The sequence below is a fragment of the Capra hircus genome, chromosome 10 (assembly GCF_001704415.2).
Source record: "Capra hircus breed San Clemente chromosome 10, ASM170441v1, whole genome shotgun sequence".
Lineage (NCBI taxonomy): Eukaryota > Metazoa > Chordata > Mammalia > Artiodactyla > Bovidae > Capra > Capra hircus.
In genome coordinates this window covers 50,466,725-50,587,894 of record NC_030817.1, presented here as the reverse complement: position 1 = coordinate 50,587,894, position 121,170 = coordinate 50,466,725, and the positions used below count along the sequence as shown (strand labels likewise).

At 42.7% G+C, this 121,170-nt stretch overlaps 1 protein-coding gene across 2 annotated transcripts; it reads right to left on the bottom strand.

Annotated features, from left to right (window-relative positions):
- MYZAP (myocardial zonula adherens protein) lies at positions 5,865–120,932 on the bottom strand. Of its 2 annotated transcripts, XM_005685718.3 has the most exons (13): positions 120,795–120,920; positions 107,312–107,398; positions 91,793–91,948; positions 88,107–88,199; positions 84,135–84,248; positions 79,973–80,125; positions 74,560–74,685; positions 73,464–73,592; positions 69,359–69,438; positions 67,817–67,922; positions 47,158–47,241; positions 25,817–25,917; positions 5,865–6,801 (listed from the first exon to the last, which is right to left on the bottom strand). In XM_005685718.3, exons 1-13 carry the CDS (start codon positions 120,858–120,860, stop codon positions 6,705–6,707), a joined length of 1,392 nt encoding a protein of 463 aa, XP_005685775.2. In that variant the 5' UTR covers positions 120,861–120,920; the 3' UTR covers positions 5,865–6,704. The 2 variants fall into 2 exon arrangements, with proteins under 2 accessions (XP_005685775.2, XP_013822566.2); XM_013967112.2 differs by lacking the exons at positions 5,865–6,801; positions 25,817–25,917; positions 47,158–47,241 and adding an exon at positions 60,806–63,461 and having other exon boundaries at positions 120,795–120,932.

Below are 121,170 nucleotides of genomic sequence, written 5' to 3'. Positions count from 1 at the left end.
GTTTAGAGTCCTGTGTATTCTAAAACAATAAATGGTCTCTGTGTGTGTGTATTCAAGAAAGTCTGGAAGGACTGGAATGAGAATATTAATTGAGGCATTATTATAGGAATACATTTTTGGAATAAATTCAGAGTAAATTTGCTATGTGATATTAGTTTTTCTCTCCAGTTCTACATGAAACCTGTGCTTAGGAGGAGGTTGAAGAACAAACACCACTCTGTTTCAGATGGTAGATTGAGTGTCACTAATTTTGACAAAAGGGTGAGAATGATCAGCTCTGGGTTTTTTTTTTTTTCAGTTTCAAGTCTGTATCACTGAGGAAGTACCTTCAGTGGTCTTTCTGAATAGTGTTCTTTTAAATAATGTTTAGAATTCTCCACATGTTGCAGGTATATTTAAAAATTTATAAATACAAAAGGCCCAGGGACAGACCCCCTTTAATGTTATAGAATGATTCCTAGCATTCTTTGAATTTAAAATTACTGATTTTTTTTTCCTTTTTTGGTTGTTTTAAGAAGGAGGGTGTAGAGTGTTTGCTGAACAGTCTGTTTCTTTCTTGTTATCACGAAAACTGACATTTTTTATGGCACCACATTTCATCTAGAAGCTGTTTCCCCACCAGCTTCTCCAGGGGCCCAGGGGTTCCCAGAACCGACTGCCACTCTGAGTCCTGCTTCATTACCTCCTGGTCCCAGGATCTGCCTTTTCCTGAAATCCTCTTCCTTGACACTACGCTAGGAAAAGGCTTCTCACGCTAAAGCACCTTGGAGAGGGAAGGTAGCCAGGACTCAACAGCAGTGCTTTAAGACACACCTCCGGATGACAAGACCCTCCTGTGCACCAAGCCCCAGGACCTACCTCAGTTGGCACTCACATTAGCCTATCAGGTAGGTGTGATTTTTTTTTAATTAAAGTGCAGTTGATTTACAGTGTTGTATTAATCACTGCTGTACAGCAAAGTGATTCAGTTATAGATATACATTCTTTTTTATATATTCTTTTCCATTGTGCTTTATCATAGGATATTGAAATAGTTCTCCATACTACACAGTAGGACCTTGTTATTTATCCATTATATATATATACCAGTTGGCATCTGCTAATCCCAAACTCCTACTCCATCCCTCCCCCCAACGCCCTCCCCCTTGACAACCACCAGTCTTTTCTCTGTGTCCGTGATACTGTTTCTGTTTCATGGACAGGTTCATCTGTGTCATATCTTAGATTCTGCAGATAAGTGATATCATAGGGTATTTGTCTCTTTCTGACTTACTTAGTATGATCATCTCTCGTTACATCCATGTTGCTGCACATGGCATGATTTTGTTCTCTTTCATGGCTGGTAATGTTCCGCTGTATATATGTGCTGCATCTTCCTTATCCACTCACCTGTAATAGACATCTGGGTTGTTTCCCTGTCTTGGTTATTGTGCACAGTGCTGCTGTGAACACAGGGTTGCATGTCTCTTGTTGAATTATAGTTTTGCCCAGATCTATACCTCATGCGAAGAGTTGACTCATTGGAAAAAACTCTGATGCTGGGAGGGATTGGGGGCAGGAGGAGAAGGGGACGACAGAGGATGAGATGGCTGGATGGCATCACTGACTCGATGGGCGTAAATCTGAGTGAACTCCGGGAGTTGGGGATGGACAGGGAGGTCAGACACAACTGAGCGACTGAACTGAACTGAACTGATGCCCAGAAGTGGAATTGCTGGATATATGGTCATTCTATTTTTAGTTTTCAGAGAATTTTCCATACTGTTTTCCACAGTGGCTACCCCAACTTACATCCTCACCAGCAGCCATGGGAGAGTTCCCTTTCTCCACACCCTGCCCAACATTTTTTATTTGTTGACTCTTTGATGATGACCATTCTGACTAGTGGGTGCTGGTACCTCATTGTAGTTTTGATTTGCATTTCTCTAATAATTAGTGATGTTGATCCTCTTTTCATGAACCTACTGGTCATCTGTATTTCTTCTTTGGAGAAACGTCTGTTTAGGTCTTCTGCCCATTTTTCCTTTTTCCTCCTTCATACTTACTTATTTATCTGGCTGTGCTGGGACAGGACCTTCCATCTTCGCTGTCGCATGAGGGATCTTTTAGTTGTGGCATGAACTCTTGATCGCAGCATGCGGGATCTAGTTCCCTGACTAGGGATCAAACCCAGGGCCCCTGCATTGGGAGCACAGCCTGCAACTGGGCCACCAGGGAAGTCTCCTCCTTCCCATTTTTCAGTTGGGTTGTTTGCTTTTTTTGTTATTGTGTGAGCTGTTTGGATATTTTGGAAATTAAGCCCTTCTTGGTCACACTGTTTGCAAATAGTTCCTCCCATTCCATAGGTTATTTTGTTTTTGTTTTCCTTACAGTTTCCTTTGCTACGCAAAAGCTTATGAGTTTGATTAAGTCCTATTTGTTTTTGTTTCTGTTGCCTTGGGAGACTGATCTAAGAAAACATTGGAACAGTTTATGTCAGAAAATGTTTTTCCTGTGATCTCTTCTAGGAGTTTTATAGTGTTATGTCTTATGTTTAAGTCTATAAGCCATTTTGAGTTTATTTTTGTGTAAAAATATGGAACATTTCATGAACTTGTGTGTCATGCTTCTTCTTGTTCAGTCACTCAGTCATGTCTGAGTCTTTGTGACCCGAGGGATAGCAACACGCCAGGCTTCCCTGTCTTTCACTGTCTCCTGGGGTTTGCTTAAACTCATGTCCACTGATTCGGTGATGCCATCCCACCAGCTCATCCTCTGCCTTCAATCTTTCCCAGCATCAGGGCCTTTTCCAAAGAGTTGGCTCTTTGCATCAGGTGGCTGAAGTGTTGGTGCTTCAGCTTCAGCATCAATCCTTCCAATGAATATTTAGGATTGATTTCCTTTAGGATTGACTGGTTTGATCTGCTTGCTGTCCAAGGGACTCTCAAGAGCCTTCTCCAGCACCACAATTGAAAAGCATCAATTCCTCAGCACTCAGCTGTCTTTATGCTCCAAATCTCACATCCGTACATGACTACTGGAAAAACCATAGCTTTGACTGTATAGACCTTTGTTGGCAAAGTGATGTCTCTGCTTTTTATTACCCTAAGTTTGTTATAGTTTTTCTTCCAAGAAGCAAGCATCTTTTAATTTCATGGCTGCAGACACCATCTGCAGTAGCTTTGGAGCCCCAAAAAATAAAGTCAGCCACTGTTTCCACTGTTTCCCCATCTATTTGCCATGAAGTGATGGGACCAGATGCCATGATCTTAGTTTTCTGAAGTTGAGTTTTAAGCCAACTTTTTCACTCTCCTCTTTTACCTTCACCAAGAGGCTCTTTAGGTTCCCGTTAGCTTTCTGCAATTAGGGTGGTGGTATCTGCATATCTGAGGTTACTGATATTTCTCCCAGCAATCTTGATTCCAGCTTGTGCTTCATCTAGTCTGGCATTTCACATGATGTACTCTGAATAGAAGTTAAATAAGCAGGGTGACAATATACAGCCTTGACATATTCCTTTCCCAGTTTGGAACCAGTCCATCATTCTAACTATTGCTTCTTGACCTGCATACAAGTTTCTCAAGAGGCAGGTAAGATGTTCTGGTATTCCCACCTCTTGAAGAATTTCCCACAGTTTGTTGTGATACACACACCAAAGGCTTTCACATAGTTAATGAAGCAGATGTTTTTCTGGAATTCCCTTGCTTTTTCTGTGATCCAACAGATATTGGCAAGTTGATCTCTGGTTCCTCTGCCTTTTCTAAATCCAGCTTGTACATCTGGAAGTTCTCAATTCACATATTGTTGAAGCCTAGCTTGAAGGATTTTGAGCATTACCTTGTTAACACATGAAATGAGCACAGTTGTGTGGTAATTTGAACATTCTTTGGCATTGCCCTTCTTTGGGACTAGAATGAAAACTGACCTTTTCCAGTCCTGTGGCCACTGCTGAGTTTTCCAAATTTGCTGGCATATTGAGTACAACACTTTAACAGCCTCATCTTTTAGGATTTGAAATAGATCAGCTGGAATTCCATCACCTTCTCTAGCTTTGTTCATAGTAATGCTTCCTAAGGCCCACTTGACTTTGGACTCTAGAATGTCTGGCTCTAGGTGAGTGATCACAGTATCAAAGTTATCTGGGTCATTAAGACCTTTCTTGTACAGTTCTTTCCTGTATTCTTACCACCTCTTTTTAATCTCTTCTGCTTCTTTTCAGTTCAGTTCAGCTGCTCAGTCATGTCTCTTTGCAACCCCATGGACTACAGCACGCCAGGCTTCCTTGTCCATTACCAACTCCCAAAGCTTTCTCAAACTCATGTCCATTGAGTCAATGATGCCATCCAACCATCTCATTCTCTGTTGTACCCTTCTTCTCCTACCTTCAATCTTTCCCAGAATCAGGGTCTTTTCTAAGACAGTTCTTCCCATCAGTTGGCCAAAATATTGGAGCTTCAACATCAGTCCTTCCAGTGAATATTCAGGACAGATTTCTTTTAGGATTGACTTGTTTGATCTCCTTACTGTCCAAGGGACTCTCAAGAGTCTTCTCCAACACCACAGTTCAAAAGATCAATTCTTCAGCACTCAGCTTTCTTTACGGTCCAGCTCTCACAAACCATAGCTTATGGATCTTTGTTGGTAAAGTGATGTCTCTGCTTTTTTCTGTTAGGTCCATAGTGTTTCTGTCCTTTATTGTGCCCATCTTTGCATGAAATATTCCCTTGGTATCTCTAATATTCTTGAAGTGATCTCTAGTCTTTCCCATTCTATTGTTTTCCTCTATTTCTTTGTTTTGCATTGTTCACTGAAGAAGGCTTACATCTCTCTCCTTGCTATTCTTTAGAACTCTACATTCAGTTGGGTATATCTTTCCCTTTCTCCTTTGCTTTTTGCTTCTCTTCTTTTCTCAGCTATTTGTAAGGCCTCCTCAGACAACCTTTTTGACTTCTTGTATTTTTCTGGGGGATGGTTTTGATTACCACCTTCTTTACAGTATTATGAACCTCTATCCATAGTTCTTTTGGCACCCTATCAGATCTAATCCCTTGAATCTATTTGTCACTTCCACTGTATAATCATAAGGGATCTGATTTGCTTGCTGAGGGGCCATGCTAATCTTCTGTATATCGTTCCAATTTTAGTATATGTGCTGCTGAAGCAATCAGGTAGGCATGATTATCCCAAGTTAGTAGAATATGAAGTTGATATTCAGAGAGCTTTGATGACACGTCCAGGTTCCCACAACGCCAATTTAAATGCAAATTTGACTTTAAAATATGCCATTTCCTCTTGATACTATGCTGACTGAGTTGCTTTGCTTTCTTTCTTTGACTCATTTTGTTTTTTTAAAGGTAAGAGGTAGGGAGTTTGGGTGAGCTTCCTTGGTAGCTCAGCTGGTAAAGAATCCACCTGCAATGAGGGAGATCTGGGTTCAGTCTCTGGGTTGGAAAGATGCCCTGGAGAAGGAAAGATCCCCTGGAGTGATACTCACTCCAGTATTCTTGTCTGGAGAATCCCCGTGGACAGAGGAGCCTGGCAGGTGACAGTCCCTGGGGTCACAAAGAGTCAGACACGACTGAACGACTAACCACAGCACAGGGAGTTTGGGCCCACAGGAGGATTTTTTTTTTTTTTTTAGTAAAAATGATTTTAATGTTTTATAAACATGAAAGCATCTTAATCTTTCTAGAAGGTAAGTTAACTAGATAAATTTCAGGGTTTAAATATATACACACAAATGCACACACCCTCTCTACAGTTTAGAAATGATTTCAGGGACTGTAATGATTGAAAGATTATGGTGCCCTAACTTGAACAGTCCAGAACCTGGTTCTGTTCTTTACCCCTCTACACAGTCATGAATGACACACAATGACAGCATCAGTAGAACAAAATATATGGCATTTATTAAACGTATGTGACATAGGTTATAATATCAAAATAGAGCATGCATGAACAAAGTATTCATTCTTTTAATGAAAACAATAATTGATACTGAAGACATTAAGTGATTAAATTTCCACAACATACAAAATTCTCTTTCGTTTAAAGTGAGAAAGAAAAAGTAAATCACAGGTTGAAGAAATACAGTGATTTCAGCTGGCCCCATAAAGGCATAAGGCACAAATTAAACCGAGGGATTAGCACATCAGAATGAAACATGTCTGCCCTCACAAAGACTGGCTCCAGCCGAGGCTCCCAAGCCCCTGCACGGGTCCTCCGCACCTGCTCCTTCCTTCCTGGGGTCACATTTCCCCAGGTGCCCATGCTCCTACGGACAGGCTTTCCTGTAGCAGAGAAACACGGCCTCTAATACTTTTATGGGTAAATAAAACCTTCATGCTGTAACAAATGATCCTGGCATGAGTAGCATGAGATTTCAAGTTAATACCCTTTTTCCTCCCAACCGAAGTCTAGTAAAACAGAAAATAGAGAATTCTCCTGCCAGGATTCAGTGTCTATATGGAAAGCTGACAACGGCCCAGTACAGCAGGGTACATACATACACCGGTTGGGGGTTTGAAAAACAACCTTGAAACCTCTCTCTCCTGCCCTCCCCCCTCCACCTCCACTTTGCCTCATGTTTTAGAAGTAAACCTCAGCAATTTCCACTGGGACTTAAAACAGTGTACAGGAGGAAGCAACAGTCACCCTTTCCAGACTTCAGGCTGCAGGGTTCCAGGGCCTTTGTCCATCAGTGAAAAGTACACGTCTCCAAGTGCTTAGGTCAGAGTTTTCTTCGTGGTCAACTCTAGGACTCGTGTGTATGGGGTATAGTTCCTGGAAGGCATTGCGATCTCACGAGTCCTACCTGTTTGGCTGAGAAATGAAAAAAGACAAATCAGAAATAAGAGACAAAACTCACCATATGTTTCACGTGATAAGATAACTCGAGGAAATCCATTTTCAACACTTAAAAATAGACTGCAGTAATACAGTTGAGTATTTAGAGGGACCATTATTTTTAGTAACTTTAAAAAGTTATTTATTTGGAGGATAATTGCTTTACAATATTGTCTGGTTTCTGCATACATCAACATGAATCAGAATGCAGGAATATCCCCTCCCTCGTGAAACTCCCATCCCTTTAGGCTGTCACAGAGCACCAGGTTTAGCTCCCTGTGTCATATAGCAAGTTCTCACTGTTGTTCAGTCACTAAGTCGTGTCCGACTCTTTGTGACCCCATATGGACTGCACGCCAGACTTCCCTGTCCTTCACTCTCTCCTGGAGTCTGCTCAATGGAATCATGTCCATTGAGTCAGTGATGCTATCCACCCATCTTGTCCGCTGTCACCTGCTTCTCCTCCTGCCTTCAATCTTTCCCAGTATCCAGATCTTTTCCAGAGAGTTAGTGCTTTGCATCAGGTGGCTGAAGTATTGGAGCTTCAGCATCAGTCCTTCCAATGAATATTCAGGGTTGATTACCTTTAGGACTGACTGGCTTGATCTCTTTGCTGTCCAAGGGACTTTCAAAAGGCCTCTGTCCATGGGATTCTCCAGGCAAGAATAGTACAGCAGGTAGCCATTCCCTTCTCTAGGGGATTTTCCTGTCCCAGGGATCAAACCTGGTTTCCTGCATTACAGGCAGATTCTTTACCATCTGAGCCATTAAGAAAGCCCTCAACGTTCCATTAGCTATTTTACATATGGTAGTGTATATAATGGAGAAGGCAATGACAACCCACTCCAGTACTCTTGCCCAGAAAATCCCATGGACGGAGAAGCCTGGTAGGCTGCAATCCATGGGGTCGCTAAGAGTCGGGCACAACAGAGCAACTTCACTTACACTTTTCACTTTCATGCATTGGAGAAGGAAATGGCAACCCACTCGAGTGTTCTTGCCTGGAGAATCCCTGGGACAGAGGAGCCTGGTGGGCTGCCATCTATGGGGTTGCACAGAGTCAGACACGACTGAAGCAACCTAGCAGCAGCAGCAGCAGCATGCATATATTTCCATGCTACTCTCAAGCACTGGAACTTCAGCTTCAGCATCAGTCCTTCCAATGAATAGTCAGGGCTGAATTCCTTTAGGATTGACTGGTTTGATCTCCTTGCTGTCCAAAGAACTCTCAAGAGTCTTCTCCAGCACCACAGTTCAAAAGAATCAATTCTTCGGTGTCAGCCTTTTTTATTGTTACTCATGCATGTATATTCATTTATTGATTCTTTTCTCATATAGGTTATCACAGGATATTAGTAGAGTTCCCTGTGCTATATAGTAGGTCGTTGTTGGTTATCTTTGTTATGTATAATAGTGTGTATATGTTAATCCCAAGCTCCTGATTTAACTGCCTTCCACATTTCCCCTTTGGTAACCACAGGTTGTTTAGGTTGTTTGTTTTTTTATCTCCAAGTCTGTTTCTGTTCTGTAAATACTAGGTTCACATATGAGTGGTATCATATGATATTTGTCTTTGTATGACTTACTTCACTCAGTGTAATAATTTCTAAGTTCATCCACATTGCTGCAAATGACATTTCATTGTTATGGCTGAGTAATATTTCACTGTATAAATGTACCACATTGTTATTGATTCCTCTGTCGATGGACATTTAGGTTGCTTTTATGTCTTGGTCGTTGTATATAGTGCTGTAATGAACATTGGGGTGCATGTGTTTTTTTGGAATTACGATTTTCCTTGGCTATATGCCCAAGAGTACAATTGCTAAATCATATAGTAATTCTAGTTTTAGATTTTTGAGGAACCTCCATACCGTTTTCCATAGTGGTTGTACCAATTTACCTTCCCACCACCAGGAAGGCTGGGAAGGTTCCTTTTCTCCACAGGTTTCCTTCCTACCAGTGTAGGAAGATTCCTTTTCTCCACACTCTCTCCAGCATTTATTGTCTATAGACTTTTTGATGAGGCCATTCTGACTTAGGTGAGATGATCCCTCACTGTAATTTTCTGCTTCTCTGATAATTAGTGATGTTGAGCATCTCTTCATGCGTGCTTTGGCCATCAGTATGTCTTCTTTGAAGAAATGGCTATTTAAAGCCTCTGCATATTTTTTGGTTGTCTTTTCTTTTTTTATCTGACATAGAGCTGTGTGAGCTGTTTGTATATTTTATAGATTAATCCCTTGTCTGTTGCTTCCTTTGAAAATATTTTCTCCCATTCTGTGGATTGTCTTTTTGTTGTTTATGATTTCCTTTGCTGTGCAGAAGGTATTTGTTTGTATTTTTATTTAATTTTATTTTTATTGAAGCATAGTTGATTTCCAACGTGTGCCAATCTCTGCTGTACAGCAAAGTGGACTCGGTTATATATAGACATTCTTTTTCATATTCTTTTCCATTATGGTTTATTATAGGATATTGAATATAGTTTCCTGTGTTATACAGTAGGACCCTGTTGTTTATCCATCCTATATATAATAGTTTATATCTGTTAATGCCAAATTCCCAGTCCTTCCCTTCCCCTTGGCAACCACAAATCTGTTCGCTATGGTCTGTGAGTCTGTTTCTGTTTCTTAAGTAAGTTCATATGTGTCATATTTTGGGTTCTACATGTAAGTGACATCATGTGGTGTTTGTCCTTCTCTTTCTGACTGCCTTTAGTTAGTATGCTAATCTCCAGTTGCATCCACATTGCTGCAGATGGCACTGCTTCACCCCTTTCATGGCTGAGCACTATTCATCATATGTATACACGTACTGTCGTCTCTATCCACTCATCTGTTGCTGGATGTTTAGGTTGTTTCCATGTTTTGGCTATTGTGAATAGTGCTGCTATGAACATAGAGGGGTATGTATCTTTGGGGATTAGAGTTTTGTCTAGCTATATGCCCGGGAGTGGGGCTGCTGAATCATATGGTAATTCTATTTTTAGTTTTCTGAGGAACTTCCACAGTTTGCCACAGTGGCTACACTAACAAACATTCCCACCAGCAATACAGCAGGCCTCTCTTTCCCCACATTCTTTCCAGAATTTGTTGTTTGTTGACTTTTTTCCCATTATTCAAGTGTATCTTTAAACAATTTTTAATTGGGGGGTAATTGCTTTAAGTGCTTCCCAAGCGGCTCAGCTTTACAATGTTGCACTAATTTCTGCAGTACAACAACATGAGTCAGCCATAAGTATACTTATATCCCCTCCCTGTTGAGCCTCCCTCCAATCTCCCACCATCCCACCCCTCTAGGTCATCACAGAACACCAAGCTGAGCTTCCTCTTTTTTTTTTAATTTATTTTTTAATTGGAGGAAAATTGCTTTACAATGTTGTGTTGGTTTCTGCTGTACAACAGCACAGAGTCAGCCATAATTATACATATATATCACCTCCTACTTGAGCCTCCCTCCCCTCTAGTCATCACAGAGCACCACGCTGGGCTCCCTGTGTTACATGGCACCTTCTCACCAGCTGTCTGTTTTACACGTTAGTGTATATGTGTTAGTGCTACTTTCTCCATTCATCCCACTCTTTGCTTTTGCCACTGTGTCCACAGCTCTGTTCTCTGTGTCTGGGTCTGCATTCCTGTCCTGCAAATCGGTTCATTAATACCATTTTTCTAGATTCCATATATGTGCATTAATATATGATATTTTTCTCTTTCTGATTTAATTCACTCTGCATAACAGGTTCTAGGTTCATCCGTCTCCCTAGAACAGACTCAAATTCATTCTTTTTATTTTTTTTTAGCTTTATTTATTTATTTTTTTAATTTTAATTTTAACTTTATTTTGCTTTACAATACTGTATTGGTTTTGCCATACATTGACATAAATCCACCACGGGTGTACATGAGTTCCCAATTCTGAACCCCCCTCCCACCTCCTACCCCATATCATCTCTCTGGATCATCCCCGTGCACCAGCCCCAAGCATCCTGTATCCTGTATCGAACATAGACAGGTGATTCATTTCTTACATGATAGTATACATGTTTCAATGCCATTCTCCCAAATCATCCCACCCTTGCCCTCTCCCACAGAGTCCAAAAGTCCGTTCTATACATCTGTGTCTCTTTTGCTGTCTTGCATACAGGGTTATCATTACCATCTTTCTAAATTCCATATATATGTGTTAGTATACTGTATTTGGTGTTTTTCTTTCTGGCTTACTTCACTCTGTATAATAGGCTCCAGTTTTATCCACCTTATTAGAACTGATTCAAATGTATTCTTTTTAATGGCTGAGTAATACTCCATTGTGTATACGTACCACAGCTTTCTTATCCATTCATCTGCTGATGGACATCTAGGTTGTTTCCATGTCCTGGCTATTATAAACAGTGCTGCGATGAACATTGGGGTACACATGTCTCTTTCAATTCTGGTTTCCTTGGTGTGTATGCCCAGCAGTGGGATTGCTGGGTCATAAGGCAGTTCTATTTGCAATTTTTTAAGGAGTCTTCACACTGTTCTCCATAGTGGCTGTACTAGTTTGCATTCCCACCAACAGTGTTAGAGGGTTCCCTTTTCTCCACACCCTCTCCAGCATTTATTGCTTATAGACTTTTGGATCCCAGCCATTCTGACTGGTGTGAAATGGTACCTCATTGTGGTCTTGATTTGCATTTCTCTGATAATGAGTGATGTTGAGCATCTTTTCATGTGTTTGTTAGCCATCCGTATGTCTTCTTTGGAGAAATGTCTGTTTAGTTCTTTGGCCCATTTTTTGACTCATTCTTTTTACAGCTGAGTAATATTCTGTTGTATATATGTACCACATCTTTATCCATTTATCTATCAGTGGACATCTAGGTTGCTTCCATGTCTTAGCTATTGTAAATAGTGCTACTGTGAACATTAGGGTACATGCATCTTTTTGAATTATGTTTTTCTCAGGGTATATGCCCAGTAGTGGGATTGCTGGGTCATATAGTAGTTTTATTCCTGTTGTGTTTTTTTTTTTAAGGAATCTCCATATTGTTCTCCATAGTGCCTGTTATCAATTTACGTTCCCACCAATAGTGCATGAGGGTTCCTTTTTCTCCACATCCTCTCCAGTATTTATTGTTTGTAGATGAGGTCCCTGTTTCATACAGCAACTTCCCACTAGCTATCTTACGCATGATAATAATATATATATTTCATTGCTACTGTCAGTTCACTCCACCCTCTCCTTCTCCTCCTTCCGCTTGTATCCACACCTGTGTCTCTATTCCTGCCCTGAAAATAGGTTCATCAGTACCATTTTTCTAGATTCCATATGAATGCTTTAATATACAATATTTCTATTTCATTTTATTTAATTGGAGGATAATTGCTTTATAATGTTGTGTTGGTTTATGCCATACAGCAACATGAATCAGCCATAATTATATATATGTCCCCTTGCCTGTGACCCTCCCTCCCGGCTGCCATCTCACCCCTCTAGGTCATCACAGAGCACCAAGCTGGGCTCCCTGTGCTACACAGCAGCTTCCCACTAGCTAGCTGTTTTACACATGGTAGTGTACATATGTCGGTGCTACTTTCTCAGTTCATCCTTCCCTCTCCTTCCCCCGCTGTGTCCACAAGTCTGTTCCCTGCGTCTGCATGTCCCTTCCCTGCAAATAGGTTCATCAGCACTATTTTTCTAAATTCCATATATATGCACTAATGTTCGATACTTGTTTTTCTCCTTCTGACTTAACTTCCCTCTGTATAATAGGCTCTAGGTTCATCCACCTCATTAGAACTGACTCATATTCATTCCTGTTTATAGCTGAGTAATATACCACTGTGGATATGTACCACAACTTCCTTATCCATTCATCTGCAGATGGCCGTCTAGGTTGCTTCCATGTCCTGACAGTTGTAAATAGTGTTGCAATGAACATTGGGGTACATGTGTCTTTTTCAGTTACGGTTTTCTCTTCATATATGCCTAGTAGTGGGATTGCTGGGTCACGTGGTAATGTTATTCCTAGTGTTTTAAGGAATCTCCATACTGTCTTTCATAGTGGCTGTATCAGTTTACATTCCCACCAACAGTGCACAAGGGCTTCCTTTTCTCCACACCCTCCCCAGCATTTACTGTTTGTAGATTTTTTTGATGATGACCATTCTGACCAGTGTGAGATGATATCTCATTGTAGTTTTGAATTGCATATCTCTAATAATAAGCGATGTCGAGCATCTTTTCATGTGTTTGTTGGTTATCTATATATCTTCTTTGGAGAAATGTCTGTTTAGATCTTCTGCCCAATGTCTGTTTAGATCTTCTGCCCATTTTTTTGATGGGGTTGCTTTTCTGATATTGAGCTGCTGGTATATTTTGGAGATTAATCCTTTGTCAGTTGTTTCATTTGCAATTATTTTCTCCCATTCTGAGGGTTGTCTTTTCATCTAGCTTATAGTTTCTTTTGCTGTGCAAAAGCTTTTAAGTTTAGTTAAGTCCCATTTGTTTATTTTTTTATTTTATTTCCATTACTCTAGGAGGTGAGTCAAAGAGGATGTTGGCTGCACCTTATGTCTGTCCTGCCTATGTTTTCCTCTAAGAGTTTTATAGTTTCTGATCTTATGTTTAGGTCTTTAATCTATTTGGAATCTGTTTTTGTGTATGGTGTTAGAAAGTGTTCTAATTTCATTCTTTTACATGTAGCTGTCCAGTTTTCCCAGCACCACTTACTGAAGAGACTATCTTTTCTCCACTGTATACTTTTGCCTCATTTGTCAAAGATAAAGTGCCCGTAGGTGCAGAGGTTTATCTTTGGGCTTTCTAGCCAGTTCCATTGATCTGTATTTCTGTTTTTGTGCCAGTATCATATTGTCTTGATTACTGTAGCTTTGTAGTATAGAGTGAAGTTGGAAGGTTGATTCCTCCAATTCCATTTTTCTTTCTCAAGATTGCTTTGGCTATTCAAGGTCTTCTGTGTTTCCCTACAAATTATAAAATTTTTCCTTCTAGTTCTGTGAAAAATGCCATTGGTAATTTGATAGAGATTGCATGAAATCTGACTTTACTACCCAAAGCAATCTATGTTTTCATACTATAGATTCTTCCAATCCAAGAACATGATATATCTCTCCATCTGTTTGTATCATCTTTCAGTTCTTTCATCAGTGTATCTGCATAGAGATCGTTTGTCTCCTTAGGTAGGTTTATTTCTAGGTATTTTATTCTTTTTGTTGAAGTGGTGAATGGGATTGTTTCCTTAATTTCTCTTTCTGATTTTTCACTGTTAATGTATAGGAATGCAAGGGAGTTCTGTGTATTAATTTTACATCCTGTGACTTTACTAAATTCATTGATTAGCTCTTATAATTTTCTGGTGGTATGTTTATCAATGTCATCTGCAAACAGAGTTTAACTTCTTTTCAGTCTGGATTCCTTTTATTTCTTCTCTGATTGCCATGGCTACAACTTCCAAAATTATGTTGATTAATGATGATGAGAGTGGGCACCCTTGCCTTGTTCCTGATCTTGGAGGAAATACTTTCAGTTTTTCACCGCTGAGAATAATGTTTTCTGTGGTCTTGTCCTATACGGCTTTTATTATGTTGAGGTAGATTCCTGCTGTGCCCATTTTTCTGCAGAGATTTTATCAAATGTGAGTTGAATTTTGTTGAAAGCTTTTTCTGCATCTATTGAGATTATCATATGGTTTTTGTCTTTCAATTTGTTAACATGGTGTATCACATTGATTGACTTGCATATATCAAAGAATCCTTGCATCCCTGGGATAAACCCCACTAGATCACGATGTATGATCCTTTTAATGTGTTGTTGGATTCTGTTTGCATGTATTTTGTTGAGGATGTTTACATCTGTGTTCATCAATGATATTGGATGTAGTTTTCTTTTTTGTGTGATAACTTTATCTGGTTTTGGTATCACAGTGATGGTGGCCTCATAGAATGAGTTTGGGAGTATTCCTCCCTCTGCAGTTTTTTGGAAGTGTTTGAGCAGGATAGGTGTTAGTTCTTCTCTCAATGTTTGATAGAATTCACTGTGAAGCCATCTGGCCCTGGGCTTTTGTTTGTTGAAAGGTTTTTGATCACAGTTTCCATTTCAGTGCTTGTGATTGGTCTGTTCATAATTTCTATTTCTTCCTGAGTCGGTCTTGGATGGTTGTTGTACTTTTCTAAGAATTTGCCCATTTTTTCCAGGTTGTCTGTTTTCTTGGCATATAGTTGCTCGTAGTAATCTCTGTATTTCTGCATTGTCTGTTGTAAGTTCTTTTTCATTGTTTGCTGACGTTTTAATGATGGCTCTTCTGACTGATGTATGTTGGTACTTCATTGTAATTTGCATTTCTCTACTAATTAGTGATGCCGAGCATCTTTTCATGTGCCTACTGGTCATCTATATTTCTTCCTTGGAGAAATGTGTATTTAGGTCTTCTGCCCATTTTTCCATTGGGCTTTTTTTGTTGTTGTTGTCTACTTATATAAGCTGTTTGTGTATTTTGGAGGTTAAGCCCTTGTCTGCCCCATCATTTGCCAATATTTTCTCCCATTCCGTGGATTGTCTTGTCTTTTTTTTTAATGGTTTCCTTTGCTGTGAAAAAGTTTGTAAGTTTACTTAAGTCCCATTTGTTTGTTTTTGTTTTTATTTCTCTTGCCTTGGGAGACTGATCTAAGAAAACATTGGTACAATTTATGTCAGAGAATGTTTTGCCTGTGCTGTCTTCTGGGTGTTTTATGGTGTCATGTCTTGTGCTTAAGGCGTTAGAGCCGTTTTATTTTTGTGCATGATGTGAGAGTGTGTTCTAATTTCATTCATTTATATGCTGCTGTCCAGCTTTCCCAGCACCACTTGCTCAAGAGACTTTCCCCCCATTTTATATTCTCTTCTCCTTTGTTGGAGATTAATTGACCTTGGATATGTGGGTTTGTTTTTGGCCTCTCTGTTCTGGCCTGTTGATCCATATATCTGGTTTGGTACCAATAATACACTGTTTTGAATGCTGTAACTTTGTAATATTGTCTGAAGTCTGGGAGTTATGCCTCCTGCTTTTTTCCCTTAGGACTGGCAATTCTGTGTCTTTTATAATTCCATATAAGTTTTTGGATTATTTTTCTAGTTCTATGAAAAATGTCATGGGTATTTTGATAGGGTTTGCATTAAATCTGTAGACCTTTTTGTGTCACATGGCCATTTTAACACGTTACTGATCAGAGATGTATTAATATGTGTTTTGTTACCTGAACATTATTGACTAGAGATGTTTCCGTATTCATTTACATAACAAATCGCCGGCCACAAGTGTTAGTTTCTGCAAAAACCCCCTGGTCAGTAATGTGTTAACAGTATTAATTCTTCCAATCCAAGAGCATGGGATGTCTTCCCTTTCTCTGAATGCTCTTTACTTTCCTTTATTATTGTTTTATAACTCACAGCATAAGTCTTTCACCTACGTGGTCAGGTTTATTCCTTTTTTTTTTTTTTTTGGTGCTATTTTTAAAAGTTTTTTTTGTTTTTACATTTCTTTTTGATATTTCATTGTTAATGTAAAGAAATGCAACCAATTTCTGAATGTTAGGCTTAAATCCTGCTACTTTGCTGAATTCATTTATTAGCTCGAGTAGTTTTGTGTGGAGTTCTTAGGATTTTATAACCATGTTGTCTGCATACAGTGAAAATTTTACCTCTTCCCTTCCAGTTTGGATACCTTTTATTTCTTGTCTGCTGTGTCCTAGACTTCCAGGAGTATGCTGAATAGAAGTGGTGACAGTGAGCATCCCTATTTCACATTTTAGCAGGAAAGCTATTACCTTTTCACCACTGAATATTTTGTTGGCTGTGGATTTGTCATAAATGGCTTTTATTATGTTGAGATATGTTCCCTAGGAAATGGATCCAAAAAGATATTGCTGCTATTTACATCAGAGTGTGTTCTGTTTTCCTCTAGGAGTTTCATAGTGCCTGGCCTTACATTTAGGTCTTCAGTTTGAGTTTTCTTTTTGTGTATGATGTTAGGGAGTGTTCTGATTTCATTCTTTTACATGTAGCTATCCAATTTTCCCAGCACCACTTATTGAAGAGGCCGTCTTTTTTCCATTGTACAGTCATTTGGATACTACTTTTTCCAATCCAAGGATATGGCGTATCTTTCCTTCTTAAAAGCTCCCTCCCTGGGTGCAGGCCCCATCCCAATTCTTTCTTTTCCCTTTTATCCTACGCAGTTATGTGGCGATTTTCTTGCCCTTCCCAAAGTCTGAGGTCTTCTTTCAGCATTCAGTAGATGTTCGGTGTGAACTGGTCCACTTGTAGATGTATGGTTAATGTTTTTGTGGGAGAAGGTGAGCTCTACGTCCTGCTCCTCCACCATCTTGAACCCCCTTCTCCCTGGAGCCAGACAGTAGTTTTAGCAACTTACAGTTGCTAGGTATCCATGATTCAGAAAAATTAAAAACACACACACACACACAAACCCCCATGCATTCAGGAGCTCACAGTTAGATGGGAAAAATACATACTTAGATCATTGTACTGTCTTAGGTACTGTATAAAAACATAAGGAGCTATACTGGATGCTGTGTATTTGCCTGTTCAGATCCATCCCCCCCCCTCCCCTATACCCTGGGAAGCTGCCCAGAAGGTAGACATCAGCGGACCCCCTCACCCGTTACCTTCCAGCGGGTTTGGACCTGTTAGGAGGTGGAGGCAGAGAACGGAGCACAGGCAGTCCAAGTCATCTGCTCCCTCTGCTCAGGCTGCAGCTTGGTAGCTGGCTACATTCCTCTAGCAAAGGCTGCGCTACAGCTCACCCCTTCATCTCCTCTACCAGCTTTCTCTCCCCATCTCTTCAGGCCCAGGCTGGAAACAGCTGCCCTCAAATTTGTACACAGTCATTTCATTTAAGTGTCTTTCATTTTCCCTTCCTGCTAAGACCCTGAGCAGCACAAGAACAAACACATGATGGGCAAACTGAGGGCAGAACAAGTGAGCTTCACTGGGAGGAAGTCAGCCCCGGGAAGATGACTCCTGAAGGATGCCTAGGCATTCCTCAGGTGAGTGAGGAGGAGGTGGGCAGTACAGGCAAAGAAGGGTGAACACAGAGGCCACAGTGTGAAAAGGAGACATACTTAGCCAGGACTGGAGCAGAGTTCAATGTGAAAGTGGCAGAAGATGAGGTTGGGATGGAAGGGGGAAGAAGGGCCCTCTGTGCCCTGCTGAGGGGTTCAGAATGAGACAGTGGGCCGTTTTTAGGGAGGGCAGGATATGCCATGAGAACTCAAACTGTGAAAATCGCACTGGAGGTAATGCAAGGAAATGTTAAGATGATATTTAGGGGGCAGAAGTAACAATTTTGTGATGATAATGGAGAAAAATGTCCCATTTCTTTTCCCTTATAGCCATATAAGCACTTTTCCTAGCTTCCCTTGAACTTTGGTAGACCACATGACTCTACAGGCAGAAATGATTTCTGTTACTTGCAGGTTTAGCCCATGTCCATTTTGCTGCCAAAGATATTTTCCTAAAAGGACAATTGGAGCATACTACTATTCTTCAAACTCTTCATTCTCCCCCTTGCTTCCTGGATGGACTCTCATCTCCCCTGCAGGGTATAAAGGCCTCTACCATCTACTGTTCTGTCTCCCGCCTGGCCCCTCCTCATTTACACACTGCTTCACAGTCTGCCATCCTCAGCTTCCCCTCATCAAATCAATCTGATGAATTCCTACCTGTATTTCAAGAATCAAACCTGGTCCCCCGATTCTGCACAGCAGTGATAGAAACCATCATCCCCGTCTCTGTGTGCCCTCGGTTTTCTCGAGCAGTGCTGCTCAGTTTTCTCCTTCCACAAGGTTCCCTTTTGCTAAAGTTGCCCCCATCAGTAACACCTCCCATCGGGCTTCCGTGGTGGTTCAGTGGTGGAGAATGCACCTGCCAATGCAGGAGAATAATATCTTGCCATTTGCAAGACATGGATGGACCTTGAGGACATTAGGGTAAGTGAAATAAGTCAGACAACGTATCTTATCCATATGTTAAAAAAAAAAAAAAAAAACAGAACAAAAACCAAGTTCGCAGATACCAAGAAAAGATGGATGATTGCCAGAGGAAGGGGTTGGGGGATGGGCAAAATGGGTGAAGGGGTCAAAAGGTACAGACTTCCAGTTATGGGGATGTAATGTACAGCATAGCAATAGCAACTATGGGTGATAATACTGTATTGCTTGTTTGAGAGTTGCTAATAAATCATCACAAGAAAAGTTTTATAACTAGATACAGCTACCCAGGTGGCTCAGCAGTAAAGAATCTGCCTGCAATGCAGGAGACGCAGGTTCAATCCCTGCGTTGGGAAGATCCCCTGGAGAAGGAAATGGCGACCCACTCCAGTATTCTTGCTGGGAAATCCCATGCAGAGAGGAACCTGGCGGGCTACAGTCCATGGCGTTGCAAAGAGTCGGATACAACTGAGTGACTAAACAACAACGACAACAAACACCTATTACCGTGCGGTGATTTTCAACTACGGTTGGGAGACAAATTCTTAATAAGGTGTATTAGAAGCCTGGGTGTGGGGGATGTTAATCTTCACAGAACTCTCCCAAGAGATTCAATGTCTTTTCCACACTCTCCTCCCCTTGAAAATGACTGTCACAGAGGCTTGTGACACCCCTGGAAGCATCTCACTGCACCTGCTGGTCTGCACATCCTCTGCTAGCTATAATTTCGTGAAGTGTGAAAACCACATCTTGCTTATCTTCATGACCTCAGCAGCTCACTCAGGGCAAACACAGCACTGTCAGTACACAGGTGAATGACCAAGGCAACCAGAGGACGATGGATTTTGAGGAACGAGTGGTAACAATTTCACCATCACATGCTACAGAGAGGAATCCACAGGATATCACAGGTCAGGAGTCCCCAGGGACCTGACCAGGCAATTTAGTGGAGTGCCAGGGGCATGAGCCAGATGGCAATTTGTGCCAACTCCTGTGAAAATTCCACAGAACAGAAATAGTCTCTGGTGACACTATCCTAAAAGCCCATAAAGTTCAGAAATATTTATAAAGGTGAACCCTCTGGGTTTCAGAAACAGGCTCTCATATCTCAACCTTTCAAAAAGAATTGAGGTTAGTTTTTTTAGTTGATCACTAAGAAACAACAGGATTTCAAGAACACAAATAATTTCAACCACAGAATGAAAATTCAGCCATTTTCTTTCACATATTAAGGCTATTGTTAACCTTTTATTAATCCATAAAGGGGCAGTTCCCTGGGGCAAACAAAAGCAGAGTCAGCAAATAATGCCTTGACAAAAAGCTACTTTGTGTTCTGGTTACTACAATAGAAATATGAAGATGTAGGCATTTTAAAGTACTTACTATGCGCCGGGAACTTATGACTGCAAGGAATATTTTTCAGTAAAATATACCTATTAAGACTTAATTTATGAGTTTACTGGAAACTGAATTTCACTAAGGGACAAAGGAGAGAAGTCTTTTTTCTTTTGGCATTTTGTTTTCCACTTTTCTCTTTGAAAGCTAGCTGACCTAAAATTGCTCTCAATGGCCTTAATTAATATATATCGAACTTCTCAAATCTGACTCGTGAGTTTTGCCTTTAATGAGGTATTTAGAAGCCCCTGGCATCAGGGTGAATGCCTTTGACCCCTTCCCTCTCTCCTTGCTTTCCAGAAATCTATGCCACACAAAGACGAGATGAAGGAGAAGAATTTGAGAAGGCGAACCTGGAGCCAGGGACGGGACTGAGAAGATGAGATGGAACACTGGTCTCCCTAGGCTGGGGAAGCGGGAGTGGAGCGCATGGAGCATGTCACGAAGGAAAACGCCAGCCCCGCACCAGTGAGTGAGTCCAGGTGCAAAGCTCAAAGGCGAGCGCAGAACCCTGAACTTATGGCAACTGGGACTGTGGTGATGACAGAAATATGCAAACATGGCCATATACAATGGACACTTTATATCTAAATCATCTTAGCAACTTTCAGTAGGAATGACAATCAGAATCTTCCCCTAGGTAAGGAAACTGAGATTCAAAGAGGTTAGGCATTAGTTCAAAGTTACAGATATACCCAGAGGCACATCCAGGACCCAACCCCAGGGCTGATTTCCAAGCCATCGCTCTTAACCACAACTAGAGGATCTGACTTTGATGGAAAAAAATGTGCTCCGCTATGGACAGGGTGGGTATGAAGATGAGGCGGTGCCTAGCAGGCAGCCAGGAATGAGGACTTGTACGCAAGAGAGGTGTGAGCTTCCTAACCTCTTCAAATCTCAGTTTCCTTACCTAGGGGAAGATTTTGATAGTCAACTGACTTCCAATTAGAGCTGCTCTATTTTTTCTGTGCTCCCTGAGCAGCTCTAATTGTTAAGTCAGTCATGTTTTACTCTTTGCAACTCCATGGGGCTGTAGCCTGCCAGGCTCCTCTGTCCGTGGAATTTCCCAGGCAAGAATATTGGAGCTGGTTGCAATTTCCTACTGCAGAAGATCTTCCCTACCTGGGGATCAAAGCTGGTTTCCTGCGTGGCAGGCAGATTGTTAGCCACCAAATGCTGTTAGCAGTAGCACAGCATGTAACACCTGCAGGTATAGGGAGAAATGGGTCGTGGGTGCCATACAGCTTTCCAGCAGCACGAGCTTTGTGCCCAGTGCCTGGGAACCACTGCAACACCCAATAACACAGCTGACCAAAGACCTCGTCGATCACTGGGGCTTCCAGAGTTCTACACAGTGTCCAGTGTAAACCACTGACACCAAACTGCTGACAACTGAGAAATTCAACACATACGGAAGCACTAGCCCCTAAATTAAGCTGTCAACCAACCAACCCAATCAAAAAATCGGCAGAAAACCGTAATAGATGTTTCTCCAAAGAAGAAGAAATACAGATGGCCAGGAGGCGTATGAAAAGATGTTCAACATCACTCATTATTAGAAAAATGCAAACCAAAACTACCATGAGGTACCAACTCACCAGTTAGAATAGCCATCATTAAAAACTCAACAAACAACAAATGCTGGAGAGGATGCTGAGAAAGGGAACCCTCCTACCCTGTCAGTGCAAATGTAATTTAGTGCGTCCATGATGGAAAGCAGGGATTCCTCAGAAAACTAAGAGTAGAATTACCATATGATCTAGCGGTGCCACTCCTGGGCATGCTGCTGCTAAGTCGCTTCAGTCGTGTCCGACTCTGCGACCCCATAGACGGCAGCCCGCCAGGCTCCCCGGTCCCTGGGATTACTCCAGGCAAGAATACTGGAGTGAGTTGCCATTTCCTTCTCCAATGCATGAAAGTGAAAAGTGAAAGTGAAGTCGCTCAGTTGTGTCCGACTCTTAGCGACCCCATGGACTGCAGCCCACCAGGCTCCTCCATCCATGGGATTTTCCAGGCAAGAGTACTGGAGTGGGGTGACATTGCCTTCTCTGCTCCTGAGCATATATCTAGACAAAACTCTAATCCAAAAAGACATGCACCCCGATGTTCATAACAGCCACTATTCACAATAGCCAAAACATGGAAACAACCTACATGTCTATTGACAGATGAATAGCTAAAGATGTGGTCCATATTTACAACAGAATATTTACTCAGCCATAAAAAAGAAAAATATATGCCATTTGCAACAACATGGATGGACCTAGAAATTATCATAGTACGTGATGTAAGAGAAAAACAAATATCACTCATATGTGGAATCTCAGTTTTAAAAGATGATACAAACTTATTTTAGAGAAGAGAATGGCAATCCAATCCAGTATTCTTGCCTGGAGAATTCCATGGACAGGGGATCCTGGCAGGCTACAGTCTGTGAGGTTACAAAGAGTCAAACACAACTGAGCAACTAAGACACAAACTTATTTACAGAACAGCAGCAGACTTATATCAAAAACAACTCACAGTTACCAGAGGGGAAACACTGGGGAGAAGGATAAACCAGGAGCTTGGGATGAACACGTGTACACTACTATATACAAAACAGATAACCAACACAAACCTACTAGAGCACAGGGAACTCTATTCAATATCCTGTGATAACCTATATGAGCAAAGAATTAAAAAAGAATGAATACATGTATAACTGAATCACGTTGCTGTACACCGGAAACTTACACAACACTGTAAATCAACTATACTCCACTAAAATGTTAAAAAAATACTTGATACCATGTCTTATATGTAAAATCAAGGTTTGATTTAGATAATAGGAATACTAGCTATTTATTAAGTTCTTCGGTTACCATGCTAAATTCTTTACATACATGTTTTCATTTAATTCTCATAACAGTCCAATATGATTTGATATTGTCATCATCATTTCCATTGTAAGGAGGAAATCACAGAGGATTAAAGGAGACTGAGTAACTGGCGCAGGGCTGTGCTCAGCTGGCTGGGCAGGGACCCCCACAGCCTAAACCTTCCCAGCTGGAGGGTACGGCAGAAGACCCAGAAGGAAGAACAAAACTCACCTGCGTAACAGGCTTAATTCATTACTTTTTATGGATCTAAGATATTTGGGGAGCCTGTTTTTTAAAATATTCTTGAAAACACCATGGAATCTTTTATTAGTTAGATGCCAGTTTGAAGTCTTAAGTGAGAACCAGGGATTCTTTCAGAAATATGTAACACAATTTAGCAATCTCTACTGAGCATTTTAAAACTATAGATGTACCACACCAGGACTCCAGAAGTATGGCTCAAATCCTGGCTCTGTGGCTTCTAGGAAATCCCTGTATCTCTCTGGGCCTCAGTTTTGGTGTCTATAAAACAGGGAGATTAGATCTGGGGCGGGGGTTCCCATTTGATTGTGACCACAGAGCTCTTTATTCAAGCAAAATCTTACTTGGAATCTAACATATAAAACACACTAAAAACTGAGTTTCTCAGGTTGGGTGTTTTTTCTGTGAGGGGGGACGGTCCCCACAGGCCAGCTCCTTGCTTACCTCGTTGCCCCCACCCCGAACCCCCTCCTGGAGCCTGAGCACAGAGTGCACAGTTCCAAAAAGCACAGGTGGGAAACCACGGCCCCACCTCACCCCTCAAGAGGCCATGCTCCTCGCCCCCCAGACGTGCACGGCGCCTGTCACATAGTAGGCACTTCATAAATACTTGTGAGAGAAAGAATGAAAGATTACCCTGCCTTTTCGGAAATGGGGATACGTAGTTTTCATTTCCTCTGCTGATTGCCCCAGGTAGTTAAAGTGCTAAGATGGATCCTGGGGGAAACCAAATGTTACATTTATGGAAAAGCTGCTTTTAGATACTGAAGTGGCTTCCAAGTTCAGCGCGGCCATAAGTTAAGGGTCTGTCAGCACTTCCATTATGAACACCGCTTTGTGGTTTCATAACTTAGCCATAAAAGTTTGCTTCAGGCTATCCCTCAGCATACAAATTGAAAACCCTGTTTTAGGCCAAAATGTGGGAATTAGAAAACAAACAATTTATTGGTTTCAGACATAGTTTTGTACCCGTCTCAACCAAATAAGATTTATTATGTGGGCAATTAGAGGGGACTAAGCCACTTGGTTCTTGAAAAATAAAAAAATAAAAAAATAAAGGAAAATAGCCAACCTATTTATATTTTAACAGTTGTCCCTGGGTATGATCAATCATTCTTTTGGGTCCTATTTTTATCAAGCACTTTATCCCCTGCATTGATGAGACCTGGAGTCTATTTATACATTCTTTTTCCTTCTTTTTTAAACATTTTCTGTTAATGGTATCAGAATGAAAAATATTGCCTTGTTTTTAACCAAAAAGCAAGCAACGTAAATGAGACATCTCAAAAAAATAAAAGAGCTTAATCCTGCTTTTGGTAAGTATTTTGAGAATGGCAAGTATCTCATTTTAATGAACAAAAAAGACAACATCAGTAATGAATAAACAGGGATATGAGACATTGTTCTACAGTGTGAGAACTGGTTAGAGCTGAGAAGTCACCTGGCCAACTTGCTGACTTATCAGGTCAGGAAACGGAGGCCCCAGCTAACAAGAGTCTAGCCTAAACATGTCCCGCAGCTCCTAACCCCGAGGACGAGAGCTGGGTGTTCTACAGCCCAGCTTGGCGATCAGCTCATTCCTGTTTCCCATGGATGTAACCATTTAAGCCAGGAGTCTCCATTTTCCTGACCTACTCATGTCTACCACCACACACACACACATGCCCCTAACCATACAAGAATACACCTTCCTGCACAAGGGTACGGCACTCTGTGACTCTGGTTACCCAAGTCACAAGCCATGTACCATCAGTGCCCTTGGTATGCACTTGTTTTCTGTCCTCTTGGAGCCAAGCACAGTTTTGAGCACCTAGAGACACGGGGTGGGTTGCTGGGTCACAGGTGCTAACCTGACTAGGGAGAGACCTAGGTACTGGGCTTGTGAGCAGCTTAACAACACATGGCTCTGTCCTCTAGCTCAGAAATGCAGCCGAACAAAGCAGGTTATAGTTCCTGTTGATGTATTTGTGAATCTGGTCTAGTGCATGACGACACTGTTACAGTACTAGGGAGCAGCAGGGCTTAGAGTCTCCCTACTCTTACTAAAGCACCTCACAGGGCCCTCTCACACTGCTGAGAATGTCTGCCTGTACATCTGATTTCCCTTGCAGCCTGCACTCTGGGGCAGGAACCCAGTCTAATTCCTCTCCTTATCTTCACTGTCTGGCACGGGGGAGGTGCTCAACAGATGTGTGCCGAATGGACAGATAAACGAATACACGGAGGACCAAATGCACACACTTGCTATGGGGCTCATCTTCTCTCTGCAGTGGCCTCCCCAGGTCTCCCCTGGGCCATGCGTGCCCCAGGCCTCCGCACAGCCTCCCCACTCCACAGAGTCCAGCCAGACCCCTCAGCAGCCACCACTTCTCTTTGCAGAAATACTTTTGATAGAAAGAATGCAATTCTGGGAATAACAGCACACTGAAAGTATTTTCTTGGGTCAAAGGGGAATTTGAGTTGGAACAATAGGAAATTCTTAAATACCTGGGTAGAAGATCACAGCCCACTCCAGCCTCTCTGGTTTCCACTCCAGTCTTGGACTGGGTTTCTATTAAATAGTCCAACCTGCTTTGTAGTTCATTATTCTAGAGATGAGGGGGGAAAGGGCTGTTAGTAAAGCAAATGCGTTCCCCCACAAATACATAAGATACAATTTGTATGTATTTTCCAGATTTTCCCCTAGACACAGACATCTATCACAGAGTATTTTTAAGTGCCTCTTCTACAGTAGGAATTGAAGGAATACATTGACTGAATTCTTATAAATAGCTTTATGTGCATGGACATACGTATGTATCCAATTTTACCTGAATGGAAACAAAACAGAATATCCTACTCTGTACCATTATTTGCTGCTTTTCGCCCACTCAACAATGTGTTGTGACTCTTTCCATGTTTATTAGTTTTCTTTTTATGTCAACAAACTATTTTAATGGGTTCATACCATTCCACTGTATGGATCTACATTATTTAACTAGTCTCTTACTGATGACCTTTAGATATTTATCACATTTTTTGTAATTATAAATAAGGTACAGCTCATGTTTTAAAACTCCCTCATTAAACTATAAAATGAGTTTAAGTCTATTAACTTAATTTAGAGGGAAATACCTCTGTAACTTAATAATTAGTATTTTGTAGGTGTGGAAAATTCAGAATCTCAAACATATAAAGTAGAACAAGCTCCTTGGGATTAAAATTAGCATTCTGAAATAGTGTTTTTTTTCCAGGCCAGAGCCAAACATTACATAGGTTGATGATTAGATGCTCAGGAATTGGAAATTTGCCCCGTGGGGGAAATGAAGGACAAAGGAGCAAAAGAGTTGAGGATATTAAAATGAAAACAGATGAAGTGCTGCTGCCTAAAACCCAAAGGACAGGAAGATACACCTTTTAAAAAATTCAGACAGTGGTTATCTCTGTGTATAAAGATTTTTTTATTTCTCTTTTAAAGTTCTATGTATTTTCTGTAATGCTAGACTAAATTTTCATGAGGCAATAACCATAACTATGCTCCTGACTGTATTCCTCAAAACACAGTATGTAGTATATGCAAGATAAATATGTATTGAATAAATGTATAAATGCCTTTGAAAGTGTGTTAGTCACTCAGTCATGTCCAACTTTTTGTGACGCTATGGACTGTAACTTGCGGTTCCTCTGTCCATGGGATTCTTCTCCAGGCAAGAATACTGGAGTGGGTTACCATGCCTTTCTCCAGGGGATCTTCCTGACCCAGGGATCAAACCCAGATCTCCTGCATTGCAGGCAGATTCTTTACCAACTGAGCCACCAAGGAATGAGTGTTTTATTTGTATAATCAGGAAAAAATAAGCATTTGTCTTTTCTAAGCTGATGCTGAAGCTAAGGCACTGTATTCTAAGACCCTCAACAATACATGAAAGTTGAAAAGTTATTTGGAAACAGAAGCTCATTTGTTCTGAAAGAGCTCTTGCTCTGGATGGGTGATAACAAGGTGCAAAGCAGCAGCTCTGGTGCAGACTCAGGTTCTGCAGGACGTAAAGGTCTAGGAATCCCTTCTGATAATGGGAAACGGAGTAAAGGAAGAGAAGGCACTCCAGGTTCCCTAGCTGCTGACAAGCCATGACTGATCTGTGAGCTCGGCATCTGTCACCTGGTGCTCTGGGAGAATGGTGTTGGCTAACTGCCAGGGGTTAACCACCATTTACACACACACACACACACACACACTCTGCTTCACCAACAATATCTGAACTCTCCCACTCATACAGAGAGAGAGGCCTGCCCATTAACAATCAACAGTCCCACCGTTTCATTCTTTCTCAGTGTAGACTGTAATCATGAGGATTCTGTAAAATGCTGAGCTGAGTACCTATAGTTAGGGGCAAAAAGGCAAGGTTAGCAAATGTACCCCAATTGGTATACAGTGAGTAGTGGACTTATAGTCCTAAGTCTTTTGTTCTGTTTCAAAGGAACTCTTGTACAAATCAAGCTTCCCTGGTGGCTCAGATGGTAAAGAATCTGCCTGCAGTGCAGGAGACCCGGGTTCAAACCGTGAATCAGCTATTCACTGAAGCACTGATATGAAAATCTTTAACTTTTAAAAATGTAATACTATTAGTTAAAAAAACAACAACAACCTGAGTATCTGCTGGGAATCAGGTAGTATATAAAATCAAGTGAGGGGAGCAAGTTGGCAGCTAAAGAAATAGGGCATGATTTGTAACCTTTGAGGAGTTCAGTCTTTTGGGGGTACAGACACCTAAGCAGAAAATAACAGAACAAACTCCTAAGTCTCATGTCAGGGGGACCCAGAAAATATCGTGGGGGCACTTCAGAGGGGATGTCTAACTCAAAATGGAGGACTGGATTGTCTGTGAAGATTTTCTGGAGTTATGCAAGGGACAGAGAGTAAGGGAAATAAAAGGAATGAGTAATCCAGAATTATGGAAGAATACTAGGTTGAGAACAGGCCCCTGACTGTAATATACAGGTACGCAGGAGTTGGTTATGAAGGGCTGTGTATGCCACTACCAAGCCTCTACACCCAGGCCCATGAGACCAAACTCAAATTTTACTTCAAACACTTGGGCTCCAAGTGAAAACTGTATTGGGAGGAAATAAAACTATAAGGAAGGAAGATCAGTCAAGGAGGTCACTGCAATTTTCTAGGTAGAGTGAGAGCCGCACTTCTAGTATATAGAAGTAAGCAGTTAAATAGAGCCTCCTCAAAAATATACAATGGAGAAAAAGACAGTCTCTTCAACAAGTGGTGCTGGGAAAACTGGTCAACCACGTGTAAAAGAATGAAACTAGAACACTCTCTAACACCATACACAAAAATAAACTCAAAATGAATTAAAGATCTAAATGTAAAACCAGAAACTATAAAACCCTTAGAAGAAAACATAGGCAGAACACTCTCCGACATAAATTACAGCAAGATCCTCTATGACCCACTTCCCAGAGTAATGGAAATAAAAATGAAAATAAACAAATGGGACCTAATTAAATGCTTTTGCACAACGAAAGAATCTACAAGTAAGGTGAAAAGATAGCCTTCAGAATGGGAGAAAATAATAGCAAATAAAGCAACTGACAAAGAATTAATCTCCAAAATATACAAGCAGCTCATACAGCTCAATACCAGAAAAATAACCCAATCAAAAAGTGGGCAAAAGAACTAAACAGACCTTTCTCCAAAGAAGACAAATAGATGGCTAATAAACACATGAAAAGAAGCTCATCATTACTCATTATTAGAGAAATGCAAATCAAAACCACAATGAGGAATCATCTCACACTGGTCAGAATGGCCATCATCAAAAAGTGTACAAACAATAAATGCTGGAGAAGGTGTGGAGAAAAGGGAACCCTCTTACACTGTTGGTGGGAGTGCAAACTGGTACAGCCACTATGGAGAACAGTGTGGAGATTCTTTTAAAAAACGGAATAGAACTGCCATATGACCCAGCAATCCCACTGCTGTGCATATACCCCAAGGAAACCAGAATTGAAAGAGACTTATATACCCCAGTGCTCACTGCAGCACTATTTACAATAGCCAGGACATGGAAGCAACCTAGATGTCCATCAGCAGTTGAATGGATAAGGAAGTTGTAGTACATATACATAATGGAATATTACTAAGCTATAGAAAGGAATGCATTTGAGTCAGTTCTAATGAGGTGGATGAACCTGGAGCCTATTATACAGAGTGAAGTAAGTCAGAAAGAGAAACACAAATACTGTATATTAACACATAGATATGGACTTTAGAATGGAGAAGGCAATGGCACCCCACTCCAGTACTCTTGCCTGGAAAATCCCATGGATGGAGGAGCCTGGTAGGCTGCAGTCCATGGGGTCGCTAAGAGTCGGATATGACTGAGCGACTTCACCTTCACTTTTCACTTTATGCACTGGAGAAGGAAATGGCAACCCACCCCAGTGTTTTTGCCTGGAGAATCCCAGGGACGGGGGAGCCTGGCGGGCTGCCGTCTATGGGGTCGCACAGAGTCGGACACGGCTGGAATGATTTAGCAGCATGGACTTTAGAGAGACGGTAATAACTATCCTACATGCAGGGCAGCAGAAGAGACACAGACGTAAAGAACAGACTTTTGGACTCTGTGGGAGAAGACGAGGGTGAGATGATTTGAGAGAATAGCATTGAAACATATATATTACCATGTGTAAAATAGATGACCAGTCCAAGTTTGATGCATGAAGCAGAGCACCCAAAGCCAGTGCTCTGGGACAACCCAGAGGGATGGGATGGGGAGGGAGAGGGTTCAGGATGGGGGGACACATGTATACCTCTGGCCGATTCATGTTGATGTATGACAAAAACCATCTCAATATTGTAAAGAAATTATCATCCAATTTAAATAAATAATTTAATTTAAAAAATAGAGACTCGTGCAAAGAATAGCTATCAACCTTGGACAGAAGACAAACAACAACTGAGGTCTGCAGAGACTGAAGGACACGTAAGTTTTAGACAGGAGGTAAAACTGGGAGCAGATGACAAGCATTGGCTGGGTTCTCTGTGATTCTTTTGTTTCTGTTTGCAGCTTTGCCCAAGAGCAGAATAGTCATAGTGGAGGCAGCACAAACACAGTAAAAATTCGGTAGAAAGATCATCTGTCTGGTAGGAAAAAAAAAAAAACCAGTAGGAATCTACGGGATAGAAGCGTTACCAAGAGTGAGAGGGAAGCCAAAATGGAAGGGTCAGAAAAGACTGAAATTCTATATTCTGTGTATAAACTCAGTTCCAGTCTTCAGCAGACCCCTGAACCATGTACATGTGGAGCAAAGTGAAAGCAGTATGAAGCCAAGGCTTAAAGAACTGAACTGAGATCTAACCCATCACACACCATAGCAAGGCAGGATGCAGTTGGGTCTAACCAGATTCTTTACCTTCTAAAGCAATTACAAGTCTATTTTCCTGCACATCACTGATGAAGGAGGGAAAAAAAAAAAAAATAGAAAATATAAACAGAAAACAAATGGTAACTTTTGAACAGAAAAATACAATGCCTGAAATTTGATCAATCACTAGATTGCCCTAAGAAAAAAATGGATATGCCAAAGGAAGGAGTCAGTAAACTTGAAGACATTAATAGAAGTCATTCAATCAAGATAAGATAATGTTGAAAATAATAAATGAAACTTCATGGAATGTGAGACAATTTTTTAAAGCCTAACATAGGGACACTCGAATCACAGAAGTAAAGAAGAAACTGGAGCAGAAAAAATATTCAAAGAACTAATGTGGGGGCAGTGGGGTGGGGGGTAGTACATCTCCAGGTTCTTGGGGAAAACAAAGAATGGCTGAAATTTTCCCATATTTGGCAAGAGACATAAATTTATATAAATTCAAGAATTGAATATAACCAATAAATTGATTATATATTATTGAATATATAATCAATATATATTGATATATATTGATTATATATATAACCAATATATTGATTATATATTGATTCACTATATATTCTTGAATATAACCAATTCAAGAATCTCATCAAACTCAGACAACCAATTCAAAGAGAAACCTACCTTGGCATATTACAGTCAAACTAGTGAAAAACACAAAGAAAAATCTTGAAAGTCATCCTGTTACATATAGGGAAACAGTAATCTGAATTACCAAAGGTTGCTCATCAAAAACTATGAAAGCCAGGTGAGACTGAATACTAACGAAGGAAACTGTCAACCTAGAGCTCTCTATATATTTTCATAATGAAGGTGAACTACAGGCCTTATTTTTGAATAAGAAAAACTAAGTGAATGTGTCCCCATCTGGTCTGTACTATACAAAATGCTAAATAAAAATTCTTCACCCTGAAGAGAGGTATCAGAAACTCAGATTTTTCAGGAATGAGTGAAGAATATCAGAAATAAATACTATATGAGTAAATATAAAAGACAATTATTTTCTCTTAATTTCTCCAAAATACATACAACTTAAAACTTCTAGCAATATACTGTGGGTTTATAGTTATATATAGATAACTCAGGTAACTCAGGCAGCAGAGGGAAGGGTTAATGGACCCTGCAAGATTTCTATATTTTATATTAAGTGGTACAATATTACCTCTAAGTAGACTGTGAACACTTAATGATGTATATTATAGTACCTAGAGGAACCACTCAAATATTAAAGACACAATGCCGATTGATGAATGGATGAATTAAAATGGAATTCTAAAAAACTTTGGAATAGTCCAAAAAAAGGCAAGAGAAGGGAACGAAACCAGCAAATAAGCCAGAGGGACTAAACAGAAAACAAGCAATGGCAGAACTAAATCCAACCATATCAATAAAAATTAAATGTTGATGGACTGTACACTTCAGTATAAGAACATCAGAATGTATAAAGAAACAAAACCTAACTATATATTGTCTACAGGAGATGTACTTTAAATAACACAGATCAGTTAAAAATAAGTGGATGGGAAAAAATATACCATGTAAACCATAAACTTAAGAGTGCAGAAATTATAATACCAGATAAAAGAGACTTTAAGACAAAAAGTATGAACAAAGGTATTTCATAATAAAGAGATCAATTCATGCCAAAATACAACAGTCAAAATTGTGTATGTACCTAATTAGAGAGCTTTAAAATATATGAAGTAAAAAACAAAATTAAATAGACAGTCTGAAATCATAGCAAGGGACTTTAAACCCCCTCTGAGCAACTAAGAGAACAGTTACACAAAAACCAGGAAAATCATAAATAATCCAGACAATATTATCAACAACCTAAATCTAATTGATATTTATAGAACACACACAAAAACAGAAGAATATGAATTTTTTTATAATAGTCAACCAAGAGAAACCATATGCTGAGCCATAAAACAAGTCAAACTAAATTTAAAAGAATGAAAACCATACAAAGCGTGTTCTAGGACCATAACAATTAAATTAGAAATACAAAACGATAAGATATCTAAGAACACCACAAATATTTGGAAGCTGAACAACACACTTCTAAATAACTGATAAGTCAAAGAAGAATCTCAAAGGAAATTAGAAAATATTTTGAACCGGATGATAATGAAAATACATCTTATTAAAGCTTGTAGGTTGCAAGTTAAGCAGGGCTGGGAAGGGACATTCATAGATTTAAAAGCATATATTAGAAAAGAAGAAAGGTCTAAAATCACTGGCCTAAGGTCTACCTCAAGAAGCTAGAAAAAGAAGAGCAAAGTAACACCAAAATAATTAGAAGGAAGAGAATAATGAATATCAGAGCAAAAGGCCTCAATAAAACAGAAAACATAATATTCTCTATCCACAAAGCCAAAAGCTATTTTAATTTAAAAAGAAAACAGCAAAATTAATAACACTCTACCTAGATTGATCAAAGAAGGGTGGAAGGGGACAAATGATCAATATCAGAATAAAGAGGCATTAATAAGAAATAATAGGATATCTATGGTGAAAAAAACTATCAATCCTTACTTCACATAAAATACAAAAATTAAGTCCAAATGGATCTTAAAACTAAAAGCAAAACACCTATCATTTTTAGAGGAAATCATTGGAGAAAATCTCTGTGACCTTGTAATAGGCAAAGATTTCTTAGGAACTAAAAAAGCAGAAACCATAACAAATTGATAAATTGAACTTTACCAAAAATAAAAATGGATACCAAAAGGTATCATTAAGAAAATGAAAAAGCAGGTCATGAAATGGGAGAAAATGTTCACAATACATATATCTGACAAAGAACTGGTATCCAGAATGCATAAAGGACCCTTAACACAATAAAAAAGAAAAGTAAAACTCAATAAAATAATAGGCCAAAGAAAGCACTTCAAAAAATAATATATACAAATGGCTAATAAGCACTTAAAACATGCTCAGCATCACTGGTAACCATGGAGATACCACCATAATGAGATACCACCACATACCTTCCAGAATGGCTACATTAAAAAGACTGACAGTATTAAGGGTGAGGATGCAGAGAAACTGAACAGTCCACCTTCTGGTGGGAAAGTAAACTCCTTTGATAAACAGATAGTTTCTTTAAAAGTTAGACCTTTATCTACCATACATCCCAGCCACCCCATTACTAGGAATTTATTCAACAAGAATAAACCCGGGCTTCAGATTCAAGATGGCAGAGTAAAAGAATTTGTGCCCATCTCCTGCAAGAGCACCAGAATCACAACTAGCTGTTGAACAAGCATCAACAGAAAGATGCTTGAAACCTACCAAAAAAAGATACCCCACATCCAAAGACAAAGAAGAAGCCACAACTAGATGGTAGGAGGGGCACAATTATGATAAAATCAAATCCCATACCCTCTGGGTGGGTGACCCACAAATGGGAGAACAAGAACACCAAAGAAGTTCTCCCACTGTTGTGAAGGTTTGGAACCCCATGTCAGGCTTCCCAGCCTGGGGACCCAGCAAAGGGACTGGGAATCCCCAGGGAATCTGACTTTGAAGGCCAGCAGGATTTGATTACAAAATTCCCACAGGACTGGGGGACCAGAGACTCCAGGGTCTCTGATGAAACAAAACCTTGTATACACCAAGACTCAGAGGAAAGGAGAAGTGACTCGACAGGAAACTGAACCAAAACCACCTGGTAGTGTTGGAGGGTCTCCTGTGGAGGTGTAGGTCAGCAGGGGCTCCCCAGAGGGACGGGGGCGGGGGGAGGTGCATGGGACTGGCAGCAGCTGTCTGGGGAGGTCACCTTTGGGGTAAACCTTCTTGGAGGCCACCACCAACCTGACCATATTGCCCATAGACCCGAGGGCTGGGTTTCCTTAGGCCAAAAAATTACCAGCAAGGGAGCACAACCCCATCCTTCAGCAGATAATTGGATTAAAGCTTTACTGAGAAAGACCTAGTTTTTCCCACCACCAGTCCTTCCCTTCAGGAAGCTTACAAAAGCCTCTTAGCCTCCTCCATCAGAGAGGGTAGACAGAAGAAGCAAAAAGAACCATAATCCCACAGCAACTAAAATAAAACCACATTACAGAAAGTTAATCAGCATGAAAAAGCAGAAAGTTATATCCCAGATGAAGGGACAAGATAAAACTCCAGAAAAGCAACTAAATGAAGCAGAGATAGGCAACCTTTCAGAAAAAGAATTCAGAATAATGATAGTGAAGTTGATTCAGGATCTCAGAAAAAGAATGGAGGCAAAAATTGAGGTAATGCAAGAAATGCTTACCAAAGACCTAGAAGAATTAAAGAACAAACAAACAGAGATCAATAATATACTAGAAGGAATCCACAGCAGGATGACTGAGGCAGAAGCATGGATAAATGACAGAGGATAAATGATAGAGGACAGAATGGTGGAAATCACTGCCACAGAACAGGAAATAGAAAAAAGAAGGAAAAGAAATGAAAACAGCCTAAGAGACCACTGGGACAACATTAAATACATGAACATTAGCATTACAGGGGACCCAGAAGGAAAAGAGAGAGAAAAAGGACCTGAGAAAATATTTGAAGAGATAATATCTGAAAACTTCCCAAACATGGGAAAGGAAATAATCAACCAAGTCCAGGAAGCACAGAGTCCCAGGCAGGATAAACGCAAAGAGGAACACACTGAGACACACAGTAATCAAACTGACAAAATTCAAGACAGAGATAAAATATTAAAAGCAACAAGGGAAAAATGACAAATAACATGGAAAGGAACTCCCATCAGGCTATCAGCTGATTTCTCAACAGAAACTCTTCAAGCCAGAAGGGAATGGCATGACATATTTAAAGTGATGAAAGGGAAGAAGCTACAACCAAGAATATTCCACCCAACAAGACTGTCCTTCAGATTTGATGGAGAAATCAAAAGCTTTCCAGATAAGAGAAAATTAAAGCACCACCAAACCAGCTTTACAACATAAGCTAAAGGAACTTCTCTAGGCCTAAAACAAGAGAACAGAAAAGCCCTACCTACAGAAAATAAACCCAAAGCAATTAAGAAAATGGCAACAGGGTTATACATATGGATAATTACCTTAAATGTAACCATTTACATTTAAATACACCAACCAAAAGACATAGACTGGCTGAGCAGATGAAAACATGTGCATGGATGCACTTTCACTTACCACATCACTCTGCTTGACCCCCCCCCAAATTGTATGTAATTATTTTATATTGTTAGGTTAATCATGTTCCCATTATGGCTTGCAATTGTAATTATCTTTTATTTTTTGTCTTGTTATTGATTGTGAAAACTGATAAACATCTTTCACTATTGTGAAAGAAAGCGAGGTCGCTCAGTCATGTCCCACTCTTTGCGACCCTGTGGACTGTAGCCTACCAGGCTCCTCCGTCCATGGGATTCTCCAGACAAGAATACTGGAGTGGGTTGCCATTTCCTTCTCCAGGGGATCTTCCCGACCTAGGGATCAAACCCGGGTCTCCCGCATTGGAGGCAGACGCTTTAACCTCTGAGCCACCAGGTTATGTAACTATTACTCAATACCATTGTATTATGATTGGTCAGCAGAAAAATTACAGAATTCTGTATCACCAAAACTACCATGTAATAGGAAAACCTGTAATCACTTAAAAAATCCATATGCATATGAGAATTATTTTGGAATTTTCTGAAAAATACAAATGCCCAGGCATTGCTGTTTTTGCCAGCACTCCAGATATGTTTCTAATGAGTAGCCATGTTTAAAAATAACTGGATTATATGAGGATCTTTTACTTTTATCTAGTTTGTTTCACTTTTTCTATTTCATATTCAGTGCTCCCATTTCATTTAGTTTATGGTTCCCAATTTCTCCATCTTTTTTTTTATGTTCTTTCTCAAACCTTTATCAAGTGTAGTAGAAAAGCTTTTGTATACATATATATAAGCTATATTTTAGAAAACTTATGAAATTTTTCCTAACTAAAAAATTTATGACATTTAGATTCCACTTATTTGACTTAGTGTGAATAGAATGCTAGATTTCTAATTTTAAAAAATAGATATGCAACAAGCAACAAAGGTTTACTGTATAGCACAGGGAACTATAATCGATATCTTATAATAACCTATAGTGGAAAATAATTTCAAAAATAACGTGTATATGTATAACTGAATCACACACACAAAAAAGAAATTTTGTAAACTTTTTGAAATTTAGTCATGTTTATCTTTTTGCCAGTTTTTCTAAATGTCCTATGGATATCTAATGAGATATAAAATTTTAAATATATTTATGTAGGATATGATTAATATAAATTAAATAGAAATCTGTTATATTTAAATCATTAATGACCAAGATGCCCCGTTCTTATTTTTTCTGTACTTGAAAAAATATTCTCGGGAAAATGTTAGTATGTCTATGATTAGATATTTTTTCTTTTCCCGTATATTTCTTCTGATTTTTGCTTTATGTGTCTGTTTCTTTGTTGTTAAGGTGTCTAATAGTTTATGATGACTATCTTTTTTGTGAATTGTACCTTTTATCATTAAGAATATTCATCTTTGCTTCATTTAAAATAAATTAATTACTTTAAAAAAAGAATAAACCCTAAGTTCACATATTGATTTGTACAATAATGTTCCCAGCAGCTTTATTCACAATAGCCCCAAACTGGAAACAACCCAAATGTGTATCAATAAGGAATGGAGAAATAAACTGTGGTATCTTAATAAAAAATATCCTGCCAGAAAAAAAGAATGCATATAAGATGAATATATCTCAAATCATTACACTGAGTGAAAGAAGCTAACTAGACATGAAAGAGCACACAACTATACAATTCTATTTATATAAAATGCAAACAAGTCCCAAAAAAGCTCCCTGGTTGCCTGGTGGTGAATAGGGAGGGAGATGGACTGCAAAGGGAAATAGATCTTGAGAGCGATGGAAACGTTCTGCAACTTGTCTGCAGTGGTGGTTTCACGGGTATATACAACCATCAACACTCATTAAATTACACACTTTCTTAAAAATGGAGGCTTAATTTCCATATAATAAGGTTTCAGGTATCCAACATATAATTTGGTGTTTGTACACCCTATAAAATGATCACGGCAGGATGTCTAGTTAACATCTGTCACCATACTCTTTAGAAAGCTGCAGCTTTATTTGTATGAATTAATACAAGGTTGACAGGACCTAAAAAAGGATGATGAGAGCCTGAATATGGGCAACAGGAGGACAGTTAGAGCGGGATGACAGAAATACTTAAAAAACAATAATTTTAAAAGGTAGGTCTTGATGCAGGAAAGCAAACACACTCTGCTCTGAGCCTCACAGGCTATGACTAAAGAGCAGCCCCGGCTGACTGCCTGGCCTGTGCTGCAGAACAGATTGCTCCAGGACTGAGAATCAGGTTCCAGGGTTTTCCTACTCTCAAACACCACCACCTTGTGTTGAGCTGTGAAATGCAGACCACCCAGGAACTTGGGAGGCTGTGCGCCTTCCAGAAAGGAAGGACTTGGTGTGGCACCTCTTGGCATTTTTGGGAAATTATGTCACAGATGAATGGCAGCCACCTCCTCCCCCGGCTCCCGAGGCCCCAGGGAGGGAGCAGCCGGAGCTGCAGCCCGAGCTCTAAACAAGAATGCACGTCCAATAAAACCTGCACGTGGTGCCTGGTGCTGCTGCCCCAGTGTCACACAGGAAAATTCATAATTGACCCAGGAATGCACAGCAGACACGTTGAGAGGTTTATGTACCACACAACACACGTTAAATGCAGGGTGGACAAAACCAAGACATCTGACTCCTTTCCTCTGACTTTGGAGTTGGAATGTAAGTTTAGGATTTTCAGCAGAGAAAAATGAAATGGGATCTGTTCAGTTTCAGAAAGCTGATGAACCTTATGAAGCCAGATGCTTATAACTTTATTTTAATAAAAGTTTCTCAGCAGGTAAAGAACCGCCTGCCATGCAGAAGACACAAGTTCAACCCCTGAGTCTGGAAGATCCCCTGGAGAAGGAAATGGCAACCCACTCCAGTATTCCTGCCTGAAAAATCCCATGGACAGAGGAGCCTGGCAGGCTACAGTCAATGGGTTACAAAGAGTCAGACACAACTAAGCAACTTAGCACATAAAGTAAAACATATTGGAAATAAGGGACGGGGTATTTCTTCTTCAAGAGATGAGTGAATAAAAATATATTTGGAAAAAAAATAAAATAGAATGGGCATATTTTTGCATCAAGGAGATTTTTGAATCAGCTGATGAAAACCTAGTCTGATGGGGCCAGGCTAGCACAAACTTCTAGGGATCTGGTGGAGGAAGGGGTTGCAAAATCTAATGAGTTTCTGCACCAGTAAGTACATATGATGGATTCAGGGGCCAAAATAATCTACATTCTCTATTTAAAAGAAGGAGGAAGAGAAGGACAAAAAGGAAATGTAAATCAGTTGACAATAGAAGGAGTCCCTGGGACCTAGCTATTGAAGAAACAGTAAACACATGGCATTTACCGGGAGCTATGTACTTTTCTAATCACTTAGTATTAACTAATTTAGTCTTCCTAACAACTCTGTGCAGAGGACTCCCATTTACAAATGAGCAACCTAAGGCACAGAGCAGTTAAGTAACTTGCTCAAGTAACTTACATAACTAGTGAAGTGACAGAGCTGACACTGGAACTCAGGCAGTCTAGCTCCAGAGTCTGAAGTCAGGCCCTTAACAAAGGGTAGCTAGTTTATTCGGAGAAAGCAATGGCACCTCACTCCAGTACTCTTGCCTGGAAAATCCCATGGATGGAGGAGCCTGTAGGCTGCGGTCCATGGGGTCGCTAAGAGTCGGACACGACTGAGGGACATCACTTTCACTTTTCACTTTCCTGCATTGGAGAAGGAAATGGTGACCCACTCCAGTGTTCTTGCCTGGAGAATCCCAGGGGCGGGGGAGCCTGGTGGGCTGATGTCTATGGGCTCGCACACAGTGGGAAGTGACTGAAGTGACTTAGCAGCAGCAGCAGCTAGTTTATTAATCAGACAGGACTAGGATACTCGCTCTGTCCACCAAAACTTTTTGAAGATAACTAAAACACCATCATTGGCATCATTACAGTAAAGCAGAGAATGGAAAGTCAAGGAATAAAAATTCTTGGTGTTAGAATAGGTCAACATAAGAGAAGTTCTTAGTGGCCAACAGGACCCTGTATTATAAAGCAAAACAACTAGATAAATTTGGAAAATGTCAGTGCAACCTCAGAATCTTAAAAAAAAAAACATATTTTCCCCAATTTTGTCACTACTAAAATGGTCTTTAAACAACAGGGTTCTACTGTACAGCATAAGAAATTATATTTAATATCCTGTGATAAACCATAATGAAAAAGAATATAACTGAGTCACTTTGCTATACTGGTACACTGGAGAAGGGAATAGCAAATCACTCCAGCCTTCTTGCCTTGAGAACCCTGTGAATAGCATAAAAAGGAAAAAAGATATGAAACTGAAAGATGAACCCCACCCCCACCCCCAGATCAGTATGCTACTCAAGAAGAGCAGAGAAAGAGCCACAAAAGGAATAAAGAGGCTGAGCCAAAGCGGAAATGATGCTCAGTCGTGGATGTGCCTGGTGGTCGAAGTAAAGTCCGATGCTGTAAAGAACGATGTTGCAAAAGAATCTGGAATGTTAGGTCCATGAATCAAGGTAAATTGGAAGTGGACAAACAGGAGATGGCAAGAGTGAACATCAACATTTTAGTAATCAGTGAAATAAAATGGACAGGAATGGGTGAATTTAATTCAGATGACCATTTTATCTATTAGTATCTACTATTATCTACTACTACTACTGTGGTCAAGAATCTCTTAGAAGATATGGAGTAGTCAACAAAAGAGTCCAAAATTCAGTACTTGGGTGCAGCCTCAAAAATGATAGAATGATTTCGGTTTGTTTCCAATTTAAACCATTCAACATCACAGTAATCCAAGTATATGCCCCACAGAAGAAGAGGAAGAAGAATGGTTCTGTGAAGACCTACAAGACCTTCTAGAACTAACACCAAAGAGAAGATTTCCTTTTCATTATAGGAGACTGGAATGCAAAAGCAGGAAGTCAAGAGATACCTGGAGTGACAGGCAAGTTTGGCCTTAGAGTACAAAATGAAGCAGGGCAAAGACTAACAGAATTTTGCCAAGAGAACACACTGGTCATAGCAAACACCCTCTTCCAACAACACAAGAGAAGACTCTACACATGGACATCACCAGATGGTCAGTACCGAAATCAGACTGGTCATATTCTTTGCAGCCAAAGATGGAGAAGCTCTATACAATCAACAAAAACAAGACCAGGAGCTGACTGTGGCTGAGATCATGACCTCCTTATTGCAAAACTCAGATTTAAATTGAAGAAGGTAGGGAAAACCATCCAGGTATGACCCAAATCAAATCCCTTATGATTATATATTAGAAGTGACAAATAGATTCAAGGGATTAGATCTGATAGAATGCCTGAAGAACTATGGACAGAGGTTTGTAACACTGTACAGGAGGTGTTGGCCAAAACCATCCCCAAGAGAAATAAGTGCAACAGGGCAAAATGGTTGCCTGAGGAGGCTTTACAAACAGCTGAGAAAAGAAGAGAAATGAAAGGCAAAGGAGAAGAGGAAAGATAAACCCATCTGAATGCAGAGTTCCAAAGAATAACAAGGAGAGATGAGAAAGCCTTGAGTGATCAATGCAAAGAAACAGGGGAAAACAACAGAATGGAAAAGACTAGAGATCTCTTCAAGAAAATCAGAGATACCAAGGGAACATTTCATGCAAAGATGGGCACAATAAAGGACAGAAACAGTATGGACTTAACAGAAGCAGAAGATATTAAGAAGATGTGGCAAGAATACACAAAAGAACTATACGAAAAAGGTCTTAATGACTCAAGATAACCACGATGGTATGATCACTCACCTAGAGTCAGAAATTCTGGAGTCCAAAGTCTAGTGGGCCTTAGGAAGCATTACTATGAACAAAGCTAGTGGAAGTGATGAAATTCCACTGAGCTATTTCAAATCCTAAAAGATGAGGCTGTTAAAGTGCTGCACTCAATATGCCAGTAAATTTGGAAAACTCAGCAGTGGCCACAGGACTGGAAAAGGTCAGTTTTCATTCCAATCCCAAAGAAGGGCAATGCCAAAGAATGTTTAAACTACTGTACAATTGTGCTCATTTCACATGCTAGCAAGGTAATGCTCAAAATCCTTTAAGCTAGACTTCAACAGTATGTGAACCGAGAACTTCCAGATGTACAAGCTGGATTTAGAAAAGGCAGAGGAACCAGAGATCAAATTGCCAACATCCACTGGATCATAGAAAAAGCAAGGAAATTCCAGAAAAATATCTGCTTCATTGACTATACTAAAGCCTTTGACTGTGTGGATCACAACAAACTGTAGAAAATTCTGAAAGAGATGGGAATACCAGACCATCTTGACCTGCCTCTTGAGAAACCTGTGTGCAGATCAAGAAGCAACAGTTAGAACTGGACATAGAACAGTGGACTGGTTCAAAATTGGAAAGGCTGTATATTGTCACCCTGCTTATTTAACTTATATGCAGAGTACAGCATGTGAAATACCAGGCTTGATGAAATCACAAGCTGGGATCAAGATTTCAGGGAGAAATATCAATAACCTCAGATATACAGATGACACCACCCTAATGGCAGAAAGTGAAGAACTAAAGAGCCTTTTGATGAAGGTGAAATAGGAAGAGTGGAAAAGCTGGCTTAAAACTCAACATTCAGAAAACTAAGATCATGGAATCTGGTCCCATCACTTCATGGCAAATAGATGGGTAAACAACAGAAACAGTGAGAGACTTTATTTTCTTGGGCTCCAAAATCATGGCGGATGGTGACTACAGCCATGAAATTAAAATGCACTTGCTCCTTGACAGTGTATTAAAAAGCAAGAGACATCACTTTGCTGACAAAGGTCTGTCTAGCCAAGTGAAGTGAAGTCGCTCAGTCGTATCCAACTCTTGGTGACCCCATGGACTGTAGCCCACCAGGCTCCTCCATCCATGGAATTTTCTAGGCAAGAGTACTGGAGTGGGTTGCCATTTCCTTCTCCAGGGGATCTTCCTGACCCAGGGATCGAACCCGGGTATCCCACATTGCAGGCAGATGCTTTACTGTCTGAGCCACTAGCTAAAGCAATGGTTTTTTCCAGTAATCGTACAGATGTGAGAGTTGGACCATACAGAAGGCTGAGCGCCGATGAACTGATGCTTTCGAATTGTGGTGGAGAAGACTCTTGAGAGTCCCTTGGACAGCAAGGAGATCAAAACAGTCAATCCTAAGGAAATCAGTCCTGAATATTCATTGGAAGGACTGACGCTGAAGCTGAAGCTCCAATAATTTAGCCACATGATGCAAAGAGCCGACTCACTGGAAAAAACCCTGATGCTGGGAAAGATTGAGGGCAGAAGAAGGGGGTGACAGAGGATGAGATGGTTGGATAGCATCAATGACTCAATGGACATGAGTTTGAGCAAACCCCAAGAGAGAGTGAAGGACAGGGAAGCCTGGCGTGCTTCAGTCCATGGTGTTGCAGAGTCGGATATGACTGAGGGTCTGAACAACAACAACAATAACAACAACTTTGCTATACAGCAGTAATACAACACTGTAATTCAACTGTACTTCAATAAAAAATAAATAAACAAAACAAAACAAATAAAATGGGCCTAACATAAGCTCAGCAGTTTAGCCCACTACCAACGCTCATGCCCAGGTAATCAGCAGCACTATTCTCCACTAAAACCAGGGCTCCTTGGAAACAGGCCAGTATCATATCATATCTTGGGATTGGACAACAACGGGAACAGATCTGAAATGCCTGTTGCCAAACAGCAAGAATGACTCCACAGGTATCAGGAACTCTGCTACGTGCGAGAGGAAGGGACTGCAGAACTCTCTCCCCAGATGAGCTGTGATACTCTGCGCTTCGAAACTTAAGAGAAGGGAAAATCACCGTGGAAGCAACATGAGTCTGTGAAATCCCTTTTGTTCACGATGTCGTACAAAAGGAAAATTAATATAAAGTGTAGAGAAAGGAAGTTTTCATAACAAAGAAAGATGAGAATAATAAGATATGTTATAATTTGTTATTGACCTTTAAAACTGAAAAGCATTCCTATATAAGGCCATGTAGTTTCTTTTACAGAGTGTTAATTACATGTCTGTTTTCTGTGATTTCTGTGGTGAGTAGGAAAAAATAACAAAAGAAACTATAAGCCAAGTCAGGCAGGATTGCGGGCCCTTGGAAGGACTGCTTGGCATTGGTGGTCATACAACAAGCAGGTGAAAAGAGAGGCAGAGATGCACTGGCATCGTGGTCACACACAATTAACAAGGAGATGACAGCAGTGTGTTTGTAACATCATCAACTGCTCACACAACCCGAAGAGGAAAACCAAGAGCTCAAACTCAGCTCCTAAGAGGTGAAATCTCTACCTGGTCCGACAAAGAATGGTAAAGTGTCAATAAGGAATATACACATTTTTAACAGTACTAAAGATAGGTCAACACACCCCAATGATAAGCGGTCCTGAGTTTGAATCACCTTGAAGCCACCTAGTCCTATACCATAAAGCCAGAATGTGTCCCTCCAAGAGTCAGCATCCTGTAGGCTTTGCTACTCAGAAAAGGTATTCCTTGTCCTCTGGATATGAAAGATCAGTGCAACTGTCTGGAAAATGTCACAATGACATTTAGGTTAACTCTAAGAAAACACTGAAATAAATGAAACAATGGCCTTTCAAAGATCTTAAAAACCAAGAACACAATGAAGATATAAACTAAACCCAAGATACTTAATATTTTAGAATAAGTTAAAGTGTAAATGTATTATTAAATCTTGACATGCTGTATATGTTTATCTGTTGTTTAAGATGGATGATCAAAAGGAATTAGCCATTCTAAATTTGTAGTAGAATTTAAATAGTTTAGGGAAATTTTATCAACCAAATCTATAGTCAGTGTTTAAATGCTCAAGGAGAAATGGTTTTCAAACCATTCTGAATGACTTTTTGGATACACACAGCAGACACAGCCACCCTACCCCCATGCTCTGGATACTCACCAATTCCTGACATGCCTTTATGACTTTTTACCTGGGGGGCTTCCTCTGCCCACCGGAGCCAGTTGGCTTTGCCCAGGGCAGGCCAGAATTGCCACAACCTCCTGAAGCAGGCCTCAACCAACTACTGATGGGAGTTAGTGGACAAATACCCCAGCTTTCAGACCTTCTGGTAAGGATATCTCAGAGGCTAGTGCGCGCCATCTCCCCTGGACACCCAGGGCAAGTGAGCAGCAGCCATCCCCAGTGGCAGTCTCAGTAAGGTCGTCGGTAGAGGCCTTCACGCTTTCCCTGACTCATTTCTCCTCTCCCCACTGGGGCTTTCAGGGATCACCTCCTAACTAAACTATCAGACTCACATCCACATCTCAGGGTCTGGGCAACCCAAATGAAGAGAAGAGAGGAGTTCACCAAATCAAAAGCACACATATGTGTAAGGCTCTTCTCAAAGCACAGTCCCCCCTTGGGCATTTTCTAATTTCCCAGCAGGGGAGCCGGCTTGAGAGCACAGCCAGCCGGGGGAGACGGAAGGGGGTGGACACGGTCTTGGGTAACCCTCTGCCTCTCCTGTCAGCATCTCCTTCCTGGAACCAGCCTCTCTCGGGACCCATGACTTTCACCAGGTCACACGCTCTCTGACTCTCACTGTGGAGCTGTGATTCCTCCACAGGGAGCTGTGATCTCAGAGGACAGTCTTCGATACAGAAGTCTCCATTCATAAAGCTAGAGTTGGACTCAGGGGACAGGACAAATGTCTACTTACTCAGCTGTCAGGACAATGAGCCCGTTATGAGGGGCTTCTGCTTATGACTTTTATAGGCAGCCCCCCTGAAACAGAGGAAACAAAGACCCTGCTCGCACCCCTACAAACATGGTGGTTAAGTGCTCAGGCTTACTCACTTATAACTATCACTTTGGGCGGGTTCCTTAAATCCCTGAACCTCAGTTTCTTTAGCTATAAAATGGAGGAAATACAATCTAACTCACCCCTCTTACTAAAGAAAAAATGATTGATTGCTTAGGCATGCCAGCCACTTTCTACGCACTCCCATCACATGGACACACACGTAGGTGCAGTTATCATCCTCAGGTTCTAATTCGAAGAGACCTTTCCAGGGTCACCCAGCTAATAAGAATGTAGGGTTCAATCCTAGGCAAGCCTGATTCCACTCATGACTCTATGGTATACAAAAGATACAGAAAGTAAAAGCGCCCAGCACACACTAGGAGCTTAATTACTGTCGTTACTCTCCTGTGTCCGTACTTCGCCATTCTCTCCTGGGCTGTCTCTCACTGGGGAAGGACTATAACAGGGACACAGACAGGAGAGATTCACGGAGCCTTAAATGAAGAGGCTCAATGCCAAGTTCTTAATAAAAAGCCTTCAGAGAAAACAGAAGGCTTCCACTTCTATTAACACCTAAGCTCTTAAAGTTCTTTCAACTCCGTAATTTCCTTCCCTGGAACCTCCACAAAATTCCCAAAATGCCTTTCAAAAGGCCATAAAGTCATGAATACTAAATATCATAGACGTTTTCAGTGAAATTAAGTCACCTCTGGGGCTTCCCTGGCGGCTCAGTGGTAAAGAACCTAGCTGCCAAGCAGAAGATGTGGGTTCGATCACTGGGTCAAGAAGATCCCCTGGAGAAGGAAATGGCAACCCACTCCAAAATCCTTGCCTGGGCAATCCCATGGACAGAGGAGCTACAGTCCATGGGGTCACAAAGAGTAGCACACGACTTAGTGATTAAACAAGTCACCTCTAAAGCGTGTTGACTCGATGTCACAGAAGAGCACTGGGTGAGGAGTCTGTCTCTCAGCCTGGCTCTGGCACTGAACTGTGTAACCTTGAGAAAAGCTATTTGCCTTCCCTGTGCCTCTTTGTTGTTATTATTGAGAGAATAAACCTCATCTTGCCTTTCTTAAAGTTGTTGAGAAAATCGTGTGAGAGATGTATGTGAAAATACTTGGCAAATTATAAAGCACAACACAGATGTGGAGAGTTATCAGCATTCATCAGCAGCCTATCCAACTTGCTAAGAAAATTCCTGAATAAGAAAAATGGGAGCCAAAAAGCAGAGGTGAGTAACAAGGGAGGATAAGGAGACTCAGATGGTAAAGAAAAACTAGCTGTCAGAACCTCATTTTCAATGTTGGCAGTTAACCTTCAATCAATTTTATAAGGCCAGGAAATAGCCATATTTTTAATTAAGTGTCGGTGGTAGGCTCAGCAACATAAAATTTAATGGTAGGGAAGACACCAGCATGAAGAAACATAGCTTCTTACCTCTCCTTCTAAGAAAGATATCTTTTCTAAAAGCTGCAATATTAAGAGTTGTTTCTGCTGCACCTTCTTCTTTAGTGATTCAATCTAGAAAGAAACAAATTGGACATTGTTAATCAAAAATGCAGAACCGTACAACTTAATCAACTAGAAGAGAAGCTTTCATTTGGCTTTCATTCAAACAGAAACTACATATTGGTTCTTCTGTGTTCTGTACAACAGTATTAACATGAGGTGCTCCATGGAGAGGGGGGTTCTGTGCCCAGGTAAGCTTGGGACATCAAACATGGTTGTGGAGTTGTTTCATTAGGTTTATTTAGCCTAACATTTCTGCACTGATTTTACCGTGGAACCCTTAGTAAAACTTCACTGATGAGAAGTGTGGACGTAACTCTACATAAAAAATTTATTCAGCTTGAATTTATGCCACAGCCTGTATTTCCAACATTCAGCTCTGTTGGTCCTGTCTGTATATTCATATTTGTTCAACTAAGTGTCAAAAGTTTTGCTCTGGGGAAAAGGGCACCGTCACTGAAAGTAATAATGAAATTCAGAGGATTGAGGACTCCTGAGGCCTGGGGCAAGCAGGGAAGTGCTCTGAAAGACAGGGGCTTGAGCTGGGTTTTTTCCCTTTGTTTTTATACTATATCTATCTTGGAGTACCATTTGTTTTTCACTCACGAATCATGTCTCCATGGACAAATCGCAGGTTTCCTAAAAGCAGGAACCACAGTGCTCTGTACCAGGCCATGTCTTGGACAATAGTGGGAACAGAGTGTGGGTTCAATAAATAACATGTGATTTGGAAGAATGCACTAATTTTCCAACAATTTTTATATGAAATTTGAGCATCTGCAAAACCTCTTTTTAAAAATCCCTCTCTGTTCAAAATGACACAATTCCTATGGAAGGGACTCTAGTAATAATTAAAAGAAGTACAAGTGTACAATTACACTTAACCTTTGACCCAGCAATTCTATTTCGAGGAATAGATCCTATAGATACATTAGCCAAAATATGAAATGACTGGGACATAGGATTTTAGAAAACACACACACACAAAGACAGAACTCCATCAATAAGTGGCTGATTAACTATGGTACATCTTAACAATGGATTTCCTTGTAACCTTCGAGAAAAAGTGAAGATCTCTAAAACCCTGATACAGTATATTGTAAGGAATGTATGGTGTGCTGGCTTTGGTGTAAAACTGCTGAAGACATATGAATGAATACTTGCAAAAAGAAACACTACAAAGATCAAACAAGTCTTAATATTTACCAAGAGGGAGAGGGAGGAAGGAAATTAGAAGGAAGAGACGGAAGAAAGACTTTTCTGCTAATAACATTGTTATACAGGTTCAATCTTGGAAGCACATTTTATAGATTCAAAAAATAAAAACCAAAAAGGCAGGGGGAAAGTGACTCCTAAAATTTGAAAACAAGCTGAAATAAAGGAACTTAACTGTATATCAAATTGTTAAAAGAAGTAATTCAGGCACTGTTAAAACAAGGTAATTTGACTGGATAGTTTTAGTGGATGTATTCTAAAGATAAGAAGAATTGCAAAAAGCCTCTCACGCCCTGGGAAAATTTGGATAGTAATGTTAGTATTATATTTTGAAACTATTTGATAGATTGTATAATAACATTTGGAGCCAAGGTCTTTAGTGTAAGAGTAAGAAATATGAGTATGAAATCAAAGAGGTAAAAAAAAAAAAGTTTTGTTAGATTTGAAATGAAAGTATCAGTATGAACTCATAATTTTTGTTTGCTTTTTTAAAAATATACTAGATAAGCCTGAGACACCTTATTCTACCTGAAAACAAATACATGAAGGGTCTCCCTTGGGTCAAAGACAAGACAATTTGTACATCAAAAAGAATGTAATTAAGTAAAACACATGGAATATATATATTTTGTTAAAACCCTGAGCATTTTATGATTCTTAAAAAAGAAAGAACAAAGCAGCAACAATTGGAAATGACAGTGGAACCAACTCCTTACTTAGAAACTTGAAGATTTAGCGAAAAGGATAAAGCATTTATCCTGCCTTGCTTGCACAAACTGCATGTTGAGATTACTTTAAAAAGTCCCAATTTATGAGGAAAGTTTTACTTTACAGAAGAATTCCAGGTAATAAATGGAGAAGGAAAGAGAAAATTTGGAAATCACCATTGTGTGATACCTAGGAAATATTACTAACAGACTCAAGCAACTTTCATGGACAGATGAAATACTGAGGGGCAAAGCTGATGAGGAACCTGATAACTGTGTTGAGGGCTGTCACCACCTGAATCCACAGCCAGCCTCACCATCACTCAAAGTGGGATCACCAGACAATATGTGCCCCCAGAGCAGTACAAAATGAATCACCCAGGAAGTAGTCTTGCCTCCCCCGACTAAAAAAAGTTGAAACAGAATCTAATCAAGCTAATAAGGAGACAAAAAGTCAAATTCAGAATGTGGGAACATTTATAGACAGCTGACTTAGTTCCTGCAGTAAGTCACTGGGTCGGGGTAAACTTGATTTGGGGGTGAGGGGAGTAAACGGAGCATGCTCTAGATCAAAGGACTTTAAGAAACCTAGCAACCAAGTATAGTGGACTTCTCTGTATGCTGATTGGGGCAAAGTACTATTAAAAGACTTTTTAAAGACATTTTGGAAAATGTTATTACAGACCGATATCAAATGGGACCAAGAATTATCATTGATTTTGTTAGCTGTGAAAACTAACATGCAATAATAACTAATTATGATTACAGTAGGAAAAAGTGCACATGTTCTAGAGATGCCTAGTGAAACACGCAGAATGTCTGGGATTTGCCTTTTAAAATAATTGCACAAAGGAAAAAATAAAAGGAAAAGAAGGTGGAGATGAGGCAAATGTGGCCAAATCTTGCTGGCTGTTGAATCTAGGCAGTGACTCATTATTACCCTCTTTGTCCTGAGTGAATTAGACATTTGTGATTAAATATTTTAAGTTCTACCTGGTGTCAAAAAATATAATACTCCATCATGAAAAGCAAACCATTTATACAAAATAGAACACAAGAAATATACTTAAGGAAAAATGTTCAATGTTGATAAAAAAAATTTTAATTAACAATTCAAAACAGTCACTAGTTATCCTTTCATATCTATTAAATTTGCCTGAAACTACGGACTGAAAACATTGGTGCTGGAAGGGCTGGGAGAGACGGCCATTCTCATGTGCTGCAGGTGGTGCTGTAAATTAGAATGACCCTTTGGGCAATTTAGCAATAAATATTAAGAGCCATAAAGCTGTTCATACCCTTTGACCTACTAATCCCACTCCTGGGAATTTATCCTAAGGATATAATTCAGCTGTAGGAACAGAGCTATATATACAAAGATGTTCTTACTCCTATTATTTATAATAGAGAGAAAATGGAAATAACCTTAATGTCCAGCACTGAAGGAAGTGGTAATAAATTATGGAATATCAATTTGATGGAATATATTACACAAACACTAAAAACAAATCTATTACAAAATGGAAAAGTGTTTACAAAAAGCCTCAAGGGATAGAAAAACAAGAGTTTACAACAATGAAAGTAGAAGCTGGAAGAGAAGTTAGATAAATGAAATCATTCTGCAGTTAGGGTAGGATTATGGGCAAAACAAAAGTTTGTTTTATTTACATTTCCTTCACTTTTTGTAGGAAAATTTGCAGAAATTATCCTTATTGTGTCCCTTTTTCATTCCTTCTTATATTGTTAAAATTCTTAAAAGCTGACTTTTAAAGTCTTTAAATGATAGGCAAAATGTGTACTCAAGTGAACTAAAATATTCCAAAGTCAGGAGTAATATTTCATCAAATAGCACAAGTGACTTCACACACACACTAGTTGCACCATCTGTGAAGTAATCAGTGAATCAAGAGAAGTGAGAGGGTTAAGGATACCCTCATGAGCAGCTCATAGGAAGAGACCAAGATTTTCTACTCACCTTTTCCTGAGATTCTAGTTTTAAAAAGAAATCAATGCAAAGCAGAGATATCATCTAGGGAAAGAGAGCTGAGGGGAGATTTCTGGGCTAATGTTACTGTGAGGAGGCACCTTGCTCTGGAGGAAAAAATGGGTGTGGGAAAAATGTAAGAGATCTGAAGCTTCTGATGACAAGGCTCAAGGTTTTCAGCAACTGATGCCTCAAGAAGCAATTGTGCTCTTGCACTAAAAATGAAAGTTGTGCACACTCATTTGTTTTCATCCTTGAGCATTTCTCATAGAAGCATCCTGTACAGTGTATTCTGTGGTCAGAGTTGACGTGTTCAAACTAGGGACAAAGGATGCTTAGGCTGGCAGGGAGTGCATGGCAGGCCCTCATGCCCTACAAGGTGTGCCAACTTCTAATTTCAAGTTATTCCCCTACAGATGTCTGCTCCTGAAGCACACCCCATGCCTTCTCCCAAGTAAGTCATCCAGTTTCTAAAATAAGCAGACTCTCATGTGTCTGGATGGGACTTCCCCGATGGCTCAGTGGGTAAAGAATCTGCCCACAATGCAAGAGACACAGGAGACACAGGTTCCCTCCCTGGGTCAGGAAGATCCCCCAGAGAAGGAAATGGCAACCCACTCCAGTATTCTTGCCTGAAAAATCCCATGGATAGAGGAGCCTGCCGGGCTATAGTCCAGTGGGTTGCAAAGAGTTGGACATGACTGAGCAACTAAGCACGCATGCCCACATGTATCTGGGTTTGCTATTATTCTAGCTAACATATGACTCCCAAGCCTTTGGTTCTTTTCCATCATCTAAATCACACTTTTGTGTGAAAAACGCTGTTATTTCTGACTGCCAACTTCAAAGAGTCTTGACATATTGTCTCCTATATCTTACTCCTATAGTAACATAAACTCTCAAAAATCAGCTACTACTATGTTATTACTGGTATTTCTCCCTCCCTAGACTGTCAGCTTCTTGAGAGTAAAGGCCTTGATCAGCTTCATATTCTCAGACATTGAATGAATGAATCAAAGAATCTGTCCATCCATTATCTCTAAACAATCCACCCTGTAGACTTCAGAAACAAAGTTGTTTGGAAGAGACTCTGGGAGGACCAGAGGAACCAAGACAGACGTGCTAAATACATAACCTCCAAAGAACCCCCCAGAATTGGGGGCATCCCAAAATCCAGGGAACCATGCAGGCAGTATGCAAGTGAAATCCATTTGGCACATTTGCTCTCACTTCTTGACTCGTATCAGTTTGTAAATTTGACCATTAAGAGGTTTATGTACTTCACAAAGCTGCATTTAAATCTAGCTGTCACCAGGTGGTGGTAAATGACCCAAGTTACCAGGCTCGAGTCAAACCATTAAGAAACAAGAAATTAGATGAAGTCTGGAAAATAAGTGCTTCTATCTTACTTACCCAAGAATGCCATCTTGTAGTTAAATTTAAATATCAAACAGCAGGGGGACTTCCCTGATAATCCAGGTGAAGAATCCACCTTCCAATACAAGGAAGATGGGTTCAATCCCTGGTTGGGGAACTAAGACCCACATGCCACAAAGCAACTAAGCCCATGGGTCACAGCTACTCAGCCCAGGTGCCTCAACTAGAGATCCCACAAGCCACAACTAGAGAGAAGCTCCCATACCACAGTGAAGATCCTGAGTACCTCGACTAAGACCTGACACAGCCAGAAATCAATTAATTAATCTAAAAAATCAAACAGTAAACCCTCTTACAGAACAAAGGGGAGAAACCCATCTTGGTAAAATCTAGAACCAAAACCCATCTTGGTAAAATCTAGAACCTTTTACTTGATGCTAACTCACTGAACTGACGTCTAATTTTGTCTTCATTAGCAAGTTTTTTTTTAATTTTTGTAATTCAAACTGAATATATGTCTTGTAGCCTAACTGATCATGCAGGAACAGGCCAGTTTGATATTTAAGGCGGGTTTAGGGAGTCATCTCGTTTCTAAAACGGTAACAGCTTTTCTTCTTTAGCCACAATTGAGTTACCTGGATAGATGGCTGGAGCCAAGCAATCCCTTTCAACTATAGCCACACACCGGAGTCACCTGGACCAAGTCCACTTCTAGGCTCTACTTCAGAGATGGTCTCTTACTCAAAAACCCTCCCAAGCTTCTAAGGGGGAGGGACAAATTAGGAGTTTGGGATTCACACACACACACACTACTATATATAAAACAGATAACCAACAAGGACCTACTGTATAGCACAGGAACTATCCTCAACATCTTGTAATAACCTATAATAGAAAAGAATTGGTTATATATAACCAAATCACTTTGCCGTACACCTGACTCTAACACAACATTGTAAATAAACTACACTTCAATAAAAGAAAACAGTAACAAAACAGAACAACCCTCCCAAGTGGTCTAATGTTCCAGTTCCCTAGTGTGGACAAGAGATGCTTCTGCTGTGGTCCCACTTTATCGCCCCAGTTTCCTTTCATGCCATCTTTGGCCCACAACGAACCCTACGAAGAAGCCACTCCATCCTCTGAGTGTGCTGTGAACACAGTGGGACCTCTTCCCCAACTGGCACCTTCACCAGGCATGGCCTCCCACCCTCCATGCCCTTCTCCACCAGGAAATCTGCTGGCAGGGGTACTCCACAGTCACTTCCCAGGCTAGCTCTTGCCAAGTCCTCCAGGCTGCCTTCACATCTGTCTCTGTTCATTTCAGCCCTTCGAGCAAACCCCTCGCAGGAACCATCACTGCCACTACCATGGTCTGTTTAGATCTTCCCCTTGCACCAGACAGCAAGCCCACGCGGAACAGATGTTTAGTGTATCGATTATCTTATATGAAAGAGCAGTCCTCTTAGGAGGTGAAATCACTGCTATCCATCCACACATTTTTATAAACTGCTTTGGAAACAGATTCCTATAGTGAAAGGATCCCTCCCAATTTCTTTCAAAAAGGACCTTGTATGTCAACCATACTAAAATGAAATTATACAAAAACTCAGTAAGGTCCTCTTATGGATTCACAACAACCCCCGGAGGTTGCAAGGCTTGTCGGCTTCCTGGAATTTTTTCACATTGGTGACAGACACGAAAGACACGGGTCATTTCGTGTTAGATGTCAGAATGTGATATAGCCTATAATTAAAAGGATGTGAATAGTACCCGACTGTGCAAGACTCATGAAATATAACTCAGTACGGAGGTTGGTGATGTGGAGAGAAATGAATGAATATAAGAAATAGAGCAGCAAATAAGTACTAAATACTAGATAGCACTTGATACTTTTTCTTTAAGAGATTATGCTTTAGGGTGTTTTCTCTTACCAGCTGGAAAATGATAATATACATATATCTGCAAATGCCTTTAATAAAACAGAAGATACACTGAAACGGGGCATGATGTAGAAAGTACATTAAAACTGACTGTCACGGTGAATTAAACTGTTTAAAATCTTGTAAGAGTAAGGAAATTAGATTTTTTTAATCCAAACTGTTTATGATATTATTGTTTATTTTCTCTGAAATTTGTTTTGTTTTCATTCTAATTTTAAGAATAGCCAAGGAAAGTAAACCAAGCACTTTTACTCAAAATCAGTGTGATGGTTGGTATTTGTGTGTGTGCTTATCATGAAACTCAACACATTAATAAAAAGTTTCCAAACCTCTATCACCAGTACCTCTTTCTGTTACTCTTTCTAATGGACTCATAAAGCCATTAAGATGAATGGTATAGAACCCTAATTTGACATGAAAGATGCTAAAAATAAAGCAAGTTATAAAACAAATAAATAAAAAGACTTTCTACTTTAAACCACCTTGGTAAAGAAAGAAGTCATTTTCCCATTGAAAATATACCAAAAATGGATACCTGCCAATCAAAGCCTCTAATCAAAATGAGAGAATCGGAGTTCTGAATCCTAAGTCAAAGAGAAGCAATAGGATACTTGAATATGAGTCTTTCTCGACTTTTCATGGGAAATGCATGCTGCTCAATTATTTGAAAATTTGACAGAAAAATAGACTAATGATCCCTATTATTGTTACCCACATTGAACCCCCAGTTACCCAGAGACCCAGTGGACTGACTGGGTTACAGCTGGCACAGGACAGGCTTTTTCTAGAACTCACCTGGGGTTTTTATCACTTCCCCTTGCTCCCTCTTGTCCTAACCCAGCCTAGTTTTCAGCTCAACATGCTGTGATCTGGCAAATAGTTTTCTCCATTTCTCTCAACAAAATAGGAATCGTGCCTGATGCCCAAACACCTCACCATGAAAACTGAGAACAATTGATATCTAATACTCTTCCTCTGAAAAGGTTTTTTTTTTTTTTGCTATAGTTTCTCTTTTTCTATTTTATAAGTGCTGTAACAGTGTAATTTCATAGTTATATATTTTTTAAAGGGCATTCCCTTTAGTAAAAACCACCACAGAAAGAATTTAAAAATAAGGTTACCTTCTTTTCTTAAAAAATGATACAACACAGGGGCCTATGACAAGACGAGGCTCTGCCCTGCACTAATGCAGCATGAAAGGACAGTTTAAAAAGGACAAGGAAAATGGTACATTATCTCATTTTGGGGGGAGCGGAGGGATGAGTTAAGGCCACAACAAAAGGAAACTGAAAAATTGCTAAATGAAGCTCTGAGTGGGGAAAATGAAAAATCAATGAAGGAACGGAGGGAAAAAGGTACATTTTTCATCTTCATGATGTTTGATTGGGTTTGGAGAAATTCATTTTCAATTAATGTGTCTTGTGGCATTCAGCCAGGCCAGATATGAACAGGGCACACATTTTAATCAATTTTTTTCTATTAAGTTTGAAGTAATATATAATCATAGAACTATACTATTCTAAAGGATCAGTTGAAACTGGCTTCTGTGGTAAAGTAATCTAATTTGGTTTGATTTCTATCTTATATTACAGATCACCCCACTTCTACTGAAGGAGAACCAGCCCCCTGAATCTCCTGGGTACCCACTCATAACTGGACTATACAAACATCAGTGAAGGATGGATAAACTGGCATCCCAATCTGTGGGCATTCACTGGCAAGGAAGAAAAGAGCATACTGGGCATCAGGGCTTTTGATGGCTTAGCTCATTATTCTCAGAAACAACCTTCAGAGTCATTATCCCCATAGACGAAGGAACTGGGGTTCCTAAAGTTTCACTGTTCACTCACTCCTCAACATCAGCCGTGACCCAGTGCTAGGTTCCAGGAGCACAGCCGTGAGCCAGGGAGACGTGGTCTCCACTTGCAGGGAACCAGCACGTGGAGAAAGAAGTGCATGAGTTCGCACAACAGGGGAGCAGGCAAGTGATGTTTGGTTCCCCTCCTACCCAGAGACAGAATGCACCAGCCATCTGCCGATGGGGTGAGGGAAAGGTTCAGACATCAGGACTAAGAGGGGACCAGCCTGTCCCAGCTGGCCTGGAACTTCCTAGATTTTAGTCTCATGTGTCAGGAACCTTCTCATTTGCAGGCAAACCAGGACAGTTAGTCACCCAAGAGCTTGATGCTGGCAGGGCTGAGACCTAAACCCACGTCTCTCTGATGACAAGGCCTGGGCTCTTCTGTTCACACCAGCCTGAGGTCCAGAGGGTGGCCTCTGTCCTCCCTGTGATGACAGCCTATCTCAGCAGTGCTGCCTGCAAATTAGGCCAGGCAGGGAAGAACACAGGCAGGCAAGACCTTCTTTTACCAACGGTTTGCTGGGGCCCTATGTCTTAAGGCTGCTCTTTTCTCCTCTGTGACTTTAGAGGAAGGTGAGGTGGGAAAGCAGGAAGGAGGGTCCTCTAAGCTTCCCTAGATGGACACAGTATCAGGGACAAAAGACCACACACCGAACAGGAATATCCAGGGAGAGAAATGTTTCAGGCTAAACAATCAGCGGGTGTACAGGCACAACCCGTTTTACTGCACTTTGCTTTATGGTGCTTTATGCATACCGCATTGCTCACAAATTGAAGGTTTGTGGCAACCCTGCATTGAGCAAGTCTGTCGGCACCATTTTTCCAACAGCATTTGCTCACCTGTATCTCTGTGCCACATTCTGATGATTCTCACAATATTTTTAATCCTCCATGGCAGCAAAAAGATTATGACTCACTGAAGGTTCACACGATGCTTCTGTTGTTGTTCAGCCGCTTAGTCATGCCTGGCTCTTTGAGACCCCATGGACTGTTGCCCGCCAGGCTCCTCTGTCCATGGGGATTCTCCAGCAAGAATAATGGAGTGGTTGCTATTTCCTTCTCCAGGGGATCTTCCCAACTCAGGAATGGAACCCACATCTTCTGCATTGGCAGACAGGTTCTATACCATTGAGCCACCAGGAAAACCCCAGATGACGGTTAGTGACCAGTTTTTAGCAATAAAGTATTTTTAATTAAGGTCTGTACATTTTCTTATACATAATGCTATTGTACACTTAATACACTACAGTATAAACATAACTTTTATATGCACTGGGAAACCAAAAAGTTCATGTGGTTCACTTTACTATAATAGTTGCTTTATTACAGTGGTCTGGAGCCCAACCTTCAGTATCTCTGAGGTAGGCCTGTATACAGAAGCACCCAGCTCCACACCTGACACAAAGCTGATGCTAAAAAAAAAAAAGTAGTTTAAAAAAAGGTTCCTATTGATAGACGTGCACTACTATATACAATATAGATAATTAATAAGGACGTAATGTATAGCACAGAGAACTCTACTCAATACTCTGTAATGACCTACATGGGAAAAGAATCTTAAAAAGAGGGGATATATGTATAACTGATTCACTTTGCTGTACACCTGAAACTAACACATCATTGTCAATCAACTATATTCCAATAAAATCTTTTTTAAAAAATAAAGATTTATTTATTAATTGTGTCAATTCTAAGACAAAACAAAACAAAAAATAAAGGAGGCTTCAATTAAACACACACACATACACACGCAGGTGCACATCACAGAAACACATGTTCCTAATGTTCAGATGCCCTGGAACATGGACCTTCACCTGCACTGACCAGGACTCTCCAGGAAGCCTCTGAGCTGCCCTTCTTGCCCCTCTCCTCTCTGATTCTTCAAGAAACCCCTGCCAGAGGCATTGGCAATGGGGAGCCATCGAGGAATCAGGAGCTGAGAAATAAAGGACGTTTTCTCTGGTTGTTGCTCCTAATCCACCACAGTTAGGCTCAACCTACATTTCCAGTCTCTTCATCATTACTCCCTGCCATCATTACAGTTGTCATCTCAAACTGGGATATTGCTCACTGAACTCACCCTGTACTTTCTGGCCTTCATGTTTGTGCTTTTAATTGATTCTATGTCTAGTCTGGCACGTCCTTTTCCACCTACTCAATCCCTGCCTAGAAAAATCTAACCCATGCTGCAAGACCCAGTCAAATATCACCTCCTCCCTAAAGTTTCTCCATGCACACTAGAATTAGTGAGTATTTGCAGGCACTGACCTACGCCCTTAGTGTACATTCTTTCCATCAACAACCTCTGAAGCAGGTATTATTATCATCAGTCACATTTTTTGATAAGGAAATGAAATGTGGGAGAAGATAAGTAAATTGCTCAAGATATAAAGGCCAGTGAGAAGCAGAGGCAGCATGCAAAGACAGATTTAATTTACTTGACACTTACAAACTTAACCACTGTGTTCTCCAGTTTCTATGTCCTCAGCACACAGCTCATTGCCTGCTCAACCCTTATATTCTGCCTTGAGTTATAACAGCTTTAATGTCAACCAGAAAATCCTTTGAGGGCTTTGAGGACTCAGGTCTGTCTTTGCATTTGGCTCATAAAAGGTGCTTCTTAAATGTTTACTGGCTGACCCATCAGAAAAGCGCTCTCCATAAACAGGGCCTAGCTCTTTGTCACCCTCACTCCCACTGGTGTATGTAGACAGCTGACTTTCCTGCAAACTTCAGCACAGAGGCAGGGGAATGGGAATATATAAAGACAGTGGCGCAAAGGAAATTACTTCAGCTTGATAAAGGCTGAATGAAAAAAGTCAGTGGTGGAAGGATGGACTATTCAATGAATGGTGTTAGAGAAACAAGCCTTCCATGAGGGAATAAAAGGTGAAATTTCTATTCATACTATATACACAAAAATAAATTCCATACAGATTACTCTTTATTTGTTCAATAAAATTTATTGAGCACTTGTTATATGCCAGTGACTATTCCAAGTGTTGGGGATACAGACATGAATGAAACAGACAAAACCCACTGCCCTTAGAGAGCTTACATTCCAGTGGAGAGAAAGAGACAATACATAAACAAGCAAAACAGGTACGTGTAGGATATAGCACAAGATGACAAAGTGTTATGGAGAAAAACAGAGTAAGGAAGAACAATGGGCAAGAACGTGGGGCGGGGAGGGGGAGGCGGGTGGTGATTACAGACCTAAAAATGAAAAACACAACTCTAAAACTTATGACAAATGAGACACACAACACAGCACAAAAAGACTGATAATTTTATAACAAAATTTTTTAAATGTGTACATTATACGAAACCCCATAAACAACCAAAAACCATGAACTGGGAAAAGATAATAGCATGCAATTAGTTTGATAAACAACTAATATTGGCAGTATACAGAATTCCTACAAATCAGCAGGAAAAAAAGAAAAACCACCAAACAGAAAAATGAACAAAAGATGTGAACAACCAATTTATAAGAATGGGAGCTTGACTGCTGAGAAGTTTAGGGTCAATTTCTCTAGTTGTAATGAGCAGTTACCAGGCTGATGCAAATTAAAACTAAGCCAAAGAAATGTTATTTCACAACTGGCTAAAATTATAGTCTAAGAGGTGGTGAGGATGTGGGGAAATCTGCCCTTATACATGACAGGTAGACGTCTATGCACACTTTGGAGAGGGACACAGGTGAGACTGTGCCAACCCCAGTACCTGGCAATTCCTCCTCTAAGTTTATTCCCTCGATAAGCATAGACACATGTACAGTATTGCTTGCAAAAGAATAAAAAATTGAAAACAAGCTAAATGTCTATCAAGAGGATACATTAGAATATATTCAGATAGTGGAATATTAGAGAGCCATCAAAATGAATAATTAAGATCTAGTATATGGAACAACACCAAAAACAAAATTGGGGAAAAGAATAAGTTTCAAAATAAATACAATAAAATTTATTTAGACACTATATATAAAATTTTACACACTGTTTTATTATTTATTTGTATTTTGTCCACACAACACAGCATGTGGGATGGTTCCCTGACCAGAGGTTAGACCCAGGCCCCTGTGATGAAAGCACCAAATCCTAACCACTAAGGCACCAGGAAACTCCCTGCATACCTTTTTAAACCCAGAAACTAAGCTATATATTGACAATAAACATATGTGTGTGTAGTAAAAGCAGAGAAACATGGTCCGGATAGAGGCCAGTTGCCTCTGAAGGAAGCCTTGGGGCAGGATGGGGTGGAGGGTAAGAAGGACAAAGATTTGAAATGGGAGGAGTAAAATGAGAACTTCTTTAAAGTTCTTTATTTAGGAAAAAAATGCAAAATATGCCAAAATGTTAATATCTTTCACTTCCAGAAGAGAGTACATAGGTTTTATTTTTATTATTCTCCATATTTAATTTTTTCCAGTGCCTTCCCTGGTGGGCCAGTGGTTAGGGCTCCGCGTTTCTAATGCAGGTGGCACAGGTTCAATCTCTGGTTAGGGAGCTAAGACCCCACATGCTGTGCAGTGAGGCCAAACAAAACAAAAATTATAATTTTTTCCAACTGCTAAAAAAAATAAGCAAAGAATGAGGCTAGCTTTGGAGTCAAAAATCTGGGTGTGGGCCTAGCACCATCGTCACCTGCGGAGAGGCTGCTGGCAACTTATTTTTTTAAGACTAAGCTTCAGTTCCCTGTACTAAAAAATGGTGCTAATAATACTGCCCAGAGAGAATTAACGTGGCATGGGAGGTCTAGATGCACAGCCATGCAACACGATGAACACCCACTCTCTGAGAGTTTCTCAGATGAGAAGCACAGTCACAGGGACTGCCACGGACAGAATGTGAGCTTCCAAGTCTCTGAGAAATATATCTGAGCCAATCAGAAATGATTTCAACAAACAGAAAGTGGGTTCAATGACATTTACAAAGAAAAGACCTTCTCCCTTGAAAGGACAGTTCGAATCGTGAATACATTAACCAGTACCAGCAATACCATGAACCTGCAATATTTCAATAATGCATAGAAAAAAGGTTTACATCTGTGTGAGCTTTCTGACACCTTCTAAAACCTTCACATTTTACATCAAGCATCTAAGATTTTTAAATCAAGAAGTGACTAATACAGTGTTAAACACCAGAATTGAAAACTGTAACATTTTCAATTACTGTAAATTCGGCCTCAGCTTATGAGTAGTATCTCCTTGGGGTAGGAGTGTGAGCAGCCCTAGGACAAAAGTATAGCCTTAAAAAAGAGTTCAAGGCTTAGGATCCAATTAAGGGTTGGGAATGGGGTGGTAGTGTGAGTGGGGGCGGGGGGGCAGGGTTTGAGCACCTAACTCATGTTTGATGTAGTAAGTCAAGTTCACACCATATCGCTGTTCTGGCAGGAGTGGTAAACTGAGGCACATGGGCAAAGGCAAGGAGGAGCAGATGGGGGGAGGTCCTGAAAGGCAGGGGACCCAGATCTAAGGAGGTCCCCAATCAGCCCAGGAGCCAGCATCAGGCCAAGGCGGAGGTGCTTGGGTCATCTAGTTAAGGCAAAATTTCGGAGGCACTCTCAGGGTCTCACAGACGGTCTCAGCCCCTCACTCACTCTCTGCCCCACAACAGAAGGCTCACCTGGCCCCAGGACACTACCCAGGGCCCAAAAGAGAGAAGGAACTCCCAGGGCAGGGCAAGAGCACACAGTCCTAGGATGGAGGCCCACATGGGTGCCCCACTTTCTCCAGAAGTCATTACATTCCCTGGTTTGATATTATTTCACTTTTTGAAGCTGAGTAGCAAGTCTGCTCCACTAGAACAAATGCTAATAACTTTTCCACCACGGACTTTGAAAAACACGAGGGCAGTAATGGAATCTCTAGAAACAATGTAGGTCCCTATGGTACAGTGATCTAGATGAGCAATTCTCAGATCCGACTCCAAGCTCCCTGGTGGACGTTGGGAAACCCAGCAGAGTATCTAGGGATCTGCATTCAAACACAACACTGGCGGAGAGTAAAACTACATTACCAGTTCACTACTCAAGTGCGAAGTTATCCATGTGCTCCCTTTCTGCTGCACAGAAACATCTAAACGGAGGACCAAAGCCAACGACCTGCCCACTTGGCCACAGAGAAGTGGATGGAGTGGAAAAAACTACCCAACGTCTAAATGACACCCACCCCCTTGATGAACCCACTCCAATACTAGGCTAATACCACCCACTGACTATTATTACCGCTGCTGCTACTACAATTCTCAGCAACACTGTTTAGTTGAGATACCAGGGCCTGTGGCTGTCTCAAGGCCTCTATAAAAATATAGCATGCATGAAGGATATTTCACGTCAATATATTGGGTGAGTCAAAAAGTTTGTTCAGGTTTTCCCGTAAGACATTATGGACATTTCAGCCAAATACATTTCTCTTTTCATCAGATGTACTTCTTTTCATGAAGTGAGTTGAGCTGTGTATTCATGGTGATGGAAGCAAACCAAATGTACTTAAACAAGGAGAGTGCTAAGTTGACTAGTGTTGTATCTTGATTCAGCAAGACATCCTCAGGGCCACTTCCCACATACAAATATAATCAAGCGACAGAGACACTTGGCTGCTTCTGTATTTCCTGGGGTGTGATCAGGTGGGGAGCACTTCCTCCCGGAGCACTGGAGTTCTTCGAGGCTGCTTCCCATCTCCTTGGCAGGTGTCCTTGATAGCTTTTCCATAAATAAGGCTTCAATCTCCAAGATCTTAGGACCAGCCTCCACCTGGCACTTTTAAATTATATTTTAGTACTATCTTTCACCACAGTTCCTTCTTTGATGTCTAGGAACCCATGTTGCTAGAAATACTCTGTGGGTCTTGGAGTTCTCTTGACTCTGTAGTGTCAGGCCATAGAAGCTGAGGTTACAGAATGCGGGTGTTTCCACCAATAAGAGCCCTACGTCATCGCATTTTCCTTTCAATAGCATGTCCTTCGTGTTTTGTTCATCCGCTCATCACACATACACACCACCTCTTCCCAGCAGAGAGAGTACAAGTGTTCTTCTAACCACGAACAATGAAAGCAACTACTTCCAACCCGGAGCAGGCTACCATTTTGTTATCTTCCAAACAGCCGGAGACTAAATCTGGAGAAGAGCTCGTGGGACATGATCTGGAAACAGGGCAATTGAGCGGGTTAGGGTTGTGGGCTCATGGCCACGGCTCCTTTCCCCTTCCCCCAGGTGGCTAATTATCTGAATCTTCTAAACACAGGGTACTTGGTGAAAACGTGTTTTGCACTGTACATTTCAGCACGCCACACCACAAAAGAATTTTAAAATAAATTGTGTGCTAACAAATGATGGATCCATTTATACGGGAAAATTCTTGGAACCGAGAGAATTTAATTTTTAATTGCTTTCCTCCAGATAATTTTCCCCTGGGCAGAAAGCTGCTTTGATTGGCAGGAGACTGGGCCTTGATGAGAGCAGGGAAGGAGGCGTCAACCCCCTGTTGACTGAAGATATTTAAAGGTATGTCAGGTGTTCACTGCTTGGGCTGTAGGTTTCTTGCAGCCGTGTGCTCATCCCTGATCTCCTGTGTCCTTTAGCAGCAAGCTAAAGAACTCTACCTGATTTGAGACAAAAGACCCAGACCCAAGACAGCTTGGCAACCGAAGACTGAAGCCCAAGAAGCAAGGATGACTGGAACTCAGCTAACACCAGATAGTAAGATCCAGGAGGGCAGAGCCACTATCTGTCCCGCCCCCAACTGGTGCCCAGCCCCAGCAAAGAGAAAGTGCAGGCAGGGATCTGGTAAATGGATGGATGAGTGAGTTTCTTCATGACTGTTATTTTTTTCAGTGCCTCTGTATTTTCTGGAAAACTCTTGAAAGTCTAAAAGGGGCATTTTTGGGCGTGTGTGCATGTCTATTTGTCAGATCCAGAACTAGTCAAAAGAACCAGTGGTGGGAGGGAGATGACCAATCCCTGATAAACAGCACAAAAGGAGACTTAATTGAGTACAAAGATCTAGCTAAGTGGGGGTATCTGCTCTCACACTTCACACAAGATACTCTGTATCTTTTCTCAGTGAACTTGACCCGATAAGATATATATTAATCCTTCATTTCAAAAGGGCCCCCTTTTACATGCACAAATCCCTGTGGAAGTGTACTGTCCCATACAATGAAAAATCATTATTGAGCTAAGGATGGCAATACCAAGATTGGTTAGTTTTTATTTAGTATATTTTTAAGAAATTACACTCCACTGGAGTGGAAGTGAATATACTGCTTAACATGTCAGGATTCAAAGAACCTCAGTAATAATACCTAGATGTTTTGAGAAGAAGGAGCATATCATTTTAATAAACCAAATTTCTTCACAGACATCATGACTCAGATGACAGCAACGATGGATGGGGACTGGAATCCTGCCCCTGTTGAGTATGAAGCCGTCACAGGGACAGGCTTCCAGACTTCATGGAAGAGAGGGAAACCTGTCCCTAACACTGGTGACATGTAAAGGTTGCCTCTATCTTCCAGTCAAATTTGCCTCCATGTCTGGGTGGCTGGAGTTCACAGAAAGCACTTCTCTTCTCAAGCCAGAGTTGAGGAGTCCACATGACTAATTCAGCCACCTAGATTTTTCAAACTTTGGTCCAAATTTAGAATATCTTTGCTGATTTCATTCATTATGCAAAGCAGTGAAAAGGCTGAGATCCTACCAACAGCATCGCCTAGTAAACAATAGAGAATCCTTTATATAGTTTCTATCCTGTCTTCTTCTCTCCTCATAAATGCATACCTGATTAAGGGCTAAATGCCTTTCAGGGCAGCCAGTACTACAAATGTTTCCTTTATGTTGAACAGAAAGCTGAAATGTGCCTCTTTGCAAGTGCCACCCAGTGGCTCCAATCTGCCTCTGCATTGCAATACAAACGAAAATATATTACCTCTTCTCCATGACAGTTTTCCTAAGATGTGAACCCCCTTCTCACGTCTCCCCGTGGCCATCTCCTGTCCAAGTCCTTCAGCCATTCCCCGGATTACCAGAGTTCTAGGGTTCTAATACTTCCCAACCTCATCCTGGACTTCTTAGTGTGCTCATTCGTCCCTTTTCCATGTTTCTAACTTCTATAAAAAGTTAGAATTGGCTACAGTGATTGAGAGTTTAAACCATCCTCCTGTTGTATGAGTTAACATGGCGTACAGGACAAATACCTTAATTCTTATTACCTGATAGAAGTAATTTTTAGTTTAAATTTAGAATTAAAGCTCTCCTTCTCTGTCTCCACCTAACTGTTGAAACCCAGCTGGCCCCAGCTGGCCTCTGAAATTTCAGCCTGCGATTTCACTTCAATGGTTGGTCTTTCAGACATCATTGGCACTTAGAATAGCTATATTTGGGAGATATTACATCAGAGACACGAAAGCAAGATATGGACAGTGATCTTTAGATGCTTCCTTATTTGCATATATAAATACTCCCCTGTGCTGTGCTAAGTCATTTCAGTTGTGTCTCTTTGCAACCCTATGAACTGCAGCCTGCTAGGCTCCTCTGTCCATGGGATTTTCCAGGTGAGAATACTGGAGTGGGTTGCCATGCCCTCCTCCAGGAGATCTTCCAGACCCAGGGACCGAACCCCCATCTCTTACATCTCCCTGCATTGGCAGGTAGGTCCTTTACCACTAGCACCACCTGGGAAGTCCTAATTATTCCCCTACTGCTTTCAAATCGGTATGTTTATTAGATTCCAGAAGTAACTTAGAATTCTAAACTTGAAAATGTATTTTTAAAAAGACCAATCAGGGCTTCCAGTGTTCAGCGGTGAAGAATACACCTGCCAATGCAGAAGACACAGGTTCAACCCCTGGCTGGGGAAGATCTCAGGGCAACTAAGCCTGTGTGCCACAACTACTGAGCCTGTGCTCTACAGCCCAGGAATCGCACTACTAAGCCCTCATGCCACAATTACTGAAGCCCACGCACCCCAGAGCCCAAGCTCCACAAGAGAAGCCATCACAATGAGAAGCCCTCACGCTGCAACCAGAGTGTAGCCCCTGCCCGCCGTAACTAGAGAAGCCCCACAGAAGCCCCGAGCAATGCAGACCCAGTGCAGCCAAAAATTAAGTAGATTATTTTTTTTAAAAAAGACCAATCATTAAACCCTTACAGAAGAAAACTGAATCAGAAGCCAATGCACATGAGGTCTTGTTCACCATTCTCTAATATTAGACAGGGAAACAATGCAGACGGTACCCTGTGGTGAGGCGGGAGAAATGCAGTATGCCACAGCCAAGGAGCCCCTTGGGGAAATGAGGGGCAGCCGGCCGCAGACACCGTGAGTGTGGAGTCAGAAGCAGACTGCCACGGTTCCTGAGATGCTAACTGTGACAAAGTGATGCTTTTCCTTCGGAAACACCCCTGACATCTACCCAGTGCTGATCCAGGGCAAGGCCTGCCCATCACTTCTGCTGGCAGTGCTCCTGCCCAGCGGGGCCAAGGGACCGCGAAACTGCATCAGGATTTCCTCATTTGAGCGCCTGCTCCCCCTTCTCCTATTCTACTCCACTCGGGCCAATCACACTGTGTTAGTGGGTTTCTCATTTGGGTGAAGATTTTATCTAATGTGTGTTTATCCTACACACAATTGAAAAAGGTGTCCCTCCCCATCCTCACAATTCCCTGACTTTAGCCCCACTCATAGCGCCAACATTTTAGAGATTAATTTAAAAAAAGAGATATGTTTAATCTATCATATGTGTAAATTATTAGAAGTAGATACTTTTCATTTTAATGATGCATTAACAAGTAACTTTTCAGAGTTGTGCTTAATATAAGCACACATAATGCTTTTTTCAGTTTTTCTGCTGCCGACCAAATGTTTAATTAAAACGAAACCTTTTCTTTGCAAGTTAGAGAATGAGTCCCTAGGGAATCCTTATAACCTTGTTAGTACTAACTGCTCTTGTTTCTGATTTTTTTAATTGAATAAGAGAAAAATAATATGTTGTACACAGCATGGATTTTCTCCTATGGAGCATACAACAAGAGAGAGACAGGTTACTATAACACAACTTAAAAGAAAATTTTTTTTCCTCCTAGAGAAATATAAATGTTCAACTTACCTGTTTTTTCATTTAGAAAAACAGGATAGTAAACTATGTCCAACAATTAGTAAGCATGTACCTTGGTTTCATACTACACAGTTTAAGAGAAAAAGGACCCTTTGGTCCCTGAGCTGAAGGCACCCACCTGCATAGGGGGGTGAATTTATGAAATGTGCCTCCCAGCTTTCTTAACTGTAACCTTTTGATCTGGAGAGAGCCCTCTTTTAGAGGGATCATCACTAGTTCAAAGGGGACAAATGAGGCGCTTCTCCTTTGGGCCAAGACAGCAGTGGCCTGAGCTAGTTCACTGTGAACTACAGAAGACAGAGCTGAGAGTCATATCTGTCTCTGGGGCTGAAGAGTCCCCACCACAGGAAGCAATCTCACGCCCATGACCCTTCACAAGGACTTACCTCCTCAACCATCTGCTTGACTTTCTTCTGCTGGCAATGCACCATGTCATCTAGGTGTCGGATCCGCTCCCGGAGGCTGGCTGACGCCTCCTCCAGCTGCTGATACCTAACACAGATAGAAGACAGAGCCAGTGAACCCTTGACCAACGCAGCAACACCAGCACATGAAGTTACCGAAGTCACCGCTCAAAAGAAACACCGCCCAGAACAAGATGCACTCTTCCTACTTTGTATGTATCCTAGTTTATTAACCACTGACCAACCACCCCCGCTGAAGAAGGAACACAGGACCCTTTTTCAAATTCCCACTTGCAACTTTCACCCTGTGTAAAGACAGTCACTTTACCTCCCAAGAGCTGAGAGAGAATTTTTTTTTTTGCATCACTTACAGACAGATATGAGAGACTGTTTCTTTGGGGGTTAAAACAACATTGGAACATCCAGTAATTGCTACAATTAGGAAAACAGAAAAGAGTCTAGGAACACAACATATCTGAAATCAAGTGGCAGAGTACTGGGAAAGCAGGAATTACAGTTGTTCCACACCATTTATTTTGAGAAAATGGGAAATATGCTGAAACACCCTTCCTCCATCAAGACAGAATAGACTACCTCAGAAAATATTTCATGTTTAAAAAAAGAAAAAACCCAGCACAGATTATCCTCAGACTACTTGCTTCAAATAAACCCAAGGAACCCAGCAAATGGACTCTTTCTTTGGGGCCACTAAACTAGAACTCGGACAAAGGGTCTGGTAGTCTGCTTACCACTTCCCGTCTCTGCTGGGTCCCTCCTTAGCACAACCTTAAAGACTAGGGAGGATTCCTAGAACTCTGCAAACTCTGATGTCACGTAAGAGGAAGGAGAACAGGTATTTTTCAGCATACATTGTGGCAGGCAGTACAGCCAACAGTTCTCTCACAATAATAACCCAATGAGATAGACACTATTAGCATCACTTTAATTCATCCCACTTTAAAAAAGAATTCTTATTTTACAGAGAAGCAAAGGATCTCAGGCATATTAAGTAACTTGCTCAAATGCTCAGCACATGCCAACCTCGTTTCCCTTCACTAAAGGGCCACGTGTGGACTCTCTGCCTTCTGGTTTCCAGAGTAGGCAGTTCATTGCTCCTGCATTTCCCATGCAGGGCTTTATACACTCATAGACAAGGGACAAGGCAAGGTTTCACTGAAGAATGTTTGGAAACAAAGACATTGTAAAATTTGTTTCCATGGCAATGGTATTAGTCACTGTTGAGTTTTCTCATCAACAAGGTGCATCCTGTGGAGCTCAAGATTATGAGGAACATTTATAGACAGAACTTTGGCACTAGTGACAGGCATTGACGTGTTCCACTGTTCTAACAACCACCCCTGGGCTGCAAGATGTGGCTGGAAGCTCCCAGTCCAGCGTTTTACATGTTATCAGTCTGCAATGAGTGATAACCAAACGAATGAAAATGCAAGGACCAAGTGAGCCCACACAAACACAGTGTGTCCACCATTAATCCATTATAAAACAAAGGACGGTATATCTTACCTTTCTTTGTTAGAATCAGTTATTTCCACTGACATTTCTGTTTCATGCTCCAGGAGTTGAAGTTGAAGTTGATGGCGTTCCTAAAACAGACAGACATTAATATTTAACCGATGGATCCCCAAGCTGGCTAAAGAATGTACAGCAAGCAACTCCAATACTAGTCAGTTCAAATCTATGTGACACCTATGGGCTTTTACACACTCACTCACTGGAGTCCAAACAAATCTCAAAATTTCAAATTTGCTAGTGTGTATTTATAGACGTATTTATGTGTTAGAGACAAATAACATGGGTAAGCCATTCAAGATTTATCTTTTAAAAAGTATTTCATCAGCCAAGGCTCAGATGTCTTATGAAAATTTACAGTTCTAAATAATGATAATCAATACTCTAAATGAACAACCTGTGATACTACGAATTTTTTGATTATTTTCTGAATCCTCAGGAGGGTCTGGAATTCTGTAATATTCTATAAATTAACTGAGGGTAGTGTTTACACAGCTGTGTTTACTTGTAAAAACATACTGTAAAAATCAGAATAAATGTGCTGCAATGACCTCCACATTCTAATTCCTGAAACTTGTGAACATGTTGCCTTACATGGAAAAAGGAACTTAGCAGACATGATTAAGTTAATAATCTTGAAATGGGGATGAAATGGGGAGATTATCCTGAATTATCTGGTTGGGCCTTTATAGGAAGAAGGGTTAGAGTCAAGAGATGGACACAGGCTGGGAGGTGCTATAATGCTAATTTAGCAGCTGGAGGATGGGGCCATGCGCCAAGGAATATAATTAGTCTCTCAAAGGGAGCAAAGGCGAGGAAATGGATTCTCCTCTGGAGCTCCCAACAGCCCTGCCCACACCTTGATTTTAGGACTTCTGACCGCCTAAAGATGGTAACTCTATGATATTTTAAAGCCACTAACTGTAGTAAATGATTGCAGTATCAATAGGAAACCAATAAGTTGTGCATGTAAGATTTGTACAGGGATTTCCCTGGTGGTCCAGTGTGGCTAACACTCTACATTCCCAATCCAGAGGTCCTGGGTTTGATTCCTGGTCAGGGGACTATATTCCACATGCCACAACTAAGGCACAATGCAGTCAAATAAATAAATATTTATTAAGAAGATTTGCACACATTTCTGTATAAATTTAGTTTACCTTAAAAAAGTAAAAAGCATATGGACATTTCTTTGAACACAGTGAAAAATATTAATAAAGGTATAGTGTCGATTACCACCAAAATTGCACCAGAAATACATTACAACTGTTAGTATGACAAATTTCCTTAAAATGAAATTTATCAAATCCTGCTCACTAATTGAGAGGAGACTCTTCTGCTTGAGGGCTTTCTTTAAGTATGGCTGTGTCTCATCTTTACCCTCAGAAATTCTGCCCAATAAGCTCTGACTAGTTATACAGATCCCAAACTTCTCTCCCACCAAATATGAAAAGCAAATCCTTGAAACTTGAACTCCCACAATTTCTGAAGCTGTCAGCAGTAGCAGACAAGGGATAGTCAGAGAGGGAAGCAGTACAACACTCTGGAAGGGAGGGTATGTTATCACTGACATATTCAGAATAAAGGGAGACCAACTTTTTCGTGGGGTTTTGTTACTTCTTTCAAATCTCTGCAGTGAATGCACAGACTAACTGTCCCCATGGTTTCTGCCACTGGCTGGAAATTTACATGAGCCCTGAAATAACAGTGGTGAATTCTTAACAAGTGAGCCTTCCCTCCAACTCCCCAAAAAGCTGTCATAAAGTAGGACAAGGCCTGGCTTACAGTATACTTTAAATTTTGATATTTTCCTAAGTTGAGGTACAACAAATCTTAAGTGGACACTGCACAATCCCTTGACATATCTGTATTCACGTTACCTGGTGGAACCACCACCAAGATCAAGGCATAGAGTACTATCTATTCTGCAGAAGGGTCTCTGATAGGACACACTCCTTAAAAGACTTTAACTGATGAAGAAAAAAAGAAAGCTGTTTTGGACACAATGTTGAGAAACAATAAATTAAGGGGTACAGCAGAGAAGTCATTCAAAAGCACATGGTTTGTCCTCGAGAAAAATCCAAAAATATGTGAGAACAGGATACAAAGTCTGTAGGTATGTTGTTCACAACGTGTGACAGAGGTTTGCCATGGTTCCTGCTCTCACAGATTTAGCCGTGAAGGGCGAAAAACAGTAAATGGCCACATCTAATCTTAGCTACCTAAAGCAAGCGTTTTGCTAGCCTAAATAAGAAAAGTTACGAGCAAGGACAACAGATTCTCAATCACTAGAGAAAAAGCCAGGAGGACGTGGGGAACATTTTATGCCACACAATCATGGGGAGGGAGGGCCAGCCTTACTAGCACCCTAGCCCCCCAGCCACAAACCCCCATGCAGGCTCCACACGGACATCAGTGGGAAAATGTTGGCAACTTTCCAGAAGCCCAAGGAGACAAAGAAACTAAGCTATAGGACAGGTCCAGCTGAAAAAAAAAAAAAAAGTTGACACCAGGGGCAGACATTTATGCAAGTCACAACCTAAAAATCAGAACCACACATTTTTTGAGCCCCTACTCTATATATGCCAGGCACTGCCCTAAACATGTGGCCTGGATTTTTCTTGTTGACTCCTCACAAAAGGCCTAAGAATAAGAATTACTATTATCAACATTTTACAGAAGAGGAACCTGAATTTGGAAGAGTCAAGTAACTTCTTGCAACTAGAAAAAGAGGCAAGACTCAAACCCTAGGTTCGTGTGATTCTAAAACATGGATAGTCTCTCTGTCTGTGAGTGAGAACCACCCGCTCACCTGGCTCCTGTTTGCTGCAGGATAGCCTGTCACTCGGGGGGAGTGTGCTTTAACCAGCACCTTCTGCTGTTGCAGGAGCGAGGCTATGTAGGGGAAAGCTTGCCTGCATTCCAGAAAATGCCTTCACTGCCCAATCATTACAACCACCATCTACAACCAGTACTGATGTCAGCCCTAACCATGCCACTGATCTTCTCTTCAAGACAAGGTAGGATTCTGCTTTCCCAGAGGGTAGAGGTGAAATTGTAACTGACTCTCTATTTGTTCAAGTCCCTCTCCTCAAAAGATATTACGTAAAAGAAGAGCCCCCTGGCCAGCTGAGAAGCTCTGTTTAAGGCTATTCCCACCTTCCTGGTCAGAGGAGTGTAGCAGGGACCAGGCCACAGACATCATAGGTCAGCTCTCTTCTCAGAACCAGCCGGAAGCCCAGCTGTTGATCCTGCTTCCCCTGTCATTTCCCCTCCCTCCATCATTGGCCTGGGGATTCCCAGTGTCCAGTGTGGGTCACAGGATGCCAAGGGGTGGTCTCAGCTGATCCCCCCTCTTTTGTAAACTCACACAGCTAGAGAGCCACTTCCTAGAACCCACAGCTCTAGTACTCAACCACCACTCCCCTTGGAAGTCAGCTGTCACTTGGTAAAGGTCATCCTCCCTTCATCTTTCTTGCTTTTTCTCTTTCCGCTCTCCCACCTCTCCTCTTTTCTCCACTTCTCACCTCATTTCTTCTCTCTCTCTAGACAGGCTCATTATCCCAGCTGAGCTCCTGTCTCCTGCAGGCCTCTCCCTGCTCCACCCCCACCCACGGAGAGCAAAGTCCCCTACTCTGACGCATAACCAACCCTTCAGACCCCGGTCCCAGAAACAACTGGCTTGGGATGTCGACGTAACATGGAAATAGGGCTTGACTGCCTGCCAGGGAAACCAAGTTCATGCTGAGGGCCCCAGCAAAGCAGGGCTGCTAAAAGATTAATTTCTGTAAATAATTTGGTATGTAATGATGTTAGAAGCATCAGAATTTTCAACATAGGAACACTCAGGACTTGCTGAAACTTCCATATACTTTACTTTTTGCTATCTCTTTTTTTTTCTAGATTTTTAATTGGAGGATAATGGCTTTACATCCATATACTTTATTTTATAGTTCTGTCTTTGTTATTTCAAGTCACAAGTTGTAGGAATGAGAGGGATCTGCGGTGAGGGCTTCTCACACCTTTGGGCAGGCCTGAGGGGAGCTGTTACCCTGCAGGGAGGCTGGGCAAGGGCCCTGCGGGCTCCAAGCTGTGTTACCTTCTCCATGCGCTCAATCAGCCTGTCCAGCTCCCCGATCCTCTGGTCCTTCTCCTCGAGGCTGATCTCTGCCGCCTGCATCTTTTTATTGGCTTCTTCAATGGCTTTCAGAAAACTATTGGTTTCTTCCTGCAAAAGAAACACACTCTTCTCAGAAGAGCACGCAGTCACTACCAATCAGGGTTCAAACAGCTCAGGCCTTGCTAAATCATCTTGTCTCTTTAGAAGCATGACCCGGCATGACCCGGGAGCCTAGAAGAGTCTCAGAGAATCATGAACTCAAATTCCATGATTCCGGTTCTAACCAATGAATAAAAGACACATTGCAAGGGCCTAGTTATCTTTCTGCCTTTTTCCACCACCCTTAAAGAAAAAAAGAACCTACAAATGTTACTTATCTCCTGACAAGATGCTCAAAGTATCACTGTATTTGCCAACAACATAAAGGGAATTAGGGCTGGAAGTGGAATTGAATGCAGAGTGCCCAGATCTCTCTCCCAAACACCAACTCAGTCAATTATTCAGCACATGTACTAAGCCTGTGGGGACACAAGATAAGGCAGATCGAGTCCCTGTCCTCAAGGAATCGATGCTCTGCTAGAGAACCTAAGATCGGAGATGCACAGCCCAGCTCTAATAACAGGGACAAGAGAATTCCACAGCAGAGAACAGAGAGAATGGGCTTCGCCAGGACAGGGGACACTTGCAGCTGTGTGAGGAGGAAAGACTTCATTCGTGGAGATGCTGGCATCTTCAAGACTCTCCGGGACCATAAGCAGGATGGGGACAGGGAAGGAGGAGAAGATGTGGTAAGGAAATTCACAGCTGCAGGTAAGCCAGGATCAGCCTGGATGTGGCAAATGGTCAGACTGGCTGGAGAAAGGGGTGTACTGAGAGCCAGAGGTTGAGGGCTCCTTTAAGCAGGGAGGAAGGTGAGTAAAGGGAAGGAGAAGGGAGAGGAGTGAGAGGCACATACTAAACCCATCTTAGAGTCCACTAACTCACCTCCGAGTACACACCTTCCCATTTAAAGCTCACCAACAATAATGCACCCAACACTCCCTGGTTGTTCCATCAGCAGGTGGGACATACACACCAGGAGAGCCTCCTTCTCCGCATTGTGCCGCTGCTGCTCCTCCTGCAGCTTCTCTTCGTACTGGCTGTACAGCTTCCGGGTCATCTCTCTCATCACCTCCGCGTTGGCTTGTTGGGAGGATTCCACCTGCAAAGAGACTCACTTCAGAGCCACAGCTTCAGCAGGTTCTGGCGAATCGCACCTTACACTCTGTATGTGTCGAGCATGAACTCACAGAGGAGTGGGCCCAGGGGCCAGGGCTCTGCAGGGGACAGAGGCAGCAGGAACTGATGGGGAAAGAGATAGAAGGAAGAAGGAAAAGGGACGAGCAGGTGCATGGAACATTAAAAGTAGCCCTGTAAACTTATTTACATGATACTAATATTATCAGGAAAGGGTGTTCCATGAGTGACTTTTCACAAGGTAGAAACATACTTCTCTATCAACACTGCACCTCAAATCTAACTGTTTTAAAACTGAATTCTCTCTAAAACGTGCTCCACTGTCTTATTTTTTCTCTATTTGTATTTGGCTGCGCTGGGTCTTAGGGCACACAGGATCTTTGTGGCTTCATGTGGGATCTTTCACTGTGGGACACGGACTCCAGTTGTGGCACACAGACTCAGTAATTGCAGCGGGCAGGCTTAGTTGCCACACAGCATGTGAGATCTTAGTTCCCCGACCAGGGATCAAACCCCTGTTCCCTACATTGCAAGGTGGATTCTTAACCACCAGGGAAGACCCTGCACTGTCTTATTAACACCTTTCTTCAGTCTTTTCCTGTGTAATGTTATTTTGCTCCTGAAATTTTATCATACTTTATTCTATCAGTTTTAACAACCCTTTTTCTCTAGGTAATATTGTTGCTGTTCAGTCGCTAAGTTGTGTCTGACTCTTGCAACTCCATGGACTGCAGCATGCCAGGCTTCCCTGTCCCTTCACTCTGCTAGATAATATATCCTCATTCTAACTGGCCTCAGAAAGACATGCTTCTTGAAAGTCTTGAGTACTCAAGAATCTAAGCAATTTGAGTTATAAATCATGAGGGTATTCTCCCACAAGGCATTCTCCTCTAGAACAGCCTAAGGCTGTGCTGAACACAATCTGAAAAGCACAGATTCAAATGAAAACAAATTCACTCTGTTGTGGGATGAAAATAAGACCACTACATTATCAGAATTGGGTCAGAGCAGGATAAACTATAAAATTAAAAAATGAAAAGGTTTGCTATATGAAGAAAGAGGGAATAAGAGAGGAAAGGGCAGATACAGAGGTTCTATTTCTTACACTTGTTTCATAGAGCTGACTTTGAAACCAATAATTTATCTGATATAAAAATTAAATTTTAAATAATTATCTTGTTTAATCATTTAAACAATTAAATTGTTAAACAATTAACAATTTTAAACAATTACCAAGATCATTCACTGTGAAAAGTAGAGTCTTTTCAAAAAATAGTGCTGGGACAATCGGATTTGTCACATACAAAAGAATGAAGTTGGGTCCCTAAAACACCATATATAAAAATGAACTCAAAATGGATGAAAAATTTAAAATGTTAAAGCCAAAACTACGAAACTCTTAGAAAGAAAATTTGTGACCTTTGATTAAGCAATGGCTTCTCAGATATGACTCCAAAAGCACAATTGACCAAAAAAAGATATATAAATTTGACTTCATCGATCTTCAATATTAAAAACTGCTGTGCTTCAAAGGATAGCATCAAGAAATTGAAAAGACAACACAGAGAGTGGGGGGAAATTCTTTCCAATTATACATCTAATAATTTGTATCCAGAATATATAAAGAATTTTTACAACTCAACAATAAAATATAAATAACCCAATTTTAAAATGTGCAAGGGATCTGACAGACACTCCAGAAAAAATATACAAATGACCAACAAATGCATGAAATAATGCTCAACATCACTGGTTATCAAGGATGCAGAACTACAATTAACTACCACTTCACACGCACAAGGATGGCCATAATCAGTAAGAGAGTAACCAGTGTTGGCAAGAATGGGGAGAAACTGGAATGCTCCTACATGGTATGGTGGTAGGAATGTAAAATGGTGTATGCCTACCTCTACATTACCTTTCATATTTGTTTGACATTTTCCCCCCATGTGCATACACCAAAAAAAAAAGTTAAGTCAGAAGAGCAGGAAAGCCTTGGAAGAGAAGGTGCCACATGGAATTGAAACCATCTTATTAGCTGCACTCACCAATCAGTCCCTAGAGAAGACTTCAGCTCATGTAAGAAATCTGGACTCATCCTTTCCATACATTTGTGCTTTCCATACGTCTGTTGCAGTTGGAGATGTTCGCATGTGGTTTGTTGAACCTAATCTGGGGGCTCCCGGGGGCCTGCGCAGACCCAGCTTAGGAGATGGGAAAGAGTAATGTGGGCAGATAGGCATATGTTTGGGGCGGCTGCTGCTGCCTTTCTGCCGAGGCCCTGCCCTCGCCTGTAAAGCCCAGGCCATTAATTTTATGCCTCTGAAAGTGTGTTTGTGTCTCTTCCCTCCAGCTGATTGCTAATTCAAGAGAGCTGAGTTAGCTGGGGAGATAATCTCTATATAAGCAAGGTATACTACAACCTTAAGAGGTGACATGATGTTTATTCCAAGGACTGGACCAAAGTCTCTCCCGATGTCCTCTACGTCTCCTTTCTCATCACTAGGCAAGTTTTGCTGCCAAGAAGCCACAACATGGGAAATCCCGAACAGAGATGATCACGAACTGAGAGAGACCCAGTGTGTGCTGTGCTTCATCTCCACTTTGAGAACAAGCTCTGTCCCTCATGTCCTGCTGACATTGCATCCAGGTTACGTGAAATACTGTCACTTCTTAAATTGCTATTTTGAAGTAAAGCATTAGCTTCCAAAACACAATTGTAAGGCTGGGTTAGAGGCTTGGTCTCCCTGATGGCACAGCACGGGAACAGACGGGTGCGGAGCATGGATGGAGAGAGCAGACACTGAATACGTATTTGTGAGATGAATGACCACATAAAGATCCTGCCCTGGGGGAGAAACTCCTAACAGTCACTTCAGAATGTTTCAGCAACAAACCCCTTTTTTTTGAAGTAACTCTTGTGCGGAAATACAATACATGAAAGCATAAATAGAAGAACAGCCCTGTTTGAAGTGAAAGCAGGGAGGAAATGACTATGTAGCTCCCTGGCTCCTTCCCCTCCCCCAGGTGGTTGTGTTTGGCCAAGTGGGTGGTGATGGCAGGGCCCATGGGCAGCCATCGTGGAGACCACGCAGTGTGGGACAGCAGCCTGTCCTCCCCTTCAGTTGCCCCGTGGGTAGACCTTATGGAGATGACCATGTAGCCCAGGCTATTCCCCTAATTATTAACAGCACTTCCTTTCACTCCCAAACATACTCAGTCGTGCAATAAATCATGTGAGTACACAACCTGTATATTGTTGTGCACTGTATATTGTCTGTATATACTGTATACTGTATACATACTGTATATCAAGGCTGTATATTGTCACCCTGCTTATTTAACTTCTATGCAGAGTACATCATGAGAAACGCTGGGCTGGATGAAGCACAAGCTGGAATCAAGATTGCCAGGAGAAATATCAATAACCTCAGATATGCAGATGACACCACCCTTATGCAGAAAGTGAAGAACTAAAGAGCCTCTTGATGAAAGTGAAAGAGGAGAGTGAACAAGTTGGCTTAAAGCTCAAACATTCAGAAATCTAAGATCATGGCATCTGGTCCCATCACTTCATGTCAAATAGATGGGGAAACAGTGGCTGATTTTATTTTGCGGGGCTCCAAAATCACTGCAGATGGTGATTGCAGCCATGAAATTAAAAGACGCTTACTCCTTGGAAGGAAAGTTATGACCAACCTAGACAGCCTATTAAAAAGGAGAGACATTACTTTGTCAACAAAGGTCCGTCTAATCAAGGCCATGGTTTTTCCAATAGTCATGTATGGATGTGAGAGTTGGACCATAAAGAAAGCTGAGCACCAAAGAATTGATGCTTTTGAACTGTGGTGTTGGAGAAGACTCTTGAGAGTCCCTTGGACTGCAAGGAGATCCAACTAGTCCATCCTAAAGGAAATCAGTCCTGGGTGTTCATTGGAAGGACTGATGTTGAAGCTGAAACTCCAATACTTTGGCCACCTGATGCAAAGAGCTGACTCATTTGAAAAGACCCTGATGTTGGGAAAGATTGAGGGCAGGAGGAGAAGGGGACGACAGAGGATGAGATGATTAGATGGCATCACTGACTCAATGGACATGAGTTTGGGTAAACTCCGGGAGTTGGTGATGGACAGGGAGGTCTGGCATGCTGCAGTTCATGGGGTCTCAAAGAGTCAGACATGACTGAGCGACTGAAGTGAACTAAACACAGCCCACAAGACACTCTCTTCTAGAACAGTCTAGGCTGTGCTGAACACAATCTGAGAAGCCCAGGTTCAAGAGAAAACACAAATTCATTCAGGAAATAATTTGTTGAATGACTTCTGGGAGCCGTTTGTGGCTCTGCTCCTGGCACTGGGTAGGAACTCTCACCAGAGCCAGGAGCAGACCCATGGATGAGTGAGGGCTCCATGCTTCACATACGGAAGGAGCACTGAGACCTCCAGGGCCTTAGAGGCTGAGCTGCAGAATAAGCCAGGCCTGAGGGCAGGAAGGATACTGCCCAGAGTCCTTGATCACCCATTCACTTTCTTCCAGGGGGGCCCTCAGCTCTTCATTTTCAAACCAGACAAAAAGGTCTTGGGATCTAAAAAGGAAGCTAAACAGTCAAGCTTCTTTTTTAAATAATTAATTTTGGGATTGTCCTAGGTCTTCGTGGCTGCATGCGGGTTTTCTCTAATTACAGTGAGCGGGAGCTACTCTTTGTTTTGGTGCTCAGGCTTCTCGCTGCGGTGGATTCTCTTGTCATGGAGCACGAGCTCTAGAGCGAGGACTCAGTAGTTGCGGTGCACAGGCGTAGTTGCCACGTGGCATGTGGGATCTTGCCAGACCAGGGATCAAACCCATGTCCCATGCATTTGGCAGGCAGATTTTTAACCACTGGACCACTGGGAAAGTCCAAACACTGAAGCTTCTCAAGCCCCAAACTTGCAGGCATCTCAAGGGCCCTCTCAGTACATAAGGGCAGTGCCATGATGAGGTCTCAGCAGCTGAGGCCACTGAGATCGAGGCAGGAGAGCCCAGCGGGGTATGTATGGGGTGCCCCCAATCTGCACTGACAGCTCTGAACACAGAAACCCTCTCAGTGCCGTCAGGTCAGATCCTGCGGGGTTGGCCACAGAAGGCCGCCGAAACCCAACAGAGAAGAGAATGGAGAAATCGGAATGGGAGAGCTGATGATGGAAGGAGAGAGAGGAGGAGGAGGGAAGAGGAGGAGGGAACGGTGAGCAGGAGATCCATGCTCCTGTATCTACCTTAATTTTCAGCAGCTTGTTTTCAACCTGCGCTGCATCTAACTGCCTCTGCTTCTCCCGCAGCTTGTCCATGGAGGCTGTGTACGTCTGCTGCAGATTTCTGATCTGATCCTTGATGTTGCTGTTCTCCAAAGTAACATCCACGAGGGTTTTCTGATGGGATGAAAATAAAAACCAGATATAGCGGTGTGAGAAAACGGGCCAGACCACACCAGGACATCCCTTTGTCATTAACCATTGAGGGAGACATCAGCCACAGGAGCTACAAGCCCGGGGCCCTGGTATTAGAGCGCCTGAGGGCCCCCTGGTGGCCAGGAGGTCTTCTGCCCTGTACTGAAGCCAGCCAGCTTCCCCATAATTCCCCATCACTGCTGCCAACACCACGTGCCACTGCCTAGGATGGATGGAAATGGATCAAACCCTTTTCCAAGGAAAAATGCTAATGATACATAATTTCACATGTAAAGAAATTGGGTTTGAAAACAGTAAGTACAGAAGAACCCCACTTTGAAAAAAAAATTCATAAGCATCTGTTCAAATGCCGGGGGCGGGGGGGTGGAGGAAAAAAAGACTAGGAGGTTGTAGTTCTTGCTATTGTTTCGTCACTAAGTTGTGTCCAACTCTTGGAACCCCATGGACTGTAGCCCACCAGGCTCCTCTGTCCATGGGATTCTTCAGGCAAGAATACTGGAGTGGGGGGCCATTTCCTTCTCCCGGGGATCTTCTCAGTTCAGGGACTGAACCCATGTCTCCTGCATTGGCAGGCAGATTCTCTACTGCTGAGCCACTGGGGAGAGAGGGGAAGACTAGGAGAGTTACCCAAATTCAAATAACTGCTTTCACTAGGGACAGGAGTATGGACAGTATTAACTTTCTTCTCTGTTAAAATCTTCTACATTTTCCAAATTCCTAAGTCAGAAAACAAAATAGGTATTTTATAAAAAGGAGGTATTCCCCCTTTTTTAAAAAACAGGCTGTTTACTTCAGTACCTTTAGACGAGCTGCCGGAATAGCAACAACATGGCTGTGGCTACTATGAGGCTGCATGCGCTTCACATTCCTCCCTCAGGCAGAGAGGGGTGGTAATGAAGGGAGGACGGGCAACAGAGTTTACAATTGCCTGACAAGTGTCAGATGCCTGATGCTCATTAATCCAGACCGCCCATTGAAGCAGGAATGCTTAAATTAACACTGTTGCTATTTCATGCTTAACTCTCATTACAGAGGAATGTCTTCCACAACCCCAGAATTCCCCGCACTAGACACAAGGCAATTTCTACCACCTCCTACCGCCTCCTGAAGTTACCTACAACTCATATAGAAGAGCTGGACATTCTTCTAATATAAGATGTTGGTGTTGGACTCACTTCCTAACACCTCTTTGTAACTGGCCAGTCTCTGAAGCTCCTCCACTCCTGAGCCTCCACCTTGGATAATAAGCCTCATTCCTAAACCTATTTAAGTCAGTAAAAAAGGATTTTTAATGGTGGTATATAGGTATGAAAGAAAATACAGAAGCCATTTGGAGGCTGGAATCACAGAACATTGGCGATGCAAGGAGCTTGAAAAACCACCTGGCCAAGCATCCTCTCTCCAAGTCCCACTGGATTTACAGAGACCCGTCCTGTGCTCAGAACCTATATCAGATGCCAAGAGACCAGGACTGGAGCTACACTTCGTTCAAGCAATTTCTGTTGGTCTCAGTTTGTTTATCCATCAAACAAGGGGGTTGGAGATCATCTCAATTGTTCTTTCCAGCTTTGACATTCTGTAAAGTCGAACTGAAGACCTGGTCTTATTGTCATTAATAATGAAAATGGGGTAGACTAGACAGTGGAGAAGGCAACGGCACCCCACTCCAGTGTTCTTGCCTGGAGAATCCCAGGGTCAGGGGAGCCTGTGGGCTGCAGTCCAAGGCGTCGCTAACAGTCAGACACGACTGAGCGACTTCACTTTCCCTTTTCCCTTTCACGCATTGGAGAGGGAAATGGCACCCCACTCCAGTGTTCTTGCCTGGAGAATCCCAGGGATGGGGGAGCCTGGTGGACTGCCGTCTCTGGGGTCGCACAGGGTCGGACATGACCGAAGCGACTTAGCGGCAGCAGCAGCCGACAATGGAAGAAATAAGAAGTTAATATCTTCAGACTCATGTGAGTTTCCTGGCCATGAGACAGTATCTTTCTTTCCTCCACTCCTCCCCTTCCCCTGCCTCCACCCACTTCTTTTTATTTTTCTCAAACAATTTTTAACCTTTTCATTATAAGGCTCCTCTGACTGCCCTGGAATAAGAGACTAGACTGTGATGAGGAATCAGTCAGGGTCCCTGGGTTAGGGTGGACCCTGTTCTAACAAACAGCTGACCTTTGAAGTGAATGCCTGGAGTGTCAGTGATGGGGACAAAAATGTTGCCTGCCTGCCTGCCATTCCAGTAAACAATGCCATCAGCCAGGGCAACCCACCTGACAGTGTGCCCTGAGGGGAATGCAGGATGGGAAAAAGCAGGATACCAGGCCTAGAGAGTTAAGATGCATACCAAAGAAATAATGTCCATGAGCCCAGACTCTTACATCTTATCATACATAGAAAAGCATTAAAAACGTTAACTTAAGATGTCTCTCTTTTGTGATTAACAGCAACCTTCTGATGTTTGACTACATTTTTTTTTTTTTTCAGCCAAAACTCCTGTATATCCTGGTCCTCCCTAACTTCTTTGGAACAGTTCCTCAGAACTCTCTTGAGAGACTGAATCCTGGGCTATAGTCCTCAGGGAGGTCCCCAAATAAAATAGAACTCTCAACTTTTAGGTTGTATGTTGTTGTTGTTGTTGTTGTTGTTTTCCAGGCAAATCAGAAGTATGATGGGGAAGAAAAAAACACAGATACCAACCAGATGTGAAGTCAGGTAAGATACAGCCTTTCCTGGTTGGCCAGGGTGAGAATATGTCCGAGAGAAAAGGAAAGGGAGCCTGGACAAGCCCCCTTGATGGCAGGAGGAAGGGAAAACAAAGGCTACTGAATAAACCAGACCCAAAGCAGGGCCTGGCCTGAGGCCAGGGGACAGCTGGCATGCTCTAAGGAGAGCCAGGAAAAGGGTGGGACTCAGAGCCCCACCAGAAATGGGCTTCCAGACAAACCCAAACACAAGGCCTGCCCCCACTGTGGGACTATATCCTAGCTTCGATGCTGGCACTACTGCCCAATCAGCTGTCAGCAAAAAGTACTGGATCCTAGGGGAAGTGGATCATCCCAACATAAAATTTGTTTGCTTATCTAGCAAATTATTTATAGAGAACCAGAAAGGATATGAAATAGCTTGTGTGAACTTTGAAGAGGAAGGTAAAGAGATAAGAGCCAAATAAAGTTGGAAGGGGACAGAATCTATTATTTGCATGTTTGGAAATTAAAGCCCGAGGAGTCTGTTGAATATAATGTTGAATCTAATGCTTGGCTCTAAACATTTTCAAATTTATTTGCATATTACATGGGGGGCTCAGTTGAAAGAGTAACAATAGGCAGCATGTGAGGGATTAACTCCCAACAAATCAAAGTAATAACGAGAAGAATCCCCTTGGTGTGGGTTGACCACACATCTGCACACGTGTAGGATCCTGGCTGCTTTTGGCATCCCTGTCTGGCACTACCAGGTGTTCTCTGGAAGGCACATGACTTTTTCTTTTAATGCAAAATAATTTCCACATTAGGAAAACATGCCTAATAGTCTTTGGGAGTTACTCATCATGAATAAATGAGGATTGCCTTGGGTTAAGGCCATCTTTCCTGTGACTGGTGAGACTTCTCCTAACACTGTGGCATGACGGAGCAGGTGATATGTTGTTTCTGGCACTGATGCTTAGGACCACTCAGGTGTCTAGTGGGACAAGTGACATCACTAGCGCTGAACTCAGGATCTAAACTCCCATTTTAATAAGGGCAAAAACAACTGCAACTGCAAGGTCGGGAGTCTCAGCTTGGAAGCATTTCCATCAGCTTCCTTCCTTAACCGTCTCCCTGGCTCAGCCTTTACTGTGACCGAGTGTATTCTGAATAATGAGTCGAGAACATTCTGTGACTTACTCTAATACAAAGACACAGGGCCCACCCTTGGCTAAGCTCATATGCACCAGAACAGAGGACAACCCAGCCAATGGGGAGCAGATGAGTACCTGCAAGCTGATGGAGTCTGACGCCAATGCCGCGTTCATGGCATTAAAACTGTCCAGGGCTGACGACTGGGTTTGGATGTGATTCTCCAGGTAGTCCTGCTTTGCCTGTGAAACCTGGACAGATTGAAGAGACAGTTACACACAACCAAACCATACGTGCTCACAAAAATCTTCAGCTAGGTCACAACTTTCTCCTGAGGGCAGACACATCAGGGTCAATGATACTTCAAGTACAGCTTTACATTAAAGAGTCAACATCTGCATGACCCAGAGAGCAGAAAGGCAAGACAACTTTTCCTCTGGATGATATTCACTCCTTCCCCAACAGGGCCTCACTTACTTCTCACAACGCTATGCAGCCCCCAGAACATGTCTTTTTATAGGGAGGAAAGGGAAGGAGAGGAATTTGAATGCAAATATACAGCTACCTTTACGACTAGAATCTAGCTGGATACGACTTTGTACAGTCTTGCTTTTGCCTACTCACCACAGAAGGAATATGCTTTGGACTCACCCAGTTCCCAGGAGTCGTTTTGCAGCTGCTGTTGTGTTGTCTTTGTTGGATGTATATTTAACGTGTTTCAGAGGGTTTCATCAGAGCCCAGTCTTAAGCTAGACCTTAAAGAAGGGCTGGGTATAGGGAAAGGCTAGGAGGCAACAGAACCAGAGGTAAGGTTCTGGGAGGCTCAAGGGTTGATCCTGTGAGGCCTGTGGGAGCCACAGGAAGCAGTCAGGCATGAGACAGGGAGAGGTGTACCCTTGGGAGAGGAAAGAAATAGCAGGCCAGGGGCAGGAGGTGTGTTCCAGCTCAGGGCACATTCATACAGCCAATAAGTTAGCATCTTTTTTTTTTTTTTAAGATTATTTTTGATGTGGATCACTTTTAAGTCTTTATTGAATTTGTTACAATATTGCTTTGTTTTATGTTTTGACCTTTGGCCTATGAGGCATGTGGGATCTTAGCTCTCCAACCAGGGATCGAACCCACATCACCTGCATTGGAAGGTGAAGTCTTAACTACTAGACCGCCAGTAAAGTTCCACGTTAGCATCTTAACCTGGCTACAGTCTGTGGTGCGACCCAGAGAAGGAGGAGACTGCAGGTAGAGATGGAGCTCCTGTGACAGTCTAGATGAGAAAACGAGGGTGTGCAGGAGGTAGCCATGGAAAGCGAGGGGCAGAGACCTGCTTATGCATGCAAGTCCAGTCCTCTGGCTTTAGTCACAGTCAGTGTCAGCGGATGGCAGAGGGAATTTCCATTGGCGGGTGACAATTTCACAAATCTCTTCCTACACGTCAATGAGAATGACAAGCTGGATATGCCTGTATGCTCCCACCCCGTATAATCAAGGCAGTAGGTCTTACTTAAGCAAATAATTTCACAGTCCAGACATAAACAAGACTCTAATACATGACTGTTGCAACTGTGCTCCTTTACTGCAGATGTTAACTTTTATGGGAAGTATGTCATACAGAATAGACTTTTCCTTCAAGGTTATTAACCACAAATATTCTTTTAAATGTTGTTCCCATAAAGCATTAGCTAGGTTAAACCAGAGGAAGCTTATTTTTTCTTTAATTTTGAGTAGGCAATATATTCCTAGAGTTCAAACATTTAAAAAGTAGAAAAGGCACTAAATATTTCTAAATATTAGACACTAAACAAAATATTTTTTCACTCCTGTCCCATCTGCTCAGTTACCACCGTGTCCACTCTGCACCTCAAGTAGGAACCACTGTTAATTACTTTCTTGATGATCCTCCCAGTAATTTTTTGTACACACACAAAACAATCTAGATATATTTATTTTCTCCTTAGTTTACATAAATGGTAGTATACTATACATGACATTTTCCTGTGTCTTGCTTTTTCACCACTTCCTCTGTATCTTTGAAATTTTTCTGTATCTTTTTGAAGAACTTACTCATTTTTATTTTTTAACAACTCTGTGATTGTAGAGATGTAATATATATTTTTTAAATTTTCTCTTTCTTAATGGACTTGTAAGGTTTCCAATCTTTTTACTATTATAAACAATGTTTAACAACTAAGTTTATGCATACATCATTTCACATATGTGAGAGTTTTTCTATAGAATAAATTCTTAGGAAAAGAATTGCTGAGTCAAAGGATGTAGGCATTTGTAATTTGGGTAGATATTCCAAATTGCTTTCCCTAAAAGTAATACAAACTACATTCCAAGCAGCAATCTGCCTGATCCTCTATAGCACAGCTAATACAGCATCTTGTTCCACTTTTGCAGTTTTGCCAGTCTGCTAGATAAAAATTATATCACAGACCTTTTTAATCTGAGTTTCTCTTATTGAGAATGAGGAATTTAAGATCTCTTCATCTGTCCCTTACTATAAATTATCTGTCACAAATATTTTGCCTATTTTTATGAGGTGTGGCCTTTTTCTATTTGATTCATGGGCACTTTTTTAAGTATCCAGAATATTAGCTTACTAGTCGCTCAGTCATGTCTGACTTCTTGTGACCCCATGGACTGCAGCTCGCAAGGCTCCTCAGTCCATGAGATTCCTTAGGCAAGAACACTGGAGTGGGCTGCCATTTCATTCTCCAAGCCTACTACCTATAGTACGAAGGCAAATAATTTTTCCCAGGTTGTCATTTGACTTTGGTATTTTTGCCAGCACTAGTCTTCATTTTAATGTAGTCAAAATTATCAGTGTCATTAACTCTTCCTTTAGTGAATTTGGAATTGCATCTCCTCATAAGATAATACCTTCCCCTGTCCAAGAGTGTAAAACAATTCACATATATTTCCTTCTGGCACTAAGTTTAACAAAATCTACCCAGAATTTGTCCAGATATAAGTCTGTCCCAACAGCATATACTGACTGCTCTATTTTCCTCCCTTCATTTAACGTGCCACATTTATCATAGATTGGGTTACATTTCTGGGCTCTTTTTCATTAATGTCTATTTATTTATGTGCCAATACTATTCTGTTTCCATCTCTGAGGCTTTCTCAATTTCTTTCTAAGTATTTCTCAATATTAAGAGGCCTAGTCTCCTTCATTGCCTTTTTATCCCCCCAGAATTTTAACTCTTCATATTTATTTTCTGTACACCATGGAACCACCTAGTTCAGTTGTAAAAGAACAACATAAAATAAAAATCCTTTAATACTTTTACTGGGTAATATTAAATTTACATATCAACATGCATGGTATTAATGTCTTATGATGTTGAATCTTCCTTTCCAAGTATATGACGTATATGTCTTTCTACTCATTAAAATTTATTTTCAGATATCTGGTAGTTTTTTGTTGCTTTTATTTTCTCTAACTGGTTTTTTGCATATTGCAATCTATTTGTCTATGTCCATTAATATTTCACCTTGCTACTTTATAGAATTCTTCTGTTTATAGCAGTTTTTTCATTGGTTCGCTGGAGTTTTCTGGGTATGTAGTCATACAGTTTGTAAACTGTGATAGTTTTTCATCTACCCGTCCAGTTTTTATACCTCTAAATCTATTTCTCTTGCTAAATTCCATGGCTAGTCTCTCCAGTACAATGTCATTTAATAATAATAGAGCTGGCTTCCTCATCTTGTTCTTGACTTTGGAGGGAATGCTTTGAAACTGAAAATTATTCTTGCCACAAAAATTTTCCTTCAAATAATAAACTTCATTCTGTGATAATATTCCCTCAGTTTATGTACACTATGATTCCAGGGACTTCCCTGGTGGTCCAGGGATTAGGAATCTGCCTTCCAGTGCAGGGGAGGTGGGTTCAATCCCTGGTCAGGAAACTAAGATTCCATGTGCTACGGAGCAACTAAGCATATGCCACAACTGGGGAGCCCACGAGCTGCACCGAAGACCCAGTGCAATCATGTTCCTGTGATTCCACTCACAAGGAACATGGTAAACTCAAGTATCTCCAGGCACTAGCAACTGGGAGGGAGTTCCAAGCCCTAGTATCCCTTCACGTGATGCTACTTACTGACAGTTCCTGGGTGAGCTGTCGAATCTTCTGTCTCATTTCATCATAGTCTCCATACATTCTCTTTCTTACTTTTTCCAAAGTGGCTCTCACCTGCAGCCCACAAAAATGCTGGTTAGAGATCAAGCTACAATATTTTCATGTGAGATTTCCAAAACATTTAAGAAACCCTAATAAGAGAAGGGCCTCACAAAAAAATAATCTTAGGAACAGGACAATTTGGGATATTAAGAAAGAGTATCACAAGGGAATTATCCAAATAATAGTGATAATAATAAATACACATTGTGGATGATATATAATTATTAATAAATATTAATTATCAAATAACACGCTCTGAAGAAAAAGTGGTTTATTGAAATTTCCCTACCACCCTAGAAATCATATTCAGGCAGGATTTTTCCCCTTTTCCTATCACATATTTCTATAAGTAGGAACTGTTTAACTGGTCAGCTTCGTAAATACATGACTATTGTTGTTGTTGTTGTTCTATCGCTATGTCATGTCCAACCGTTTTGCGACCCCATAGACTGTAGCCTGCCAGGCTCCTCTGTCCATGGGATTCGCCATGTAAGAATACTAGAGTGGGTGGCCACTCCCTTCTCCAGAGAATCTTCCCAACCCAGGGATCAAATCCATGTCTCCTGCATCAGCAGGTGGATTCTTTACTACTGAGCCACCAGGAAAGCCAGAACACATGACTAGGCAGACCAAAACGAAAAACAAAAAAAGGGCACCTCTAATTTTCCCTATCGCTGTCCTGACTGCCAGAGAGCAAATAAATGTTTGGAAGGTAAGGAAGGAAAGGATGAGCTTAGAGAGCCCATAAACGTGCAAGTCAGTTCCTCAATAATCACCAACACTACAGAAGGCAGTAAATATAAGCAAAGTCATGGTGATTCCCCCAAACGCCTGTTTATACAAACTCTGCTTAAATTTCTCTATAATACCACTTCCAGAGAAGTAATGGGGCCTTAAATACCTTCTCAATAAAAACGAAAAAACCTAACAAATAGTTAGGTTCACTATCTTCACTCTTCTTCACTCTATCTTCACTCTTCTTCTGGTGCTCCCTTGGTTGAATGAAGAACTCAGGGATTCTCCTACAAAAAAGCAGCCTCAAAGGAGCCCTCTCCAGAAGGCTCTGGAACTTCTATCACAGGGAAGGCTCAAAAGCAGCAGTTTGGTTAGAATGAGGGGTTAAGTAGGCCACAGCATGTGGGGACTTAATTTTGAAACTGTATTTATACAACTAGTACATTGCTTTAAACTGTATGTTTATTAGGAATGACTGGATACTGGTGGAGATTTCAGGGCAGGAGAAGGCAAGTCACAACACCTTGCCCTTCCCAAATGAACTGTAATGATAGAGTCTACTTTCTCACCACCGAATACAAACATTTTGGGGGAAATGAGGCCAAAAGCAACAACCTTTTCATTCTGGGCAGACAGAACGGCTTTCATCTGTGACCCTGAGTTGGTTCTCAGCCTACTCACTGTTGGGGAGCGGGTGGAGTTGGATGTGACTCCCATTGGCAAATACTGCGAGTCCACCCACAAGTGAGGGAAGGCGCACAAACCCATAAACACACTCAGGAATGAGTAGCCTGGGATGGGTCTGAAGCCAGCCACAGAAAGTGGGACCAAAAAATTAATTTTAAATTGTAGATCACAGTGGAGGTTGGCAATTCAGGTCAGAAATTCTCACGTGATTTGGACACCTGACAGCCTGAACCTACGATTTTGTCTTGGACAATCTGCAACTCACCAATCTGCTTAGCAGGTTTACGTCTGAAGTGGTGCCATGTTATTTGGGGCATCTCAGTGAGAAAGGCATAAGCATTTGCATGAGAAAAATAGGGGCAACCAAAAAGGTACGAGCTGTCCCTACACAGAAACATAGGAATGGGCTACTCTGAACGGTTAAAAATGATCTTCAGGGTTTGGATGACTGGGGCTCTGAGGTTGACAGTTGTCCGACAGGCTCTACCCGCTTGCGTATGAGTATGGCTCGTCTGGCTTTTCTTCATTTTCTCTGTTAAGAATTTATTATCTTTTTTATTCCTTAAAATTGTACAACTATCCAAATGTTTCAAGACAATTAAGAAAGGTACATTTATTATTTTTTGATGTTTGATAAGAGATGCTCTTCTCAAAAACTCAAAACAAAAGCTGACCACACGTGTTTGTGTACTACTGGCAAACATAGCCAAATAAAACAGAGCTAGTTTTGACCTTAACGATCCCTCCTCAGCCCTCATGATCTATAAATGAGAAAACTGAAGCTCAGATAGGGCAGAAGTTTGGCTGGGTCAAACAGCTGGACCTTGAACCAAGACCCATGGGGACTCCATTGCCCATGCTGCCCCTGCTTCTCACGAGCACTCTTTAGTCCACAGGCCAGTGTCTGGGACAGCTCATATCCTCTCTATCTAATCACTCTGGTTTGACAACAAAGGCACTGTTCAATCTAGGGAGACACTGGGTAGACCAAGAAAGAATGGAGATGATGGATGGATAGAAGGAAGGAAGGAGGGAGGGAAGGAAGGAAAGATAGATAGATGATAGATGAAAAGGTTACAAGGAAATACTCCAAAATGTTAACAACTGTTCTGGTTGAATCGTAGAATTGTGGGTGATTTTGTTTTCTTCTTCATACATCTTTATATTTTTCAAAAGTTCTCCAAAGAACGTACACTTTAAAAGAAATGTAATATTAATTACAAAGAAATGGTATTAATTGGCCTGGGTTAGACAATGTCTACTGTGGTTGACTTCTCAGCATCTGTTTCAACCCAACTGATTGGCCTGAACCATCAAACCAATTCCCAAGGCCCATTCCCCTTGCCAGTGATGGATTCGGGAATGGGCATGTGACCTGGGTCCTTGCCAATGAGACACCAGGGCAAGTCTGATGACGGGTCTCTAAAGGGGAACCAGAGATGATTGTCTCCTTTTCCTTCTCCGGACACCACCATATTTTCAGACGATGCTGTGAGCCTAAGGCTGAAGGAGGAAAGAACCAAGGGAATCTCAGAAGTAGAACTGGCGCTTGGAGAGCCCTGTCTGGAGTGCACCTATCCCTAGACTTATCCCCACATGAGAAAAATTTGGCTTTTCTGCTACCTGTAGCCAAAAGTATCCAAATTCATACAGCTGTCCAAACTCTTATATTAGGAGTGTCCAATAAAATACGCAAAACTACCTAAGAGCCTCCTTATCATACATGGAAGAAAAAAGCTATTTGGTCTACTGAGTATCCTTACTTAATAACATATAGAACTTCATCCTATAACTCACTGCAAAATTACATGTGTGCTTCCCTGGTGGCTCAGACGGTAAAGAATCTGTCTGCAGTGTGGGAGACCTGGGTCCGATCCCTGGTCGGGAAGTTCCCCTGGGGAAGGAAATGGCAACCCACTCTAGTATTCTTGCCTGGGAAATCTCATGAACAGAAGAGACTGGAAGGCTACAATCCATGGGGTCGCAAAGAGTCGGACACAACTGAGCGATAACACTTTTCACATCACCGTGAAGATCTGTAGTGGTTTTTCCATCCAAAATGACGTTTAGAATTATTTCAAAATGACTTATTACGTTCATATCAGAGCTTCCAGCTCCACCCTCTTACATGCTACAAGAAGACTGTAAAACAGAAAAAAAAAAAAAATCCTTAAACTACTCACGTCTTTGATGTAGTTCATCTCTTCTTTCAGCTGATTGGTGGTCCACCCATACACCACCATTTCTTTCTGCTGGTTTTGATCTGATCTTCGCACCACACCATAGACAACACCCTGAGGGAGTTTCCTGGTCGATTCTCCATTGCTCAGGTCACGATGCTGAAAGAGGGGAGGAAAAGAGAAGAGAATGGTGACTCTTTAGGCTTTGTAGAGGCAGCTGTCATCACGGGCCCACTGAACATGGTTATGCAGGTTGTGCCCAGCACTGAGATGCCTGGCAATGGGGGAGGGGTGGCACTGCCAGTAGAAATCCAACCTGGTCTCTACTCACCAAGTCATAGTTGGCCTGTGCCTATCTTTCCCCTGGAAGACCAGCACCTTGCCCTAATTTCCACCAAAGCTCTGTCCCTTTATCAAGCAGCGTCTCTGCAGGAACCCATCTTCCCAGAGAAGGTGCCTTTTTGACACAGGTGCCTTCTGACAAAGGTGCCTAATGGACTTGTGCCATCCCTGATAGCAAGAGTGAGTGTCTGAAATCTCACATTCTTGGTAAAGCTGTTTTTATGCTGGTTCCTCTGTATGACTTCATCGTCATCACTAACTGTGTGGCCTGAAATGCAGGAGGTTGAGATATGTGGGGGGAAGAACGCCGACAGCCATCTGGCAGCCAGATTGTCCCCTGACGTTACAGCTGACCCTGGAGCCAGTTCTGAGGAAGGAAGGTGGGGTCCCCTGTTGTGACTATTCATGAAATACTTCTGAAAAGTCAGGCAGAGGCAGCATGACATCACTCCAAAAGAATCCTCTGCTCCTTGGCTCTCTCAGTTAAAACTCCCATCATTGCTGAAGTGCAAATACACTTGGGAAGCAGGGAGACGTGGCCAAGAGAAACTAAGATTTATTGAGCACCTTCTATAAGCTAGACATGTCCCTCACACATTTAATCTTCACAGCCACGCCACAACACAATGACTGTCCTTTCCACTTAATAGTGGAGAGAGCTTAAGTTCAGAGAGGTCAAGTCTCGTCTCTTGTTCATGGCCACATACCTAGGTTCAAGCCCAGTTCTGTCTGATACTAAGGACACCTCCCCATAGGCTTTGTTGGATGTAGAGGGACAGAGCAGGCCATCACAACATAGGAGAGAGGGGACAGGAACAACCTAAGACGAGGGACTGAGATGATAGAAAAACCAGCCTATGTCTAATCTTCCTTGGGGCTGACAATGTCACAGGACAGAAGGCTGAGTTTCATAATGGTAACTTTGCTCTTGAACTAATTTTTAAACCACCTGTGCATAAATTCTTTCTATGTACTTGCAAAACATCACTGACATATAAAACTATAATGTGCATGTTAAAATCATTCATTTGTGGCAGAATAGTAAGTCCTTTATGGCCCATTCAATCAAAGCTTGTAAAAGTTACCAAATTATTAATCATTAATGACCTCTAAGCTGGTGCTTCCCTGGTGGTTCAGACATTAAAGCGTCTGCCTGCAATGTGGGAGACATGGGTTCGATCCCAGGGTCAGGAAGATTCCCTGGAGAAGGAAATGGCAACCCACTCCAGTACTCTTGCCTGGAAAACTCCATGGATGGAGGAGCCTGGTAGGCTATAATCCATGGGGTCGCAAAGAGTTGGACACGACTGAGCAACTTCACTGGTACTGGTAATGACCTCTAAGGAGGGGATGGTAGGGAGGAGAAGGGATGCTGAAGGTCAGAATGAAATTTGATTTTTTTTCTTTATAACTTCATGTATCATTTGCTTACAATGTGACCTTTTGAAAAATAATTAATAAGAAGGGCTTTCCTGGTGGTTCAGTGGTTAAGAATTTGTCTACCAACGCAAGCAACACAGGTTTGATCCCTGGTCCCAGAAGGTCCTAAAGGGCAGGGAGTAACTAAGCCTCACAACTGCCAAGCCCGTGTCTGCAGCTCCCGAAGCCCGCACAGCTAGAACCTGTGTTCCACAGCAAGAGAAGCCATCTCAGTGAGAAGCCCACACGTCGCGATGAAGAGGAGCCCCCGCTCGCTGCAACTAGAAAAAGCCCACATGCAACAATGAAGACTCAGCACAGCCAAAAACTTTTACATAAACCTTAAAAAATAACAAAACATCCATTGCTTCCCACTCTTCTGTACAAAGTTGTTAAGAGATAAAATATGAGGGGTGGGGCACTTGCATTGCTTATGGAAAATGCTTTCACTAGAACTCCTCATACCTGGGCCCCACAGGCACTGAGGCAACTCTTAATGTTGATACCTAAATTTAGGTGAGTGGGGGGTTAAATGGCACTCAGCGGAGTGAGAAGCTCGGATTAGATATCCCAGCTTTACTACACATATAATCAGGAAGAGGAAAAGCTCTAATGAAACTCCCACATACCAGGAAACAAAAGCAAGCTCTTTCAGTCACCAGCTCCACCCAGTTCCTGAAAAACAAGCTGATGCTGGCCTCAGGCTTTGGGAAAACTTGTTTCTGAAAAGCAAAGGTTTTCACAGGTGGACTGTCCTACAGGAAAACGCTCAGGTGACCAGATCAAGAGGACTTGTCTCCCTGCCCATGAGGGGAGATGGGGACCACCACAGATGGAGGTATATGCAGACAAGCCAGGGACAACATGGTCTGTGGAACACATCCCAAGAGGTCGTGGATCTGAAAGTTACACACGTGGAAAGATATCAAAGATCTGTTAAGTAAAAAATAGTACATTTCGTATCATTTCTATTTTTTGCTTTGCAAGTGAGTGTTTGAGTGAGTAAAACATCTAGAAAGTTGGACTCCACATCTTCAATAATACTTTTTCAAAAAATGACAACTAAAAAATCATTGCAAAGTCAGGATCTAAACGAGAGACCCACAGGGAAGGGCCCAACACAGGAGCAGACCCATATGCATGGGCCACCCCACAAGGAGAGGACTCCTGAGGAGCTGCTGGGCTGTGATGGGGAGGGGAAGGGGTGTTTACGAAGAAAGAAAATAGTTTTTGGCTAGCCATTTTACTATACAACCTTTTCTTTAATCCCCACATTAACCCTACTGTGTAGATATTACTATTTCTTCCAAGGTGGGAGTATTCAAGTGCCTATTTGTGTTTCCAAATCTAGCTTCTTTCTTTAACCACAAAACCTTCAGGATAGCTTGTGTGTTAATCACTCAGTCATGTCCGACTCTTTGTGACGTCATGGTCTGTAGCCCATTGGGCTCCTCTGCCAATGGGATTCTCCAGACGAGAATACTGGATTGGGTAGCCATTTCCTCCTCCAGGGATCTTCCCGATCCAGGGATCAAAGCTGGCTCTCCTGCATTGCAGGCAGATTCCTACCATCTGAGCCACCAAAACCCTCAGGATAGCTTAGAGGAGAGGAAGTGGAGCTCACAGCTTTGTGTGGCCCCAGACCTCAGGGTTATGATAGCCAAGAGGGAGGCTCTCAGATTCAGGGCCTCTGGGAGGAGGTGAGCCCAGGATAGGAGACTCTTCTCCAACCTCCCAGGATCCATGTCCCTCCAGTCCCCCACTTCATTCCAGCCTCCCGGCCTCTTTTCTCTTCCTTTATCAGCCAACCTCCTTTGTGCCTCAGGCATTTACACAGGCTATTCCCTCTCACTGCAGAGCCACTGCTGGGCTGAAATGTTCTTCTCTCAAGGTCATCTTCACCAACGCTTCAGACAGTCAGGTCTCTACAACACTTACCACAACCATGATGGAGTAACTGTTAGCATCATGATATATGTAAGGCCTGTTTCCCTACCAAATCAAAGTTCTAAGAAGTCTAGGGTCTTATCTGTCTTCTTTTTCACCATAATCCCCAGCAACTAACAGTGATGGACACTTAATGAGTTCTCAATAAATACTTGCTGAATGAATAAGAAGCTTTAAAAGTTGGAAGAGGTTCTGGGGAATTACTCAGAATATGTAAAGTTGGTCCCCTGAAGAGAACACCCTTTGTTCCTCTAAGATGAAGCCACAGGGTGGGGGTAGGGGGTGATATTTGCCCCAAGCATAAAATCTATATCCAGAAAAAGTTGCAAAGTAGCTGAGACTTCCATTACTTTGACAAAACGTGAGCATGCTTTTGGTCAAAAACTGGAAAACCCAGATTAAAAAAAGAGTTGACATGTTTGGCACTGTGTTTGTAGCTAAATTTTTCTCCTCCCGTGTCCTTTAAAATAATCTCCCCATAAGATAAATATTAATTTTTAGGCATGATAACAGCATTGTGATTATATTAAGAGATAATCTTTATCTTTTAGAGAAATATACTAAAACTATTTATGACATCTGGGACACAGGGTGGAGGAAGTGGACGGGGGTGGAGATAGGGCGAGACAGACCATGGTTTGAGGGCTGTCAGCTGGGTGAAGGTTCCAATATTCAGTACACAATTCAGTCTCCTTTTGTTTGTTCGAAATTCTCCATAATTAAAAGCTTTTTCAACTTCTTTATAATGCTGCTAGGTATTAAAAAAGTCAAATTTTAAAAAATGTACACTGGGCCTACTAAAAGCTTCCTAGACATAAAACAACAGCAGATGAAATTGCCTTGAAAACAGAAGCCCTAATAAAGGCACAGAACAAAAAAAGTTTTTGCCAAAGAAGGGAAAAGGACATAATCAGCTGAAAGAGCATCCCAAGTCCCTCTGTGCAAAGGAGCAGAATTCATGACAGGCATTATCAGTAAACTAACAGAGACTCTCTCAAGGAAACTATTCCCTGGAATGTTTGCGTGACTTACAACCTACAGGCTTATGCTATGGCTGTTTTCCCTAAAGACACTGGGCAGCAAGCGCCTTAGAAAAGAAAAACGATAGAAAAGTAACTCAGCCTAAACTCCTGCTATGGAGGTTTTATAAATTCAGTGATAGATGACCATATTTTCTAAACCTCAACTCAGAATATAAGATCTTGCAACGAGATCACCTCTACAGAGATTATCTAGAGACAGTGGCTCTATCTGTTGTAGTCACTGCTAGATCCTCAGTGCTCACCATAAACAGATGCTCAATAAGTACAGTTTGAAGGCAAGAAGAAAGAGAAAATAGTTGGAATTGTGCCTGTGTCAGAATATTTGGAGTATGTGGCCATCCAAGACACTGATTCTACAAAAGAAAAGCATGTCGTGGTCAAGAAGGGGTCTCAGACATAAAGAACGGACTTGCGGACTTGGGGAGGGGGAGGAGAGTGAAATGTATGGAAAGAGTAACGCAGAAAATTACACGACCATATGTAAAATAGACAGCCGACGGGAATTTGCTCTATGGCTACGGAAATTCAAAGGGGCTCTGTTATCAACCTAGAGGGGTGGAATGGGGAGGGAGATGGGAGGGAAATTCAAAAGGGAGGGGATATATGTATACCTATGGCTGATTCATGTTGAGGTTCGACAGAAAACAACAAAATTCTGTAAAGCAATTATCCTTCAATTAAAAAATTAATTAATTAAAAAATAGAAGGGGTCTCAGAGAATAAATAATTTCAGAAACACAGCCTACCACAAATCCAAACTAATGCTGGTAGACTGCCACACCAGCCCCTGGCCCCAGAGACCAGGATAGGCAGCTGGTCACACGTCTGGCTACCAGTATGGCTTCGACGGCCTGAAACATGAATTGAGTGACTTGAAAACTAGAAAGTGAAAGTGAAGTCGCTCAGTCGTGTCTGACTCTTTGCGACCCCATGAACTGTAACCTACCAAGCTCCTCTGTCCATGGGATTTTCCAGGCAATAGAAATGGAGTGGATTGCCATTTCCTTCTCCAGGGGATCTTCCCGACCCAGGGTTTGAACCCGGGTCTCCCGCATTGTAGACAGACGCTTTACCATCTGAGCCACCAGGGAAGTCCTTTTCAAAACTTTTGGTTTTGGACTTCTCCCAGCCAGGGGGCTTCCCTGGTGGCTCAAACGGTCAAGAATCTGCCTGCAATGCAGGAGACCTGGCTTTACTCCCTGAGTTTGGGGAAATCCCTTGGAGAAGGGAATGGTAACCCACTCCAATATTCTTGCCTGGAGAATCCCAGGGACAGAGGAGCCTGGCGAGCTATAGTCCATGGGGTTGCAGAGTTAGACACAACTGCGCCACTAACACTTTTTCCAGCCAGAAGGCAGGAGGTGACCTGGGGACTCTTTCAATGCTGAGTGTCTGGGCGCTGGATCCATCCTGCAGGCAGAAGTGATCACTTTCAGGAATGTGGTCTGACCTGTGTGTCCATCATAGCAAATTATGGTTCCTGGTCATTATTAATGCTTGACATTGTTTTGTCCAATTATGACAAAAATGGACACTATAACTGAGCCTCTGGGGCTCTTCCACAGTCTGAGAGAGCACTAGGACTATTCCCTCTGGAATACAGAGGGGATGGGCAGGCTTGTCCCCTCAGATAAATGGAGACCTTTGAGTAACTAAGATATTTGTTGTTTTTAACTATCTCACAAGAATGAATAGAGACCGCTTCCTACGTAAACTTGTGGTTGGAAAAAGACAGATCACTTTGAATGCTTAAAGATGAGAAGGAAAAGAAAATTTCTAGTCAAGCAGAAATCACACAAGAGGGACTTTCCTGGGGGTCCAAGTGGCTAAGGTTTCCAATACAGGGGCCAGGTTTGATTCCTGGGTTAGGAAGATCCCCTGGAGAAGGGCGTGGCAACCCACTCCAGTATTCTTGCCTGGAGAATCCCATGGACAGAGGACCTTGGTGTGCTACAGTCCACAGGGTCGCACAGAGTCGGACACAACTGAAGCAACTTAGCACGCACGCACATAGAGAACTAGAGCCCTCATGCCACAAGGAAGAGTTCACGTGCCGCAACTAAGACCTGGAGCAGCCGAAAAAAAATCTCACAAGAAAATGTAGTCCTATAGTATCCTTAGAAGAGTAACTTCTTAAAGATAATACTCCATTCTACACAGACAATAGCTGCTTAGGCCTAAAAACTCCAGGAAAAAGAGAAGAGTATCTGAGGGGAGGCGGGGGGTCAGTTCTCTTCTGGAACCCAGTGGTACAGTACACACCTTAGGTAAGTTACCTTGACTGATACCAGACCTTCCTGATAGGAGGAAGCATGCAAGCTGACGTCACCATGACGACTTGCCAGGGCACAGACCTGAGTAAGAACTGCAAAGCGTTACTAGCTGTGTGGCCCTGTGCACGGGACTTCCTTCAAGGTCCTGAATGTAAAATGGGGATAATACCATCGATTTCAGAAGCTTGTTTCAAGGAAGACGCGGAACAACATAATGAGTCATCTGGTGCACTGCCGGGCATACTAACAGATAGCGACAGATTCTATAGTTTGTGGCGGTGGCTTTAGATTTCTGAGTATCTGATTTCCTACTAGATTCTCCATGCCCGTCTGGATGCTTCTGCCTGTCTGTCCACCTCTCTCCTCTGGCGTCTTTTTGCTGTCCATCTCAGTCATCAGATTCACTCTGACAGTGACGTGCTCACGCTTGAACTGGCCTTGGTTTCTCCGCATGAGGAAAGAAACACCAAGTCTTGGGAAGTTAGGAAAATGGAAGAGGTGTGGCAGCAGTTCTGTACACGGTCTCCCGTCTCTCCTCAGTGTCTGATGAGGTGGGGGCGGGCACACTGCTGGGGCAGCCATTGAGCCCCGACCTTCTATTAAACCAGTCACTGCACCTCACTGCTCTACAGATGGCACTGTCATTCATATTTATTTGAATAGAGAGTCCCAGAACTAAAGAAATTTAGAAAATTGCTGCTCCAGGCTAACATTTCCACTTGCCAGAAGAGGAAATTGAGGCCCCTGGAGTGGCCCGCCCATGACCTTGAGGTCAGGCAGCCAGGACCAGAACCCAGGACTCTCTGCCCTTCCAGGGGCTGCTATCTCTGAGAGGCACAGAGAGTCCTACACAGTATCACCAGGGAGGCCCCAGCTGCATCTGAATCACGGCAGTGTACTCCCTCACCTGGCAACAGCCCGGGATATTGTGTAAATAGTCACACCAAGGACAAGAACTCAGCAGGCCTATACATCCGGGGCTTTTAAGGCTTTAAAGACTTAGAAGACTATAAAACCAAACGGCGAAGGTTTCCTTTTAACCATTTTACTGGACTATGAAAGCCCCCGACTTTTCCTACATACACGTATATCTGCTCTCTCTCAGTCAGGGTTCTCCAAGGTTTACGTAAAAACTGCTTCTTTAGAAACATACGTCACTCCAAGGATATCTATGACAGTGGGATGTTAGCTGTTCAAAATATTATCTACTTCAAGCTACTTAGTCAATTGGGAAAACTTCACCACTGCACAGACTCAGAATCGGCAGAGCTCAGACAGTATTCTCTAAAATTCAACTATATAGTGAGACCCTGATACAATGTGATAAAGGGGGTGTTGATTTGGTTTCTTATTTGTGTGTGTGTATGTCTATGTCTCTATAAAAGTATACTCCATACAGATTTGGATAGGAATATAAATGTATACACATTCACAAAGTTCTTTGAAAATGACAGGGGTTTAATTTCAAAATTATTTACTACCAACTTTAATGTTCAACAATTTAGTAAACATGTCAATTCCTCAATATGAAATGTGTGTCTACAACCCAATCAGCATTTCCTCTTCCCTATAATTAATGACTTTTAATATGTAACTAAAAGTTCATCGCTCATTCACCGGAGTTGTTAATACAATTTAAGGTGATACTAGTTCACAAAGAAACTTATCAGGGGTTGAACTGTGTTCTGCAAATAGAGAGCATGCTGGAGTCTTTCTCCCCAGAACCTCAGAACTGGACCCTATTTGGGGACAGGGACAAGTTAATAAGAGGTCATTAGAGTAAGAGCTAATCCAATATGACTAGTGTCCTTGTAAAAAGAGGACAGTTTGGATCCAGAGACATATACACACAGGAGAACACCAGGTAAAGCTGGAGTGATGCTGCCATAGCTGAGGATTGCCAAGAGCCTCCGGAAGCTGAAAAAGCCAAGGATGGCTGCCTCCCTGGAGCTCTCAGAGACAGCAGGGCCCTGCTGACACCTTGATCCTGGACTTCCGGTCTCCAAAACTGTGACACTAGTTTCCGTTGGTTAAGCCCCCTTGGTTTGTGGTACATTTTATGGCAGGCCAAGGAAACTAATATAAAACTGAATCACCACAATCCAGTCACTCACTAAGCACCAACCACATGCAAGGCAGAGATCTAGGGTCTGGGAGACAAAATTAAAAGACTGCACGTTTTATGTGTGTGCATATATGTACACAGGGCTTCTCTGGTGGCTCAGATGGGAAAGGATCTGCCTGCAATGCAGGAGACCTGGGTTCGCTCCTGGGTTGGGAAGATCCCCTGGAGAAAGGAATGGCTACCCACTCCAGTATTCTCGCCTGGGAAATCCCATGTATAGAGGAGCCTGGAGGGCTATAGTCCATGGGAATCACAAAGAGTTGGACACGACTGAGCAACTAACACACACACACATATGTACATGTTGTATCAGACTTGGCAAGAATATGTATGTGTACATATGTGAAGTACTTAGCAGCAGATGGCTAGGTGCTAAGGGAGAGGGCTGCCTGGGTGTCCTGATGCTCAAGAGAGGGAATAATCACCCAAGCACAGGCAGGCAGGAGGGTCTCAGGGAAGCAGGCCTTTGGTGGGGCCTTTGAGGATGAGAAGACTTGGATAAACTGAGAGACGGCTGGGGAGAGGCTCCAGGCACAGGCTATAGACTTAGCAAGGATTCTAGAGGAAGCAGATGTCATGGGGTTACGAGATGATAAGTAAACCTGTCTGGTGAGGGCAGAGCAACCAGGAAAAAAGGAAGAGTTAGTACTAAGTGGATTTTAGATGGGCCAAGTGGACATGCAAGAGGAAGTCGCTGCAGGGTCTGAGTCCTGCAGTCCAACCAGCAGTGCCACAGTGGAACCAACAAGCGAACCAATGCACACTGCTGACATTTCGACATTTATTTCCTTACAATAATCAAATATAGCTATCTTATTTCAAAGAAGAAAGGACTTCCCTGGTGGTCCAGTGGCTAAGACTCTGCGCTCCCAATGCAGGGGGCCTGGGTTTGATCCCACATGCTGTAACTAAGAGCCCACATGTTGCAAACAAAGAGTGAAGACCGAAGATCCTGCAACTATTTACCTGGTGCAGCCAGGTAAACATATAAATATTGAAATAAGAGGAGAGGCATCAACTCATCATCTTCTACCCTTTGTCATCATTTGCCATTTTATGTCAGAGGGCCAAAACCAGGACTTAATCAGGTAGGTTATTTGAGGAAGAAGGTTCTAGTGAAAATGAATTATTCTGGAAAAGGGAAGGTTGGACTCAAAAGAGGAGGAGAGAAGGGAAGGGGGTGTCAGACTCCCAGAAGTATAGGGAGTTGGGTGCAGAGAACTGCCTCTCGATTCCCTCCCCTCGAACCCACACACCCTCCTCGTGGCACCCTTAACATCTCTGCCTCATTTCCAAGATGACGCCATCAGTCCCCTCGAAGTACATGGCTCTGAAGGGGACACATATGAGGAACAAATAATAGAGAAGACACTCGTTCTCACTGGCCATCAGGAAATGGGCATTGAGACGCGTGGGGCGCTTTGTTCTCACAGGGTCAGAACATTGTCTAAGTGTGTTACCTATGTTCCAATCAAGCCGAGCACTTCCTGGTTATCTGTGTGCATGTTTAGTTGTGCCTGATTCCTTGAGACCCCACAGATTAGGGCTGTATCACTTCAGGCAAGTTACTTAATCTCTTTGTGCTTCAGTTTCCTCAACTATAAAATGGGATGTGTATGGGTGCTCAATCACATCCGATTCTTTGGACCCTATAGACTGTAGCCCACCAGGCTCTTCAGTCCGTGGGATTTCCCAGGCAAGAATACTGGAGTTGCCATTTCCTACTACGGGGATCTTCCTGACTCAGGGATCGAATCCATGTCCCCTACACTCAGGCAGATTCTTTACCACTGAGCCACCCATATCTGTGCACACCAGTGATCCAGATTTCACACTTTTAGACAAGAACGGGCACATTCGGGTGGTATGGCCATAGACTGGATTTCATATTTTTAAATACAAAAATAATGGGAAAACAGCAATAAAATATCTGTACATAAAAGGAACCCGTACATGTAAAGAACACTGAACACCAGCATGCCCACGGTAGGACAGGGCAGGGGAGAGCAAGGTTGGCATATGAGGTGGTATCATCACCCAAGAGGAGTTCTCTGAGGCAAGGTCTATGCAGAGAGGAAGCCAGGCCCAGGTGTACAGGCAGAGGGATGCTCAGAGGAGGACATCCGAAAACATGCAGCAGGCACAGCCCAAGAGGGAGGTGATGCAGGATGGGCAATTTCAGAAGGGAGAATGACTTCTCCCAGTGCCCGGGGAGAAAGGTGAAGAACCAGGGCCACTGGGTTTGACAGTCAAGGGGAAGCATTTGACATTTAATCCTCGCCTCTCTAGTCAGTGGGCTTCCCTTGTGGCTCAGACAGTAAAGAATCCACCTGCTATGAGGGAGACATGGGTTTGATCCCTGGGTCGGGAAGATTCCCCGGAGAAAGGAATTGCACCCCACTCCAGTACTCCTGCCTGGAGAATCCCATGGACAGAGGTGCCTGGTGGGCTACAATCCATGGGGTCATAAAGAGTTGGACATGACTGAGCGACTTTCACTTTTCACTTTTCTCTAATCAGTATTAAAGGCCAGACGCGGTTGGGGAACCTTTGCATACTCCAACTCAGTTACTCTTTGCAACCAGGTTTTCATGTGCCTACTTGAAAGATGAGGAAACTAGTAGCAGAGGAACAAAGTGTCTGGGAGTCATCTGGTGGACTGGGGAAAGCAGGTTTGGGGCAGATGGGATGTTCCATTCGAGAAAGACTAAGAGGAACAGGCACCCCAGCATCTGCCTTGGGAGCAGGAAGCCCTCCACACCCGCCTGAGGAACCCATGACTCCAGAGAAAGACGCCGCCTCTGTTGTCATTGCCTCCAGAAGCCTCTAAACACCCCATCATGAAGCTGGGCAACCTGAACCACCTGCCACACCCTTCCACCACTGCCCTGTGAGTAATCCCTCTCCCTAATGATGTGGGGCCAGTAGACAGAATGGCCCAGCTAGCAGTGGTGCTTATGTGCAGCCAGCTGCCCCATAGCTTCCTCAGGTCCTCAAAAGACATTATGCAGGGCTTACCTGGTGGTTCAGCAGTAAAGAATCCACCTGTCAATGCAGGAGATGCGGATTCGATACCTGGTCTGGGAAGATTCCACATGCCGCAAGACAGCTAAGCCCATGGGCCACAACTACTGAGCCTGTGCTCTAGAGCGCACGTGCTGCAACTACTGAAGCCCAAAGGCTCTGGAACCCATGCCCCCCAACAAGAGAAGCACTGTGCTGAGGAGCCTGCACACTGCAACTGGAGAGTAGCCCCTGCTTGCCACAAACAGAGAAAAGCCCGCACAGCGACGAGGACCCAGCATAGTCAAAAAAAAAAAAAAAAAAACGCTGTGCATCTCCCCTGACTGTGAAAAAGAACAGGATCCAGCTCTGCCTTCAGTGGGCTGCAGCTCTAACAGGGCCCCGGAAACCCTCTGAGAAGTTTCGCTTCATCAGTATCCCATCAGGCCATTTACAGCCTCTTCATCTGAGCGAGCTTCAGTCCCCCAGCTGTCACACCACAGACAAAGGAACCAAAGGAAGAAGTCACCTCGCCAGTGTTCTTGGTATCCTGCAGTTTTGTGGACTATGTACGATGTCACAGAGAGGGGCAGCCACACCGAAGGACATCAAGGGGGCTAGCAGCCCCAGGGCCTCCTCACTGGTGCTCACCTCTGGCTCCCAGTGACTCAAGACCAGGCACCTGGCCAGGATGTGGTGACAGAATCACCCAGAACAGCCTCACAGTTACCACCAGGACCTTCAAGTGCTGCCACCACCCAAGGACTTTGGTTCTGGGGTAAGAGCCGGCCCCACCCTCCTCCTCTCTACCCGTTTTTCTGCAGTGAGTCACCAATGCATCAGAGATTGGCACGCAGGCTGCACACCTCGTCTGCCGAGTCTAGCATCTGGGCACAGTCTCTCTCTGGAGTTTCTGCCCTGTGCTCCAGGAGTTCTTGGGCAGGAGGGTCCTGGGGTGCAGGGAAATTGGGAGGACTCTGGCCCTCATCAGCACCACTTTCATCTGGATTACATGAGGCTTCAGGATGACATTGTGATTTTTTTTTGTTTTAAAGAGGGTCTAACTGTTTTTAAAAGTTTGAAAAGCACTGTTCAAGGTCAACAGACAAATCGGGACACAATGTGAAGACCAACACGCCTGTGACACAGAACAGATTGCCACCTTCTTAGGTAATACTTGAGTCTTCTTGAGCAGTGGCATGCCCTCCGGTGCCTCACAGCACCTACCACCCCAGTGTTAGCACGCAGAATCCCCTCACAAACATCTTCCCAGGCGTGCAGCTCAGAGCTAACACCAACAGACCCAATTCCCCACTGCCTCTACCATGCATTCGGGGCCCTTGTCCTGTCACTTGCCCCAGCCCCTTCTCCAGCAAGTGGTCATTCTGACTCCCCATGTGCTAAGCTGCCCATGAGCCTCTGGACACAGCCTAGGGCCACTCCTCTGACCAATCTATCAGCTCTGAAAGGAGGGACAGAGAGGGGATCAATGAGGGCAGAGGGGACCCACACCTCCAGCAACACAGGCCCCTGGTCATCGGCCAGGGTTCAGCAGCCAAAGCCTGACCACTTCCACTCTCTCTGCCTATGAGCTTTTACCTCTAAACTTTTTCTTTGGAAAATGTTCAGCTATATAGAGAAGCCAAAAGAACAGTTAAGATATATTACCAATGTACCATTATCATGAATAAGACAAGTACCATTTTTTAATAATATGTAATATATGGGTTTATGTTCAAAATTGTACAACTTGATATTGTATCAAAAGATTCTCCAGGCAAGAATAATGGAGTGGGTTATCATTTCCTTCTCCAGGGAATCTTCCCAACCCAGGGATAGAACCTGGGTCTCCCGCATTGGAAGCAGATGCTTTAACCTCTGAGCCACCAGGGAAGATGTATCAAAAGATACATATATGTATATATATACTGGACCCAGGATTTAATCAACACTTAATTTATTATAATAATGTTAAGTCTCTCTCATCTCTTTTATCTCCAATAGATTCTTTTTTTTTTAATAACATTAAATCTATTAAGGGAGTCTGGTTAATTTTTTTATAGACAATCCCACATTTTGGATTTTTCTGTCTCTTTATTACTAGATTCAGTTACACAAGTTTGGCATGAATATTATAGGTAACATTATTTATTTCTTAACTGCATCATACCAGAAGTCACAGAATACCAGGCTGCCCAGTCCTGGCAAAGCCGAATTGGATCTCCTGGGAGAACCACTGGCTGCCATACTGTGGCACTGTGCCTCTAGAGCCTGTAAGTCATCAGTGAGGTCATACTCTAAGCCCACATCAATATACTGCTCCAGGTAATCTTTCACCAACTAGTTTTTACATTCATTGATGACCTGGCATGGGGGTAACAAAACAAGAAATTATCTAAATTTATCAGCTGATGTTATATTTTTTTAAAAAAAGAGCTTTCCCTTTTATAATCTATTACTATAAACCCATGAGGGTTTTTTTTAATTATTTAATGTGTCATAATTCATCATTGTCATTAATTCTTTTGATTTTGAAATGTTTCCATTTTTAGCAATGAGAGCCCTTTCAAACAGGCTTTTGGGTCCTTTGATACAGCCCAATTCTCCATGTTCCCAGAGCCCTGCTTACACTTCAGGATCCTAACACTCGAACTATCACGGCAGCTTGGTTTATTTATATGTCTGTCTCACCTGAAAATCTGTCAGCTCCTCAAGGCAAGGTCAAGGTCAGACTTATCTCTGCAGCCCAGCACTTAGCTCAGCAGCTGGCACCAAAAGGCCTGCTCGGCTCCTCCTCCCTGCAGCCGGGTGCCCTTGCCAGAGCTGCTTTGGGGCCACTCCTCTCCAGGCAGCAGCCCCATCCCAAGAGCTGGGCCTCTGGCTCCGGCCACAGAGAAAGGCTCAGGCCCCATCGCAGCTCACAATGGGCCCTTTGACTCAACTGGTCGGGCTCTTTCAGGAAAAACCCGTCCCCTGCCACCACACCTGTCACCAAAGCCAGCGCCCCTAGAGTTGCAAGGCAACACACAGTCGGCATTCACCTAGAAGCAACAGCAGGGTCCTGAGGCCACCCAGCCGGCCAGGCCGAGCAGCCTGACTTCTGGGAAGATCATGGGTGGGGGGCCTTTCATCACACAGCTGCTGACACGCAGGCTCTGTGAACAGCCTGGATGGAGGACAGCAGGGGAAGGGGTTCAAATAAAAGGGTACAAAGAGGGGAGGGACTTCCCTGGCAGTCCAGTGGGTAAGACTCTGTGCTTCACTGCAGGGGGCAAGGGTTCAAACTCTGGTCAAGCAACTGAGATCCCACATGCCGCACAGCATAAAACAGCAACAAACTGGTCAAGACTTCGCCTCAGAGATGGCTTACCTGCTCTCTTCTTTCAACCTTCTTTTCACTCGGCTCAGGCACTGGGTTCTCGGGAGGCACAGTCAGCCGTAGTCTGCAGACATTTGCCTGGGAGAGAAAAGAGGAGAGACCAGTTATAAACCTGCATTTGGGGCAGAAGGAGCCAGATCACCTGGGGTTTCTCGGAGCCTCTGACGCCTCCTTAGCAATGGGAATGATGGCACAAATCACACAGGGGACGCTGGGGAAAGACCAGCTTCCGCCGGGCCCATCACAGGCACTCACCACCTCCCTGTTTATGTTTTATGCTTTCCTTCTTTAGCAAACTACTGAATAGCTTCATAGAATTCAAACATTCTTTTAAATGGCTCATGTTCCATTACAGTACAGGATGATCTGATTTCAAAGTACAGCTAGAAGGGTAGAGGCCAAGCTATACACAGTGGTGGAGGGGTGGGAAGGTGCTTTCTACTTGACTCTATGTTGAATTTTCCTATAACAGACATGTACATGTTTAATCACACAAAAAAATTGTTTAAGTCTATATATCCCTGTCCACAGCAGCATTATTCACAATAGGTGAAAGGTGGAAACATCCCAAATGTCCATCAATGGATGAGTAGGTAAATAAAATGTGTGTATACATAGAACAGAATATTTACACGGCTGTATAAAGGAACAAAACTTCTGACACATGCTATGACATGGAGCAACCTTGAGGACATGATGCTAAGTGAAATAAGGCAGTCATGAAAAGACAAACCTGTATGGTTCCACTTACACAGGGTCCCCAGGGTGGTCAAATTCAGAGACAGAGAGAAGAATGCTGGTCACCAAGGACCAGTTATTCTTTAATAATATGGAGCTTCAGTTTGAAAAGATGAAAGACGGATGGTGGTGATGGTCACACAACAGTGACAATGTACTTAATGCCACATGATGCTCATTCCACCCTATTATCGCAGCCTGATCCTACTGTGATATATTCTGGAGAGAAGTGGAAAGTGTGTTGCTTTTTACCCTGCCATTAAAAAACAACACCAAAGGAAAAAAACAGAGAGTCAAAGCAGCACCCAGAGCACCCAGCCCACAGCCCAACACACTCATGAGAGCACAGCCTGTCCCTGTCATGGGTGGAATTCTGTCCCCCTACAATGTATACATAGGAATCCTAACTCCTAGTACCTCAGAATGTGACTTTATTTGAAAATAGGGTCTTTATAGTGGTGCTTGTCGTTCAGCCACTAAGTCATGTCTGACTCTTTGCAACCCCATGGACTACAGCATACCAAGCCCCACTATCCTCCATCATCTCTTGGAATTTGCTCTAATTCATGTCCATTGAGTCGGTGATGCCATCAAACTATCTCATCCTCTGCCACCTTCTTTTCCTTTTGCCTTGAATCTTTCCCAGCAACAGGGTCTTTTCCAGTAAGTTAGCTCTTTGCATCAGGTGGCCAAAGTATTGGAGCTTCAGCTTCAGCATCAGTCCTTCCAATGAATACTCAGGATTGATTTCCTTTAGAATGGACTGGTCGGATCTCCTTGCAGTCCAAGGGACTCTCAAGAGTCTTCTCCAACACCACAGTTTAAAAGCATCAATTCTTCAGTGCTTAGCCTTCTTTATGACCCAACTCTCACATCTGTACACAGTAATGAAAAAATGGAGCTTTGACTATATGGACCTTTGGACCTTTGTTGGCAAAATAATGTCTCTACTTTTTAATACGCTGTCTAGGTTTTTCATAGCTTGTCTTCCCAGAAGCAATCATCTTAATTTTCTGGCTACAATCACCGTCTACAGTGATTTTGAAGCCCAAGAAAAGAAAATCTGTCACCGTTTCCACTTTTCCCCCTTCTAATTGCTGTAAAGTGATGGGACCAGATGCCATGATTTTAGTATTTTGAATGCTGAGTTTTAAGCCAGCTCTTTCACTCTCCTCTTTCACATTCATCAAAAGACTCTCTAGTTCCTCTTCACTTTTTGCCATTAGGGTGGTATCATCTGTGTATCTAACTAAGGTTGTTGATATTTCACCCTGCAATCTTGATTCCAGCTTGTGATTTATGCTGCCCTGCTTTTTACATGATGTACTTTGATACATGTACTTTCACATGATGTAAGTCAAATAAGCACAGTGACAATATACAGCCTTGACTTACTCCTTTCCCAATTTGAAACCATGTACAGTTCTAAGTGTTGCTTCTTGATCTGCATACAAGTTTCTCAGGAGAAAGGTATGGTGGTGGGTACTCTCATCTCTAAGAATTTTCCAGTTTGTAAAATGAAGTCATTAGGGTAGGTCCTAATCCCAAATGACTGGTGTCCTTATATGAAGGGAAAATTGGAAGACACACATGCATACAGGGAGCGCACCATGTAAGCAAACAAAGGAGATGGGCCTGAAACAGACTCTGCCCTCACTGCTCTCAGAAGAAACCAATCCTGTCGACACCTTGACTTTGGACTTCCAATCTCCAGAATCAGGAGACAATATATTGCTGTTGTTTAAGTCACTTGACTCGTGGTACTTTTTTTTTTTAACAGCAGCTCCAGTAAACTAATACATACCCCCCAACCTGTTCTCCAGTCACAGTTATGCACTGGTCCACAGGGCAGCCTCTGAGAAAAGCACCCTGGATCCAAGAAGCCCACAGTTGGATACAATTGTAAAAGACCTTTGACATCCAATCTGTCAGCCTATGAAGGGACCTCCTCATCCAACAATATACCTGGCAGGTGGACACCCAGCCTGAGGGTAACATTTCCCCCATAAAGGTGAGAGCCCATTTGGAACACACATTAGCACCTCCACTCTCACCACTGCCTGAGGTACCCCATTTTGCTACCTGACAACTCTAACTTCCTGAGAACGGACTTAAACAGTGCTTCCTCAGACCTCCTACCTAACAGACCCAGGGTACCCTCAGGAACTGTGGCAGAATTCCCTTCGCTCTTCTTCATCACCCTGAATGTCCTTTCTTCTGCACTAAACAATCCAGCCCTTTCAGCCACAAGATTTGGTTTCGAGATGCTTCTCCATCTCACTCTTCTCTGGGCAAGCTCCGGCTCCAGTGACCCCAGGGAGAGACGTGACCTGACCCGCAGCAATATCACTCCCTCTTACATGGCCAACTTTGCACGAAACCTTCAAAGCTCATTGCCAGTCAGACTGGTCATAGAGAAACCAAGCCATTCCAGCACACAGCTCTCTCAGCTGACAAATAGCACTGATGGGAATCCGAGGGTCTCCAGAAAGAGGTAACCTTTTGACTTCAGGCCACATGGGCTGGTTGAAACCCGCGGGCATTTGCATGAACATCAAAATGTAACTCACACCAGGCAAGTAATCCAAGTCTGTGATGCTCAATAACCATCTCTGGTAGGCCAGATCTGATCCACAGCAGAGTTTTGCAGAGAAAAGGAAGTACTTTTCTCTTGTACCATACCCTATACCACACACACACATGTGCACACAGAGATACACACCTGCCCAGGTGTACACACATGTTCACAGTTTCCAACACCTACTAGGCTGTGCTGACTATGAGCAAGCTATTTGATCTCTCTGAATCTCAAGAGTAAAATACAGATAAAGGAAGATTCTGGCACATAGTAAGCTTCTATCACTGTTAGATATTTTTATCTAAATAATGTCATCAGCCTACAAGCTCCAAAATGATATAGGCTGACTTGGCTTTCTGGCTCTGCTTGCCATGATAAAAATAATTTGGCCAATCGATCTAGAGGGAATTAGTATAGCAACTGATAGCTTTATAGGCTGATGGCCCTAGAGGAGTAATCCCTAATGGCAATCATTTTTTGAATAAACTGAAAACCGGAAGAAAAGACAAGGTCCAGAAAGGACCCCATGACTCCAATCACTCAAAACTGAGAAGCCCCCTCCCCCTGATGCAGTTCTTTATCTGTCCACCCAAAATGCTGATTTCCCTCAACACACTTTCTGCATCTCTCCTCAGGCCATATTTACACTATGGAACACAAATTCACAGGCCAAAGACAATGCATTTCTCCAAACTATCAGTTTTACCTGCTGACAGATAATGAATTCAAACAAAACAAGAATGTAAAATAAACATCTGACTTCAAAGCTAACCTGCAGGTGCGCCAGGCGCTTGCGGCTCCATCTACCCCTGTGCAGCGTGTTTACTCTTGTCATTAGGAGGGCCTTTGTGGAAACCTGAGGGCATGGACTACACGTGGTGCTTACATTCTGGAATCAGCGCTGATCCACAATGGACTGACGGCACAGATGCAATTTAAATCCAGCTTGAAACAGGATCAGACCCTTCTTAGTAAGATGCTCAAATGTACTGTCATGTGAAAAAAGACAAGTGCTGGGAAAAAATAACCTGTTCTGTTTTTAAAATACACTCTGATAATCTGTATATATTTGTGGGGGAAAAATGTCTTTAAGGAAACATGACTACCTGCTGGTGGTGGTGGTGGTGGTCTTTTGCAAAGTGGGATTTCTGCAATGTCTGCACCTGTTCCAAGTATGTGTATGTTTTTAAAATAAAAAACATAGTAGGGACTTCCCTGGTGGTCCAGTAGCTAAGACCCCACGCTCCCAATGCAAGGGGCCCAGGTTCAATCCCTGGTCACAGAACTATGTCCCACAGGCTTACAGGATCTAAGATCCCACATGCTGCAACAAAGACCTAGTGAGTGCAGTCAAATAAATAAATACAGATAAATATTTTTTAAATATCTTGGTAGTCAGAGAGGGCAACCCACTCCAGTATTCTTTCCTGGGATATCCCATGGACAGAGGAGCGTGGCAGGCTATATCTTATAGGGTCACAAAGAGTCAGACAGGAGCAACTAACAGTCAGTTACAGCAATAATAAAGATTGAGAGGGACTATATCAGAAACAGAGAAAGTTCTGCCAATGCAGGAGACATGGGTTCCATCCCTGAGTTGGGAAGATCCCCTGGAGGAGGAAATGGCAACCCACTCCAGTACTCGTGTGGAAAATCCCATGGACAGAGTAGCCTGTCAGGCTATAGTCCAGTGTTGCAAAGTGTTGGACATGACTGAAGTAACTTTGCACAGCACAGCACATATCAGATGGGGTGGAGGCGGGGGAGGTCCTCAATCCTTCCTAGACCACAGGACTATTTCAGGAGCAGCAAAGAGAACAGCCCACAGGTCTAAAAGGTGCTCTGAATTTCTTAACAGAAGTACTAAGTAACCCCTGAATGTACCTGACAGGATGACCCTGCAGAGTTTACCTCCATTAGTCACTCACTTTCAGGAATCTCCCCGTGGGAAAATCTCCCACTGGGTAAGATCAAGGCAGATCAAGGCTTATCTCTCTGAGCATTTGATGATGCTCACTTACATGGTTTCCTGACATTCAGGTATATAATGCCCTGAGTAGCCCAGGTTGGACAGTATCTGAGAGGCAGGTAAGGTAGTTGGTCCCAGAGTTTCCCATAGCAGCTGGCTCCACCTTGTGTTCTGAACATCATGGGGAGCTGAATCTTATCTACCCTGAACACTAGTCCTGGACCTGCCATCCTTAAAATCAAAAGTCCCTTCCAGTGGATCAAAAGCAAGAAGATGGACTCAGTGTATTTCAAGTACTGAGCACGCACTACTTGTAAAACACTTAAGGGCTATGAGGGTACCAATATGGAAAAAAAAGAGCCCTGCCCAAAAAGGCTCATAATCCAGAAACATATCCACTCAAGGCAACATCACAACCAATACAATACTGGGCAGACAGGGAAGTGTGGTTAAGGCACATGGAACTGCATGTCTGGGTTCCAATTCTGATTCTGACACCTACTACCTGTGAAACCTTTGGAAAGCTACTCCATCTTCATTGTTTCAGTTACTTCAGTTGTAAAACTCAGTTAACAATAGAGCAAAAACGACTCTCTTGGGATTTTTGCAAGAACTCTTTTTTTTTTTTTTTTTTTGGCCACACTGAGTAGCATGAAGGATCTTAGTTCCCCAACCAAAGATCTAACTCATGCCCTCTGCAGTAGAAACATGGAGTCTTAACCACTGGACCAGTCCCTGTGGCTAGGCTTTAATAAACTACTACACGAAAAGGGATTAGAATAGTTTCTGGCACATAAGAAGCATTCAGTAAATCATCTTTTTTACCCTGGGAATTTAAGGAGGAAAACAGTCATCTAACAGAGGTGGAGTATATCAGAAGGGTTCTAGAGATGACACATGAACTGCGTATGGAAGGACAGAAGACTTCCCAGGTCAATGACGTTGGGAGAATCCATCGTCAAAATGAAGTGAAGAAGTGAAGTCGCTGAATCATGTCTGACTATTTGCAATCCCATGGACTGTAGCCCATCAGGCTCCTCTTCCAAGGGATTCTCCAGGCAACAATACTGGAGTGGGTTGCCATTTCCTTCTCCAGGGAATCTTCCCGACCCAGGGATCGAACCCAGGTCTCCTGCATTGCAGGCAGACGCTTTACCCTCTGAGCCACGGGGCATTCATTCCAGACGGGCCAAAGACACAAACAGGGCATATTCTGAGAATGGTAAATGGGCCCGCAGCCTGAGCAATATTGGGAGAAGAAAATGGCCACACAAGTAGGGGCCAAACTCTTAACATCCTACAAATGCCTGATAGCGAAGCAAGGCCTCTAATGGAAGACGTCAGGGAGCCATTTAAATTTCTAGAGGAAAGGACTATTGGTCAAATCTGAGTTCAGTGATTCAACAGCAATTATTGAGTACCTCCTATTATGTTCCACACCCTACAGCATGGACTGGAAGGGGAAAAATAGGGTTCCCAAGCAGGCTTTGTACCTAACTGCTTGTGTAGCCCTTACAGCACTCAGCCTAGGATCAACATGTAATAGGCCCCTGCTCAGTAAATGTCAGTATGGGCTTCTTTCTAGGTTGAACTAAAACACAGTAAGGAGAATGTGCTTGACACTCCCCAGAGAGCCTTCCACTTTCTTCAAGCCAATCCCCACAGGAGGACAGCAGGGGAAGGGCAGCGAGCATTCAAGCCTCCTCCACAAGAAGATCCACAACCGAGCCCTTGTCTGCAATCAGGGCGCCTGGGAGCTAAGCAGGCCTCTGGGGACTTGTTGCTGACCCACTCTGTGGAGGCAGAGGGCTGGTCCCTGTTTAGCGGGGACTCTGCCATCCACATACCCTCATGCTCTCAGCTTCAGTATCCAGGCTCACCTGCGGGAGAGCTGCCCATATCAAATAAAAAGGGGTGGAGAAGATCACCCAGGGAGGTGCTGGGTTTGCTCATCAGTTTACAAACATGGATTTCCCTACGGAAATGAGCCAAGTGCATGTACATTTCCCTCGGGCGCGGTCCACTCTGTGACTGTGGGTCCCTGCTCAGCTCCACCTAACAGCAGATGGTGTGGCCACTATGGCTGCGGCTGGGAGGTCAGTCTCTGCTCAGCACAAGCATTAAAGTCTCTGGGACAGGCAGGTGGAACAGGGCCTGCCCCGTCTGGAGGGGGACTCTTAAGCATTGCTTTGACCCTGAGCTTGCAGGCCTGACCATCTACATCAGGGTGAGGTACACTTTTTCTGTAAAGGGCCAGATAGCAAATATTGAGGGTATTCAGGCCCTGTAAAACCATTCTTGGCTCAGAGTATACAAAACAGGCCAAGGGCTGGGTCTGACTATGGGGTCATCACTTGCCCACCCTGATCTCCATACTTAGATACTTCTTACAGGTGGTGTAAAGTGTCCTGGCGCCCACTTTCCTGCCACAGCTGATTCTGGACAAAAGTCCTAAGTAGGAGGACAATGACTTTTCCCTCTTGTTCTAGCTGGCCCTTCTGGACCAGGCTCACCATGTGCCCTAAATGCCAAGACCCAGAGAGAAATCGCAGGACAATGAATGCACACAAAGACACCAGAGTCCTGGCATGTTGGGACTCTCCCGTCCTGCCCCCACCTCCACCGTGCCTTTCCAAAAAGCCAAAAGGACCTTCCAGAACATGGACCCAGGACTGCCTGCATGTCCAAGAAAGCTGTCTGAGAGAGCAGCCCCGGAAGGAGGAGTTCTGATCCTTGGCCACATAGTAGAATCACCCGGGGAAGCTTCCTAAACAATGCTGATGCCGTTCTCTACTTTCCGAGGTTCTCATCTAGACAGCCTGGGGTGGGGCCTAGGTGGAGGATTTTAAGCTTCTCGGTATTCCATGCGTAACCAGAGTTGAACCACTGACCTAACCAAAGGAATGAAACTTCAACAGTACAATAGCACCTGGACTATTTGGAGGCCTTCCCAGAGCTGTCAAGCTACTCACCCAGGCTGACACTCCCATCCACAGGGCACCTGCTTCCTGCCCAGGTGGGCCAGAGGTCATGGGCTGGCTTCATCCCAAGCTTCTCTTCCTGTTTTCCCATTTGCCAACTCAGTGTCAAGTATGGCTGTTTGAGGACCCTGGGGACACTCTTCTTTCTAAGCACCTATTACACCAGGCCTGGGAAGGGAGGGTCCTTAAACCTTCTCCTCTAGTAGTTAATCATAGGTAGGAGCAATGATGAGGGTCACAAGCCTCTAGGGGAATACAGAAGAGGGGGTTCAGGCAGGCTTCCCAGAGGAGCTGACCCTTCATCAGAAAAGAGGCATGAAAAATGGCAGAGGTGAGGAACAGCATCAAAATCTTGGGGAACAGCAAGTAATTTGGTACATCTGCAAAGAGTATTCGTGAGGAGGGGGCGGGGAGGGCAAAGGCCCGATCAGAAGGCCCTGGGTGCTAAATTAGGGGGTTGTACTTGTTCCTGGCAATACCGAAGGGGCTCTTAAAGCAGAAGAGTTAGGTAGCTGGATTCTGCATTTTAGAGAGACACACTGGCCTTAAAAGACAAAGAACAGTCAACAGTGTGACTGATATTCAGGAAATATCACTTATCTAAGGAGGGAAAAGAGGCAAACACCTCTGTGTTACTATCCTGTGTGCCGGGTGAGATGGGGACCATTTTTGGCTGAGAGACACGACTGGAGAAACAAGGAGTAAGGCACATAACTGCTGAAAGTACTTTAAATCAAAACATTTCAACATAGTCTCTAGTCAGTTGGCCCAGGACCCACAACTCCCTGTGTTCAGCTCTACAATTTTTGAGGCTGATATGAAAAGGTTTCATAAGTGACCAGAAGCTCAGCGGTAACACCAGCCTCCGGATCTCAGATTTCCTAAGACTCCTCAGAACTCAGGTCCCTTCATCCTGCATCTGACACAGCGAGACGGGTGAACCAAAGCAGAGAAGTCAGGACACTTTTTTTTTCTGAGCATATAACTATTAGTTCTGAGTGGCAGAGGGCCTTTGGCTGAATCCTGGGGACACCAGGTTCTAAAACTCCTCAACTGGGCTCAGGAGGGCCCAGGGGAGCAGCCAGCCAGTCTTCTGGGTACTGCAGGCCCCCTGCTAACCCCCTCCCTGGGGAAGGCTGCAGCCAGCTTCCTTCCACCAGATGCTGAGTTCCCACAATGCTCTGCGGCCCTTCCTCAGAGCCCAGTAGGACAATATGGAAGTTATGCTCACAGATGTTTCTGTGAAAGGAAAAGGAAGTGAGGTAAACACCTGTCTGATCCATTCACTGGCCAGCTAAGGAGAATTCTTTGAGTCAATCAGACAGAAATGGGACCCAGGAGAGTACCGCCTGAGTGAGGAAGTGATGACTGGCCAGCCCATTCCAGTTTTTAACAGAGGAAGACTCTGCCAAATACAAAAATTACTGGCAAAAGCAGGCCAGGAGACAGTCCTTGCCCTCTGGCCTTCCTGGACTTGGTTTCATTTTTTAATGTGCCATGGAGGGGCCATGACACCAATAACACCAGTCAACAGTCTCCTATTATCAACACAGTGTGATGCTGGGGGAACCCTTGACAAGTCTATCATCTCACACCACACTCACCAAACAGCTAAACCAGTAATATTTGGCTACACCAAGCAAAAATGCCTTCCCCTCAAAGCACACACTCTGGCCACACAACTGCCCTTCCACTGCAAAGCTTCACTCAGCGTGATTAACTGCATTTACAAAATTCCTTTCAAAATCACAAAGCAATGTCAATATTTTTTAAAACATTTTCTCCCGTTCTCCAAGGTCATCAATCTATCTATGGTTACTCTCCAGGCAATTTATCTTCCTGCTGTTGCCATAGATAAAGCTATTTTTAGTGCACAACAGGTATGAAGGCAGATTTTTTTTTTAACTTTACAACCCCTGTTGGTTGGCATCCATAAATGCCTCTCAGAGGTTTATCAGCTGACAGACATTACTCTCCCATCTGTTTGGTGTTTGGTTTTTTTTTTTTCCCCTTGAGAGATTTCAGATAAGGAGGAGGTACAAATTGTAGGTGGCAGCTATTAAACGAAGGATAGCGAGTGCCAGTCTGGTCTGGCTGCGCCGCCCTAGGCAGCTGACTCCGAGAGCTCCCTGCTCAGTGTCAGCTGTCACCACCATTTCTGGTTGGCCTGAAGGCCTGGCCGGACACATCCCGGTTCCCCAGCAGTCCCTAATTTGGTAAGCTCTTGGGATGAAACAGAAACGTTATTTTAATGGCTAACGTTTTACTGCACAAGGCCATCGCTTGTGGCATATCAGAGGAAAGACAAAACAATATAGAGTTTACTGAAAAACTTTCAATTTAGGGTACACTTTTCACTTGTTTGGTCTACAACTTTATTTTTAAGACATCCTATCCTTGTTTATAAAAAAAAAATAAGTGTTTTGCCCTAAAGCAGGTCCAATACATCACTGTTAAACAGTATATGCCAAGAGTTCCATTTAGAAGAAATGATACTTCCTTTTTTCAGTATCTCAATGATGTCACTCGCCTTACAAAGTCTCGCTCCATCCTGCAAGACTAAACACAAATGTCTGCTGCAGAGGGAGGCCTTCCTCAGAAGCCTCAAGAAGAACCTTTCCTTTTAGCTTCCATGCAGCCTGTCAACACTCTACCCTACTGTTACAACCATCACTCTGTATGATGGTAGTCTGGGACAAATGTCGATACCCACAGGTAGAGTGGACCCCAATATCTAACCCTTCATCACACAGAAGGTTTATAAACATTGTTTAAAAATCAATTAATCAATCAGAGATCACAGTTTCCACAAACACACACAGTACCAGTGCCACTTGCAAATTCTGAACAGAGTCGGAAATTACAAGGAAATCTTTAGTTATCTTCTTTGCAAAGCAAGTACCCATGTGCTCAAAGTAGTAGCCTTACACCGTCTGACTCAGGGCACTGACCACTTCAGACCAAAATATTTCAGATGTCTTACTCAAAAGGGCATAGCCTTCTCAAGAGTGTGTTCATTCCATCAGACACCACAGTACGTATAGCTAAAGAAATACTTGAAAGTAAATATTTGAGAAAAAAATCTTCAGAAAGGTTATCTACTATACGAATCACATTTGCATCCACCCATATCGCTCTAGCCACTCAACGAGTATCCACTCTGGAAGGGGACCTAGAGAATTTCACACAATCTGGTCCCACACAGGATCCTGTCCAAGCTCAGGGCTGGCTTTGCAGTGACTTCAATCTTTCTCAATCATAATTATGTGCCAACTGAGAAAGATTTCCACAGAAAAAAAGACAAATACCCATCCTGGTGTAAGGCTAGGACTGTGGTTGGAAACCCAATTGGACCTAACGGGAATCTTGCTTTATAAAGCCGACGATTGGCTTCCGTCAACCCTAAATGTCTGGTGTTCACACACATCTAAACCTATCACTTGGCCCAGACCCAGGAGTAACACAGAGTCCTTCTGGAGACAAAGAAAAACAGCACTGAAGACGACTGCTAGTCATTCAGGTGAGGTATGTAAAATGAAATGAGCGCATCTATAAGACTTAAAAACAGACAGGAGTATCAAAGGGGCCCTGGCTTGGGCTTAGCCACCTGTTTAGCCAAACATAGGGGAAATAAGTTGGTGTGGTTCAGTTGCTTAGTCGTGTCCAACACCACAGACTGTAACCCGCCAGGCTCCTCTGGCCAGGGGATTTCCCGGGCAAGAATACTGGAGTGAGGAGTCATTTCCTTTTCCAGGGGATCTTCCCAACCCAAGAATCGAACCCACATCTCCTGCATGCAAGCGGTCTCCTGCATTGCAGGGTGGATTCTTTACTGTTTGAGCTAGGTGGCGCTTATGGTAAAGAATCTGCCAGCCAGTGCAGGAGACACAAGAGATGTGAGTTCAATCCCTGGGTCAGGAAGATCCCCTGGAGTAGGAAATGGCAACCGATTCCAGTATTCTTGCCTGGAAAATTCCATGAGCAAAGGAACCTGAAGGGCTATAGTCCATGGAGCTGCAAAGAGTCAGACACAACTAAGCAGGCAGACAGACACAGGGAAATAGATTAGAGAAGGTTCAAGCACAGAAAAGACACACTGAGATGATGAGTACTGAATATCATAGTGAACAGATGAAACTACAAGGCACAAGGAGAGCCAACCCGTCCATCCTAAAGGAAATCAGCCCTGAACATTCACTGGAAGGACTGATGCTGAAGCTGAAGCTCCAATGCTTTGGCCACCTGATGCAAAGAACTGACTCATTGGAAAAGTCCTTGATGCTGGGAAAGATAGGAAGCAGGAGAAGGGAACAACAGAGGATGAGATGGTTGGATGGCATCACCGACTCAATGGACCTGAGTTAGGGCAAGCTCTGGGAGATAATGAAGGACAGGGAAGCCTGGTGTGTTGCAGTCCATGGGGTCGAAAAGAGTCGGATATGACTGAGCGACTGAACAACAACAACAAAAAAGGCACAAACCAAGGCCCTGGCAGTGGCCTGGGGTACCAGTCTTGGAAAAGATACAAAACAGGAAAGATGTGGCTAGCGATTCTTTCACGGAGCATCTGGAGCAATGAGAAAAGATCCAACAAAGATGGCAAAGAAATAGCACTTCCAAAGGGCAACCTAGGTGGAGATGGTGCCCACTATGCTAATACTTAAATCAGAAAGAAAGCACCTTGTATAAACCCAGGTCCCACAACCCGCCTACTGGGTGGCCAACTACTATACTAATCCCTACTTTGTAAAATGAAGCCTACCTTAGTTAAGACCACTCCAAATCAGTGTTATTCTATCACAAATGGTGACAAGTGGCCCTTTCTTTTCATCTTTGGAAGGTGGAAAGTTTGTTTAAAGACATTCATCACCTTTGAGTCTCCAGATAGGGATAATGCAGAAAGTTCCCCGTGCTTTTTTTAAAACGGTGCCATCAATACACTTGGCTTGCTAGAGGAGGCAGGAAGGGAGAGGAAATCTCTGGGAATTCCAGAAAGTCCCCCAAGTCTCCTTTCGAGCCCATGGGGTGCCTCTGGGGCATAGAAAAGAAGGGGCTTGCTCACGGAACTGGGACAGAACCTAAAACTGAGTCCAGCTGGAGTGTCGGGGCCGAGGGACCGGTTTCGCGCGTCTCCATCCCCAGAACCCCAAGTGGGGCTGGCTGGACGGGGAAGTGGGACAGCAGCAGCTCCCAATCTTAGCTACTCACCCTCCTGCTGGGCGCCCCGGAGCTGCTGCCTGAGAGCAGGGTGACCGTGGACGTGGAGCGCAGCATCCCGCAGCAGCGGCGTTGGTGGCGGGTTCGGCGCGGCGCTGCTCCCGGGTGTAATAAGCCGGCGGGAGGCGGGGAGGGCGGGAACCGCGCAGTCCACAAGCGCCGGCGGGGCAGGGCGGGGGCGGGGCAGAGGCCGGGCCAAGGGGCGGAGCCGGGGCGGGGCCCGCGCACTCGCCCGACCCGTCAGGCTGCATTTTCTCAGGAGAGCGCAGACCCAGCAGAAGTTGGTCACCAACCTTCCCCCACGGTTCTGCGTCCTCCCAGGGTCAGTCCTAGGACAGGACTGAGTGCCTACCATGAGGGCCTCCCA

What these genes read in the sequence shown, in the direction of transcription:
- MYZAP (XM_005685718.3), bottom strand. Translation starts at nt 120,860, where the DNA reads ATGCTGCGCTCCACGTCCACGGTCACCCTGCTCTCAGGCAGCAGCTCC. An exon ending in ACAAGCTGCTGAAAATTAAG is followed by an intron (nt 74,686 to 79,972) that starts GTAGATACAGGA and finishes GTCTCTTTGCAG; the next exon opens with GTGGAATCCTCCCAACAAGC. An exon ending in TATCTTTCTTAGAAGGAGAG is followed by an intron (nt 25,918 to 47,157) that starts GTAAGAAGCTAT and finishes CCTCATCTCTAG; the next exon opens with AATAATGAACTACAAAGCAG.